Genomic DNA, 132,698 nt, shown 5'->3' with positions numbered 1-132,698 from the left:
GAACATTAGGAATAAACAAATATAAATGCAAATGAAAAATAAAGAAAAAAACGATTTAAAAAATTAGCTGGGCGTGGTGGTGGGTGTCTGTAATCCCAGCTACCTGGGAGCCTGAGGCTGGAGAATCGCTTGAACCTGGGAGGTGGAGGTTGCAGTGAGCTGAGATCGTGCCATTGCATTCCAGCCTGGGTGACAAGAGCGAGACTCCATCTCAAAATAAATAAATAAATAGAAAAATAAAAAAGAAAAATGTGAAAAAAGAGAGGAACAACAATAACTAATACAAAATAGAACAATTATAACAATCTACTATAAAAAAAGTTAGGTGAATGTGGCCTTTCTCAAAATATCTGACTGTGCTGTACTCACCTATTTTTGGGCTGTGGCTGACTGCAGGAAGCAGAAACCAGGGAAAGCAAAACCACAGATAAGGGGGAACGACTGTACTCCCCTTCCTGAGTCTTTCTCAGGGTTTGTGCTTATTGCTGCTTCTGCATACTGCAGGCATTTGACTTTTAACTTTCCCTGGTCTGCGAATTGATGACCCCTTGTTTATCTGCTTTCAGCTACCAAAATGTAGATGCCATTTCTTTTTTCTTTTTTTCTTTTTTTTTTGAGACAGAGTTTCGCTCTTGTTGCCCAGGCTGGAGTGCAATGGTGTGATCTCAGCTCACTGCAACCTCTGCCTCCTGGGTTCAAGCCATTCTCCTGCCTCAGCCTCCCGAGTAGCTGGGATTACAGGCATGCACCACCACACCTGGCTAATGTTGTATTTTCAATAGAGACAGGATTTCTCCATGTTGGTCAGGCTGAGCTCAGGTGATCAGCCTCCCAAAGTGCTGAGATTACAGGTGTGAGCCACCACGCCCAGTCAGATGCCATCTCTTATATACTCATGTATCCTTTGCAATTCTTTTTGTATTGGTAGGTTTATGCCTTCCTTTTTAACCCATCAACTGGCATTTTCATGGGAAGGGAGGGGAGTGAAGAAGGGAGCATTGGTTCAGTCCTTCACAATTAATTGCAATACATTATTTCTTTAAATAGTGCCTTCCCCCCATTTTTCTAGTCTCTCCTTTTTGAACTGTTAGAAGCTGATTAGAACTTCTGGACCTATTCTCCATGTTTTTCAATGTTTCTTCCTCACATTACAAAGCCTTATTTCTATGTGTTGCACTTTCAGAGAACTGCTTAGCTGAGTCCTCCAATTTACAAGTTGGCTCTTCAGCTCCATCCATCCTGCCATTGAGTTTTAATTTCAACTGTTCTGATTTTTTACTTTGAAGATCACAAATTGCTTCATTTAGTAACTTCCAGTTCTTGTTTCATGATTGTACTACCCACACTTATCTCTTGGAAGATATTCATTGTACTTATTTTAAAGTCATATCCTGATACCTTATTAATTTTATTGGGTGTAAGTTCCTCCAATTTTTTTAGTTTGTTTCTCTCTTATGGTGTTAGGAACTTCTCAACTGTTTGGTGATTCTTTTTTGAAGCACAGCTGTTTACAGTTGATGTTATTTACTAGACTGCTGTTTTGGCTTTCACAGCTCAGTTGGGGAGAGGGTGCTGCCACTGCTGTCAGGGTTGCACCTTGTGTTTATTTTCTTTTTTTAAAAAAATTAAATCATTTGAGTTCTGGGGTACATGTGCAGGATGTGCAGGTTTGTTACATGGATAAATGTGTGTCATGTCAGAATGGTGATTATTTAAAAGTTAAGAACAAATGCTGGTGAGGTTGCGGAGAAATAGGAGTGCTTTTACACTGTTGGTGGGAATGTAAATTAATTAAACCATTGTGGAAGACAGTGTGGTGATTCCTCAAAGGTTTAGAACGGGAAATACCATTGGACCCAGCAATCCCATTACTGGGTATATTCCCAAATATAAAGGATTTATATTCCCAAAGGAATATAAATCACTCTGCTAAAGATACATACACACTTATGTTCATTGCAGCACTATTCACAATAGCAAAGACATGGGGTCAACCCAAATGCCCATCAATGACAGACTGGATAAAGAAAATGTGGTACCTATACACCATACAGCCATAAACAGGAACAAGATCATGTCCTTTGCAGGGATACGGATGAAGCTAGAAACTGTTTTCCTCAGCAAACTAACACAGGAAGAGAAAATCAACCACCACATGTTCTCACTTATAAGTGGGAGCTCAACAATAGGAACACATGGACACAGGGAGGGAAGCAACACACACTGCGGCCTGTCAGAAGAGGGCAGAGGGTAGGGGGAGAGCATTAGGAAAAAGAGCAAATGCATTGCTGGGCATAATACATAATACCTAGGCGATGGGATGATAGGTATTTATTTTCTTTCTCTTTTTTTTTTGAGATGGAGTCTCCCTCTGTTGCCCAGGCTGGAGTGCAGTGGCGCGATCTCAGCTCACTGCAAGCTCCGTCTCCTGGGTTCACGCCATTCTCCTGCCTCAGCCTCCTGAGTAGCCGGGACTACAGGTGCCCGCCACCACGCCCGGCTAATTTTTTGTATTTTTTAGTAGAGATGGGGTTTCACCGTGTTAGCCAGAATGGTCTCGATCTCCTGACTTCGTGATCCGCCCTCCTTGGCCTCCCAAAGTGCTGGGATTACAGGCATGAGCCACCGCGCCCGGCTGATAGGTATTTATTTTCACTGAAAGCTGGGAGTGGGTGGGTTGGGCTGCTCATGAGGTGTATGGGAGGCGTGTGTGCTGGGTGTGATGGCTCCATACTCCCTGTGGAGTGCTTCCTGTGGCTACCACGCCTCAGGGCATGCTCTTTGCTTCCTCCTGAAGGAGAATTCTCCTGTGTATTCCTGTGTATTCCTGCAGGTACTCTAGGCTACAGTTCCCCCTTTCCATCTAGTCTAGTATTGACGCAGGGCAGGTTCTTGACTTCGCTCAGGAAAGAATTCAAGAGCAAGCCAGTGCTGGAAGAAAGCAGCTTTACTGAGGAGGTGGCCGTGTCACAGCTCTGTGACTGCTCCCGGGGAGCAGGGCTACGCCGGAGCCTGTCCGAGAGGACAGCCCAGGGTGGTGTGAAGCCATATTTATGCCCACTTTTAGTGACGTTCTAATGAAGGGGCAGGTTATTCAGGAATAGCTAGGAAACGGGCAGGAGCTTCTGGGTGTTGCTGTGGCAATGGTACATCGTCATGGTGCTGATAGGAGCGTCTTACGGTGATGGGCAGTGAGGTTCTTTCAGCGCCTCTTCTGGTTTTGGTCAGTTTTGTTTCTTTTTTTTTTTTTTTTTTTTTTTTTTTTTGAGATGGAGTCTGGCTCTGTTGCTCAAACTGGAGTGCAGTGGTGCGATCTTGGCTCACTGCAACCTCCACCTCAGATTCAAGCGATTTTCCTGCCTCAGCCTCCTGAGTAGCTGGGATTACAGGCATGCACCACCACACCTGGCTCATTTCTGTATTTTTAGTAGAGACGGGGTTTCACCATATTGGCCAGGCTGGTCTCAAACTCCTGACCTCAGGTGATCCGCCCACCTCGGCCTCCCAAAGTGCTGGGATTATAGGCGTGAACCACTGTGCCCAGCCTTCAGTCAGTTTTCAATCTGGTCTGGAGATGAGTCCCACCTGCCTCCTACCTCAGTATGATTTCTGCCTTTAGCATGTTCTCTCTCCCCAGTCCAGCAAGCATTTCTGGTTTTTGAGCATAATTATTAATTTATTTATAATATGCTTCTATTCTTTCTGTGGTTAGAATTTGGTGTAGAAGGGTAGACTGCAGTATGTATCAGTTCATCATCATAACCAGTATTGGATATTTTGTTGTTCTTCTTCTCTTTTTTTTTTTTTTTTTTTTGAGACAGGGTCTCACTCTGTCACCTAGGCTGGAGTGTGGTGATGTGATCATAGCTCATTGCAACCTCGACCTCCTGGCCCCAAGTGATCTTTCTGGCTTAGCCTCCCAAGTAGCTGAAACCATAGGCAGGCATCACCACATTCAGCTAATTTTCTTACTGTTGTAGAGACAGGGTCAACCTATGTTACCTAGGCTGCTCTGCCACTCCGGACTCAAGGGATCCTTCCGCCTCAGCCTCCCAAAGTGCTGGGATTACAGGCATGAGCCACCGCACCTGGCCAGATATTTTATTTTATATCAAATCCCCTTGTGTTGGTGACAGAAAAGATTTTTTTTAAAACAGTTTTGTCATTCTCAAATTATGAATCAAAGAAGCAAAAAGTAGTTTAACTCATATATCCTGTTTCACCAGTTTGTTACAAAATTAGGTTACACTCCTTTTCATATTTACACAATTCTGTGCCTCCACCCTGACTACTAGAGTATGTGCTTTTCCCTTCCCCAGGATCCTTCTTCCATGATGTTCGCTAACAGTTCTACAGTACTCACTTTGGGCCAGACATTTTCCTAAGTGCTATTTACATATAATAACTCATAACAACCCCGGACTCCTTAGAGAGGCTTGTTAAGTTTTATGGGTTATTATCTTTGGAAGAACAAAGCCTGAAAACCTGCTCAGTCAGCCAGAGATTCCTGTTCTCTTTGGCTGTTGTTGCTTTTACTCACCTGTGATATTTCTGGTGAATCTCAGGGTGTCCTACTATTTTTCTGCTAGTCTACTGCTAGGAGAGTAGGTCCTCATTGAACGCTGGTTGATGAGAGTATCACATCTTCTTGGACAGTGATTGGTTCAGAGATGGACATATGGTCCACGATGGGCTAATCAGAGCTAAAGAGGCTTTTTCTGGGGCTTTGATGGAAATAGAATGAAATCTTTGTGTTTCCATGGTGGCTGCCAAGCTGGTAGACTACAGGCCTGTTGACTCCAGTGACCCTCTTGGAGAAAGCCTATCAGAGAATAAAGCCAACATACAGGAAAGCAAATCGAGGTCATGGAGAGGGAGCAAGAGAGTGAGCCTGAGTCCTGATGATATTCTTTGAACCCCTTGATCCAACCATGCCTGAGGTCAGACTAACCCTGACCTTTTATATTATAGGAACCAATAAATTCCTTTTATTTTTATTGTTTCTTTTCTGTTTCCCTCCAACTTACGTGAGACAAGAATGCCTATTTTATTTTATTTTTGCATTTTTTATTTTTTTGAGACGGAGTTTCACTCTTGTTGCCCAGGCTGGAGTGTAATGGTGCAATCTTGGCTCACTGCAACCTCTGCCTCCCCAGTTCAGGTGATTCCCCTGCCTCAGCCTTCTGAGTAGCTGGGATTATAGGCAAGCACCACCATGCCCAGCTAATTTTGTATTTTTAGTAGAGACAGGGTTTCGCCACGTTGGCCAGGCTGGTCTCGAACTCCTGACCTCAGCTGATCCGCCCACCTCGGCCTCCCAAACTGCTGGGATTACAGGTGTGAGCCACTGCTGGCCTAAGAATGCCTATTTTAAAAAGCCACTTTGAATTCACTTTCTGTTACATGTGGACAAAAGAGCCCTGAGTAATGCCAGAGGTGAAGCAGAGGTACGGTCTCTAGGCTGGAGCACCTGGGCAGCTGTAGACTGGGGCTACAAAACTAACAATGTAGCAGCCTGTAAGTGGCATTCTTCCTGGCAGTCCAGGATTTGTGCAAGCGAGTTTGCACGTGGAGTGAATTTCTTGCTATTCTCATACCTGCCTCCTTTTTTTTTTTGAGACAGAGTTACGCGTTTGTTGCCCAGACTGGAATGCAATGGTGGGATCTCGGCTCACTGCAACCTCCACCTCCCAGGTTCAAGTGATTCTCCTGCCTCAACCTCTTGAGTAGCTGGGATTACAGGCATTGCACCACCATACCTGGCTAATTTGTGTGTGTGTGTGTGTGTGTGTGTGTGTGTGTGTGTGTGTGTGTTTAGTAGAGACAGGGTTTCTCCATGTTGGTCAGGCTGGTCTCGAACTCCCGACCTCAGGTGATCCACTCCCCTTGGCCTCCCAAAGTGCTGGGATTACAGGCGTGAGCCACCGTGCCCAACCACCTGGGTCCTTTTTGTGGGGATATTTTCTCGAAATTGCTGGGACCTTCACCCCTCAGGCATGGGAAGTTGGCACCTCGTAGGTTTTTTTTCATGTTTCTATGGGTGGGTCAGCCACGATAAATGTCGATGCATTTGGGTATGATAAGATTGCCTGGTAACTGGCCTTATAGTTTTATGTTGACTCACTATTTAATATTTCTTTTTAAATTCTTTATGTAGTTGGAAGTAGTCATCCCCTTTTTTTTCAGGAGAATTTATTATTACTATTATTTTACTATTATATTGGTTCCTGCCCATTAAACTTAGGAGGGATAGAAGACAGTTGTATTAGCATTAGTCTGCTTTGCGTTGCTATTAGGGAATACCTGAGGCCGGGTAATTTATAAACAAAAGAGGTTTATTTGGCTCACAGGTCTGCAGGCTGTATAAGAAGCATAGTGCCAGCCTCTGCTTTTGGTGAGGGCCTCAGGAAGCTTCCAGTCATGTTGGAAGGCAAAGGGAGAGCAGGCATGTCATATGGCAAGAGAGTAAGCAAGAGAGACTGAGGGAGAAGGTGTCACACGCTTCAAAACAACTAGATCTTGTATGAACTCATTACTGCTCACTACTTCAAGGATGGCACCGAGCCATTCACTAGGGATCTGCCCCTATGACTCAAACACCTCCCACTAGGCCCACCTCCAACACTGGGGGTCACATTTCCATATGAGATTTGGAGGGGCCGGATATTCAAATCATATCGACAGTTCTGTCCACCAGCTCCTACAGGAGGTCCTTTAAAGTCAGCCACCTTGATTTGGCATCTCCTATTCAACTTGTATTTTTACACAGATAATCTTCCAAATTTCTCTATCATTATGTAGAGATCACCTTACCGCTGGCCAGCTAGTTTGTGTTAATTTTTTTTTTTTTTTGAAACGGAGTCTCACTCTGTCACCCAGGCTGGAGTACAATGGCGTGATCTCGGCTCACCGCAACCTCTGCCTTCCAGGTTCAAGTGATTCTTCTGTCTGAGCCTCTCAAGTAGCTGGGATTACAGGTACCCACCACCACGGCTGGCTAATTTTTGTATTTTTGGTAGAGACAGTGTTTCACCATGTTGGCCAGGCTGGCCTTGAACTCCTGACCTCAGGTGATCTACCCACCTTGGCCTCCCAAAGTGCTGGGATTACAGGCGTGAGCCACCACGCTCAGCACTAGTTTGTGTTAATTTTATAGTAATATTTATTATCTTTTCAGTGGTTTCTGGTATCTGGAGGTGTTTTTGCAAGCAGCAGCAATACTCTTTTTGGGAGTGTGTCTTGGGTGGGGTTTTTAAAGTCTCCCTTTCTTTTTTTTTTTTTTTTTTTTTTTTTTTGAGACGGAGTCTGGCTCTGTCGCCCGGGCTAGAGTGCAGTGGCCGGATCTCAGCTCACTGCAAGCTCCGCCCCCTGGGTTTACGCCATTCTCCTGCCTCAGCCTCCCGAGTAGCTAGGACTACAGGCGCCTGCTGCCTCGCCCGGCTAGTTTTTTGTATTTTTTAGTAGAGACGGGGTTTCACCGTGTTCGCCAGGATGGTCTCGATCTCCTGACCTCGTGATCCGCCCGTCTCGGCCTCCCAAAGTGCTGGGATTACAGGCTTGAGCCACCGCGCCCGGCTAAAGTCTCCCTTTCATAAATCTGCTTTACAGCATTAATCTGTGAGGACGTGCGGTCTCCACCTAACCTCAAAAAGTGACATGTAAAATTGGTGACATCAAGATTCCACTGATGTGTGATTCAGAAATGTCACACTACCCGCTCATGCCACAGTGTGACCAACATTAAAAAATATTCCGTGATTGATTTTGTAAAACAATAGCTTTAAAAAATAAACTTTAAATTTTAGAATGGTTTCAGATTTACAGGACAATTGCAAAGATAGTACAGAGAATTTATCACCAACGTTTTGAAATTTGTTTAAAAATTTTTAGGTTTGGGGTTCTCTTCGGGGTTATTTGTGGTGACCCTGTACTTTTGTATAATGGCTAAGTGAAATATTTCAAGTAGTAGCTGGACCTCAGTCTCCTGTAATCTGAGTAGAGTATATCAAGAAAGTCTTCTATTGAAGCAGCATTTCCCCCTCATTATATCTGTACAGCTGTGATTGCTTTCTGGTTTATGGTGGGATACACTTCTGCACAGCCAGTGAAGTGACTGATCAATGAAAACAGGCCTTTAAGGTTCCACCTATCAGATTTTGAGGATAATATGAGGATGCACAATATATGACTTTGTTTCATACAAATATCAAATATCAATGTTAGTAAGGCTTTTGATATGTGTAGGATATGTCTTACAATTGGATTGGACTCTCTCAATCATCTTAAACCCAAATGGCCAAATATGCCATATTTTATAACAAAAATACACAGTTAAATATTTTACTGTATGTTATTTTGTTCTTTTTTTTCATAAAATGATATAATTTGATTATCTTTCTAATGTTTTGTGAAGGAATTTTAAATCAAGTGTATCTGAGGTATAGCTCATGTACAATACAATGTGTTCATTTCAAATGTACATTTCCAAGTTTCAGCAAAAGTATACACCCGTGTATCCATCACTACATAAAAATAGGGAACATTTTCATTACCTTCAATGTTCTTTTGTGCCCATACCAGTCAGTCTCCCTGGCCCCAGGAAAACAGCTGGTCTGCTTTCTGTCACTATAGATTTGTCTTTTCTAAAGCTGTATATAAACAGAATTGTTTATAATATACTCTTCTGTATCTGGTTTTATCCACTCAGCATCATGTCTTTGTAATTTATTCACTTTATTGTGGCTATCAGTAATTCATTACCTAAAAAAATTTCTTGGCCGGGCATGGTGGCTCGCGCCTGTAATCCCAGCACTTTGGGAGGCCAAGGCAGGCGGATCACATAGTCAGGAGTTCAAGACCAGCCTGATCAACATGATGAAGTCCCGTCCCTACTAAAAATACAAAAATTTTTGTACACCTGTAATCCCAGCTATTCAGGAGGCTGAGGCAGGAGAATCACTTGAACCCAGGAGGCAGAGGTTGCAGTGAGCCGAGATCACGCCACTGTACTCCAGCCTGGAGACAGAGTGAGACTCAGTCTCAAAAAAAAAAAAAAAAAAAAAAAAAATTCTTAACAAACCACATGGCAAAGCAATACTTTAATAGATATAAATAAAGACTATTATGATAGGAAATTATAATGTGAACATTATAATTATACTATACTATACTTTGATCTTAAATAACATGGACAAATTCCAGCTTCAAAATCTTTCTAAAATTAATCATATACAAAATATCTCATTTCTGAAGGGGCGTATGTAGCTCATTCATTTTTAAAACCTTTTTTATTTTGAAATCATTCTAGATTCACAGGAAATTGCAAAGATAGGACTAAGAGGTCCCATGTACATCTTTTGTTGTTTTTTTTGTAGAGATGGGGTCCCACTATGTTGCCCAGGCTGGTTTTGAACTCCTGGCCTCAAGTGATCCTCCTGCCTTAGCCTCCTCAGTTACTGAGATTACAGAAGTGAGCCACTGTACCTGGCCAGTTTTTAACAAAAAAGTTTAAAAAGAAAAAAATTACCAAGAAGATCAAAACCACACAATTATATGCAAATTAAACAACTAGCTCCTGAATGACTTTTAGGCACACAACAAAATCAAGGCAGAAATCACAGAATTGTTCAGAATTAATGAAAGCAGAGACACAACATACCCAAATCTCTGGGATACAGCAAAAGCAGCATTAAGGCCGGGCGCGGTGGCTCATGCCTGTAATCCTAGCACTTTGGGAGGCCAAGGCGGGTAGATCATTTGAGGTCCAGAGTTCGAGACCAGCTTGGCCAACATGGTGAGACCCCATCGCTACTAAAAATACAAAAATTAGCCAGGCATGGTGGTGCACATCTGTAATTCCAGGTACTTGGGAGGCTGAGGTAGAAGAATTGCTTGAACCCGGGAGATGGAGGTTGCAGTGAGCTGAGATCGTGCCACTGTACTCCATCCTGGGAGGCAGAGTGAAACTCTGTCTTGAAAGAAATAAAGAAAAAGAACGAAAGGAAGAAAAGAAGGAAGGAAGGAAGGAGAGAGAGAAAGAGAAAGAGAAAGAAAGAAAGGAAGGAAGAAAGAACCAAAGCAGTGTTAAGAGGAAGGTTTATAGCTCTAAACATGTCAAGAAGTTAGGAAGATCTGAAATGAACACTCTATCATTATACCTAAAGGAACTAGAAAAATGGGAACAAACTAATGCCAAAGCCAGCAGAAGAAAAGAAATAACCAAAATCAGAGCAGAACTGAATGAAGTGGAAATGCATAAAATCCATGCAAAAGATCAATGAAACCAAAAGTTGGTTCTTTGAAAGGGTAAACAAGATTAATAAACTGCTGGCTAGATTAACAAAGAAAAAAAAAAGAAGATTCAAATAAGCACAACAGAAATTACAAAGATGACATTACAACTGACCCCACAGAAATACAAAAGATCTCCAGAGACTATTGTGAACACCTCTATACACACAAACTAGAAAATCTGGAAGAAATGGATAAATTCTTGGAAACACACAACCTTCCGAGATCAAACCAGGGAGAAATTAAAACCCTGAACAGACCAATAATGAGTTCTGAAATGGAATCAGTAATAAAAGAAACCTGCCAACCAAAAAAGCCCCAGACCAGATGGATTCACAGCCAAATTCTATCAGATGTACAAAGAAGAGCTCATACCAATTCTACTGAAAATATTCCCCAAAATCACGGAGAAGGGACTCCTCTCTTAACTTATTCTACAAAGCCAGCATCATCCTGATCCCCAAATCTGGCAGAGACAGAAAAAAAGAAAACTTTAGATCAATATTCCTGATGAGCACAGACACAAAAATCCTCAACAAAATACCAGCAAACTGAATCTAACAGCGCATCTAAAAGTTAATTCACCATGATCAGGTAGGCTTTATTCCTGGGATGCAAGGTTGGTTCAATATGCACAAATCAATAAATGTGATTCACCACATAGACAAAATTAAAAACAAAAATCATATGGTCATCTTAATAGATGCAGAAAAAGTTTTCGATAAAATCTAACATTCCTGCCTGATAAAAACCCTCAGCAAACTAGGCATTGAAGGAATATACTTCAAAATAATATGAGCCATCAATGACAAACCCACAACCAACATCATACTGAATGGGCAAAAGCTGGAAGAAATTTCTCTTGAGAATTGGAGCAAGGCAAGGATGCCCACTCTCACAACTCCTATTCAACATAATGTATTAGAAGTCCTGGCCACAGCAGTCAGGCAAGAGAAAGAAATAAAAGGCATCCAAATAGGAAAAGAAGAAGTCAAACTATATCTGTTCACTGACAATATTATTTTATACTGAGAAAGCCCTAAAGAATCTGCCAAAAGGCTACTAGATCTGATAAATGATTTTAGCAAGGTCTCAGGATACAAAATCAATGTACAAAAATCAATTGCATTTCTATACACCAATAACATCTAGAATCAGATGAAAGTCAAGTCAAGAGCACAATCCTGTTTCCAGTAGCCACAAAGAAAACGAAATACATAGACATACAGCTAACCAAGATAGGGAAAGATTTCTACAGGAGGGCTGCAAAACACTCTGAAATAAATTGTAGATGACACAAATAAATGGAAAAACATGCTCATGGTTTGGAAGAATCAGTATCATTAAAATGGCTATCATGCCCAAAGCAATGTACAGATTCAGTGCTAGTCCTATCAAACTACCAATGTCATTCTTCATGGAATTAGAAAAAAAATTCTAAAATTCATATGGAACAACAACAACAAAAAAGCTCAAATAACCAAAGCAATCCTGAGCAAAAAGAACAAAGCCAGAGGCATCACACCAGCTTACTTCAAACTATACTATAAGGCTACAGTAACCAAAACAACATGGTAGTTGTTAGTGGTACAAAAACATAGTCATAGACCAATGGAACAGAATAGAGAACCCAGAAATAAGGCTGCACATACAACTGTCTGATCTTCGACACGGCCAAAAAAAAACATAAGCAATGGGGAAAGGACTTCCTATTCGATAAATTGTGCTGGGATAACTGGCTATCCATATACAGAATATTGAAACTGGACTCCTACCTATCACCGTAAACAAAAATTAACTCAAGATGAATTAAAGACTTAAATGTAAGACCTTAAACTGTAAAAACCCTAGAAGAAAACCTATGAAATAATCTTCTCGACATTGGCCTTGGCAAATAATGTATGGCTACATCCTCAAAAATAATTGCAAGAAAAATAAAAATTGACCAGTGGGACCTAATTAAAAAGCTTTTGCACAGCAAGAGAAGCCATCAACAGATTCAACAGAAAACCTACAGAATGGGAGAAAATATTTGCAAACTACGCATCCAAAAAAGGCCTAACGGCAGAATTTATAAGGAACTTAAACAAATCAACAAGCAAAAACCAAATAACCCCATTAAAAAGTGGGCAAAGATCATGAACAGGCATTTCTCAAAAGACAACGTAAAAGCAGCCAACAAACATATGAAAAAAATGCTCACAATCGCTAATCATTAGGGAAATGCAAATCAAAACCACAATGAGATACCATCTCACAGCAGTCAGAAGGGGCTTTGTTAAAAAGTAAAAAAAATAACAGATGTTGGTGGGGCTGCAGTGAAAACGGAATGCTCGTACACTGTTGGTGGGAATGTGAATCAGTTCAGCCCCTGTGGAGAGCAGTTTGGAGATTTCTCAAAAAACTAACAGTTAAGCAACCATTTCACCTAGCCATTCTATTACTGGTTATACACCCAAAGGATAATAAATCATTCCAGCAATAAAACATGCATCCATACATTCATTGCAGCACCATTCATAACAGCAAAGACGTGGAATCAACCTAGGTACCCATCAATGGTGGACTGGATAAGGAAAACACGGTACATCTATACCATGGAATACTATGCAGCCATCAAAAGAATGAAATCATGTCCTTTGCTGCAACATAGATACAGGTGGAGAACATTATCCAAAGCAAACTCATGCATAAACAGAAAGCCAAATACTACATATTCTCACTTATAAGTGGGAGCTAAACATTAGGTGCACATGGACATAAAACCAGGAACAATAGACACTGGGGAATACAAGAGTGGGGAGGGAGGGCACGGGGCAGGGGTTAAAAAACTACCTATTTGGTACTATGCTCGTTACCTGGGTGACAGGTTCAGTTATACTCCAAACCTCAGCATCATGTAATCTACCTTTGTAAGAAACCTGCATATATAGGTGGGGTGCGGTGGCTCACACCTGTAATCCTAACACTTTGGGAGGCCGAGGCAGGTGGATCACCTGAGGTCAGGAGTTTGAGACCAGCCTGGCCAGCATGGTGAAACCCTGTCTCTACTAAAAATGCAAAAATGAGCTGGGCATGGTGGAGGGTGCCTGTAATCCCAGCTACTCGGGAGTCTGAGGCAGGAGAATTGCTTGACCCTGGGAGGCGGAGGTTGCCGTGAGCAGAGATGGTGCCACTATGCTCCACCCTGGGCGATACAGTGAGACTCCGTCTCAAAATAAATAAATAAATAAATAAAATAAAAAAAGTAAAAAAATATTTAAATAGAAAAAAGCTTATGGAATTAGGATATAAAGGAAAAATTCGTGCAAGTGTAAAATATGTTTGTGTTTTAAGCTAAGCATTACTATAATTGAGTCAAAAAGTTAAAAAGAATTAAGAGTTTATAAAGTAAAAAAGTTATAGTAAGCTAAAGTTAATTTATTATTGAAGAAAAAAGTTTTCTGTTTTTTTTTTTTTTTTTTTTTTTTTTTTGGCAGAGTCTCACTCTGTCGCCCAGGCTGGAGAGCAGTGGCACCATCTCGGCTCACCGCAACCTCCACCTCCCGGGTTCAAGTGATTCTCCTGCCTCAGCCTCTGAGTAGCTGGGACTACAGGCACGCACCACCATGCCTGGCTAAATTGTATTTTTAGTAGAGACGGGGTTTCAGCATGTTGATCAGGCTGGTCTCGAACTCCTGACCTCATGATCTGCCCGCCTCGGGCTCCCAAAGTGCTGGGATTACAGGCATGAGCCACCGTGCCTGGCCGAAAGAAGTTTTTAAAAGATAAATTTAGTGTAGGGGAGATGTACAACGTTTATAAAGTGTACAGGAGTGTCCGGCAATGTCCCAGGCCTTCACGTTCCCTCACCACTCACTCACTGACCCACCCACAGCAACTTCCAGTTCTGCAAGTTCCATTCATGGTCAGTGCCCTGTACAGGTGTGCCATTTGGAATCTTTAATACCATACTTTTACTGTACCTTTTCTGTGTTGAGATACACAAATACTTACAATTGTGTTGCAATTGCCTACAATAGTCAGTATAGTAACATGCTGTGCAGTTTTTTTGAGCAATGGACTATACCATATAGTCTAGGTGTGTAGTGGGTTATACCATGTAGGTTTAAATGCACTCTATGATGTATGCACAACGCTGAAATTGGCTAGTGATGCATTTCTCAGAGTGATGTACGTCTCAGAATGTATCTCCATGGTTAAGTGATGTGCGATTGTATTTCAAAAAGGCTATTCTTCTTCCTTCTGGTCTCCGTGATTGCTGATGAGAAATCTGCTGTCACTCAAATTGTTTCTTCCTGAAGGTATAACGTTGTCTGCCTCTCCCATTGTTTTCAAAATTTTTTTCTTTGTCTTGGGATAGTTTTCAGACATTTGATGATGATGTGTCTTTGGCATAGATTTCTTTGAGTTTACTCTGTTTGGGGTTTGCTAAGGTAGGTTTAGATCTTTTGCCAAATTTGGGGAAATTTCATTTATTATATTTTTTAATAGTTTCTCAGCTCCACCCCCTGTCTCCTTTCCTTTTGTGACTAAAGTGATGTGATTTCTGGATCCTCTGTTGTAGCCCCTCAGGTCCCTGAGATTCTTTTTTTTTTTTTTTTTTTCCTATTTTCTTTCTGTTGTTCAGATTGGGCAATTTCTATTCTGTCTTGCATTTCCCTGAGTTTTCCTCTGTTTCCCCCATTCTGCTATTAAGCCCATATACTGAGCTTTTTACCTTGGTTATTCTATTTTTCAGTTCTAAAATTTCCATTTGGTTCTTTTTAAATTTTTTATATCCCGGCTGATAGTTTTCATTTTCTATTTGTTTCAAGTGTGTTTATAATTGGTCATTGAAACTTCTTTTTATTTTTTGAGACAAAGTCTCAGTCTGTCACCCAGGCTGGAGTGCAATAGTGTAATCTCAGCTCACTGAGACCTCCGCCTCCCAAATTGAAGCGATTCTGCTGCCTCAGCCTCCTGTGTAGCTGGGATTACAAGCATGCACCATCATGCTCGGCTAATTTTTTTGTACTTTTAGTAGAGATGGGGTTTCACCATGTTGGCCAGGCTGGTCTTGAATTCCTGACCTCGAGTGATCCACCCCCCTCAGCCTCCCAAAGTGCTGGGATTATAGGCTTAAACCACTGTACCCAGCCCAGCAGGGGAATTTTAAGTGTGCCTTGTCCCAGCCAGGTGAGGGTAGAAATCCAGGCTGCCACTCAGCATTTGCTAATGGGATGGCAACAGGGTTGTGGTTCTTTCTATGATGTTTGGCCAGGATGGTGTGATTTTTGTCTAAAAGTTTTCTGTCTTGCCAAATTACTCCTTTCTGGTCTTTTGGCCAGAGAGACCAGGATTTCTTGGGGATTTTTTTTTTTTTTTTTTTTTTTTGGTTTGTGCCCATTGGTCTTTCCAGTGGTTTCTCCAGCATCCAGTTCCAGATATATGAGGAGGAAAAGAAAACCCAGGGGACTCACTGCCATGCCATTCCCAAGGTCCCAAGGCTTCCACCCGCTCTGTCTTCTCTCCACCTTTAAGAGCTTTTTAGTGTTTGTTTTGTCTATAATATCCATGGTTTTAGCTATACTTAGTGAGAAGTATAGGAAGAAGTGCCTCTATTTGATCTTATTCAATCTATTTAATCTTAAGTTCATTCCTTTTTGTAGCTGAGCAATATTTCATTGTATAGAAATGTCACAATTTGATCATCCATTTCATCAACCTGTTGACGAACATTTGGATTGTTTCCAGCTTTTGGCTTTAGGAAACAGTGCTGCTTTGAATGTAATTTTTTTTGTTTGTTTTTTTTTGAGACAGAGTCTCGCTCTGTCGCCCAGGCTGGAGTGCAGTGGCTCGATCTCGGCTCCGCCTCCCAGGTTCATGCCATTCTCCTGCCTCAGCCTCCCAGTAACTGGGACTACAGGCACCCGCCACCACGCCTGGTTAATTTTTTGAATTTTTAGTAGAGACGGGGTTTCACCGTGTTAGCCAGGATGGTCTCGATCTCCTGACCTCGTGATCTGCCCACCTCGGCCTCCCAAAGTGCTGGAATTACAGGCATGAGCCACCACGCCCGGCCACTTTGAACGTAATTTAATGCTGTTATGAACATATGTTGTTGGGTCTTTGTGTGGGCTGTTTTCACTTCTCTTGGGTAAACACTTAGGAGTGGAATTGCTGAGTCATGTGGTAATTGTGTGTGTAACTTTATGAGAAATTGTCAGACTCTTTTTCACAGCTGTTGTACCATTTTACTTTCCTACCAGCGATGTTCCACTTGCTCTACAAACCTCCCCAATGTTTGGTTTTAATAGTCTTTTAAGTTTTAGTCATTCTAGTTTTAATTTGCGTTTCTCTGGTGAGTGATGAAGTTGGACATCTTTTCATGTACCTATTTGCTGTTCATATAGCTTATTCAGTAAAGTGTCTGTTAACAAATTTGTCCTCATTTTTTTTTTTATTGGGCTGTCTTCTTGTTATGAAGTTGTAGAAGTTCTTTATATATTCTGAATACCATCTTTTATTAGATATATGTTTTACAATTTTTTTTTTCTCTCAGTCAGTGCCTTGAGTTTTTGCTCTCTTTTAAAAAAGAAAGCTTTGTTGGACTTGAAATTTCCATTGTCTTAACTGTGTCTTTTGAAGATAACAAGTTTTAAATTTTGATGAAGTTCTTTTTTTTTCTTTGGTAGCTTGTATTTTTGTGTCTTATTTAAGAAAACTTGGGTTGAGCCAAAGTCACATTTCTCTCCTATGTTTTTTGTCTAAAAGGTTTATAGCTTTGGGAGGCTGAGGCATGAGGTCAGGAATTTGAGACCAGCCTGGCCAACATGGTGAAACCCCGTCTCTACTAAAAATACAAAAATTAGCTGGGCATGGTGGCGGGTGCCTGTAATCCCAGCTACTCGGGAGGCTGAGGCAGGAGAATCATTTGAACCCAGGAGAAGGAGAATGCAGTGAGCTGAGATCGCACCATTGCACTCCAGCCTGGGTGAGAGGGTGAGACTCTGTCTCAAAAATAAATAAATAAAAAAAAAATAAAGTTTTATAGCTTCCATTCATATACTGAGGTTTGTTATTTATTTTGAATTATTTTTACATGGTGTGAGATGTTGAGCGCCATTGTTTTGCATATGGATATCTGATTATTCCAGCACCTTTTGTGAAGATTATCCTCTATTATCTTTATACCTTTGTTGAAAATCAATTAATTATATACATGTAGGTCTATTTCTGGACTCTGTCCCATTGATCTATATGTCTATCCTGATGCCAATACTCTTGCTAATAATATATATTACTGTTTCATATATTAATATCTATTACTGAGCTAGCTTTATAGTTAGCTAAGTCTTGAAAGTCAGATAGTATAAGTCTTCCAACTTTGTTCTTATTTTTCTAGATTATTTTGGATGTTCTAGATCTTTTGCTTTTCTATTTAAACTTAAGATTCTGCTTGTCCCCTTCTATAAAATAGCTGTCTGAGGTTTTGATTTTTATTGATGCCTAGATCAACCGAGGAAGAATTGATATCTTTTTTTTTTTTTTTTTTTTTTGAGATGGAGTCTTGCTCCGTTGCCCAGGCTAGGGTGTAATGGTGTGATCTCAGCTCACTGCAACCTCCACCTCCCGGTTTCAAGCAATTCTCCCACCTCAGCCTCTTGAGTAGCTGGGATTACAGGCACGCACCATCATGCCTGGCTAATTTTTGTATTTTTGTAGAGACAGGGTTTCACCATGTTGGCCAGGCTGGTCTTGAACTCCTGACCTCAGGTGATCTGCCCGCCTCGGCCTCCCAAAGTGCTGGGATTATAGGCGTGAGCCACCGTGCCTGGCCAAATGCATTCTTTAGACAAATACATTTGGCAAACCTTAAAATGACGTTCAGCAGAGGTTGCAGCCAAGCACCCAGCACTTTGTGTGGAGAGGCTGTTCTGCGTAGGATAGTGGTTAAGAGCGCAGACCACAGATCCAGACGACCTGTGTTTGCAATTCTGTCTCTGTTATTACTAGATGTGTCACCTTAGGAAAGCTATTTCATCTTTGTGCCTCAGTTGCTTCATTTGTAAATTGTGAAAAAAAGTACCTACATTGAATGATATTTGCGAAAATTAAAGGTCAATACGAATGAAATGATTGGAATAGTAACTAGTAAGCACTGGTTTAGTGTATGATAACAAGTATTATTATTATGACCCACTGTCTACTGGGAAAAGAAGCCTTGCAGTAACAACAAAAATAAAGTGTGTAAGAATCCTGACTGGCATGGCCTGGGTCCGGTGTGAGTGCTGGGTCATGCCTGTAATCCCCAGCACTTTGGGAGGCTGAGGCGGGCAGATCACCTGAGGTCGGGAGTTTGAGACCAGCCTGACCAACATGGAGAAACCCCATCTCTACTAAAAATACAAAACTAGCCGGGGGTGGTGGCGCATGCCTGTAATCCCAGCTGCTCGGGAGGCTGAGGCAGGAGAATCGCTTGAACCTGGGACTGGGAGGTGGAGGTTGTGGTGAGCCGAGATCGCTCTATTGCGCTCCAGCCTGGGCTAGCAACAAGAGCAAAACTCTGTCTCAAAAAAAAAAAAAAAAAAAAGAAAAAGAAAAAAAGAAACAAAAGAAGAATCCTGACTGAAGCCTAGGAGCACAGAGATTGGAAGAGTCAGGAGAGTTTTCAATGAGAAGTTAATAATGAAGTCTTAAAAAAAAAGTTTAAAACCACTTTTATTTTATTTATTTATTTTTTTTGAGACGGAGTCTCGCTCTGTCGCCCAGGCTGGAGTGCAGTGGCCGGATCTCAGCTCACTGCAAGCTCCGCCTCCCGGGTTTACGCCATTCTCCTGCCTCAGCCTCCCGAGTAGCTGGGACTACAGGCGCCGCCACCACGCCCGGCTAGTTTTTTGTATTTTTAGTAGAGACGGGGTTTCACCATGTTAGCCAGGATGGTCTCGATCTCCTGACCTTGTGATCCGCCCGTCTCGGCCTCCCAAAGTGCTGGGATTACAGGCTTGAGCCACCGCGCCCGGCCTAAAACCACTTTTATTGAGATATGATTGATATGAAAAGCTATTCCTATTTAATGATCACGTATCAATGAATTTGCCGATAAATATATTCCTGGGAAACCAACACGACAAACCCATCGTCATCTCCCAAAGTTTCCTCCTGTCCCCGTCTGTGATAATGATGATGATGATGATGATGTGTGATGCTTTTTTTTTTTTTTTGGCAAGAACATTTAACATAAAATCTACTCTTTTAGCAATTTTAAGTACAAAATATAGCATTGTTAGCTACCGGAAGTATGCCGCATAGTAGATTTCCAGAACTTATTTATCTTGCATAATTGAAGTTTTGTACCCTGTAATTACCACCTCCTCATTTTCCCCTCCCTGCATCCCTTGTTTTTTTATTGAGACACAGTCTCACTCTGTTGCCCAGGCTGGAGTGCAATGGCACAATCTTGGCTCACTGCAACCTCTGCCTCCCGGGTTCAAGCGATTCTCCTGCCTCAGCTTCCCGAGTAGCTGGGATTACAGGCACCCGCCACCATGCCCAGCCAATCTTTGTGTTTTTAGTAGAGACAGGGTTTCACCATGTTGGCCAGGCTGGTCTCGATCTCCTGACCTCAGGTAATCTGCCCGCCTCGTCCTCCCAAAGTGCTGGGATTGCAGGCGTGAGCCACTGTGCCCGGTCTGAATTTGACCATTTTAGATGGTGCTTGCCTTATTTAACTTAAAATAGTGCCCTCTAGGTCTATACGATGGTCACAAATGGAATCATTTCCTTTTTAAAAATGCTGAATAATATCCCATCATATATATATGTGTGTATATATATATGCCACAATTTTGTTGTCTATTCATCCATCAATGGACATTTGTTTTCACACCTTGAATATTGCAGAGAATGCTGCAGTGATCGTGGAATGCACATATCCAGAGATACTGATTGGTTTCCTTCAGATATATACCCAGAAGTGAGTTGCTGAATCATATGGTATTTCTATTTTTAATTTTTTGAGGAACCACCACACTATTTTCCATGAGTTGTACCGATATATATTTCCACCAACAATGTATAAAAGTTCCCTTTTCTCCACATCCTCACCGACACTTGTTATTTATTTTATTTTATTTTTTGAAACGGAGTCTTGCTCTATCGCCCAGGCTGGAGTGCAGTGGCGCGATCTCGGCTCACTGCAAGCTCCGCCTCCCGGGTTCACGTCATTCTCCTGCCTTAGCTTCCCGAGTAGCTGGGACTACAGGCGCCCGCCGCCTCGCCCGGCTAATTTTTTTTTTGGTATTTTTAGTAGAAACGGGGTTTCACCGCATTAGCCAGGATGGTCTTGATCTCCTGACCTCGTGATCCGCCCGTCTCGGTCTCCCAAAGTGCTAGGATTACAGGCGTGAGCCACCGCGCCCAGCCGACACTTGTTATTTTTGAATTTTTGATAATACTCATGCTAACAGGTGTGAGATTAGGTCTCATTGTGATTTTGATTTGCATTTCCTTGATGATGACTGATGTTCAGCACCCTTTTATATACCTGTTGGACATTTGTATGTCTCCTTTGGAAAAATGTTTGTTCAGGTATTTTGCCTACTTTAAAATCAGGTTTTTGTTTTTTTTTTGCTGTTGAGTTGTATGAGTTCCTTATACATTTGGAATATTAACCCCTTATCAGATACATGGTATGCAAACGTTTTCTCCCATTCTATGGTTGCCTTTTCATTTTGTTGATTGTTTTCTTTGCTGTGTAGAAACTTTTTAGTTTGATATAATCTTATTTATTTTTTGCTTTTGTTGCTTGTGCTTTTGGTACCATGTCCGAAAATGGATATGGATTTTGATGGACCCCTCAAATTATTGTCAAAACCAATGTCATAGAGCTTTCCTGTATGTTTTCTTCTAACATTTTTATGATTTCAGGTCTTACATTTAAGTCTTTAATCTATTTTGAGTTGACTTTTGTGTATGGTATAAATGAGGTCTAGTTTCTTTTTTTAATGTTTGTGTTCAGCTCTTTTGTTTTTGCTCACAATTTCTTTAGATATTAGAGGTCTTTTGTAGCTCAATACAAGTTTTAGGATTTTTTTTTTCTTCTATTTCAGTGAAAAATGCCATTGGAATTTTGAAAGGGGTTGCAGCGAATCTTTAGATCGCTTTGGGTAGTAGATACATTTTAACAATATTGATTTTTCCTACTCATGGACATGGAATTTTGTGGAATAGGTTTACTGTTCACTGATTACTAACTTCCCTGAGTCCAGCAAGACTGAACACACTCATATGCAACAAATTAAATATAGTGGATTTATTACCTACAGATAGGCAGCAAGGGACAACAGAAGCCCAGTGTTCACTGCAAGCATTCCCCGAGTCTCTGGAAAGCTGCTTGTGGTGGATGGAATGTCACATGTGCATGCTCCACCTGCATTGCAGCTGAGGGACCTTCTCAAGAAAAGCAGCCTACCCTGGCTTTTTTTTTTTTTTTTTTTTTTGAGACGGAGTCTCACTCTACCGCCCAGGCTGGAGTGCAGTGGCCGGATCTCAGCTCACTGCAAGCTCCGCCTCCCGGGTTCATGCCATTCTCCTGCCTCAGCCTCCCGAGTAGCTGGGACTACAGGTGCCCGCCACCTTGCCCGGCTAGTTTTTTGTATTTTTTAGTAGAGACGGGGTTTCACCGTGTCAGCCAGGATGGTCTCGATCTCCTGACCTCGTGATCCGCCCGTCTCGGCCTCCCAAAGTGCTGGGATTACAGGCTTGAGCCACCGCGCCCGGCCTGGCTTTTTTTTTTTTTTTTTGAGACAGGGTCTCACTGTGTTGCCCAGACTGGAGTGCAGTGGCACGATCTTGGCTCACGGCAACCTCGGCATCCTGGGTTCAAGAGGTTCTCCTGCCTCAGCCTCCTGTATAGCTGGGACTACAGGAGTGTGCCATCAGGCCTGGTTAATTTTTGTATTTTTAGTAAAGATGGGGTTTTGCCCTGTTGCCCAGGCTGGTCTCGAACTCCTGGCCTCCCAAAGTGCTGGGATTACAGGTGTGAGCCACCGCACCTGGCTGGCTTTTTTTTAATACCCTGGGATATATGACATACTGGGCTAAATCATTGAAGGGCATCTTATTTCTAGGGTGGACTGGAATAGAGCCTGGGCTATTCTGGCCAACTCCTTATCTCACGATGGCAAATTCCCAGCACATTTTATAGTTATTCTTAGGAACTACAAGCAATAAACGGGGAAGAACTAAGTCAGTGCAAGACTCCCTCCCCCCAAAAACTGTCCTGCAGATATCTTTCCAATTATTTGTGACTTTCCAATGTATTTCATTAATGTTTTATAGTTTTCAGTGTACACGTCTTTCACCTCCTTATTTAAATTTATTCCTAAGTATTTGATTCTTCTTGATATTATTGCAGATGGGATTGTTATCTTAATTTCTCTTTTGGATAGTTCATTGTCAGGGTATAGAAATGCTACTGATATTTGTAGGTTGATTTTTGTATCCTGCAACTTTACTGAATTCATTTATTAGTTTTAGCAGTTTCTTTGGTGGAATCTTTAGGGTTTTCTACATATAAGATCATGTTAGCAAATGAGACCATTTAACTTCTTCCTTTTCTATTTGGATGCCATTTCGTTCTTTTTCTTGCCTAATTGCTCTGGCTAGGACTTCTAGTACTATGTTGAATAGAAGTGGTGAGAATGGATATCCTTGTCTTGTTCCCGGTCTTAGAGGCAAACTTTTGACTTTCACTGTTGAGTATGATGCTAGCTGTGGGCTTGTCATGTATGGCCTTATTATGTTGTGTTACATTGTTCAGTACCTAATTTGTTGAGAGATTTTATCATGAAAAGATTTTAAGTTTTGTCAGATACTTTTCTGCATCTATTAAGATGATCATTTTTACCCTTCATTCTGTTAATGTAATGAATCACATTTATTGATTTGTGTATTTTGAACCATTTTCACATTCCAGGAATAAATCTAACTTGATCATAGTGTATTATTCTTTTAATGTGTTGTTGAATTTTGTTTGCTAGTATTTTATTGAGGATTTTTGCATTTGTGTTTATCGGGGATATTGTCTTGTATTTTTCTTTTCTTGTAGTGTTCTTATCTGGCTTTGGGATCAGGGTAATGCTGGTCTTGTAGAAAGAGTTTAGAAGTGTTCCCTCCTCTTTAATTTTTGGAAAAAATTGAGAAGGATTGGCATTAATTCTTCTTTAAAGGTTTGTAGAATTCACCAGTGAAGCCATCTAGTCTTTGTTAGTACTCTGTTTAGATTTTGTATTTCTCCTGACTTAGTTTTTGTAGGTTGTAAGTTCTGAGAATTTATCCTCTTTTTTTTTTTTTTTTGAGATGAAGTCTTGCTCTGTCACCCAGGCTGGAGTGCAGTGGTGCAATCTCAGCTCACCGCAAGCTACGCCTCCTGGGTTCACGCCATTCTCCCGCCTCAGCCTCCCGAGTAGCTGGGACTACAGGCACCTGCCACCGTGCCTGGCTAATTTTTGTTTTTGTATTTTTAGTAGAGACGGAGTTTTACCGTGTTAGCCAGGATGGTCTTGATCTCCTGACCTCGTGATCTGCCCACCTTGGCCTCCCAAAGTGCTGGGATTACAGGCGTAAGCCACCACGCCTGGCTGAATTTATCCATTTTTTCATGCTACCCAATTTGTTGGTGTATAATTGGTCACAGTAACCTCTTATGATCCTTTGTATTTTCATCATATCAGTTGGAATGACTCATCCTTCAGTTATAATTTTATTTACATCTCATCTCTTTCTTAGTTTAGTTAAAGGTTTGTCAATTTTGTGTTTTTCAAAAACACAACTCTTTGTTTCATTGATTTCTTTTTATTGTTTTTCTAGTCTCAATTTATTTCTGGTCTAAATTTTATTATTCCTTTTGCTAACTTTGGGCTTTGCTCTTATTTTTATATTCCTTTGGGGTGTAACTTTAGGTTGTTTATGTGAGATCTTTTCTTTTATTAATGTAATCACTTGTTGCTGTGAACTTCCCTGCAATAACTGCTTTTGTTGCATCCCATACATCCCATTTTGGTGGTTTTTTTTTTTTTTTTTGGTTTTGTTTGTCACAAGATATTTTTGTCTTTTCTTTAAATTTCTTCTTTGACCCATTGGTTTTTCAGGAGTGTGTTGCTTAATTTCTGCATATTTGTGAGTTTTCCAATTTTCCTCCTATTATTTCTAGTTTCATTTCATTGTGATTGGAAAAGGTATTTCATATGATTTCAATCTTCGTAAATTCGTTAAGACTTATTTTGTTATTTAACATGTGATCTATCCTGGAGAATGTTCCATGTGGACTTAAGAAGAATGTGTATTTTGCTTCTGTTGGATAGAATGTCACATATATGTTCATTGGATCTATTTGGTATCTAGTGTTTAATTCCACTGTTTCCTTATTTATTTTCTGTCTGGATGATCCATCCATTGTTGAGTGGGGGTATTGATTTCTTCTACTATGTATTGCTGTTTTATGTCTTCCTGATGAATTGACCCTTTTGTTAGTATATATAATGACCTTCTTTGTCTCTTATGACAGTTTTTGACTTGAAGTCTATTTTGTCTCATGTAAGTATAGCCACCTTTGCTCTCTTTTGGTTATCATTTTTATGGGATATGTTTTTCATCCATTCACTTTTGGGCTATTTGTGTCCTTAGATCAAAAGTGAGTCTCTTGTAGACAGCATATAGTTGGGTCTTATTTTTGAAAATCCATTTATCGGCCAGGTGCGGTGGCTCGCACCTGTAATCCCAGCACTTTGGGAGGCCGAGGCAGGTGGATCATAAGGTCAGGAGTTCAAGACCAGCCTGGCCAAGATGGTGAAACCCCATCTCTACTAAAAATACAAAAATTAGCTGGACATGGTGGTGGGTGCATGTAATCCCAGCTACTCAGGAGGCTGAGGCGGGAGAATGGCATGAACCCCGGAGGCAGAGGTTGCAGTGAGCCAAGATCAGGTCACTGCACTCTAGCCTGGGTGAGAGAGCGAGACTCCATCTCAAAAAAAATAAATAGATAAATAAATAAATAAATTCCATTTATCCACTCTATGCCTCTTGATGAGAGAATTTAGTCTATATACATTAAAGTAATAATTGATAGGTAAGGACTTACTATTGCTATTTTGTTAATTGTAGTTCCTTTCTTCCTCTCTTGTTGTCTTCCTTTGTGGCTTTATTATTATTGTTTGTGGTGGTATGCTTTGATTCTTTTTTTTTTTTTTTTTTATCTTTTGCGTATCTACTATAGGATTTTTTATTTTGTGATTACCATGAGGCTTACATAAAACATCTTATAGTTATAATAGTCTATTTTAAACTGATAACAACTTAATTTTTATTACATACAAAGACTATACACTTTTACTTCTCCCCTCACATTTTTATTATTTATATCACAATTTACGGCTTTTTATATTGTGTATCCAACTATATACCATCATCATGGTATTAGAGAATTGTGAGTTTGACTATACTTACCTTTATCAGTGAGTATATGTTTTCATGTTGCTGATACATGTTCCTTTCATTTGAACTTGAAGGTCTCCCTTTCATATTTCTTGTAAGGCAAGTCTGGGGTGATGAACTTCCTCAGTTTTGGTTTGTCTGGGAAGGTCTTTGTCTTTCTTTCCTTTTTGAAGGATGGCTTTGCTGGGTATGTTTTTGGTTGGCAGTTTTTTTTCTTTCAACACTTTGAGTATATCATTCCACTCTATCTTGGTCTGCAGGGTTTTTGGTGAGAAACCCACCCACTAATAGTCTTATGGAGATTTCTTTGTATGTGTTGAGTTGTTTTTCTTTTGCTGCTTTAAAAATTCTCCGGTAAAAGGAATTTGAGGAGATAAAAAATAAATAAAACAAAAGGAAAAAAGTTATCTCTTTGTCTTTGATTTTTGACTATTTGATTATAATGCATCTTGGTGAAGACCTCTTTATTCTCAATGTATATGGAGTTCTTTGGGCTTAATGGATCTGGTTTTTTTTTTTTTTTTTCTTTACAGATTTGGAAAGTTTTCTGTCATTATATTTTAAAATAAGCTTTCCTTCCATTTCTCTTTCTCTGGTCCTTTTGGGATTTCTACGATATGTATATTAGTTTGCCTGATGTTTTCCCACAAGTCCAGCATAGTTGAGCCAGCTGCTAAGATCCATGCCTGTTGTTAATGTTCATGTTCTCTCAGCAGCAGTTAATGTGGGTCATGCACAGTGGTGTGTTGGACCCCATACATGGTGGGGTGGGGCATGCAGGTTGTGTAGACTCATTGGGTGGAGGATACTCGGGTGAGTCATCTGGTGGGATTTGTGGGCAGGTCTCCTGCTGGAGTCTGTGAGCTAGTTGGCAGAATCTGTGGTTGGTTGTTGAAACCATATGCTGGTTGCTGTGCACTCCATTCCCTTCTCCCTGTTCCTAGATGATCAGTCATGCTGATCATCTGCATTCTGGGCAGGGAGACAGAAGTGAGCCTCCTGGGCAATGTTCTTCAAGTCTAGGTTAGCCAGGTGTTCACTATACTTTTACCTTCCCCTGTGGAGCGATTGAAGGCCAAAGGAGCTTCTCTCAGCACAAGCTGTGCCTCCTTGGCGGAGAGCTGATGCAGGTAAAGTGGAACTGCACTTCTTACCCTTTTCGATGCTTCCACTCTTGGGTTGATTTGCTCCAGTGGGGTGCTGGAACCTCAGCCAGACTCCAGGCCTCCCACATAATGATTCTTATCTGTCACTGCCTGCCTTAACTGGTGTTTCTATGGGGGGATGAGAGCTGGAACATCCTGTTCTGCCCTGTTACTGATTTCACTCCTGGACTGAATTTTGAAGAATGAACAGAACTCACTACTAGATGTATAAAGAGAAAAGAGCATCCTAAGCAGAGGGAACTCCAGGTACAAAGGCACAGAAATTTAATATATCAAGGTGCTTGTGACGGACAGTAAGTTTTTTGTGGGACTTGGATGTAGGTTTCACGGAAGGGGACAGTGGGAGTGTGTAATTGCAAAGTTGATCAGGGGCCAGATTATCATGGGCTCATATGTACAGTGAAAACTATGAAAGAAAATGGAAAACTTGTGATGACTCTGCTTATTGAACTTTACCAGCGAAGGCTTTTCCTTTTATCTGAGCAGGATTTTAGACATGGATTCATCAATGAGCATTTGCAGTACTGTACATGGGAGAAGTCAGGAGTGATAGTTGAGCTAAGAGATAGAGATATCAGTAAAGGTATGTACAGTCACAGTTTGTGAGACAGGCAATAAGATGAATTCATTCAACTAATTCATTCAACTAATATTTGTTAAGTGTCTACCACATACCCCCAAACTTGTAGAAACTGAAGACACAGCAGTGAATAAAGAGAAAAAAATCTCACTCTTATTCTGTTATACTCCATGTATTTACTATATGTATATATATATATATATATTCTGGAGTATTTTTAAGCAAATCCCAGACATCATGTCATTTCACCTTTGAATATTTTAGTATGTGTCTTTAATTGATAAGGACTTTAAAAATACATAGCCTTCATACATAACTACCATATCATTTATCATATCATAATATATAATACCATGATATCATTTAATAGTATGCATTTATATTTTCACTAGTGTTTAAAAATGTCTTTTTAAAATTAGTTACTTTGGGCCAAGTGTGGTGGCTCACGCCTGTGATCCCAGCCCTTTGGGAGGCTCAGGCGGGCAGATCACTTGAGAGCCAGGAGTTCGCATCCAGCCTGATCAGCATGGTGAAACCCCATCTCTACTAAAAATACAAAAATTAGCCGGACGTGGTGGCGTGCACCTGTAGTCCCAGATACTCGGGAGGCTGAGGCAGGAGAATTGCTTGAACCTGGGAGGCAGAGGTTGCAGTGTACAGAGAGTGCACCATTGCACTCCATCCTGGGTGACAGAGCAACTCTATATCAGTAAATAAATAAATAAATAAATAAAATCAGGTGCCTTGAATCCAGGTTCAAATCCAGGGTCACGTATTGTATTTGATTGACATGTCTCTTGTCTCTATTAAAATCTAACACCTCCCTAGCCTTCCTTTGGTATTCTTTTTTTTTTATGCCTGTTAAAAAATTTTTAAAAATTATCATATAGTAAAATTAGCTTTTTGGTATACAGTTCTACACATTTTAACACATGTATAGATTCATGTAACCACGACCACAGTCAGTATACACAACAGTTTTTTCACCTGCATGTGTGGGGTAGGAGGGGATTTGGCGGTTGATCCTCTGTGACACGCTGTTAAGCACCCCCTTGATTTTGGCTCTGGGGCTCACCTTTCCACCCTGAACCTCCCAGGGCTGAGCCTTTCCAGGTTCTGCGGGGGTTTAATGGCTCACTTTGCACTGCGTTACTCTTCTTCAGGGTTAGGAAAATTAAATCGCCCAAGGTTCCGCATCGTATTGTGGAATTCAGACTCGAACCCAGGTTTTCCATCTTCAAACCTCTATGTTTAAAATTTATTGTATAAAACCAGAAAAAAGCCTGAGCACTTAGAGTACCAGAAGAACCAATTTCAGAATATAGATGCAGGATTCCTAAATAAAATAGTAACAAATTGAATCTAGCACAAATTAATGAAAAATCTATGCACGGTAGATAACTCAATAAATAAATATGAAGTAAAGTGAGGTACCATTTTTGTGCATAGGTTACTAACTTGGTGGAGATTTTAAGAGAAATACTACCAACTATAGGCAATGGATGGAGAAAATAGGCATTCTTATATGTTTCTGGTGTGAAACCAAAAATTGGTATCACCTTTCAAGGGGTCAGTTTTACTATATATAACAAAACTCTTAATATTTCATGCAACTTTTAACCCAGAAGTTCCACCTCTAGGAATTTATTTTCAGGAAGCAATCATGATATTCACAAAAATTTGGCTATGAGGATATTCATTTCAGTGTTATTTATAATATTGAAAATTAATAACAATGTATCTGTCCACTAATATGGACTTCATAAAATAAAATACCAGACACAAAATAATGTTGAAGAATAGTTTTAATAACATGAATATATGATAATGTTATAGTCAGTGAAATACATAGTTTCAAAACAGTGTTTTTTTTGTATTACAAGGGATTCTTTCTATTGCAAGTAATGAAAACTCAACTAAAAATGGCTTAAGAGAAAGAAAAGGAAGATATTGATTCATAATACTGGAAAGTCCAGTGTCAAAATGTCTTCAGGTAAGACTGCATCCAGCCTCATCCTCAGTAATCTGTTTCCATCTCTTGGTTTGGCTTTACTTTCAGATAGACTCTCTAAAAGCATAGTTAAAGAGAGCTACCGGCAGCTCTGGGATTATGCTTTACCAATTTAATAATCTAACAGGACAAGAGAATTTCCTTTCAAATCATTCTAGCAAAAATCCTAGGGCTGAATCTCATTGGCCAGGTCTGGCTCATGTACTCCTCTCTTTAACTGAGAGGAGGTGTGAGTCCCATTTGAACTATGTCATAATAATGATAGCTGAAATTGATTGGTATTGACTATGTGTCAGATTATGAGTCTAAGTCCCAGGATTTGATGTGTAACTTTAAGCAATTTAACCTTCCTAAGCCAGAAAAGAACACATAATCTGTGTCCTCTGTATTATTTCACTAAATTCTCTTGGCAATCCTACTGAAACAGATGCCATATCCACCCTCATTGTATGGATGAAGAAACTGAAGGTCAGGCAGGTTAATTATTGGCTTAGTCCATTTAGTGTTGCTATAAAGGCATACCTGAGGCTGGGTAATTTCTAAAGAAAAGAGGCCGATTTGGCTCATGGTTCTGTAGGCTTTACAAGAAGCATGGCACTGGCATCTGCATCAGGTGAGAGCCTCAGGCTGCTTCTACTAATGGTGGAAGGTGAAGGGAAGCCAGCATGTGCGGAGATCACATGGCGAGAGAGGAAGCAAGGTGTGGAGGCGATGCCAGGCTCTTTTTAACAATCAGTTCTCCTGGTAATGAATAGAAGAAGAACTTACCCTTGAGGGAAGACACTAATTTGCTGATGAGGGACCCACCCCCATAACCCGAATACCTCCCATTGGGCCCCACCTTCAACATTAGGTATCAAATTTCAACATGGGATTTGAAGGGGACAAACATCCAAACTAAAGCAAGTTTCTTTCTTTCTTTTTTTTGCATAGAGATGTCAACGCAAAAATTGCACAGGATAAAATCAAGTAGGCAAGGAAGTCTTTATTCAAAGCTATTGCAATGGGAGAGAGGCCAGAACTAAAATCTGAATTTACCTCCCCTGAAACAGAGTAGGAGAGTTTTTCAGAGCTGAAGTGTAGGGGGATCACAAGTTTCTTATTTAAGTTGAAAGAATTAGCAAATGATGCAATTCACTCACATGGATTGAGAATATGGGAGGTAGCAGTTCTTCAAAGAAGAATCAGATGCTGCTTCAGACCTTGACTATAAAGCCCAAAACAAAAGTAAAGAAAAACAAAACAACCCCATAGAATAAACAAGGATATAAAAACTTTAAAAGTCTACTATTCATATACTTGGAAAGGTACAGAATAGATTATACCCGTGTTATAAGAGCAGAATAAGATCATGATACTTTTTTTTTTTTTTTTTTTTTTGAGATGGAGTCTCGCTCTGTCACCTAGGCTGGAGTGCAGTGGCCGGATCTCAGCTCACTGCAAGCTCCGCCTCCCGAGTTCAGGCCATTCTCCTGCCTCAGCCTCCCGAGTAGCTGGGACTACAGGCACCCGCCACCACACCCGGCTAGTTTTTTGTATTTTTTAGTAGAGACGGGGTTTCACTGTGTTAGCCAGGATGGCCTTGATGTCCTGACCTCGTGATCCGCCCGTCTCGGCCTCCCAAAGTGCTGGGATTACAGGCTTGAGCCACTGCGCCCGGTCGATACATTTTAAGAGAAGAAAAAAGGGCCCTTAAAAATTAAAGCAAAGAGTGGACCTGAAAAATGTAACAGAAGAGTTGGAAGATAAACTTGAGGAAATCGCCCAAGAAGACACAGAGATGAAAAATAGGAAAGCAAAGATAAACAAGATTAGAGATTAAGACTGGCGTGTTCAATATCTGAATAATATGTGTTCAAGAGAGAAAAAGAACATGTAGGAGAGGCAGTCATCAATAAAACCATACAGAAAAGTTTACTCAAAACTCATGAAGGACATGAGTTTCCAGATTGAAAGAGTTCTTCAAGTGCCCAGAGAAATGGATGAAAAAAGACCTGTCGAGACACATTATCATGGAATTTCAGAACACAGAGTCCAAGAGATTGTAAAAGCTTAGAGAGCAAGGGAGAGGGTACATATGAAGATCAAATATAAAGGATCGGGAATCAGCTTTGGTTTTGCCGGCTTCAATAAACAATGGTAGAGGCAAGAGACACCAGAGCAGTGCTTTTCGAAATTCTTAAGAAAAACTATTCCCAGCCTAGAATTCTGTACCCAGCTAAATTATCAACCAAATATGAGTGTAAAATAAGGGCATTTTCAGATATGCAAGATTTACTTCACATGCATTCTTTCTTAAGGGGCTACTGGAGGCTGTGCTTCTTGAATGAGAGGACAAGCCAAGAAGGAACACATGGGGCACAACGGAATCTAACACAGGAGAGTGGTGAAGGGACTCTAGGGTAAGGGTGACGGGAGAGTCCAGAATGACAGTTATGAACTAGGTGCAGAAGGAAACACGTCCAGCCTGAAGAAGCGGGACACCAGGACTCCAAGGAGAGACACACTGAGGGCTTCCATCACCACCGTCCCCACTGCCATCACGCTAACTTTTAAATCAAGGACTCAATACCCAGAGTCTGGCCCAGATTTTTCCTCTGTACTTACCTTATTTTGACCACATGCTGATAAAGTTCCTGCTCATTCCTCCAATGCTCTGATACTTGATCTGCTGTGGGTGTTGTCTAGAAATGTTCTGCCTTGACCTCTTCTGGGAAGTGGACGGGAAGTCGTGATGAGCAGAATATACAGAACAGCCATCTCCTTCTGACTATATCCTGGTCAAACATCTAAAACCCGGCCCATTCTCCAGTGCTACCGTATGTCTCACCTGTGCTGAGCCCAGTGACTCCCAGTGTTACTCACCATCTGACTCAATGATTTTCCCATAAAAGGCTCTTATAAATGCTTAGGGAAGCTGAAGCCAGACAATGACCGAGAGGCTGTTCAGTTTATCTTCTCCTGAGCCTTCCTCAAACAGTGGTAACATCACCCTTTCCTTATTCTTCTAGATTGCTGCTTGCTGTTCAGTTTTTCAAAACTGAGTCATGCTGTTTAGGGATGTATATATTGGTGGAAAACTGTAAAGGAAATAGGAGAATGATTAACATTAAGTCATCATCGTGGTTATCACTGTGGGTGGAGAAGAGACCACAGTTGGGGAGGGATAAGCAGAGGTTTCTAAAGGACTGGTTATGTTTTATATCTTAAACTGGGTGGATGATTATTTACCTTATTATTATAATATTAGGTTGGTGCAAAAGTAATTGTGGCTTTTGCCATTACTTTTAATTTGCCATTACTTTTAAAATTTTATCCATCCTTCTGTTTGTATGATGCATTTTACAACAAACCATTTTAAAAATCAGGTGTTGTTACTCAATAAAAGGGGAAGTCAATGAAACAAGTAGAAATAAGAGATATTTATTCAGAATCTTTGGATAACAAAAATACCTGCAAAGAGAAAGGATAAGAAGGGACTATTTATTTATTTATTTAATCTATTTTTTTGTGACGGAGTCTTGCTCTGTTGCCTAGGCTGGAGAGCAGTGGCGCGATCTTGGCTCACTGCAACCTCCGCCTCCAGGGTTCAGGCAATTCTCCTGCCTCAGCCTCCTGAGTAGCTAGGATTACAGGCGCGCGCCACCAGGCCCAGCTACTTTTTGTATTTTTAGTAGAGACGGAGTTTCACCATGTTAGCCAGAATGGTCTCCGTCTCTTGACCTCGTGATCCGCCCGCCTCGACCTCCCAAAGTGTTGGGATTACAGGCATGGGCCACCGCGCCCGGCCTATTTTGTTTATTTTGGAGATGGAGCCTCGCTCTGTCACCAGGCTGGAGTGCAGTGGCACAATTTCGGGTCACTGCAACCTCCGCCTCCCGGGTTCAAGCGATTCTCTTGCCTCAGCCTCCCGAGAAGCTGGGACTACAGATGTGCAACACCACGCCCAGCCAATTTTTGTATTTTTAGCAGAGACGGGGTTTCACCATGTTGGCCAGAATGGTCTCCAGCTCTTGACCTCGTGAACCGCCTGCTTTGGCTTCCCAAAGTGCTGAGATGACAGGCGTGAGCCACCGCGCCGCGCCCTACATTTTATTATTTTCCAGTGAAAGCAAGTGTATTAAGAAAGTAAAGGAGCCGGGCGCAGTGGCTCAAGCCTGTAATCCCAGCACTTTGGGAGGCCGAGACGGGCGGATCACGAGGTCAGGAGATCGAGACCATCCTGGCTAACACGGTGAAACCCCGTCTCTACTAAAAATACAAAAAACTAGCCGGGCGAGGTGGCGGGTGCCTGTAGTCCCAGCTACTCGGGAGGCTGAGGCAGGAGAATGGCGTGAACCCGGGAGGCGGAGCTTGCAGTGAGCTGAGATCCGGCCACTGCACTCCAGCCTGGGCGACAGAGCGAGACTCCGTCTCAAAAAAAAAAAAAAAAAAAAAAAAAAAAAGAAAGTAAAGGAATAAAAGAATGGCTACTCCATAGGCAGAGCAGCCAGGAAGAGGCATTTTTTTCTCTGGCTCTTTTTTCACTGTAAGCAACGGAGACTTGCTCAGTTTGACTCAGAAAGGGTAGGAGTTGTTTTGAGCCTACGCAAGGAAGGAACTGGAATAGTAAAACTTAGCATTTCCCGCAGGCATCTCTGTGTGTCTGTCTGCTCTGTTCCCCATTAGCTATACAGACGCTCCTGTGGTTATGAGGGGCTGTGTCCTGATAAACCCATTGTAAGTCAAAAATATCGTTAAGTGAAAAATGCATGTAATACACCTAACCTAGGCTAAAGTAGCTTAGCCTCGCCTACCTTAAATGTACTCAGAGCACTTACATTAGCCTACAGTTGGCCAAATTATCTAACGCACAACCCATTTTATAATAAAGTGTTGACTTTCTCATGTAATTTATTGAATATGATGCTGAAAGTGAGAAACAGAACGGTTGTATGGGTACTTGAGGTACAGTTGCTGCTGAACGTGTATCGCTTTTGCACCTTCCTAAAGTTGAAAAATACCAAGTTGAACCCTTGTGGGTTGGGAATTGTCTGTATAACGCATCTCCCCAAGATGTATTGTCTTAAAAGAACAACCACTACTTATTTGTTGGCGTACAATGTTGAACTTTGGGAAGGGATTGACAGGAACAGCTTGGTTCTGCTCCATGTGGTGTTGGCTGGGCCACCCTGCCTGGGGCTGGAGGGTCTGGGTGGCTTCACTCGCATGTGTGGCTCAGCACAGGTGTCTGCAACAGCAAAGGACTGGCCAGACCAGTCTCTCCAGCAGGCAGTCAGTCTCCTCCTCCTCCCCCGCTTCCCCTTCCCCTTCCCCTTCCTCTTCTTCTTCTTCTTTTCCTCCTCCTCCTTCTTCCTCTTCCTCCTCTTCCTCTTCCTCCTCCTCCTCTTCTTCTTTTATTTAAGTTGTGGGGTACATGTGCAGAACATGCAGTTTTGTTACATAGGTATACACATGCCATGGTGGTTTGCTGCACCCATCAACCCATCACCTACATTAGGTATTTCTCCTAATGCTATCCCTCCCTTAGCCCCCCACCCCCCAACAGGCCCCGTGTGTGATGTTCCCCTTCCTGTGTCCATGTGTTCTCATTGTTCAGCTCCCGCTTATGAGTGAGAACATGCAGTGCTTGGTTTTCTGTTCCTGTGTTAGTTTGCTGAGAATGATGGTTTCCAGCCTCATTCGTGTCTCTGCAAAGGACATGAACTCATCCTTTTTTATGGCTGCATAGTATTCCATGGTGTATATGTGCCACATTTTCTTTATCCAGTCTATCACTGATGGACATTTGAGTTGGTTCCAAGTCATTACTATTGTGAATAGTGCCACAATAAACATACGTGTGCATGTGTCTTTATAGTAGAATGATGTATAATCATTTGGGTATATACCCAGTAAAGGAATTGCTGGGTCAAATGGTATTTCTGGTTCTAGATCCTTAAGGAATCGCCACACTGTCTTCCACAATGATTTAACTAATTTACACTCCCACCAACAGTGTAAGAGTGTTCCTATTTCTCCACATCCTCTCCAGCATCTGTTGTTTCCTGGGCAGTTAGTCTTCTTTATACAGTGGCTCAGGGCTCCAAGAGAAGGAGAATGCAAGATGTCAAGCCTCTTGGTGGTCAAGAACTGGCACCATGTCACCTCTGCATTCTGTTGGTCCAAGTAAGTCACAAGGCCAGTCTAGAACGCAGGGAGACATAGATTTCACCTCATGATGGGAGAAGTGCTTACTAGATGAGGAGCATTTGTGGCAGCTATTTCTGTAAACAACTTGCCGTATCTTTTTTTCCATCTCATAATTTTGGTGTGTACATAATTTTAGTTTGCTATAGCTGAACTCTACATGTTTTTCTGTCACCTCCAATTTTATTGCTAAGTAGCAAATTCTTTTTCTGTGTTTAGGTTTAAATTCCTAAGAACAGTTTGGTGAATTCATCTCCTTACCTTGTGTCAGTGGTCAGAGGTCAAAGGCCATCCTATTTTTTTTTTTCCTGTGTTTTTATTTTGAAAAGCCTTTGGGGCCGGGCACAGTGGCTCATGCCTGTAATCCCAACACTTTGGGAGGCCGAAGTGGGTGGATCACGAGGTGAGGAGTTCAAACCAGCCTGGCCAAGATGGTAAAACCCCGTCTCTACTAAAAATATAAAAATTAGCTGGGTGTGGTGGCAGGCGCCTGGAATCCCAGCTACTCAGGAGGCTGAGACAGGAGAATCCCTTAAACCCGGGGGGCGGAGGTTGCAGTGAGCCGAGATTGTGGCACTGCACTCCAGCTTGGGCAACAGAGTGAGACGACTCTGTCTCAAAAAAAAAAAAAAAAAAAAAAAAAAAACCTTTGGGATAGTTGCAAGAACAGTACCATGAATGCCTATTGATGCTTCACTTAGATTCACCAATTTTAACATTGGCCACATTTGTTTGATCACACATTCTTTCTCCATGCTTATATATATATATGGAGTTAGTTGAAGACATCATGACATTTTACCTTTAAATACTTTAGCATGTATCTGCTGAGAACAGGGGCATTCTCTTACATAACCACAACCAAATTACCACACTCAAGAAATTTAACATGTATATACAACTATCTAGTGTACTAACTATATTCATATTTCCACAATTGCCCCATAATGCCCTTTATATGCCATTCTTTTTTGATCCAATATTTAATCTATGATCACACATCAAAATTAGTTGCCATGTCTCCATAATGTTTTGTTTTTCTGAAAGACAGGAGGATCTCCCTCCCTTTCCCAGGTAGAAATGCAGTGGCTTGATCATGGCTCATTGCAGCCTTGACCTCCTGGGTTCAAGTGATCCTCCCGCCTTATTTTTTGATTCTTTTTTTTTTTTTTTTTTTTTTTTGAGACGGAGTCTTGCTCTGTCACCCAGGCTGGAGTGCAGTGGCCGGATCTCAGCTCACTGCAAGCTCCGCCTCCCGGGTTTACGCCGTTCTCCTGCCTCAGCCTCCCGAGTAGCTGGGACTACAGGCGCCCACCACCTCGCCCGGCTAGTTGTTTTTTTTTTTTTTTGTATTTTTTTAGTAGAGACGGGGTTTCACCGTGTTAGCCGGGATCGTCTCTCGATCTCCTGGCCTCGTGATCCGCCCGTCTCGGCCTCCCAAAGTGCTGGGATTACAGGCTTGAGCCACCGCGCCTGGCCATTTTTTGATTCTTTTTTGTATGTAGAGATGGGGTCTCACTATGTTGCCCAGGCTGGTCTCGAACTCCTGGGCTCAAGTGATCCTCCCGCCTCTGCCTCCCAAAGTGTTGGGATTACAGGCATGAGCCTCCCTTATGTTCTTTAATTTAGATAAGTTCTCTGTCCTCTTTTGTCTTTTAGGACGTTGACGTTTTGGAGAGTCTAGGCTGGTTGTTTTGTACAATGTCTTTCCATATGGATTTGCCTGATTATTTCCTCATGATTAGATTCAGCTTAAACATTTTTGGCAAGACTATGCCATAGGTGATGTGTGGCCAGTCAATTCAGGGGCTACTCTTAGACAATTGTTGGCCAGCTGCCTGTGCTTACTCCCATCCCACCCCACCTCCCATCATTTCCTTTGCCTGAAGTCTTCTGGGTAAGTTTGACCACAGAAAGATGATAGCAGATGACTGGAGGGTGGGAGGAGAGGAAAGGCTATGATATCGCCCCCTATTTCTCTGTTTTCTGTGACAGCTTTTCTTGTGTGTCTCCAATTCCTCCCAAACAAACACTCGCTCTGTGGTTCCAGCTCCCATGGGGGAAATACCCTCTCCTTAGTTCTGGCTCTTTTTGTTTGGCCTCAGCTTCTGTGCTCTGATGAAACTGACTTCTCCCGTTGACCCTTTAGTTCCAGCGTGGCAGTTGCTTTTGGCTGCTGCCGACCTCTCAGTTGCCTCATCACCCCATCCTGTGTTTGGCTTCTCAGCTTTTCCATTTCCTGTGTAACCAATTTCCTTATTAACGTTCCTCTTTATTTGGTTTGAAAAGTCTCGGGTGGTGTCTGTTTTCTTGACTAAACCTTGACTAATATAGGTAGGTTTTCATCATCAGTGTGATTTGCGTGACTCGTGGAATGGGGCCCCGTGGTACAAAATAAGGCAGCATTAGCAACAGGAGTTATACGAGGGGAAATTCCTTTATAAGGAGAAATAAGCAGTGTAGGCCTCCTCCCTGGTTATACAAAAGGAAATATACAAAAAAGAAACATCTCAAGGTGGTAGAATTTTGTATAGTTTTTATATTATTTTTCTTCTTTTCGGTTCATCCAAATTACTTAATTTTTTTTTTTTTACAATAGACGTAGATATTTTTGACATGAAGAAAAAATTGCCATATCTGTAAACAAATGAAGGAGAATGGTGTACAGGTGTACATGTTGTACACAATAAAATATTATCAGAGGACACAAAAGTGGCTAACCCCCATCAAAAAACAAAAGACAAAATTACAACAAATTTAGAGACCTTAACTGGTTTTTATTTGCCATTCTAGAATAAGGTAACACCTCATCGTACAAAATAGAATGAGTGCTTTGATGAGCTGAGCAGAGGTGGTTGGTTTTTTTTTTTTTTTTTTTTTTTTTTTTTGAGACGGAGTCTCGCTCTGTCACCCAGGTTGGAGTGCAGTGGCACGATCTCAGCTCACTGCAAGCTCCGCCTCCCGGGTTCCCGCCATTCTCCTGCCTCAGCCTCCCGAGTAGCTGGGACTACAGGCGCCCGCCACCTCCCCCGGCTAGTTTTTTTTTGTATTTTTTTAGTAGAGACGGGGTTTCACCGTGTTAGCCAGGATGGTCTCGATGTCCTGACCTCGTGATCCGCCCGTCTCGGCCTCCCAAAGTGCTGGGATTACAGGCTTGAGCCACTGCGCCTGGCCCTTACATTCTTTCTAAAGCAAAACACATCTAGTTTAGTTTTGCTTCTTAGAATCAAAGTCAGAAATGCTATAAGTTAAATTTTGTAACTGCTTAACAAGGAACCACTGACTACCACTTTTTCTTAAAGACAGTATTACCCATTGCCAGAGTATATAGGTTTTAAATTAATAGACTTTAGAGAAATTTTAGATGTACAGAAAAATTAAGCAGAAAGTGAGAATCTATTTTTCGAGCAGAAATTTTTGAGCGCTCACAAAATTTCGGGGTCTCTCTGTTCCAATGAGCTTGTGGATACACCAATAGCTTATAGCCAAGTGCGTATCAGTACCCACCAAATCCATGAGTGAGATATTTTTCTTTAAATCACTAAATGGCTCTAAATGACGGGTTTTACATACACTTAGCCCTCTGTAATGGCAGAGGTGGAATCTGTGGATACAGAGGACCGACTGTTACCTGGAAAACCAGGGTTTGTTTGCCTGGTGAGTAACAAGCGATTCTCCAGGAGAATGCAGGTTATGATGAATAGGAGTTTTCTTAGTTGGCACAAGAAAGGCGGGCACTGGGAGTATTCTCCAAAAGCGCGTCTTCTCAAGGGAAAGTGACAGGAGGCTGTTAACAAGAACTAACTGTAACATATTTAAAAAGGTTTATTCTGAGCCAAATGAGTGACCAAGGCCCACAACACAGCCCCAGGAGGTCCTGTGAACATGTGCCCGAGGTGCTCGGGGCACAGCTTGATTTTATATATTTTAGGGGGACAGAAGTTCACAGATACCAATCAATACGTGTCAGACGGGCGTCAATTCAGCCTGAAAAGGTGGGACAACTCAGGGCACCAGCTTCCAGGTCATACGTGGATTGAAAGATTTTCTGACTGGAAATTGGTTGAAAGAGTTACGTTATCTTTTTTATTTTTATATTTTTGAGACAGAGCCTCCCTTTGTCACCCAGGGTGGAGTACAATGGCACGATCTGGGCTCACTGCCACCTCCACCTCCCCGGTTCAAGTGATTCTCCTGCTGCAGCCTCCTGAGTAGTTGGGGTTATAGGTGTGCACCACCACGCCTGGCTAATTTTTGTACTTTTAGTAGAGACGAGGTTTCACCATGTTGGCCAGGTTGGTCTTGAACTCCTGACTTCAGGTGTCCACCCACCTCAGCCTCCCAAAGTGCTGGGATTACAGGCGTGAGCCACTGCACCCAGCCAAGTTGTTATTATCTAAGGACCTGGAATCAATAGAAAGGAATTGTCTGGGTTAAGATAAGGGGTTGTGGAGACCAAGATTCTGAGGTGGGAGGCAGGACTTGACTCTAGAGGTGGGGCTAGGACACCAGACCAGTTGAAGACTAGCTAAAAACAGGTCGGGGTGTGGGGCAGGTGGGGTGGGGCAGAAGCACTTCCTTATAAGACACATACACCAGTGTGCCATGTCAGTTGACCATTGCCATGGCAACACCTGGAGGTTACTGCCCCTTTCCATGGCAATGACCTGACAACTGGGAAGCTCTCACCCTCATTCTAGAAATTTCTGCATAACCCCCTTAATTTGCATATAATTAGCTCTCACCCTCGTTCTAGAAAATTCTGCATAACCCCCTTAATTTGCATATAATTAGAAGTGGGTATGAGTGCAGACCTGCCTCTGAGCTGCTACTCTGGGCACACTGCCTATGGGGTAACCCTGGTCTGCAAGGAGGAGGACCTCTGCTGCTGCTGGTACACTGCTGCTTCAATGAAAGCTGCTATTTAACAGCAGCAGCTCACTCTTGAATTCTTTGCTGGGTGAAGCCAAGACCCCTTCAGGGCTTAGCCTCAATTTGGGGGCTTTCCTGTCTTGCACCAGTTCTTGTTATGCAGATGAAGTCTCCAGGCAGCAGACTTGAGAGAGTGTAGGTGGTACATGTCTCTTACCAGAGCTAAAAAGGTGCCAGACTCTTAGTTCATCTCTCCTGGATCAGGAAAAGACCTGGAAAGGGGAGGGGATGCTCTACAGAATGTAGATTTTCCCCACAAAAGACAGCTTTGCAAGGCCATTTCAAAGTATGTCAAAGAAATCTATTTTGGGGTGAAATCCTTTGATTTCTTTCAGGGTCTACTATCTGGCATATGAGGCTATACTAGAGTCAGGTTGAAATTTATTATCTTGTTGCTACAAAGAGTCTGTTTTGTCAGTCTTAAGATCTCTGTTTTAATGTTAATGCTGGTCAGTTGTGTCCTTTTGGTTTGATGTAATCCCATTTGTCTATTTTTAATTTTGTTGCCTGTGCTTTTTGTTAGGTTTTGAATGGAGGCGAGGGTTAAAGAAAGACACACAGGCCGGGCACAGTGGCTCAAGTCTGTAATCCCAGCACTTTGGGAGGCCAAGGCGGGCAGATCACCTGAGGTGGGGAGTTCGAGACCAGCCTGACCAACATGGAGAAACTCCATTTCTACTAAAAATACATAATTAGCTGGCCGTGGTGGCGCATGCCTGTAATCCCAGCTACTCAGGAGGCTGAGGCGGGAGAATCGCTTGAACCCAGGAGATGGAGGTTGCGGTGAGCTGAGATCGCACCATTGCACTCCAGCCTGGGCAACAAGAGTGAAACTCCATCTCAAAAAAAAAAAAAAAAAAAAAAAAGAAAAGAAAAGAAAAGAAAAGAAAACAGAGAGAGAGAGGGAGAGAGAGAGAAAGAGAGAATGGCTCAACAGCAAATGCAAGCATTTGTGTCCAGGACAAACTTATAGAGGTGGGGGACCAGCTTAATGTCAGTGCCCACTGCTGCTTACAGGCTGGGGTACTTACAGGTGTGGGTGGGAGGGGCCTGGGCAGCCCGGCTTGCTGCCTGACAGGATATTGATCAGATGTTCCTTTGATCAGGCGGTTTGGCCCTTGTTCTGGTGGAGTGTGGTGTTCCTTGCATTTTCTCCTAGCAGAATAGGATAAGAGGCAGGCTGTTTCTCACAGCCTGAACCCCTGTGGAATGTTCCACTTTGACCAAGGTCTGTGAAATGGTGGGGGACTTACAAAACGGTGCAGTTTGGACTAACACTTTTGAGGGCTCTTGTTCTTTTTGACTATATTTATTTTCTAGGAGGACAAGAAGTTTCTGGGTATTCTTAAATATTACTTGTGAGCTTTAAGTTACTCAATGATTTAACTTATGGTGATGGTTATCTTTAAATAAATATGTCATGATTTTTTTTCTTAACCATTTTTAGTATGGACTGTATAAAATATACAAAAGGCCACCATATTTATATACAATTTTAAAAAAAAATTAAAGCAAATTAAAAAGTACCCAGATAGCTACAACCCAGTCCAAGAGTTAGACTATGGACAGAGTCCCTCTCCCGACTCCATCCCCTAACTGCAATAAACCTCTTCCTCTTCCCGTTAGTAACCACTCTCCAAACGTGTGACAATCACTTCCTTGCAAACGTTTGTAGTTTGACACTTCTTTTTTTTTTTTTTTTTTTTGAGACGGAGTCTCACGCTGTCGCCCAGGCTGGAGTGCAGTGGCGCGATCTCGGCTCACTGCAAGCTCCGCCTCCCGGGTTCCCGCCATTCTCCTGCCTCAGCCTCCCGAGTAGCTGGGACTACAGGCGCCCGCCACCGCGCCCGGCTAATTTTTTGTATTTTTAGTAGAGACGGGGTTTCACTGTAGTCTCGATCTCCTGACCTTGTGATCCGCCCGCCTCGGCCTCCCAAAGTGCTGGGATTACAGGCTTGAGCCACCGCGCCCGGCATAGTTTGACACTTCTATATGCATTGCTTAGTTTTGCCTTTTATGTTTAGACCTTTCATCTACTTGTAATTTATTTATGTATGATGTCAAGTTCCATTCTTTTGCATATGGACACTTCCCGTCCCAGCACTGTCTATCAGAATTTCTACTTCCTCGCCTGATCTACACTACCACTGAGGCAGGAGAATAGCGTCTGGAGGCAGGGAACCGAAGGCTGATTCATGCTGCTTATGAGGGAAAGGAGGGGTTGAAGTGGGCTTAGGTTCGGAACCCAAGCCCAATTCATCCCTTTTCAACCCCTCCTTTTTCCTGCGAGGCAGTTGAAAAATGAAAGTACCTCTGATTGGTCTCCTCCTGCAACCAATCAGACTGGTCGGGGGCCAATGGGAGCTCTCCAGAGGGTATTTAAACCTCAGAAAATTCAGTAACAGGCTTTGGAGCTGCTTATTTGAGCCCGCTCTCCTCTGTTGGAGTAAATCTCTGCTTTCGCTGCCTCGCTTTGTGTGTTTTGTCCAATTGCTTTGTTCAAAACGCCAAGAACCTGGCCAACCACCCTCAGCCGGTAACATATTTTGGTGAACCAGCCAGGAGGTAAGCCCAACGTTTGGTATTTATTTTTCTCTTTTTCCTCTTTTTCTCTCTTTTCCTCTCCAACTCGGGACCCTCGGTGGACAGCGCCTAGGCACGGAGGCAACCGCAGGTTTCTGGTTGGGGCCACTCTCCAGGGAAACTGAAAGGTTTCCACGTGGAAGCGCCTGATCACCACCACCCGCTTTGGGTGACGGACCTGAGTCCTTCTCTTTTTCAGTCTTTCAGCAGCTGTTTTCTGGCACGGCAAATGGTCAGAAATACCATATGTACGGGCCTTCACGGCCCCACGCCAAAACCTCATCATTCCCGCAAAGAAAGTCCAAAGGCAGGACTAGATATTATAGACGACCCCCTTTCATAAGGTGAACCTTTCAGGGTGAACATAACCGCCCCCATGTAGCTCCTTGCCAAGTGCTCCTGAGGCCAAAACCCAAACACTGAACACCCTAGTAGGTCCGCCTCACACACTCGGAGGGGAACACCATATTCCCCTCTCCCTCCAGCCCCGCTACCCCTTCAGGAAGTAGCAGCCCAGGGGCCAGTCCTAGTGCAGGCCCCCTTCTCTGTAACTGATACACAACAACGTCAGGGAAAGCTAGGAAGCTCTTCTGAGAATCCCAGGAAATTAGCAGATGGATTCCAGACTTTGACCCTAGCCTTTCTCTCTCACTGAGAAATGTTCAGTTCATTCTAGCAACCTCCTGCACCCCCTTTGAAAAGGAATGAATCTTTTGAGGCCGCCCACCGGAAGCAGACGATTTATTTGCCCAAAACCCTCAGGGCAATCACCTGGGCCCAGACACAGTTCCCACAAGTGATCCTAATTGGGACTATAATGCTCCCGTGAGAATGAACAACGGGGCTAAATTTCTTGAGGCTCTCCTTGGAGGAATGAGAAAGGGAATAACTAAGGCAGTAAATGATGAAGTAAGGGAGGTTCCACGGGGCAAGGTAACCCTTGCCATACTCATGCTACAATCTGGAAAGGAAGGGCGCTGCTAACCAGCAAACACTCCCCTATAAAGCAGAGGCCTGAAATTCTGCAGCTTTTGGAAGCCATACACCTGCCAAAGGCTGTAGCTGTCATTCATTGTAGAGGGCATCAAAGGGACTTAACCCTTAGAGCACAAGGAAACAGAAAGGCTGATAGAGAAGCGAAAGCCGTAGTTCTCCGGGTGCAATCCCAACAGATTCCGGCTCTACTTTTCTGTGATTCCCCAGTGGCGCCTGAATACACACCACAGGAAGAACAGTTAATAAAGGAGCAAGGGGGACAAAAACAAGGATCCTGGTGGTATATGGTATCAAACTCACATCTCCCTCAAGCAGCCTGATGGAGAATCATAAAAACCCTGCATGACTCTTTCCATATGGGGGGAGAAGCCACCCTGGCCATGGTTAACAGGCTCTTCACTGGGCCTCACTGAGCTTCTGTGGTTAAGCATGTCTGTCAAACCTGCTCAGTGTGTGCACGGAACAGCCCAGGACACAAAATGCCTCCTCTAACAGACCAGTCCAGAGGGGAGTTCTATTAGAGGACGCTGATAGAACATAACCAGGAAAAGACGGGTAATCAGACTTCACACACATCTCAGCTGGCAGAGGATATACGTTTTTGTTAGTGCTAATAGATATCTTTACTGGCTGGGTTGAAGCTTACCCTACCAGATCAGAGAAGGCTACTGTGGTTATAAGTTTCTCTTAAAAGAAAGAATCCCCCAGTCTGGGTTACTTCAGAGTCTCCAAAGTGATAATGGCCCATACTTTATCTCCCAAATAACTCAAGGGGTTGCTAAGGCTCTCAGAATCAAATACTATTTACATTCAGCATGGAGGCCTCAATCCTCTGGGGAAGTAGAAAGGGCTAACCAGACTCCGAAACAATTGTTAGCTAAGTTTGATCAGGAAACATCAGAAGCTTAGCTCAGCTTTCTGCCCCTAGCTCTCTTAAAAGTCTGTAATACTCCTAGAGCAAAAATTAATATAAGCCCATATGACATGTTATATGAAGGCTATTAGTTTTTTTTTTGGAGATGGAGTTTCGCTCTTGTTACCCAGGCTGGAGTACAATGCCTCGATCTCGGCTCACTGCAACCTCTGCCTTCCGGGTTCAAGCGATTCGCCTGCCTCAGCCTCCCAAGTAGCTGGGATTACAGGCATGCACCATCACGCCTGGCTAATTTTGTATTTTTAGTAGAGATGGGGGTTTCTCCATGTTGGTCAGGCTGGTTTTGAACCCCTAACCTCAGGTGATCTGCCCGCCTCGGCCTCCCAAAGTGCTGGGATTACAGAAGGCTTTTCTTAACTAATGATCTAATTACTGATTCAGAAACAGCTGGTTTAGTAAAATACCTAGTTAACCTAGGACAATGTCAGCAGGTTTTATGGAAGTTTGGAACTCAAAGGCTTGCCATACTGGGCACTAACCAGCAACCCCAAATCAGGCCAGGGGATAAGGTGCTTGTTAAAGCATGGAAGGAGGGGTCACCTGGTCAGCAATTACAACCCAAATGGAAGGCACCGTTTTCCGTGATACTGGCCACGCCTTCTGCAGTCAAAGTACTAGGATTAGATAGTTGGATACACCTTTCAAGGATCAAGTCTGTGATACCTGAAGCCCCGCACCTGGAACCTGAAGTTCCCATCAGCCACTACACCTGTGAACCTGTGGCAGCCCTGAAGTACCTGTTTAGAAGACAGCCAAAAGGTAAATGCCTACCAGCTTTCCTTGGTGTTTTTGTTGCATAGTTACTGTAGGCTGGATAATAGTAGCCATGTTTTTGTATCTTTTTGCAGATTAATTGCCTTCTTTCAAACAGCTGGAATCACTTCCTAGTAATTAAGTAGAATATTTTAATTCATTTCTATAACACACATTCCTGACAGCATAGGTATCCATCTCCTGAAGTTCCCATGAAATCTTTTAACCAAATTCATTTCCTCTTGCCTGGAGATGATCGTGCAGTAAGGGTTCCAGCCAGTTCCAAATGAATTCACCACCCCTGGTCGTCAAGAAACTACCCTGTCTCCACTAGACAGAGCACGGTGAGAGTTCTGTGATTCCCAATGGGTAGAGACTGTCAGTCAAGTCAGTGTGAAGCAGTTACAGAAAGACCATCAGTCCCTCTGCCTCACATAAAGACTTACGGGGATCATGTCTCTCAGGGGGAAATGAGGCAGGAGAATAGGGTCTGGAGGCAGGAAACTTAAGGCCCATTCATGCTCACTGGATATCAGAGGCTACTCTTCAATCCCCCCTTTTTCTGTGCGACAGTGGCTGCCCCTCCTTTTTCTGCCTGGCAGTTGAAAAATGAAAGTACCTCTGATTGGCCACCTCCTGCAACCAATAAGACTGGTCGGGGGCCAATGGGAAACTCCTAGAGGGAATTGAAACCCCAGACAATTCTGTAACCAAGGCTCTTGAGCGGCTTGCATGAGCCCACTCCCCGCCCTGTGGAGTGTACTTTTGTTTAAAACAAATCTCTGCTTTTGCTGCCTTGCTTTGTCCATTTTGTCCAGTTCTTTGTTCAAAACGCCAAGAACCTGGACAACTACCCTCAGCTGGTGACACCACCTCTGTTGAAAATGAAGTGTCCATATATGCCTGTTTTGGGGCTCTCATTCTTCTATTCCGATTGTTCTACTTGTCAATCCCTGTGTTAATATCATGCCATCTTCAAAACAGGTCATTTCTATTGAGGTCTGGCTTGTTTGCTCATACTACCCATAGCATGTCTTGCCTGATTGCAATATCCTAACTTTGAGACTTACTTTATTGTCCAGCATGATTCACTTTGTAAAGGTCCTGTGTGTTCCTGAAAAGAATGTGTGGTACACAGTGTTGGGTGCTGTGTTCTATAAATGTCCTCTTGATCACGTCTATTAATTGTGTTCAAATCTATGTTCTTACTGATTTTTCATCTACTTGTTCCATCAATTATTCAGGAAGGTGTATTAAATTTCCTGCTAGGATTGTGGTCTTGTCTGCTTCCCCATGTAGTTCAGTATTTATTTCATATGTTTTGAGATTATAAGGGTCACACAAATTTAAACTCATATCTTCCTGATGAATTGAACATTTAATCAATATGAAGTGAACCACTTTCCCTAGATATACTACTGCCTTCAGTTTCTTGTTTCTGCAATTGATAGAAGAAAAACTATTTACTAGATATATAGTGTGTGTGTTTATATCTGTATATGTATGTGGTTTATATATGTGGATATATACTTTTTGTGGTAAAATATACATAATATAAAATTTACCATTTTAATAATTTTAAGTGTTCAATTCAGTTGCATTATGTACATATTATTGTGCAACAGTACTACTGTCCGTTTCCAGAACTTCATCTCAAACTCTATACCTGTTAAACAGTAACTTCCCATTCTCCTCTTTCCTCAGCCCCTGAGAATCTCTAATCCACTTCCTATTTCTAACAATTCACTCATTCTAGGTACTTTAATAAGTGGAATCACACAGCATTTATCCTTTTGTGTCTGGTTTATTTCACTTAACATGTTTTCAAGGTTCATCCATGTTTTAGGATGTATCATAATTCCATTCCTTTTTATGGCTTAATATTCCACTCTCTGTATATATCACATTTGGTGTATCCATTTATCCATCCACAAACACTCGACTGGTTTCCACCTTTTGGCTATTGTGAACGATACCTCTGAACATTGGTGTACAGGTACTTCTTTGAGTCTGCTTTTCTAAATTTTTATACACAATATTTTTCATTGTTATCTTCAACCGTTTTTATAAACTTATTGTACTCCAGCCTGAGCAACAGAGTGAAACTGTCTCCAAAAAATATATATAAATTATATATAAATATATCATATATAATTATATATATGTAATATATAATATATAATTATATATATGTAATATATATATAATTTAGAATTTCCATTATTGAGGAATTTCTGGGGACAAAACAAAGACATTATGTCCTCACACATGTGCACAATTCCTAGAAGGTGTCATTTCACTGTTCTGCTTTCCATAGATGTTTCGAGACACCTGAGAAGTTAACTGTAAGTCCAACCATTGCTATTCTGTAAGCAATCTGATTTTTAAGGACTATTTATATGAGGAGGTGAATAAACAGCATAAAGACCTGTTTGCTCATGATTCAGCTTTGATAATTATCAACACATGGCCAATCTTGTTTCCTCTTTACTCCTTTACTCTTCATAATTGATTTGAAGCTAATCGAGGCCATCACCTCATTTCCTAGATAAATATTTCAGTACACAAATGCAAAAGATAAGGGATTGGAACCCAGGGACTCATTTGATCAGGTTGGCCTGCCCTGCTTGCTTTTGATTGCTTGCTTTTAGTTTGTTCTCTCTTTCTCCATGAAGCTGATGGTGGTGGTAGCTGAAGGCCTCCCCTCTGAACACTAAAACGTAACCTCCTCTGGCTACTTTATAGATAACATTCGTAGGTCACCATGGTAATGGTCACTTCTCTTGTCTTTTAGAAACTTAGGCTAGCTACCATTCAGTTCAAACTGGTTGAGACCACCAGCGCATCAGCTGGGCCTGTTCAAGTGCCCAAGAGGTGGCCTTTTGATGTCAAAGTGCCAAAAATCCTACTTTCAGATCATGCTAATGCTGCCATTTTCTGTACGTGTGTCCTGTGAAATGCCAGGAACTCCGGCTCTGCTTGCACAGAACAGACCGGTGACTTCATTTTTCCCTGCTGCCAATCACCTTCCCCAACCCTTAGACCATCGCATTTCCCTAATCCAGAAATATCTGTAAGCCTTACCTTTGGGGGAGGCAGATTTGAGAGCTGTTCTCCTACATCCTTACTTGGCAGCTCTGCAAATAAATCTTCTCTTTTGCAAAACCTGTGTCACTGTGACTGATTTACTGCTCATGGGCAGAACAGAACTGGACCTGGCTGGCCACAGGATTTCTCAGATGCCTTTAAGAGTAGGAAGCTGCTAAAATATGCTCAGCTGCCTCCGAGCTGCTGGTTTTTTTGCTGTATCCCTTAGATTCTCTCCTGTGCACATGAAGGTTAGGAGTCAGCTGAGGATTTGAAGGGGATTTGCAAGCAGATTTTGGGTTTTGCCTCCATAGGTCCCCGTTTTCTGGGAATTTCCTCCTCAATTTTCAGCTTCTCTGGAAGCCCCAAACTCCATTCTCTGGCTCCACATCCCCTAACATTGCTGCTTTCTGTTTGAGATATCTTCCGCTGTGTGTAGCAGCAAGCTGGGAAGTCCCTCAGGAGAAACATCTTAGTAAATGTGAGGCTCATCTCACGTGCTTCCTTCATTTTGAGGACTGTCTGTTCCCTGCTCAGTTTCTGCCTGCTTGGGTTTATCCCCAGTCTCTTTCAAAGACTTGTTTGTTATATTTTGCCCAGAGTTTATAAATAATTTTGGCAGAGGGGTTAATCTGATACCATCTAGTCATCCAAAACAAGAACTAGAACTCTGGCCACATCTCTCTTCATCCAGTCTTTTCATGCTCAAATTATAATGACCGTGACCACTTAATTGCAAGAAGCTTCATCTTTCCTCTGCAGTGTCTTCTTGTGATAGTCTAAAGGAATTCGTCTTTATTAATACTGACTGTGAGGGAAGAAACGAGAAAGGCTGATTCGTCCTCTAAATGCCCTATCCTCCCCTGGTGTTTTTGTCTTCATCACTTCCTGGAGATGTTGGTGAAAATAGAAAGGTGAGAAGCTTATTTAAAGGTTGGCCCTGTTTCAGGAATCACCTCAACTTCGAGGTCAGCAATTCTCAGGGTGTGATACCTCTTCTGTCCAACATTATTTCCAGTCAGGCGTCAACCCATAGAAGTGTTCAGATGCCTTCAGGTCACATATATAAGCAGTCATTTTCACCTAGGCGGGCTCAGAGTTCAAGTGCTTGGTCAGGGCTGGTGTTAAGCATGCGATACAGACTAAGTTCTCCTCTATGTTAATCTAGCCCTCGTGTTGACTCCAGATCGCGTATTCCAGACCTCTGGCCCTCTTAAGATTTCTCTGGGGTTATCTGAGGGCCAGCTTACTTCAGTTGGAGATATTCCAATTTATTAGAAATATGTCAGTAAGTTACAAAATCAAAGGGAAATCACTCGGATCCTTATTCTGTTCCTTCCTGAAGGTCCTTGTTTTAGGAGGCAAGGGGGTACCACCTACTTTTTTCTACCAACACTTAAACTTTTACCCCCTGTTAATCTTCCCTACCCCTCCAAACCCCCACAAAAGAAAATCCTGCTATTTTCTCTAGAACAATAGGTGGGTTCTTGCTTTTGTGTAAGTAAGTGACCAAACTGTATTCCTCCCCAAATTAAAGGCTACTCTGAGGTACTTTAAAAGCTCTCTTCTTAAAAACAAATGGCTAGCAAATCTAAAAGCTTAATTTCATTATGAAAAAAAGCTTTTGGAAGACATACATGTGGCCAACAAACATAAAAATGCCCAATATTAATCATTAGAGAAATGCAAATCAAAACCACAATGAGATACCATCTCACACCAGTCAGAATGGCTATTAAAAAGTTGAAAAATAACAGATGCTGGTGAGATTGCAGAGGAAAGGGAATGCTTATTCACTGCTGGTGGAAATGTAAATTAGTTCAGCCACTGTGGAAAGCAGTGTGGAGCCTCTCAAAGAACTTAAAAACAGAACTACCCATTTAACCCAGTAATCTCATTGGGTATATACCTGCAAGAGTCCATTCTCATGCTGCTATAAGGACATACCCAAGACTGAGTCATTTATAAAGAAAAAGAGGTTTAGTGGACTCATAGTTCCACATGGCCTGGGAGGCCTCACAATCATGGCGGAAGGTGAAGGAGGAGCAAAGGCACATCTTACATGGTGGCAAGCAAGAGAGTGTGTACAGGGGAACTGCCCTTTCTAAAACCAGATCTTGTGAGACTTATTCACTATCATGAGAACAGCTTGGGAAAAACCTGACCCCATGATTATTACCTCTCACTGGGTTCCTCCCATGACACATGGGGATTATATAAGGGAGCTACAATTCAAGATGAGATTTGGGTGGGGACACAGCCAAATCGTATCAATACCCAAACGAAAATAAATTGCTCTACCATAAAGACACAGGTACTCATATGTAGCACTACTCACAATAGCAAAGACACAGAATCAACCTAAAATGCCCATCATCGATACACTGGATAGAGAAAATGTGGCACATATACATCCTGGAATACTCTGCATCCATAAAAAACCAGATCATGTTCTTTGCAGCAACATGGAAGGAGCTGGGGGCCATTATCCTAAGTGAACTAATGCAGGAACAGGAAGCCAAATACTGCATGTTCTCACTTAGAAGTAGGACCTAAACGTTGAGTACACATGGACACAAAGAAGGGAACAGTAGACATTGAGGCCTTTGTGAGGGTGGAGAGTAGGAGGAGGCTGAGGATCAAAAACTACCTGTTGGGTACTATGCTTATCAGCTGGGTGATAAAAGTTTGTACACCAAAACCCCATGATACTCAGTTTGCCTATACAACAAACTTGCATGTGTACCCCTGAACCTAAAATAAAAGTTAAAAAAAGATAAAATTTATAATCAGGAACAACCACAAAAGCTTTTGTTTCACAAAGCATTCATTACAATATGTAAAATAATACTTAGGACAGTTGGTGACTCATTAAGAATCCGAAATGATAGCTATTTTTATTTGACAAATTTCCACTCTCTGCCAGCTCTAAGTCCTAGTTCCTGACTACATGGTGCAGAGGGAGCTTAAATTAGTCAGGTCCTTTTATGTTTTTAAAATTATGGTGAAGTTTTAACCATTTTAAAGTGTACAATTCAGTGGCATTAAGCCTGTTCACCCATGTTATACAGCCATCACCTCTAGGTACAGAACTTTAAAAAATCACCTTAAACAGAAGTGCTAACTAAGCAGTCACTCTCCATTTCTCTCTCTCCTCAGTACTTGGCAACCACTAATCTGCTTTCTATCTCTCTGGATTTGCCTATTCTGGACATTTCGTATAAATGGAATCATTCAGTATGTGGTCTTTGGTGTCTGGCTTCTTTTACTTAGCATAATTTTGTTTGTTTGTTTTTGAGACAGAGCCTCACTCTGTCTCCCAGGGCTGGAGCACAGTGGCGCGATCTCAGTTCACTGCAACCTCCGCCTCCTGGGTTCGAGCTATTCTCCTGCCTCAGCCTCCCGAGTAGCTGGGACTACAGGTGCATGCCACCATGCCCAGGTAATTTTTGTATTTTTAGTAAAGACGGGGTTCCACCATGTTGGTCAGGCTGGTCTCGAACTCCTGACCTCATGATCTGCCTGCCTCGGCCTCCCAAGGTGCTGGGATTACAGGTGTAAGCCGCCACACCCGGCCAGCTTAGCATAATGTTTTTGAGGGTCATCCATGTTGTATTTTTCATTCATTCCTTTTTATGGGTGAATAACATTTAACTTTATGATATCAAAACACATTTTGTTTATTCATCTGTTGGTGGACAGTTAGATTGTTTTAACCTTTTGGGTATTGTGAATAGAGCTGCTGTGTTCATTGGTGTATAACATTTTGTAAACAAATGGAAATGTTTTTATTTGAACACCTGGTTTCAGTTCTCTTGGGTACATATTTAGGAGTGGAATTACTAGGTCGTATGGTAATTCTGTGTTTAATTTATTGAAGAATCACCAAACTGTTTTCCACAGTGGTTGTACCATTTTTCTTTCTTTTTTTTTTTTTTTTTTTTTTTTTTTTTTTTTTTTTTTGAGACGGAGTCTTGCTCTGTCGCCCAGGCTGGAGTGCAGTGGCCGGATCTCAGCTCACTGCAAGCTCCGCCTCCCGGGTTCACGCCATTCTCCTGCCTCAGCCTCCCGAGTAGCTGGGACTACAGGCGCCCGCCACCTCGCCCGGCTAGTTTTTTGTATTTTTTAGTAGAGACGGAGTTTCACCGGGTTAGCCAGGATGGTCTCGATCTCCTGACCTCATGATCCGCCCGTCTCGGCCTCCCAAAGTGCTGGGATTACAGGCTTGAGCCACCGCACCCGGCCGGTTGTACCATTTTTCATCCCCGCCAGCAATGTATGAAGGTTCCAATTTCTCCACATCCTTACCAACATTTATTCTCTATTTTTAAGAAATGGCTATCCTCGTGGGTGTAAAATGGTATCTCATTGTGCTTTTGACTTGCCTTTCTCTAATAACTAATGGCAGTGAACATCTTTTTGTGTGTTTTTTGGCCATTTATATATCTTCAGAGAAATGTCTGTTGAAGTCTTTTGTCCCTTTTTAAATTGGGTTGTGTTTTATTATTGCTGAGTTGGATTTTTAAAGCTTTAAATTGCAGAAAACCAAACACCAACTTAAACAAAAAATGATTTTTTTTTTTTTTTTTTTTTTGAGGAGGAGGCTTACATAGCTGGAAGGTAAAAGGAGTGATTTGTTTAGTTCCAGGAATTCTAACAATGTGAGGAGGGCTCTGTGTCCTCTTTACATCTGTCAGCTGTGATTCCCTCAAATTAGTTGCAGAGATTTCTTTTACTGCAGAGTGGCAAGGTGACCTTCAGTAGCACCACATCCATCTCATCTCCTGACCGACAGTGGAAAGAAATCTTCCTAATACCTTTCATTTTAAAGGAATAGCATTAGGAGAAATATCTATTGTAGATGACGGGTTGATGGATGCAGCAAACCACCATGGGACGTGTATACCTATGTAACAAACCTGCATGTTCTCCACATGTATCCCAGAACTTAAAGTATAATAAAAAATTACTTTTATATTTATTTATTTAGAGACAGGGTCTTGCTCTGTTGCCCAGGCTGGAGTATAGTGGTGCAATCACAGCTCACCACAGCCTTGACCACCCAGGCTCAAGCGATCCTCCCCCCTCAGCCTCCTGAGTAGCTGGGACTGCAGGTGTGCATCACCATGCCTGGCTAATTTTTTTTTTTTTTTTTTTTTTTAAAGACAGAGTCTCACTCTGTCACCCAGGCTGGAGTGCAGTGTCGAGATCTCAGCTCACTGTAAGCTCCGCCTCCCGGGTTCACACGATTCTCCTGCCTCAGCCTCCTGAGTAGCTGGGACTATAGGCACCAACCACCAAGCCTGGCTAATTTTTTGTATTTTTAGTAGAGATGGGGTTTCACCGTCTTAGCCAGGATGGTCTCGATCTCCTGACCTTGTGATCCGCTCGCCTTGGCCTCCAGCTAATTTTTAAATTTTTCATAGAAACGAGGTCTCCCTATGTTGCCCAGTCTGGTCTCGATCTCCTGGGCTCAAGCAATCCTCCCACCTCAGCCTCTCAAAATGTTGGAATTGCAGGTGTGAGCCATTACGCCCACTCTCTAATACCTTTCAGAAAATGTCCATGGAGAACCTACTTTAGATTTCATGTCTGGGTCTTAAATGATCATGGTAGCCGATGTTATGGGTGGCATAATTTGCTGAGTCTAGGTCATGTACCCACTAATGTTGTCATGGTGACAAGTCAGTGTTGGCCCTGTCCTCACCACAGGGAAGGGGTTCTCCACAAAAAAGTAGAGTTTAGATCTGAGAAGGTAGTTGAGAATGAGAATAGTGAATAATAGTAGATTTTTTAACCCCATTTTACACTTTGTATCTTTGGCTGTATATATATTCACATACCATTCTAATTGTACATATAGTTTCAAAAATGCCTCTGCTTCTCCAAATACAACTATACTTTATATATATTTTCAAAAAAAGATCTACCTCCTTCTTCCAAAGATAAATATCTATGTTTTGTGTCCACCATGGCCACCTCTAAGAGAGGTGCGAGGAGGATTTCATTTCTGGGAATGACCTACTTTAATAGCCTGGGTATTTACTGAAGGACTGAAGAATTACACCTATTTCCGGGCTTGGCGTTTTTAGGCAGTATTTAAAACCTCAGTTGACATGAATTTGATGATTCTATGGCATAATAACCACATCTAGAGATCTTGTCTAAACCTGGCCCTTGACTCTTGATCCTCATCTTGTGGTTTCTATTTCTTGCCAATAATCTATTCTGGCTTTTCCCCATCTCCCAAAATCATGCTTTCTCTTTGCTGTCAGATTTGGACAATGTGAAAGACTTGAAGGGGAGCCAGGCGCCGTGGCTCACGCCTGTAATCCCAGCACTTTGGGAGGCTGAGGGGGTGGATCACCTGAGGTCGGGAGTTCGAGACCAGCCTGACGAACATGGAGAACCCCCATCTCTACTAAAAATACAAAAAAATTAGCTGGGTGTGTTGGCTCATGCCTGTAATCCTAGCTACTTGGGAGGCTGAGACAGGAGAATTGCTTGAATCTGGGAGGCGGAGGTTGCAGTGAGCCGAGATCACGCCATCACATTCCAGCCTGGGCGACAAGAGCGAAAAAATGAAGCTATATAATGTGGCATTTCCCCCAAGATTATAACCTACTGGATGCATTTTTATAAGGGGTATGATGCTTTTGTCTGGGAAAAAAATACCTAGAATATGATATTTGAGAGAGAATCAGACTTCCCAAATTTTCTGGCTCATCCAAGACCCAATATTTTATTTATTCATTTATCATTTTTTCAACAATTTAAAAAATTGATGGATAAGTTACGTAGTTTCAGGGTACACACGATAACTTAATATGTTCATACAATTTGTATACATCACGTCAGTGTTCTTGGGATATCCATCACCTTAAATATTTGTCTTTATCCTAGAAATGTTTGCATTTTTCTCTTCTATCTATTTTGAAGTGTACAGTATCTTTTTGTAAACTATAGTCACCCTACACATCTATTGAACACTGGAGCTTATTTCTTCTATCAACTTTACATTTGTATCCATTTATCAACTTCTTTGAATCCCCTACTTCTGCTACCCTTGCTGGCTTCTGGTAACCACCAATCTACTCTCTACCTTCATGAGATCCACTTTTCTTAGCTCCCACATGAGTGAGAACACGTGGTATTTGTCTCTCTGTGCTTGGCTTATTTCACTTAACATAATGACTTCTAGTTCTATTTGTGTTGCTGCAAATGACAGGATTTTACTCCTTTTTACAGATGAATAATATTCCATTGTGTATATATACCACGTGTTCTTTAGCCATTCATTTGTTGATGGGCACTTAGATTAATTCCATATTTTGGCTATTGTGAATAGTGCTGCGATAAACATGGGCGTGCAGATAGCTCTTTGATATATTCATTTCCTTTCTTTGGAGATATACCCAGGAGTGGGATTGCTGGATCATACTGTAGTTCAAGTTTTAGTTTTTTGAGGAACCTCCAAACTGTTCTCTGTAGTAGCTGTACTAATTTACATTCCCACCAACAGCGTACAAGGGTTCCCTTTCTTCCACATCCTCACCAGCCTCTGTTATTGCCTGTCTTCTTTTTTTTTTTTGAGACGGAGTCTCGCTCTGCTGCCCAGGCTGGAGTGCAATGGCCGGATCTCAGCTCACTGCAAGCTCCGCCTCCCGGGTTCCCGCCATTCTCCTGCCTCAGCCTCCCGAGTAGTTGGGACTACAGGCGGCCGCCACCTCGCCCGGCTAGTTTTTGTATTTTTTAGTAGAGACGGGGTTTCACCATGTTAGCCAGGATGGTCTCGATCTCCTGACCTCGTGATCCGCCCGTCTCGGCCTCCCAAAGTGCTGGGATTACAGGCTTGAGCCACCGCGCCCGGCCCTGTCTTCTTGATAAAAGCCATTTTAACTGGGGCGAGATGGTATCTCATTGTGGTTTTGATTTGCATTTCTCTGATAATTTGTGATGTTGAACATTTTTTATACGCCTGTTGGCCATTTGTATGGCTTCTTTTGAGAAATGTCTACTCAGATCTTTTGCCCATTTTTAAATTGGATTTTTTTTTTCCTTTGGTATTGAGTTGTTTGAGCTCCCTATACAGTCTGGTTATTAACAGCTTCTCAGGTGGTTAGTTTTCAAATATTTTCTGCCATTCTGTGGGGTTTCTTTTCACTTTGTTGATTATTTCCTTTGCTATGCAGAAGTTTTTAGCTTGATATAATCCCATTTGTCTATTTTTACTTTGTTTGCCTATGCTTTTGAGATCTGACATAAAAAAATCTTCACCTAGACCAAGGTCCTGGAGTGATTCCTCAATGTTTTCTTCTAGTAGTTTCATGGTGTGAGGTCTTAGATTTAATCTTTAATCAATCTTGATTTGATTTTTGTATATGGTAAGAGAGAAGGATCTAGTTTCATTCTTCTGCGTATAGTTATCTAGTTTTCTTGGCACCATTTATTGAAAAGTCTATCCTTTCCCCCATTATATGTTCTTGGTGCCTTTGTTGAAGATGAGCTGGCTGTAAATGTGTGGATGTACATGTGCATTCTCTATTCTGTCCCATTGGTCTGTTCTGTTTTTGTGCCAGTGTCATACTGATTTGGTTACTATAGCTTTGTAGTAAAACTTGAAGTCAGGTAGTGTAATGCCTCCAGCTTTGTTCCTTTTGCTCAGGATTGCCTTGGTTATTTGGGGTCTTTTGTGGTTCCATATACATTTTAAGATTTTTTTTTCTATTTCTGTAGAGAATGTAATTGGATTGCATTTAATCTGTAAATTGCTTTGAGTAGTATTTTTTTTTTTTTTTTTTTTTTTTGAGGCGGAGTCTCGCTCTGTCGCCCAGGCTGGAGTGCAGTGGCGCGATCTCGGCTCACTGCAAGCTCCGCCTCCCGGGTTCCCGCCATTCTCCTGCCTCAGCCTCCCGAGTAGCTGGGACTACAGGCGCCGCCACCACGCCCGGCTAATTTTTTTGTATTTTTAGTGGAGACGGGGTTTCATTGTGTTAGCCAGGATGGTCTCGATCTCCTGACCTCGTGATCCGCCCGACTCGGCCTCCCAAAGTGCTGGGATTACAGGCTTGAGCCACCGCGCCCGGCCGCTTTGAGTAGTATTATGATTTTACCAGTATTAAGTAGTTCAGTTCATGAACCTAGAATATCTTTTCATTTTGTTGTGTCCTTTTCAATTTCTTTCCCAATATTTTAGTATGGTATTTCTTTATTTCTTTGTTTTTGTCTTCACACATTTTAGCTTAGGATGCAGAATCTGGCCTTTATAAATTCTGACTCCCAGTCCTCAAGGATTGCAAGATATAGGTATAAAGATTTTTCTAAAAAATGAAGTTTCATTATTCCCTCTCTGCTTTTAGATAGTATAGCTTGGACTGAACTTCTGCTTTTCTCATAAAATATTATTTGAGGCCACAAGTAATGTTCAATATCTTGCTATTTTTCTTGGGGCTGTGTCCAAAGATTTAACAAACCATCAGATAGCGAGTTGCATTTCTACTGTATAACAAAAATTTTCAAATAATTATTTAGGAATGGGAATAATTATCTCCTCTCTGTTTTGCACCCCACATTATCTCAGCTATTTTCATATGTTAGGGCCTGTTACTTAAATTATCTCATTCTCAGGTATAAATTACTCAGGAACTTTTCAGTAGCAGATGACAGAAACCCAACTCAAAACTGCTTTAACAAAATTAAAGTGGGTGATGGGGGGTGCAGGTGGGTGTTTCAAAGGAGGGGAAGACTCTTTCCACTTCTACAAGTACATGCTAGATTGGGCGCTGATGGAATCATCAGTTTATTAGTGAAGCATTAACTTGGGTTGAACGAGACAAGCTGGGTCAAGCATTTGAAGATGCTTTTGAGGTACTGAGGCAACATTCAACTGGAGATCTTCAAAACGTACCTGCTTTTCTTTCTTTTTTTTTTTTTAATTATACTTTAATTTCTAGGGTACATGTGCACAACATGCAGGTTTGTTACATATGTATACATGTGCCATGTTGGTGTGCTGCACCCATTAACTCGTCATTTACATTAGGTATATCTCCTAATGCTATCCCTCCCCATCCCTCCTCCCCACAATAGGCCCCGGTGTGTGATGTTCCCCTTCCTGTGTCCAGGTGTTCTCATTGTTCAATTTCCACCTATGAGTGAGAACATGCAGTGTTTGGTTTTCTGTTCTTGCGATAGTTTGCTGAGAATGATGGTTTCCAGCTGCATCCATGTCCCTACAAAGGACATGAACTCATCCTTTTTTATGGCTGCACTTACCTGGTTTTCATCAGTGATTGTCCCCATGTCCGAGGAGATTCCAACTGCTGTGGAGTGTTGCTTACAGAGGAATCTATTTATAATTGGAGAACTTTAATAAATAATGCTGCAGACTTCTATTTTGAAGGAACTATTCATTGATCTTTGTGGAACATAACCGAAAGCCAGGTGGTACAGTCTGCTGTTTTCCAGCAAGAGGGAGGACAAGGCAGGAAGATGCTCTGTTTGAATAATTTCACAAATCTCAGTATAATCCCAAGATGGCATCTGTGTTCAGTAAGTAGATAAAACCAAAGGCAGTTTCCAGTTTGTATCAAAAAACGAAGAAAAATTTGCCAAACTTTGAGGAATAAGGGCAACGGGAAGGCCATGATCAGAAAATGGCCAGGGCACAGAGGAATTACGGAAAAACTCAGGAAATCAGCAAAATCTGGAGAAAGCTCATTTACCAGTGAGCTTCAGTGGGGCCATTCTCTGAAGATCTCTCCATCTTGTTTCTCGGAGAAAGAGATCGTCTACTCACAGTATGTTCAACTGATCAAGAACATCACAGTTTAAATAATTGGAATGCAGACTAAAATTATACATATGCCAGTTACCATGAGCTTAGTCACTGTGATTGCTAAATATACTCTCCCATTTCATCATCTTTTTTGGCATTAGAAATCCCTACAAGCTTCGGGATTTTTCTCTTAAAAGCAAATACTGAAGATAAAAAAATTAGCTTCATTGCGGCTATCTTTTATCAAATAGCACATAATTTATACAGACTTGGTGGGAAATTCTGCCAGTGAACAACTTTATTGTTTCAAATCATCGAGCCCCATTTGAAAGTATGGACTAAATATCCTTGCTCTTACTATTCTCTATGCAGCCACTTGCTTCTAGGTTAACAATGCCAGTGCAGATGATTTGATTTACGTATTGATTTAAACATTTTCCTGTCTTACACCTCAGGTGAAAAATCATTTGGATATATAGCTGATGGCTTTACAAAAATTATTTTACAAAAAGTAATTGCATATAATACAGTGTTTATGCCAAAGTATGTTTATGTCTTAAAAACTTTAGTGGAAATGTCTATTCAGGTCCCTTACTCATTTTCTAATTGGGTTTCTTGTTTTCTTAATATTGAGTTATTTGAGCTCCTTCTGTATTTTGGATATTAATCCCTTGTCAGATGTATGTTTTGCAGCTGTTTTCTCCCAATCTGAGTTGTTTCTGCATGCTGTTGGTTGTTTCACTGGCTATGCAGAAGCTTTTTGGTTTGATATAGTCCCATTTGTCTATTTTTGCTTTTGTTGCCTGCGATTTTGGGGTCACATCCAAATAATCGTTGCCCAGAGAGTGTCATGTAGTTTTTCCTCCCCGTGTTTTCTTCCAGTAAGTTTAGAGTTTCTGGTATTACATTTGAATCTTTAATTCATTTTAAGTTGATTTTTAGTTCCGTATATGGTGTGAGATCAGTGTCCAATTTTATTCTTCTGCAGGTGGAAATTTAGTTTTCCCAACGCTATTTATTGAAGAGACTGTCCTTTTCCTATTGCATATTCTGGTACCTCTGTTGAAAATCAATTGACTGTACAGTAGTAGGTTAATTTCCAGGCTCTCTATTCCACTCCATTGGTCAATGTGTCTTTCCCCCCCCATACCATGTTGTTTTGATTGTTATAGCTTTGTAGTATACTTTGAAATCCAGTGGTGTGATACCTCCAGGTTTGTCCTTTTTGTTCATGATTGCCTTGGTTGTTTGAGGTTTTTGTGGATCCATATGAATTTTTGTTTTATTTTGTTTTTTGAGACGGAGTCTCACTCTGTGGCCCAAACTGGAGTGCAAGTGGTGTGATCAGGGCTCACTGCAACCTCTGCCTCCCAGCTTCAAATGATTCTCGTCCCTCAGCCTCCCAAGTAGCTGGGATTACAGGTGAGCACCACCATGCCTGGCTGATTTTTGTGTTTTTAGCAGAGATGGGGTTTTACCATGTTGGCTAGGCTGGTCTTGAACTCCTGACCTCAGGTGATCCTCTCACCTCGGCCTCCCAAAGTGCTGAGATTATAGGTGTAAGCCACCACGTCCAGCCCCATATGAAGTTTTGGATTTTTAAAAAATTTCTATGAAAAGTGATGTTGGGATTTTCATACGCATTGCATTGAATTTGTAGATCACTTTGGGTAGTATAGACATTTTAGTAATATTAGTTCTTCTGAACCATGAACTTGAAATATCTTTCCATTTACTTGTGTCTTATTCAGCTTATTTCATCAACATCTTACAGTTTTCATTGTATAAGTCTTTTGTCTCCTGGTTAAATCTGTTCCTGGGTATTTTATTTTATTTTATTTTTTGTAGCTTTTGTGAGTGTGATTTCTTGATTTCTTTTTGGATAGTTTGTTGTTGGTGTATAGAAATGCTACTGATTTTTGTGTGTTGATTTTGTATCCTGCAACTTTATTGTATTTATTAGTTTTAACAGTTTTTTGGACAGGATTTTCCATATATAAGATCATGTTGGCAAACAGTAAAAATTCCATTTATTTCTTTTAATAAAAGGCCTTCACTATTTTACTTTTTCTTTTTCTTGCTTAATTGCTTTGTCTAGGACTTCCAATTCCATGTTGAGTGGAAGTGGCGAGAGTGGGCATCCTTGTCGTGTTCCAAATCTTGGGGGGGAAAGGCTTTCAGTTATTCACTGCTGAGTCACTGTTAGCTGTGAGCATCTCTGGATAGCTTTTATTGTTGAGATACCTTTCTTCTATACCTAATTTGGTGATTGTTTTTATGATTAAGGGATGTTGAATTTTGTCAAATTTTTTTCTGCTTCTGATGAGATGATCATATGATTTTTGTCATTTATTCTGTTAATGTGGCATATCATTTATTGACTTGCATATGTTGAACCCCCCTTGCATTCCAAGGATAAAGACATTTCTCAAAAGAATACATATAAATGGCCAATAGATATAATGAAAAATACTCAATATTGCTAATCATTAGGGAAATGCAAATTAAAGCCATAATGAGACATCATCTCACACTGCTCAGAATGGCTTTTATCAAAAATATGAAAGATAAATGTTGTCAAGAATGTGGAGAAAAGGGAACCCTTGTACAATGTTGGTGGGAATGTAAATTAGCAAGGTCAATATGGAAAACAGTATGGAGGTTCTTCAAAAAACTAAACATAAAATTGCCATATGATCTTGAAATCCCACTTTCGGGTATTTACCAAAAAGGTTTAAAATCATTTTGTTGAAGGGATGTCTATACCCCATGTTAATTGCAGCACCATTCACAATAGCAAGTTACAGAATTAACTGTGCATCAACAAATGAGTGGATAGAGACAATGTTGCCTACTTACATAATGGAATACTATTAAGCCTTAAAGAAGAAAGACATTCTCGGCCGGGCATTACAGGACCTGTAATCCTGGCACTTTAGGAGGCTGAGGTGGATGGATCACTTGAGGTCAGGAGTTCAAGACCAGCCTGGCCAACATGGTGAAACCCCATCTCTACTAAAAATACAAAAAATTAGCCGGGCATGGTAGTGGGTGCCTGTAATCCCAGCTACTCAGGAGGCTGAGGCAGGAGAATCGCTTGAACCTTCTCTCCCCGTTTGCAGTGAGCCGAGCTCATGCCACTGCACTCCAGCCTGGGTGACAGAGTGAGACTCAGTCTCAAAAAAACAAAACAAGAACAACAACAGAAAAGAAAGATATTCTGACATTTGTGACAACATAGATGGAATTAGAGAATATTATGCTAAGTGAATTAAGTCAGGTTCAGGAAGGCAAGTACTGCAGGTTCTCACATATATGTGGAATCTAAAACAAACCCATGGAAGCAGAAGGCAGAATGGTGGTTACAGAGGCTGGGGGTTGTGGGGAATGAGGAGATGGTGTTCAAAGGGCATCAGATTTTAGTCAGACAGGAGGATTTTAAAAATACTTTTGAGTTCTGTTGCACAGCATGGTGAATATAGTTAATAATAGAGTATTGTACATTTCAAAATTGCCAAGAGAGTAAATTTCTAATGTTCTCACCACAAAAATGTTAAATATTTGAGGTAATGGATATGTTAACCACCTTGATTTAATTATTCATAAATTGTAACATCACTTTGTATCCCATAGATTTATATAATTATAAATTATCAATTTACAATTTCAAAAATAAAGTAGGAAGGGGATTTATTGGCTCATAGAGCTAAGTCTGAGGTCAACAGGATTAAGGTGTGGCTGGATCAGATGTCATCAGTACTCTGCCTTCCTTTTCATCCTTTCTATTCCTTCTCATTCTCTCTCTCTTTTTTTTTTTTTTTGCAGACAGAGTCTTGCTCTGTCACCCAGGCTGGAGTACAATGGATTGATCTTGGCTCACTGCAACTTCTGCCTCCGGGGCTCAATTGATTCTCTTGCCTCACCCTCTTGAGTAGCTGGGATTACAGGCGCCTGCCACCACACCTGGCTGATTTTTGTATTTTTAGAAGAGATGGGGTTTCATCATATTGGCCAGGCTACTCTCGAACTCCTCAGGTGATCCACCCACCTCGGCCTCCCAAAGTGCTGGGATTACAGGTGTGAGCCATCACCCCTGTAAACCTGTGTCATTAAGGGTTTCTTAATGACAGCTGATGGGATGGGATTTGAACTGGCAGGAAATAAAGTGGCAGATACTCCTTTGGGCGGCTGCATCAGCAAGACTGGAGTCAGGGAGTTGAGATGAGGTGGGACAGGCAGGAGGGAGCCAACTCTCACTTCCTCCTTCTCTCCCCATTTGTCTTCTTTTTTACGCTGAGCAGGTATCTGTCATCCTTTTCATTTAATATTGAATCATAAGCATTTTCCATGTTGCTAATGTATTTTCTTTTCTTTTTCTTTTTTTTTTCTGAGAGAGAGTCTCGCTCTGTCACCCGGGCTGGAGTGCAGTGGCCAGATCTCAGCTCACTGCAAGCTCCGCCGCCCGGGTTTACGCCATTCTCCTGCCTCAGCCTCCCGAGTAGCTGGGACTACAGGCGCCCGCCACCTCGCCCGGCTAGTTTTTTGTATTTTTTAGTAGAGACGGGGTTTTACCATGTTAGCCAGGATGGTCTCGATCTCCTGACCTCGTGATCCACCCGTCTCGGCCTCCCAAAGTGCTGGGATTACAGGCTAATGTATTTTCTTTTTTTTTTTTTTTTTTGAGACGGAGTCTCGCTGTGTCGCCCAGGCTGGAGTGCAGTGGCCGGATCTCAGCTCACTGCAAGCTCTGCCTCCCGGGTTTTTACGCCATTCTCCTGCCTCACCCTCCCGAGTAGCCGGGACTACAGGCGCCCGCCACCTCGCCCGGCTAGTTTTTTGTATTTTTTAGTAGAGACGGGGTTTCACCGTGTTAGCCAGGATGGTTTCGAACTCCTGACCTTGTGATTCGCCCGTCTCGGCCTCCCAAAGTGCTGGGATTTACAGGCTTGAGCCACTGCGCCCGGCCGTATTTTCTTAATACACTTTTTATTTTGGAATAATTTTAGATTTACAGAGAATTAATGAAGACAGAACAGAGAGTTTTTGTTTGCTTCTCCTGATGTTCTCATCTCACATGACTGTGGTCAATTGTCATAACTAAGAAACCACTCTTGGTATGTTACTAGTTTTATTTTTGAGACAGGGTCTCACTCTGTCACCCAGGCTGGAGTGCAGTGGCACAATTTTGGCTCACTGCAGCCTCCACCTCCCAGGCTCAAGCGATCCTCCCACTTCAGCCTCCTGAGTGGCCAGGACTGTAGGCATGCATCACACCTTGCTGACGTTTGTATTTTTGTTTTGGTTTGGTTTTTTGAGACAGAGTCTCACTCTGTTTCCCAGGCTGGAGTGCAGTGGCACCAGCAGCACTCCCTGATCACTGCAGCCTCCACCTGCCAGGCTCAACTGATTCTCCTGCCTCAGCCTCCCAAGTAACGGGGACTACAGGTACGCGCCACCACACCTGACTAATTTTTGTATTTTTAGTAGAGACCGGGTTTCACCATGTTGGCCAGGTTGGTCTCAAACTCCTGGCCTCAGGTGATCCACCCACCTCAGCCTCCTGAAGTGCTGCGATTGCACATGTGAGCCACTGCACCCAGCTGTATTTTTTTTTTTTTTTTTTTTTTTTGTGGTAGAGACAAGGTCTCACTCTGTTGCCCAGGCTGGTCTCAAATCAAGTTCGTTGATCCAGGGCACAAGTGATCTACCCATGTCGGCCTCCCAAAGTGCTCGGATTACAGGCATGAGCCACTGTGCCTGACCTAAATGGTACTTTACCATTAACTAAACTCTGGAATTTATTTGGATTTTGCCAGATTTTCCACAAATATCCTTTTTAAATTTCAGGATCCAGGCCAGGACACCACAGGGCATGTAGCTGTCATGTCTCCTTCGTCTCCGTGATAGTTTCGCAGTTCTTTATTTTTCATGACCTTGACAGCTTTGGGGAGTACTGATCAGGCACTTTCAAGAGTGTCCTTCAAATTGGGTTTATCTCATATTTTTCTCATGATTAATGTGGGGTTATGTGTTGCTAGAAAGAATACGACAAAGGCAACATGCCTGTCTCATCCCATCGTATGAGTGGCACAGGATATCCATGTGGCATTGCTGGCAATGTGAGCCTGGATCAATTGTTTAAGGTGGTACTGGCCAGGTTTCTCTACTGTTCGTCCCTCCACCTCCTCTGTTTTGGGAAGTGAGTCACAAAGTACAGTCCACCTTCAAAAGGGGCGGGGAAAATGAGCTCCTCTTCCTGGGGGAGGTAGTATCTTCATACATGACTTGGAATTCTGTAAGGAACTTTCGTTTCTTCTCCCCATTTAATTATTTATGGAATCTTTTATTTATATGGGTATGTATGCTTTATATTTTGGATTACAATCCAATACTGCAATATTTATTTTGTTGCCCAAATTGTGCTAGCTTTGGCCATTGGTAACTTTCTGGTTGGCTTCTGTGTCATGCACAGAAGCCACATGTCCCTGCAACATGCCCCCATCCTTTTATGATGATATTATTTTTTTTAGCACTTTCTTATTTCTGGCACCATGAGATGCTCCAGGCTCATCTTGTACTTTTCCTGCCCCAGCCCCTAGAGTTAGCCATTTTCTCAAAGAGCCCTGATTTCTTTGGAGAATGATATTTACAAACCAAGATCTGGGTGTTGGGAGTTGCTACCTGGTTTTTCTAACTATGTGTTTCAATTGTTTATTCCATTTGGTGGATTACAATGATTAATTCAGCCACTCCGAATTTTACATTTACTAGTAACACAGTTAAAAATCATTTTGCACATTCCCTCTTTGATTAGATTATTTCTGGAGAGGAAATTTCTAGAAGAGGAATTAATGAGAAAAAGGTCATGAATATTTTTATGTTTCTAGAGGAGGACAAATTGTTCTCCATAATATTGTTCTAATATATAATGTCTCCAAGAACTTATACACTAGTTTTATTTCGGTTTTTAGAATAAATAAAAAGGTATACAATGAAAAGTGGTCTTTCTGTCCCCGTCTTTCTAGTTCCCACACACCTCTTTCTTGGAGATCACAGTATTTGGTTCTTAAATATCTTGTAGAGTTTCTTTATGAATAAACCAGAAAAATGAATGCATGCAAAAGAGCATACTAAACACACTTACTAATTTTATCTTTTTTGTTTGTATCTGGAAACCTTTCTATATTAGCACAAGAGAACTTCCTCATTCTTTTGAGAGCTGCAAAATCCTCCATTGTATGAATGTACTGATAGACATATGTATCTACTGATAGACAATTATTTTTCCTGTCTTTTACTAAAAGCAAACAGCAAGGCAATGATTAATCTTCTACACATTATTTTGCCTGCATGCAAGTGTATGGATAATGAATTCTCACAAACATTACTGCTGGATTGAAGGATGTATACATTCACAATCTTGTTAGATATCACGAAATCACCCGCCTGTAGTGGGCTATGTCTAACTAACATACCCACTCATAACATGAGAGGGTGATTTCCCCATTATCTTCTACACATCAATGTGTTATTAAGCATGTGAGTTAATATGTCCAAACCACATAGAACAGTGAATGGCATATAGCAAGAGAGTGTTCATTACTTTTATTACCATTGTTGTTATTGGATTTTTGCCAATCTGGTGAAAAATGGTACTTTGGTATCTTTTAATTTGTTTTTCTCTTATTATGAGTGAGGCTGAATCTCTTTTCAAGTGTATCAAAGCCATTTTTAGCTCCTTTTCTGTGATCTCTCTTTGCATGTCTTTCACCATTTTTCTGGGCTAATGATCTCTTTTTCAACTGTTATTAATTGTGTCTAGTGACATGTTTATTTCAGATATTGTATTTATCATCTCTAGAAGTTCCATTTGGTTATTTTTATATTTCAGAGATTTTATAATATCTCTTTAAATATTAGAGAGATTAGCCTTTTGTAATATGAATGCCAAATATTTATTCCCAGTTCATCATTTATCTTATCGATCTTTGCTTTTATGACTTTTAGATTTTGAGTCATAGTTGGAAAGGCTTTTATGGTTTCATTTTTTACATTTAATTATTTTATTCTTTTAGAAAATATCCTGGCAGATGGTATAAGGTTTAGAATGTTTTAAATTTTCATAAATGTAATAGCTATAAATTAGCACCTTGGTGACATTTTTGTCTGCATTTATGTGATCATTTGTGAGCTGAAACGTTCTCCTCTGCATTTATTTTCTGATATTATTTCATCCCAGGTGAATGGCCTGTACTTACTTTTGCATACATTAGTCTTTGGGATCTCAAGAACTTTCTTACCAACTTTAAAGTGTTCCTTATATAATACAGACAAGGTACATATATATATTGTACATAGTTTTCCAAGTCTGTTTTTGTCTTTTCATATTTATTATATTTCAGAAAGTTTTAACTTTTATACATTAAATATTTACCTCTTTATCTTTATGCTTCCTTTTGGATAATTCCTATTGGTATGTCTTCAAGTTCATTGACCTTAAATAGTATTTTATCTGCTGTTAATTGCATCTGGTGAAATGTTTATTTCAGATATCGTATTGATCATCTCTACAAGTTCCATTTGGTTATTTTTATATTTTTCATTCTCTCCTTTCTATCTGCATATTTTACTTTAAATCTTTGAGCATATTTATAATAGTCATCTTAAAGGCCTTGTCTGACAGTTGCATCATTTTTGTTATATCTGGTTTGTTTCTATTGAATACATTTTATTTGGATTATGGACCACACTTTCTTCTTTGCATAGCTAGTAATTTTTGATTGGATGCCAGATATTGTAAATTTAATGTTGTCGAGTGCTTGATTTTGTTGTATTTCTTTAAAGAGTGGTGGGCTTTGTTCTGTTAGATAATTGATTTACTTGCAGATCCCTTTATCTTTTTGAGGTTTGTTTTTAAAGCATTCTAAAGGATAGAGCTAGAGTGACCTGTACCCATGGCCAGGTTAGCCCCTCTCCTAAGGGTAACCCTCCTGGGTCTTTCCTGAATGCCACGTATATTTAATGAGGTCTCTCCACTCTGACCAGCGGGAACTGGAAGAATTTCTAGCCCTGTGTGAACTCAACATGTTTTGACCTACAGATTTCAAGTAATTGTTCTCTGGCAGGTGTTTGCCTAGCCTAATGGAATTTACCCTTTATCAGATTGCTATTCAGCCAAACACTCAGGGGACCTCTATGCAGATTTCTGGAGCTCTTTCTCCTTGTAGCTTCCTCCTGTCTGGTATTTTTCCCCCTAAATTCTGCCTCAACCTCTCCGCACTCTGATCTCTGTTTTCTCAGTTCAGTGCTGTTCTATGTGAGAGTCTTCTGGTTCTGTAATCGAGGATTTGCCCCAGGCAGAACCCTGCCTGTGCAATATAGGATTCGTCTTATTTGTTCATAGTCCAGCACTATCTGTTTTCTCTTTGAAAACAGTTGTTTCACATATTTTCCCAACTTTATTATTTTTTTTTTGCTTTTTGTTTTTTAATGCCAGAAAGGCAAGTTCCACAGTAGTTACCAAACATTCAGCTTTTTATACGTTATTTTCTTTGTAATTTTTTTCTATTATACATATCTGAGAAAATTTTTTTTTTTTTTTTTTTTTTTTTGAGACGGAGTCTCGCTCTGTCGCCCAGGCTGGAGTACAGTGGCGCGATCTCGGCTCACTGCAAGCTCCGCCTCCCGGGTTCACGCTATTCTCCTGCCTCAGCCTCCCGAGTAGCTGGGACTACAGGCGCCCACAACCGCGCCCGGCTAATTTTTTGTATTTTTAGTAGAGACGGGGTTTCACCGTGGTCTCGATCTCCTGACCTTGTGATCCGCCCGCCTCGGCCTCCCAAAGTGCTGGGATTACAGGCGTGAGCCACCGCGCCCGGCCCATATCTGAGAAAATTTTTTATCTTGCTCTCAGAAATGTGATAACCCAGGAAAGGCGAGGAGGATTTGGTAGTGAGAAGGGAGGAGGAGTGATTTGAAGAGATACTGCAACAGGAACAAGGAGTAGGATCTGGCAATTGCATATGGGGTGTGTGTGTGTGTGTGTGTGTGTGTGTGTGTGAATTATGAGAACTAAAGGGGGGCCTAAAGTTATAATAAAAATGAGAGTGACACTGAAGATAAATCTTTCAGCCAAATGGTGCTGGATCAGATGTGCTGATCTTGAGATAAGGTCATTTCATTCTTATTTATAATTTGAGAAGAAGAGGAAGGTGCATATCCAAAAGAAGATGTGACGATGTTGAAGAAGTAACTGTATAAACACATGAGACATTGTACAAAAAGCACTGAACTGGGAACTGGAAATTCTAGGTTCCAGTTCCTGTTCTACCATTTGCAAGCTCTGCAGCCTGCAGCTTATCTGAGCCTTAGTTTCTTTGTTCAATGGGAAAAACAGCTGTCATACGTACCTCCCAGGAGAAGCTCAGATAAAATAATGCAAGTGAGAATGCATTATAAGCCACCTTGTACCATACAGAGGGAAGATAACACTATAGGTTTGTTATATTTTGCCTAGTAAATGTCAAGATGCAGAGGGTCGGAGCAAAACTTCAATCAAAGCCACACAGTTATGATCTTGGAGGTTTTCCTAAACAAGGTGTCATTAAAGGTGGAAACAAGGCGAGGCACAGTTTCTCACGCCTGTAATCCCAGCACTTTGGGAGACCAAGGTGGGCGGATCATGAGGTCAGGAGTTTGAGACCAGCCTGGCCAACGTGGTGAAACCCTGTCTCTACTAAAAATACAAAAATTAAATGGACGCGGTAGCATGCGCCTGTAGTCCCAGCTACTTGGGAGGCTGAGGCAGAAGAATCGCTTGAACCCGGGAGGCGGAGGTTGCAGTGAGCTGAGATCACACTACTGCACTCCAGCCTGGTGACAGAGCAAGACTCTGTCTCAAAACAAACAAACAAAAAACTGGAAACAACAGCTGGAGGGAAAGTAACAGGTATTATGGGAACCACCATAAACAAAACATTAGAGGCAGAACCAAGCTCTCTTTTTATGTTGGCCCCTGGGACAGTTTACTCTTCTCCCCTACAAAGAGTAGCTGACCAACACTTGGAGGAAACTATGGCAGAGAGTTTAAAGCCTGGAGTGGGAAGATTAGGGGTATGCTGGAGGAGAGATGGGGCGCTGGCTGAGAAGGAGCTAAGAGGGATGGCTGGAGAGAGAGATACAGAGATGTGGGAGAGCAAAGTGACTTGTCACCACTGCTTTTTGGCTGGAGTGGCAGTGGGGCTAATTATTAAAATAATGCCTACTAATTGTAAAAATTCATGGACAATAGAAGGGAATATGCTCAGCTCCTTTTCACCACTGTTTTTTGTTTTTTTGCTTTTTTTTTTTTTTTTCCTCGCTCTGTCACCGGGGCTGGAGTGCAGTGGCGCGATCTTGGCTCACTGCAAGCGCCGCGTCCTGGGTTCACGCCATTCTCCTGCCTCAGCCTCCCGAGTAGCTGGGACTACAGACGCCCGCCACCTCGCCCGGCTAGTTTTTTTGTATTTTTTAGTAGAGACGGGGTTTCACCGTGTTAGCCAGGATGGTCTTGATCTCCTGACCTTGTGATCTGCCCGTCTCGGCCTCCCAAAGTGCTGGGATTACAGGCTTGAGCCACTGCGCCCTGGCTTTTTTTTTTTTTTTTTTTAAATGGAGATAAAGCCTCACTCTGTCGCCCAGGCTGGAGTGCAGTGGTATGATCTCGGCTCACTGCAACCTCCGCCTCCCAGGTTCAAGCGACTCTTATGCCTCAGCCTCCCGACTAGCTGGGACCACAGGTGCGTGCCACCACACCTGGCTAATTTTTGTATTTTTAGTAGAGATGGGATTTTACCATGTTGGCCAGGCTGGTCTCAAACTCCCGACCTCAGATGATCCATCTGCCTCGGCCTCCCAAAGTGCTGGGATTACAGGCATGAGCCACCACGCCCGGCCCCCTTCCTCCTCCTGAAAAGAAGGTGGATCTCAAGGCTCAGTCCTGCTCTTCCCTGCACATCCTTTGCTCTTGCAGGTCTCCTCTTCCGTGCAGATGGCTCCCTGATCTCCTCTTGAATATCTGAATTCTCTCAAAAGTTGCAAGTCTGGATTTGCCATGACTTGCTGGACATCTCTTCCTTTATCTCATACCCACCACTGCTCATAAAGATTTGTCGATAACCAAAGTCAGTCATTTGTCTTAGTTTCCTGCTTTAAGCTTTCCATTTTTTATCGCTGGCATTTATGTGTACCCAAAGTCATGGGCTCAAAACATTGCCCTTATCCTTGACTTTTCTCATTAACATCCAGCTCTAACTGGTTCTTCTCCTGTAATATCTTTCTCCTCCGTCCCATTGTTTCATTCTATTTTTACCACCTAGATCATGACAGACTTCCTGCCGTGAATCTGTCCCCACTCCAGCCTGTCTCCTTACAGCTGCCACGTGAACCTTTATAAAATGCTATTTACAAGTTAATCCTGTCTTCCTCCTGAACACAGAATTCCTCACGTTCTTGCTTACCTGCCACTGTCCCAATTTCTAATCCTGGTAATTATACCTCCCACCGTCTAGCACCAAACTGTCTTCCCAGACTCACCTCCATGCTTTTCCCACACCCGTGTTCCACTCCAGCCCAAATCATTTAGTTACTGGTCCCTTAAAACACTTCATATTTGCTGACTCCTGGGTCTTTCCTTGAGCCACTAACTTCAATCTGAAATTTTGATCTCCTTTTTTTTTTTTTTGAACTTGTTCAAGAACTTTTTTCCCAGCTCAAATCCCAGTCAAGCCCTGCCTCTTTCAAGAAGCATTTTTTTTTAGCTGGGCATGGTGGCTCATACTTGTAATCCCAGCACTTTGGGAGTCTGAGGTGGGAGGATTGCTTGAGCCCTGGAGTTGAGACCAGCCTGGGCAACATCGTGGGACCCCATCTCCACACACACGCACACACACACACACACACACACACAAATTAAAAAGAAGCAGCACTTTTTGACCACCTCCACAGTCCATGGAATTGACCCTTTCAAAACCTGAGGCCAGTGCTTATTGATAGACTGGATTGGTATTTACATATTATCTCTTTGCCTCCCTGAGTTTCCCTGTGCACAGACTATACCTATTTCTCTATTTACCTTCAGTGCCCGGCACAGGATCTGGACACCATAGATGTTCCATAACTTTTTGAAAAAATTATTTATATATTTAGAGACAGGGTATCTCTCCGTCACCTAGGCTGGAGTGCAGTGGCACGATCGTAGCTCACCACAGCTTTATGTTTATGTTCCTTGGCTCAAGCGATCCTCCAGCCTCAGTCTCCCATGTAGCTAGGACTACAGGTGCAGGCCACCACACCTGGCTAACTTTTTTTTTTTTTTTTTTTTACTTTTCTTAGAGATAGGGGTTTGGCTATGTTGCCCAAGCTGGTCTTGAACTTCTGGCCTCAAGCACTCCTCCTGCCTTGTCCTCCCAAAATGCTAGGATGACAGGCATGAGCCACCATGCCTAGCCTCAGTAGCTTTTATGCGCAACGATTATGCTTATGCATAGGTTGAAGGTTTGAAGGCAAGAAGAGAAAGTTTGGGGAATAAACAAGGGAGATGTTATAGGAATGGATGAAGGATAAAACTGTGGTGGGGACAAAGGGTTAAAGGAGAGGCAAAATTGGGTTTGGGGATTAAGATTGCAGAAGAGAGAGGAGTATGAGATTGTCTGAGACTGTCCTACATGTCATTGGCAGTGCTCGGGTTAGAGGGACCATCTGGATGTGGTCATGAGGTTGTTGGGTGAGAACCAGTTGGGCCTCAGGCTAGGGAAAATTAGGTAGAGTTGGTGTCCTCAGATCTACCAAGGCAGACAACCCAGTGAATTACTTACTTTGACTCTTATAGAGGCTCAAAGAAGCCCCTCCTGGAAGGCCTAGCTGCTTGTTTCACAAAAGGCCAAAGACAGGGAAGTATTTTGTTTACTGGATTCATTCAGAAAAGTATTTATTGAGCATATATTATGCACCAGGCGTTGAGAACATAGAGATTTTGTTTTCCCTCAAGGAGTTCCTAGTCTAGTTGGGGGGGAAACAAAGACATAAAAGAAATGCAACAGTGTTACAATGGAGAAAGAATCCTGTGTGTGGGGTATTATGGGGGCACAAAGCAGGGAGGGATAGGTTCACCTGGAGGACATAAAAAAGGCTTCTCAGGGAGGCAACTTGAGCTGAGTATAAATCTGAGTAGATATCTACCAGGTTGATGGGAATAAAGGACAGTTGGGGAGGGGGTGGGCATTCTGGGCAAACAGACAGCAAGAGTTGCAGGGAGCTGATGAAATTTCAGGGAAATTCACGAATGTGGGGTCAGGAAGAGATAAGTGATGTGGTTGCACAGAAAACAGGAGACCCATGAGGAGACGTCTTTGATGTGCTGGGGAGAGATAATAAAGGCCTGCAGCAAGTAGAGGAAGCAGGAATGGAGATGAGCAGGGTGGAAGACTTGCTAAGGAAGTGGAATGGTCAGGACTCCATTGTGTAATTGGTGACGACAGGAAGGGAGAGAAAGAGTAGACTGTGTGAGAGAGAAGAAGAGAAGGAAAGATTGGTCATTGTTACTCCCTGGTTCTTGGCTGGGGCAACTAGGTATATGATGTGTGTTTGTGTGTGTATTTGCTGAGATGTGGGACACATAAGGACTACAAGAGTTGCTTAGTTTTTAACAACCAAGGCTGAGGTGCTTTTGGGAATCAGGGCCCACTTAGCTTTCCACTCCTTTGTATCTGTGAAAGCTCTCATGTCTAAGAAAGGTCAAAGGGATCCTTGGTAGAGAACTATAAGCAAGTACAATCCAACTTAAAATAACTTACTCGATATTCACTGTGTGCTATGTGCCAGACCCAGTGTGGTCCACGCCAATCTCTGAGGGGGCAGGGACTCTGACTTGTTCACGTTTGCATTCCAGTGCCTCATACAGAGGTTGACACACAGTGGCCATTCAATTAATATTTGTTGAATGGATGACAAGACATGAATGAATATAACGGTTAATGGGTAATGGGAATATAGTAATGAGAATCTCCTGATCCTTCCTTTTGTGAGCAAGCTGTCTGGTAGGGGAGACAAAAGTATAGACAACCAGTGTCCAAAGAGCATATTAAATACTTGAATAGAGGTTGAGTGTAAGGGCGATGGGGACTGAAGAGAAAGAAGGAGTGACTTAGCCCTTGTGTTGGATTTTTAAGGATATGTGCAAGTTTTCTAGGCAAAGAGGAAAAGAAATTCTAGGAAGAAGGAATAGACCATATCAAGGCTTAGAGGGGGTACAAATGTATGGCATGGTTCTCAGAATGACAAAATGTTTAATGCATCTGAATTCCACGTGGCGATCATAATGCCTGCCATCCCCTTAGAAGGAAATCTGCCTCATCCCCAGTCAGAGGTGTACTTGGATGGGACCACTCCCCAAACAAAAGGGCAGAATCAGTTTTTCACTATGGGGGGTGTGTGTGTTGATGTGGAAAATACAGAGAGAATCAGGCAGTTAGCAATAGGAACAAAGATGGAGAGAAGCCAGAGGGGCCAAGATAGCCATGGGGAACAGAAGTTACATAGAACTTCATGGTAGAGAGAAGACATGCTGAGCACAGAGGGAGAAGCCGTGGTTTTTTGGCTGAGAGCAGATGAACTCAGATGGTCAGCCCATTAATCACGTCTATGTATATTAAAAACCTATTAGTCATGTTAAAATATTTGCTTCCAACCATCAAATATATTTTAAAGAACTCATTAGGAGGGGGATAGTCTGTTATATTTACCCAGATATTTAACGTTTCTGTTGTTCTCGCTTGATTCCCGGTGTCCCAGGTTTCCTTCTCACATCACTTCCCTTCTGTCTGAAAAACTTTCTTAAGCAATTCTTTTAGATTATATATGCTGGAAATTGATTATCTTAGTTTTTTTTTTCTTTTCATCTGAGAATGTCATTTCACCTTCATTTCTCAAAGATATTTTTTTCTGGATGTAGAATTCTGAGTTGATAGGTCTTTTCTTTCAGCACTTTAAAAATATTCTACTTTCTTTTTAAAAAAAATTTTATTTCCATAGGTTATTGGGGAACAGGTGGTGTTTGGTTACATGAATAAGTTCTTCAGTGGTGATTTATGAGATTTTGGTGCATCCATCACCCAAGCAGTAAACACTGCACCCAATTTGTATTATTTTATCCCTCACCCTCTTCCCACCCTTTCCCCCGAGTCCCTAAATTCCATTGTATCATTCTTATGCCTCTGCATCTTCATAGCTTAGCTCCCACTTATGAGTGAGAACTTAGGATGTTTGGTTTTCCGTTCCCGAGTTACTTCACTTAAAATAATAGTCTCCAATTACATCCAGGTTGCTGCCATTCATTCCTTTTATGGCTGAGTAGTATTCCATTGTATGTATGTGTATGTGTATATCACAGTTTCTTTATCCACTTGTCAATTGATGGGCATTTTGGTTGGTTGCACATTTTTGCAATCATGAGTTTTGTTTCTATAAACATGCGTGTGCAAGTACCTTTTTTGTATAATGACTTCTTTTCCTCTGCATAGATGCCCAGTAATGGGATTGCTGGATCGAATGGTAGTCCTACTTTTAGTTCTTTATGAATCTCCACACTGTTTTCCACAGTGGTTGTACTAGTTTACATTCCCACCAACAGTGTTCACCACATCCATGCCAACATCTATTATTTGATTTTTTTGATTATGGCCATTCTTGCAGGAGTAAGGTGGTATCGCATTGTGGTTTTGATTTGTGTTTTCCTGATTAGTGATGTTGAGCATTTTTCATATGTTGGCATTTTGTGTATCTTGAGAATTATTGTCTATTCATGTCCTCAGCCCACTTTTTGGTGAGATTGTTTTTTTCTTGCTAATTTGTTTGAGTTGTAGATTCTGGATATTAGTCCTTTGTCAGATGTATCTTCTGGCCTCCATTGTTTTTGATGAGAACCCTACACTCATTTGTATTATTGTTTCTCTATAAGAAATACGTTGCTTTTCTCTGCTTGCTTTCAAGATTTTTTTCCTTGACTTTAGTTTTTCATTAGTTTGCTTGAGATTATCTGGATGAGGATTTGTTCGTTTTATCCTGTTGGTGATTTGTTGAGATTTTTGAAGCTATAAGTTATGTCTTTTATTAAATTTGAAAAATTGGAAGCCATTGTTTTATTTTTTCTGCACCACACTCTCTTATCTTTCTTTGACTCCGATGACATGAATGTTAAACCTTTTGGTATTGTCCTTCATGTCCTTGAGACTCTACTTACTTATAAACAGTTTTTTCTTGATGACATTCAAATTGCATAGTTTCTATTGAGCTATCTTCAAATTCACTATTTCCTTTGCCGTCTCCATTCTGCTGCAAGCTCAGTGAGTTAAAACTTTATTTTTTATTTTTAAAATTTATTTTATTTATTAATGGGGTACAAGTGGTTTTTGGTTACATGGATGAATTATATAGTGGTGAATTCTGAGATTTTGGTGCACTCATCACCTGAATAGTATACATTGTACCTAATGCATAGATTTTGTTCCCTTGGTCCCCTTCCCACCCTTTCCCTTATGAATCTCTAAAGTCCATGATACCACTCTGTACACCTTTGCGTATTCTCACTTATAAGTGAGAACATACAGTTTTTGGTTTTCCATTCCATTATCTCCTAGGGGGTTGGAATGGTAGAGGTTTCTTAAAGCTTATCTCCTTCTCTCATCTCATTTTTTAATTTTCCTCCAGTATTTTATTTACTGACTTGATGGTTCAGGTTTCCTCCAGTATTTATTTATTTATTTTTAATTTACTTTTATTTATTTATTTTTTTCCCTCCAGTATTTTATTTACTGGCTTGATGATTCAGGTTTCAGGCCAGTAGGGGAGGTGTCCCTGAGTAGGGATCGGTTGTGGCTAAAGCAAGTGGATAAATGAAGTCCCAGGCTTGACAGAGGTGGCTGGAGGAGCCCTCAGTGAGTCAGTCACAGGGAGGTCTTATCAGGCAGAAGGGTTGGAGCCACCTTAGCTCCCCTGCAAGGTCAGCAGGAACATTTTCCACCTCTTAGATATGCTCCCGTCCCAGTGTTCTGGCTATTCAGATCAGACAGGCACCTCTCTTCATCTGTAGGATTGTTGGTGTTTCCAATAGAGAGGCATTGTGACTGTTTCTTGTGCCAGCCTGAACCTGGAGGGTGCTCCTCTTGTGGGGATGTAGTCACCTTGATGTGTTCCAGAATGGCCGTGTATGGTTGCACCCATGTCGCGCTCCTGTGGGAGAAGTCCCAGCTGTGCATATGGTGGCGAACAAGGGGGGAAAGACTTCCTCTTCTCCAAGATCCTTCCCGTGCACCAAAGATGTCTGACTGTTGCGATAGAGCTGAAGACTTTCCCTGCTGAGCCCAGCACTTCAACTGTGCCTGTGCTCAAGGAAGCTTTCCATCAGCGGAAGGATCTGACGCTCAAGGCCTGCCATCCAGATTCTTTGGTCCCACACGTGTTCTCTTGATGGGGTGCACTCCCCCTTTCCCTATGAGTGGGAGTCCCTGTGAGCCACGCTACTGTGAATGTTGTTGCTCCTCTGAGTCTAGCTGCCCCGTGACGTTGCCACCCTCTAGGCTGGTGTTAGGGAATGCCTGCAAGGGATCTGGTGATGTGACCCATTTTCAAGTTTCCCAGAAGTGGGTAACAACAGCAGCTCTAATGGGGGTAGCAGGGGTGATGTGGACTCTGAAATTCCTTGGTTATTGGTAGCCGTAGTATGTTAGCTTTCTTGAATGCTAGTTAGAGTAGAAATGAGCTGGTCATGTGGACTCAGGACCTCCTGGTTAGCTGGAGTGGTGCAGGCAGTGGTGAGAGCTGACATCATATAGTCTCTTCTTTCCTGGGTGCAGTGTTATTCTACCAGCAGATGCTGTGATGGACTGTGCTGGTTGACCTCCAACTGGGAGGTGGTGCTTGCAAATGAACACCAGCTGCAGTAGTAACAGTGGGATTTTTGCTTGCCTTATGTTGCCAGGAGGGTGTGTGTGTGTGTGTGTGTGTGTGTGTGTGTGTGTGTGGTGGCGGCGGGAGGTGGTGGTGGTGGCAGCGACGGCGTGGAGGAATACTCTGGTTTCACAGGCAATGGGTGGGGCCAGGTAGCTCTCAAGAGATTCTGTGCTTTGTGTTAAGCTACCAGAGCAGGCGGCAGGACAAAGCCAGCTGGGGGCCGGGTCGGTCAGGTTTGTGCTCTGATTCTCCGTGTGTGGGGCAGGCAGCAGTTCCTGTGAATGTTGGGGGATGGAGCAGGTCTCAGGCCACTGGGTTGATGCTCTTCTGCCTCTGCTGCGCAGAAGAGTTTGTGCAGAGTGGGGAGCAGCAGGGAGCGGTAAGCCCCACATTTCCCATGCACTTAGTGAGGCAAATGTATTACCACAGCTTCCACTGGCAGCGGCGAGCTGAATTCCAATCAGTCTGTAATTGGAACTTGCCACAGTTATAAGCTTTCCCCACGGGAAATTGCCATTGTGGCTTTCACGCCACACCCTTCCCTGTCCTGCAAAGCCGGCATCTGAGGCTCCTGCACCCGCGGCTTGTGCACTCACGGCCCACTGCTCTCGCAGCCCACTCTTCACTCTCGCAGCCCACTCGTCACTCTCCCCCACTGGCCAAGGGAGTTGATCCCCACCCAAGGTTATATATATCGTGAAACCCCATTGGGAGCTGCTTTTAACCCGCGACCGCCGTCTAAACTTTTTGCCAGTCCTCCACGGGGTCCCCTGTGAGAACAGTAAGGGACGGCTGCCCTCCTGTGCTGGGATCTGGGAATGTACACAAGTGTTTTCTGCCACCGCTCCTATTTTTATATTTAGATTCCACCACCCTCCCCAAGTTGGTTCCTTTGCTAGGTGGGGTTAGGGCCCTTTCCCCGTGTCCTGTATTTTCAAAGTCCCTGGTGGGGGTGTGCACCCCAGAGGCAAACTCTTCCCCTCTCACACTCTGGGACTCACAGTCCTTCACCTGATTCCAGTGGAGACTGCAGCCTCCTGCGTCCTTCAAAGGTTCCTCGGGTGTTCCTGTTCAATGACCATCGCTTCTTGAAAAAAGTTCACAACGTGAATACTTTGTCCTTCCACGTGGGAGAGGCGTGCTAGCAATGCCTCTAAATCTGCCACCTTGACAAAAAGAGTTCAAAAACCTTATTGCATTTTTCAGTTCTAAAATGTTCATTTGGTGGTTCTTTATATTTTCTATTTAGTTCCTGAGATTTTCTACCTTTTCAACAGTGTTTGCCCCGATTTGGAATATTTTATAACTTCTCTTCATAGTCATCTATGTCTCTTCCCATGTGAACTGAGATTTTCCCGTCGTCTTATGATGAGCAATTTTGGATTGTATCCTAATATTTTGAATACTATGTTATGAGACAATCTTGTTTATGTCCTGTGGAGAATGCTGGTATTTTTCTCAAGCTTTGACCTGGTTGAGTTCAGCCCACAAGTTTGAATCAGTCTTCTGAGGTGTTTGCTATTCGAGCTCTGTTTTCCAGGCCCTTACAATGCTATTTGGATCTAGCCCATGCATGTGCCACCCAGTTAGGAACCTCGATGGGACCCGACCTCTGAGTTCAGCTCTCCGTCTTTGGTAGTCCGGTCTGTGATCTGATCTCTCTCTGTGCAGTTTAGGAATCAGCCCCTGAGCTTATAAACAATATTTTGGGGTTTCCTTCCTGAGCTCCTCTCTCTCTCTCTGATCTCCTCAGTGCTTTTTAGTTTCCTGGCATTTTCCTTTTTGGTCGTTCAGCCAGAAATTTAGGGCTTAATGTACCCTACCTTGCTGTACACTTCTTGCATCTGTGCCCTCATCCGGGGTCAAGTGGTAAGAGAAAAGAGAGAGGAAAAAAAGCCACGGAGGTTTTCCCCACGCTCTTGGGACCACAGTTCTTCTGATTGGAGAGGAAGATTCCCCTTCTTCAGATTGCACGTGCTTATCTGTCCGGCTGCTGTTGTCATTTCCAGGGGACCCCTTTATCACTCCTTAGGCCAGAACTGAGGGCTTTCCCTAAAGCTTTATCTGTCCATGCTGACTTGCACCTCTGGGTTTTAGGCTGCCTTGAAGTCAGTCTAGGAGTTACTGCAGGGAAAATATAGTAAGGTGACAACTAGTTTTCTTTCTGCTCTTTTACTCCAACCCACCTGATACTGCTGCTTCATGCATTTTGCCCAGGTCTTCATTGTTGCATTCAGTGGCAGAGAGGAACCAGCACATCTGCCTTTAAAAAAAATACTACAAATTATAAAGCATGCTTATTTTAACCTGACACTGTTGCTTTTGGTTTCTTTACATATTACCACGTTCTTGGCATCTCAGATAACTTTTATAGTATTTTTCCTTTTCTTTCTGAGCACATTACCAAAAGTTTTTGTAAGGCAGGTCTTTAGAAGTAAATTTTCTCATTAAAAAAAGATGGAAACCATTTTTTTCTTAGAGTTCTGCTGACTGTACATTTCTTGGTTGACCAGTAATTTTTCTCAATATACCAAAGACCTGATTCTATTATTTTCTGGCTTCCATTGTTGTTGAGACTTTTGTTGTTGTGCTAATTCTGGTTCCTTTGTAGGTGATCCTTCCTTGCTTTTTGCCTATATTCCAGATTGTCTTTTTATCTATGGTGTTCTGAAGTTTCACTCTGATGTGTCTAGTTATGGATTTATGTTCATTTTTTTCTGCTTGGGATATACCAGTCTGTGGGGTTTTATGTGAAGCCTGCAGAATTGTGTATCAGTTAATCCTCTTCTCTTTATAAATTATCCAGCCTCAACTATTTCTCTGTAGCAATGCAGAAACGGCCTAATCCACCTTCTTTGTGTCTTTTTTACAGTTTTTGACTTGAAGTTTATTTTTATCTAAGTATAACTTCTCTTACTCCTTTTGGGTTTCCATTTGCATAGAATATGTTTTTCCTTTAGTTTCAGCCTGTGTGAGTCTTTAGGAAGTGACTTTCTTGTAGGCAAACTATAGTTGCATCTTGTTTTATTTTAATCCATTCAGCCACTCTGTCTTTAATTTGGAGAATTTAGTCAATTTACTTTAATGTTATTATTGATAGGTAAGAACTTACTATTGACATTACGTTAGTTGTTTTCTGGTCATTTTGCAACTCCTCTCTCCCTTACTTTCTTTTTTACTGTCTACCTTTGTGTGTAAGTGATTTTCTCTGGTAGTATGTTTTAATTTCCTTGCTTTTTATTTTTAGTGTATCTATTATAGGTGTTTGCTTTGTGGCTATTGTGAGGCTTACAGAAAACATCTTATAGATATAACAAATTATTTTAAACTTAACCAGTTGTCATTTAAGATGAAAATTAACTTTAATCACAAAGAAAAGGAGAAAAACTGAAGAAAAATTTATACTTTAACTCCATCTCCTTACATTTTGACTTTTCATTGTCTCAACTCACATTTTTTATAATGCCTATCTCTTAACAAATTACTGTGGTTATTACAATCAAAAATCAAAATTTTTGATTTTCCTTTTAATTTTCAAACTAGAGACATGAGTAGCTTGCACATCACTATTACAGTATTAGAGTATTTGTCTATTTGTCTATGTACTTACTTTTACCAGTGAGTTTTAAACATTTAGATGTTTTCTTGTTACATATTAGGATCCTTTTCTTTCAGAGTGAAGAGCTCCCTCTAGCGTTTCTTATAGGATAGAGCTGGTGATGATCACACCTTGTCAGTTTTCATTTGGGAAAGTCTATCTCCTTCATGTTTCATGGATAGTTTTTTGGATCTAGTATTCATGACTGAAAGTTTTTTTTCCAGCCAGTTGTGGTGGCTCATGCCTGTAATCCCAGCACTTTGGAAGGCCAAGGCAGGAGGAAAACTTAAGCTCAGGAGTTCAAGACTAGCTTGGGCAATGTTGGGAGACCTTGTCTCTACAAAAATTTGAAAATTAACCAGGCTTGGTGGCTCATACCTATAGTCCCACCTACTCGAGAGGCTGAAGTGGGAGGAGCACTTGAGCTTCAGGAAAATTGAGGCCACAGTGAGCCATGATTGTGCTACTGCACTCCAGCCTGGGTGACAAAGTGAGAGTCTGTCTGAAAAAAAAGAAAAAAGTTTTTTTCTTTGCATTTTGAGTATGTTTCCCACTTCCTCTTGGCCTGTATGGCTTCTGCTAAAAAGTCTGTTGCCAGACAAATCACAGCTCCTTTACATGTTATTTTCTTCTTTTCTCTTGTTGCTTTCAGGATCCTTTCTTTGTTTTTCATTTTTTGTTTGTTTGTTTTTGTTTTTGTTTTTGAGACGGAGTCTTGCTCTGTTGCCCAGGCTGGAGTGCAATGGCACTATCTCGGCTCACTGCAACTTCCACCTCCTGGGTTCAAGCAATTCTTCTGCCTCAGCCTCCTGAGTAGTTGAGATTACAGGCATGTGCCACCATGCCCAGCTAACTTTTTTTGTATTTTTAGTAAAGATGGGGTTTCACCATGTTGGTCAGGTTGGTCCCGAACTCCTGACCTTGTGATCTGCCCGCCTTGGCCTCCCAAAGTGCTGGGATTACAGGTGTGAGCCACCGCACCCGGCCCTTTCTTTGTTCTTGACCCTTGAGAGAGTGATTATTGTATGCTTTGGGGTGGTCTTATTTGGATTTGAATCTATTTGGTGATATCTGACCTTCCTGTACCTGTATATTTATATCTTTCTCTAGGTTTAGAAAGTTTTCTGCTATTATTTCTTTGAATAACTTTCTACACCTTGCTATCTCCCAACTCCCTCTCAAATTCCAGTGACTCTTATATATGCTCTTTTGAGGCTTTTCCCTAGATCCAGTAGGTGTTTTTAATTCCTTTTCATTCTTTTTTATTTTCTGTGTGCATTCAAACAAACTGTCTGAGCTTTAACATGCAAATTGCTGCTCCAAGATGGCCTACTAGATGCAGCCAGTAGAAACATCTCCCAATGAGGGACCAAGACATCAGGAGGACTGATGCATTCCTAGCACATCCTCTGAGGGAAGGCATTGAGAGTGGACAGAGGGAAGACACAGAGGCTGGGCTGAAGGGGAGGAAGCTGAGCAGGGATACTGCACGCCAGGACTCATTCTGGCCCCCACTGATTCCTGTGGAAGGGGTGAGTTTAACAGGCAAGGAGCAGCCCACTCTCACCATGGGCCTCTAGAATCCCAACAAGAAGAGAGCTCTCAACCACCAGAGATACTTGAGTTGGCAGGAAGAGATGTCTAGAGAAGGGGTAGGGGCAGAAATCCAGCTGGTGCAGAGCCCAGAGAGTTTGGTGCAACAGTGTCTGTGCTGGAGTACAGCCAGGAACACCCATGTCCCTAGGCTTGACTTGCTCCCATAGGACACTTTAGCCCTAGCGGCACAGTCAGACCTGAACTCTGCAGGGTGGTCTTGCCCATGAGACAGGACCAGTTTGACCTGAGCATCCCTTGGTCTGCTGGCATCTCACAGAGCCCCAGCCTGGCTGCACCTGCCTGCAGTGCAGCTCCCAGATACCTCCTTGGGGGCCCACATCATAGCTCCTGTGCTGGTGGACCATGCCTGACCACTATATGGATCCAGCAGAGCAACCTTCACAGATACGCACCAGGCTTCCCTTGCCCTGCCTTAACTATAGCCTCCCCCATGCAGCTTTCTCTGTATACACTCACCTGTGGCCACCCATATTGCTTTGCCACTGCATGTGTTTGCAAGCAAACTTTGCCTTCCCTTCCCCACCAGTGCACATGTATGCACACCCTGCCATGACACTGTTGCTGGCACGAGTACACCCCATTCTCCTGTCCCTTGCCATACTTGTCAGTGTTGGTGGGCGTGGAACACACCAGCTCTGCTACCAACAATGCCCTGGCCCTGTGCCAAAACTGCAACTGGCACAAAACTAGGCATAGAGAACAGTGAATCTCACCCTTCCCTGAGCAGCCACCTCCTTTCATGTGAGCACACACAGAGCTGCACACACAGTCCTGCTCCCAACACCACCCTGTATCCTTGCTAACACCACCACCACCACCACAAACATACACATGGTCACTGGCGGAAGACCCTTGCACCGCCCAAGTCATGCTACCTCTTTTGCTGCTGTGAATGCCAGCATGGAGGCTGGTACCCCAGCACCATTAGCATCCTGCTGCAGCCCATGAGCATTCACCTTACCGTGGTGCCACTGCTGTTGCTGCTGGTATGTGCAAATGAAAACTAATCCAGTGGCCACTGCCCTATGAAGTACTTTGGCTGGTACCACCCATTGGAGTAATGTGACCAGTGGTCCAGGAGCACCTTGGTCCCTCCAGCACAGTAGGTTCCTAACTTTGAGCCAGAGAACAAAGCTTGGGCCTGATACCAGTTCCTCAGGGTTAGAGCACTCAGTCCAGGAATGCTGAGATGAGACAGCTCCCTAAAATCTTCCAGAAATGAAGCCAGTTGACTGAAACCACCTTATGCCACAATCAAACACCCAAGGTCATCAAAAAGGACTAAATTTTAAAAAACCTCGTCCAAAGGACAGCAACTTCAAAGACTGAAGAAACATCAGCCCACAAAGATGAGATAGAACAAGCACAAAAACTCTGACAGCTTAAAAAGCGAGAGTGCTTTCTTTCCTCCAAACAACTGCACTACTTATCTCAGTTAAGAACCTTTGCTGGAGGAGATGGCTGAAATGATGGAAATAGAATTCAGAATATAAATAGGAATGAAGATCATTGAGATTCAGAAGAAGATTGAAACTCAGTCTAAGGAAGCCATGAATCATCATAAAATGATAGAGTGGACAGACTAAATAGCCAGTATAGAAAAGAACATAAATAACCTGATAGAGCTGAAAAGCACACTACAAGAATTTCATAATGCAATCACAATGCAAGACCAAGTTCAGGAAAGAATCTCAGAGCTTGAAGACTGGCTTTCTGAAATAAGGCAGGCAAGAATAAAGAAAAAAGAGTGTAAAGGAATAAACAAAATCTTCAGGAAATATGGGGTTATGTAAAGAGACCAAATATATGAGTTATTGGTATCCCTGAAAGAGATGGAGAGAATGGAAGCAACTTGGAAAATACATTTCAGGGTATCATCCACGAGAACTTCCCCAACCTAGCTAAAGAGGCCAACTTTTAAATTCAGAAAACGCAGAGAACCCCCACAAAATACTTCACAAGAATATCATCACCCAAGACACATAATCATCAGATTCTCCAAGGTTAAAATGAAAGAAAAGATGTTAAAGGTAGCTACAGAAAAAGGACAGGTCGGATATGAAATTCTGGGTTTAAAATTCTTTTCTTTAAGAATGTTGAATATTGGCCCCACTCTCTTCTGGCTTGTAGAGTTTCTGCCGAGAGATCTGCTGTCAGTCTGATGGGCTTCCCTTTGTGGGTGATCCGACCTTTCTCTCTGGCTGCCCTTAAGATTTTTTCCTTCATTTCAACTTTGGTGAATCTGGCAATTGTGTGTCTTGGAGTTGCTCTTCTTGAGGAGTATCTTTGTGGCATTCTCTGTATTTCCTGAATTTGAATGTTGGCCTGCCCTACTAGGTTGGGGAAGTTCTCCCGGATGATATCCTGAAGAGTGTTTTCCAACTTGGTTCCATTTTCCCCCTCACTTCCAGGCACCCCAATCAGACGTAGATTTGGTCTTTTTACATAATCCCATACTTCTTGCAGGCTTTGTTCATTCTTTTTTTGTTTCTCTGTACAAAATGTCTTTTCTCTCTGACCGCATTTTATTTTATTTTATTTTATTTATTTATTTATTTTTTTGAGACGGAGTCTCGCTGTGTCTCCCAGGCTGGAGTGCAGTGGCGTGATCTCGGCTCACTGCAAGCTCCGCCTCCCGGGTTCACGCCATTCTCCCGCCTCAGCCTCCCAAGTAGCTGGGACTACAGGCGCCCGCCACCACGCCCTGCTAGTTTTTTGTATTTTGAGTAGAGATGGGGTTTCACCATGTTAGCCAGGATGGTCTCGATCTCCTGACCTCGTGATCCACCCGCCTCGGCCTCCCAAAGTGCTGGGATTACAGGCTTGAGCCACCGCGCCCTGCCTTGACCACATTTTAAAATGTCTCCTTATCATATGTGTTCAGAAAATTTGATTATGATATACCCTCTTGTGCTTTTTTTAAAAATATTTTTTTCTGTTTAGGATCCACTGACCTTCTTGGATCTGTGGGTTTTTTGTTTTCATCAATTAAAATAAATTTTCAGGCCTTTACTTGCAAAAAAAAAAAAAAAAAAGGACAGGTCATCTACAAAGGGAAGCCCACTGGACTAACAGCTGGCCTCTCAGCAGAAACCCTGCAATCCAGAAGAGATTGAGGACCTATATTCGACATAGTTAAAGAAAAGAAATTCCAATCAAGAATTTCTTATCTGGCCAATCCAAGCTACATAAGCAAAGTAGAAATAAGATCATTTTCAAATAAGCAAATGCTGAGGGAATTCATTACCGCCAGAACTGACTTACAAGAGTTCCTCACGGAAGCACTAAAAATGAATCATTACTAACAACTGCAAAAACACATGTAAGTACACAGACCAGTGACACTATAAAGCAATCACACAAATAAGCCTGCATAATAACCAGCTAACAACATAAGGACAGAATCACATCCACACATATCAATACTAACCTTGAATATAAATGGGTTAAATGCCCCAATTAAAAGGCACAGGGTGGCGAGCTGGATAAAGGAGCAAGAACCAATGGTATGCTGTCTTCAAGGGACCCAGCCCACATGAAATGACACCCACAGGCTCAAAACAGAGGAAGAAAAAATCGACCAAGCAAATGGAAAACAGAAAAAAGCAGGGGTTGCAATCCTAATTTCAGACAAAACAGACTTTAAAGCAACAAAGATTAAAAAAGACAAAGAAGGGCATTACATAATGGTAAAGGATTTAATTCAACAAGAATGCCTACCTTAAATATATATGCACCAGATACAGGAGCAATCAGTTAGGCAAAGAGTTGTTAGATATGACACCAAAGCATGACTCATAAAAAGAAAAAACATGGAAGCATTGGACTTCACAAAATTAAAGCTTTTTGAAACACACTGTTAATGAAAAGACAAGCTACAGACTGGAAGAAAATATTTGCAATCATATCTGATAAATTAATTGTATCCAGAATATATAAAGAATTTTCAAAGCTCAATAAGAACACAAATGATGTAATTAAAGCTAGGCAAAATTAGGCCAGGTGTAGTGGCTTATGTCTGTAATCCCAGCATTTTGGGAGGCAGATGAGGTGGAAGGATCACTTGCACCCAGGAGTTTGAGTCCAGCCTGGGCAATGTAGCGAGACCCTGAATCTCCAAAAAAAAATTTGTTTTAATTAGCCAGATATGGTGGTGCACACCTCTAATCTCACGTACTCAGGAGGCTGAGGTGAGAGGATCACCTGAGACTAGGAGTTGGAGTCTGCAGTTAGATAGAAAATCACTCCACTGGACTCTAGCCCTGGTGACAGAGCAAGACCCTGACTAAAAAAGCAAAACAAAACAAACAAAAAAACTGGGGAAAATATTTGAACAAACATTTCATGAAAGGAGATATCTGGATGACTAATAAGCATATGAAAAGCTATTCATCATCAGACATTAAGCAAATGCAAATTAAAACCATAATGCAATATCATTGTATACCATTTTTTTTTTTTTTTTTTTTTTGAGATGGGAGTCTCGCTCTGTTGCCCAGACTGGAGTGCAGTGGTGTGATCTTTGCTCACTGCAACCTCTGCCTCCCAGGTTCGAGTGATTCTCCTGCCTCAGCCTCCTGAGTAGCTGGGGTTATAGGCAATGCCAATTTCAGACAGAATAGACTTTAAACCAACAAAGATTAAAAAAGACAAAGAAGGGCATTACATAATGTCAAAGGATTTAATTCAACAAGAATGCCTACCTTAAATATATATGCACCAGATACAGGAGCAATCAGTGAGTAGCTGGGGTTATAGGCGTTATAGGTGTGTGCTATAATGCCTGGCTAATTTTTGTATTTTTAATAGAGACGGGGTTTCACCATTTGGACAGGCTGGTCTCAAACCCCTGACCTTGTGATCCACTCACCTCGGCCTCCCAAAGTGCTGGGATTATAGGCATGAGCCACTGCGCCCAGCCTGTATAACTATTAAAAGGCTAAAAATTAAAAATACTAACCATAAAACCAACTGTTGGTGAGGATGTGGAGTAACTGGAACTCTAGTAGGAACGTAAACAGATACAGACACTTTGGGAAACAGTTTGGCAGTTTCTACGAAAGTTAAGCATACATATACTGTGTGAACCAGTCATCCCCAAGTGAAATATTTCCCTTATAGATATTTACCCAAGAGAAAGAAAATCATATGCCAATACAAAGACTTGTTCACAAATGTCCATAGCAGCTGTATTATACTTTATATATGTCAATATTTGACTATTACAAGAGTCAAAAACTGTAAAGAACTCAAATGTCCATCAGCAAGTGGCAGATTTTTCTTAAGTTGTAGTATATACATGTAGTGGAACACTACTCAACAGAAAAGAATAGCAAACTGTGGACACAGGCCACAACAAAGATAAATCTCAAAATCATTTTGCTGAGTGAAAACCAAATAAAAACCCTGCATATTTTATAATTCAATTTATATAAAATTTGAGGAAATGCAAACTCATTTATAGTGACAAAAAGTAGATAGTGGTTGCCCAGGGACATGGGTGTAGAATGTAGGGAGGAAGGAACTATAGGAAGGGGCTCTAAAAGGGCACAGGGACACTTTCAGAGTTGATGGATACTGCGGTAGGTAGAAAATGTCCATGTCCTAATCCCCAACATTTATGAATGTTTCCAGCATTTATGAATATGTTTTCTTACATGTTGAAGGGACTTTGCACGTATGATTAACAACCTTGCCATGGGGAGATGAGGCTATGTTATCCGAGTGAATCCAATAATATAAGGATCATTTTAAGGAAAAGAAGGAAGCAGGAGAGTCAGAAAAGGAGATATGAAGACAGAAGCAGAAGTCAGGGAGATGTGGCCATGGGCCAAGAAATGCAGGTGGACTCTAGAAGGCAGAAAAGGCAAGGAACAAATTCTCCACCAGAGACTTCAGCAGCAATAAAGGTCTGCTGACACCTTGATTTTAGCCCCATGAGATCCATTTCAAACTTCTCATCTGGGACAGTGAGCCACGATTGCACCACTGCACTCCAGCCTGGATGACAAAGCAAGACCCTGTTTCAAAAAATAAAGGAAAAAAAAATTCAGAGTAAATTAAAACTTTTTCCGACAAACAATAACTAAGAAACTTCATTACCAACAAAGTTGTACTACAACTACTGCTAAAATAAGTTCCTCAGGGAAAAACATTATGACACCAGACAATAACTTAGATCTCCACAAAGAAATAAAAATCTTTAGAAACGGTTGAAATGAAAGTAAATGTAAAAGACCTTTTAAGAAATACATTATTATGTTTATTATTTCATAAATGATTGGTCTGTGCCTACCCTAGAAAGTTATAGACCTGACCATATAGTCAACAGGTGTTTTATAGTAGTTAAGGCTGTATCAATTATGTGTCGGCAAGTTAAATTCCTAACTAGTTAGTGGTTCTTGTTTCTCTCTACCTGCCTCCATTCAGAAGACACATGTGAGAACACAAAAATCACCTACATAAAAAGAAATCTCCGCCGGGCGCGGTGGCTCATGCCTGTAATCCTAGCACTTTGGGAGGCCAAGATGGGCGGATCACGAGGTCAGGAGATCGAGGCCATCCTGGTCAACAAGGAGAGACCCTGTCTCTACTAAAAATACAAAAATTAGCTGGGTGTGGTAGCATGTGCCTGTAATCCCAGCTACTTGGGAGGCTGAGGCACAAGAATCGCCTGAACCCAGGAGGTGGAGGTTGCAGTGAGCCCAGATCGCACCACTGTACTGCAGCCTGGGCAACAGAGTGAAACTGTGTCTCAAAAAACCAACCAAACAAACAAAAAACAACAAAAAGCTCACCAGAAATATATTCCTAGGGAGCAAATAAAACATGTATCCAAACAGTTCCATATGAGTTAAAAATACTTATGATAAACCAAGACAAGGGCAGACATGTGTCCTAGAGCTGGGATAAACTCATCTGCTCCCTTAGACACCAGAACTCCAGGTCTCCCAGCCTGGATTCCAGGACTTACACCAGCAGCTTCACAGGTTCTCAGGACCGTGGCCTCAGACCAAGAATTACACAATCAGCTTCCCTGGTCCTGAGGCCTTCAGACTTGGATTGAGCCATACTACCAGCATCCTAGGGTCTCTAGTTCACCAATGGCCTGTTGTGGGACTTCTCAGCCTCCATAATCACATAAGCCAATTCCCATAATAAACCCCCTCGTATATGTATATGTATGTGTATATGTATGTGTATATCTCTCTATCCTATTGGGTCTCTCTGGAGAACTCTAATACACAACTATTCCCTGTTTGATGACAATTCAAGTAGTGGAAGTATACATACATTTAAGAATAAATTTTAAAAAGATATCAACAAAAATTTGGTGATGAGAGGGAGGAAATATCTACAAGCCAATTTCATCATTGCTCATACTAAGAAATAGGTATTTTAAATGAGATTAAGGTCTTTGTACCAAATAAATTATAAAGATTATTGCTAGATCAAAATCATAAACCTGCTTGAACAGTCTAACTGCAATAAGAAACCACAGAGTAAAATATTATAATTTATAAATCTAAAAAAATCACATGAAAAACTAAAAAATATATCAATAGATGTAAATGATGTAAATGAACATAGCATGTATTACAAGAAAAATACTTTTATATTAGATTACAAAGAAAAACCCAACTCTCTACACAAAAGGTACATTTAAAATAAACTGATTCTGGAAGTTGAAAATAAAAGGATGGGTAAATGTGTAACAGACAAATGAAAACAAAAGCATTCATAATCTTAAAATTAGATATTATAGGCCGGGCACCATGGCTCATACCTGTAATCCCAGCAATTTGGGAGGCCAAAGCAGGCAGATCACGAGGTCAAGAGATCGAGACCATCCTGGCCAACATGGTGAAAACCTGTCTCTACTAAAAACAAAAATTAGCTGGGCGTGGTCATGTGTGCCTATAGACCTAGCTACTCGGGAGGCTGAGGCAGGAGAATTACTTGAACCTGGGAGGCGGAGGTTGCAGTGAGCCGAGATCACGCCACTGCACTCCAGTCTGGTGACAGAGCAAGACTCCATCTCAAAAAAAAAAAAAAAAAAAAAAAAATTATAGAATTCAGAGCAGAAAGCAAGGATACTTTTTTTTTTTCTTCTTCTTCTTTTTTTTTTAGATGGAATCTCACTCTGTTGCCCAGACTGGAGTGCAGTGGCACGATCTTGGCTCACTGCAACCTCTGCCTCTCGGGTTCAAAGTGATTATCCTGCTCAGCCTCCCGAGTAGCTGGGACTACAGGCACGGGCCACCATGCCCAGCTAATTTTTGTATTATTATTTTTAGTAGAGGCGGGGTTTCACCATGTTGGCCAGGATGGTCTCGATCTCTTGACCTTGTGATCTGCCCGCCTCGGCCTCCAAAGTGCTGGGAGCACAGGCGTAAGCCTCCATGCCAAGCCTTTTGAAGACTAGAGGGAATAATTCACAATAAAAATATAACAATAATATCAATGCATCAAATAGCAATAGCAATTTTTATGGTAGAGAAAATATAAGAGATTTATAAACACTGACTTTGATTATGCCAACTGTTTCCTGCCAGGGATTCTGATTGCTGTGTGTGTGTCCCGTAAAAACAACATACATGTCATCTTTTATGTTCTCTTATTTTGCTACCTTGATGTTCTCAAGCATGGTGGCCACATGTTAAATATGCAGAGCCACATGATAGAGCCTGAGTCCCTAAATTAGTGAAGGAGAACTACACACCAATCAGGAACCATTGTTTTAAATTTGTCAGGAGTGAGAAGAAAGAGAATGTCTATTATCTTTGAACCATTATTCATTTGGGCTGATTTGTTACCACAGCTGTTACCTTAACAATGTACCTTCTAATCAATTGAGAAACCCAGTCATTGCCCTATGGGCCCTTCCCAAAAGCCTAGAGACGGAGTTTCCGGCCTATTTGTTTAAATTTGAATGGTAGCTTGTGAGTGAAAATCAGGACGACTGGAAACCAAGGACTCCCTGGAATGGGTACTGGCATGGCAGAGAGCCATTGAGGAAAGTGGACAACCAGGAGACTATGGTGTCATAGAGAGTAAGAGAAAAGTATTTAAGCAAAGTGAAAGTGGCTGTGTCAAATGCTACCAAGAATCCACATAGACTGCTGTTGACTGTGATGACTATGATCTATATCTGACCAGCAGACTTCCTACCCATTCTGGTAAAGTATCCAAATAATAAGGTGGGAGGGGGAAAACGAGCATCCCAGTGACCCAGAGTTAGTCAAGGACAGCGTCTTTGGTCACGTATTAGAGAGAGACAGATGAAGATCTGGAGATGTGATGAGAGGCCTTGGGTATTTCTGTAAGATTTATATAATATAGGACCCTTTTGTTAGGTTTGGAGATTTCTCTGGCTATTCAAATCTCTTAAAACTTCATGCAGTATGGAATCAGGCAATTCTCCAGAGCAGTAACCAAAGCTAGAGATGCAACCAATGAATTGAGCCATGCGGCCATCGGACTTAACCAAAATGGGGGCAACTCCTCCAGATACTTTAAAAGTTGATGTGATATTAAACTGACAAAATAGAATCATCAAATATAATCCTTTCCACATATTTGCTGAGATTTGGATGTCCCCATGAGAAAAGTATGTTCAAGTCTTTTTTTTTTTTGAGGCGGAGTCTTCACTCTGTCGCCCAGGCTGGAGTGCAGTGGCACCATCTCGGCTCACTGCAAGCTCCGCCTCCCGGGTTCGCGCCATTCTCCTGCCTCAGCCTCCCGAGTAGCTGGGACTACAGGCGCCCGCCACCGCGCCCGGCTAATTTTTTGTATTTTAGTAGAGACGGGGTTTCACCGTGTTAGCCAGGATGGTCTCGATCTCCTGACTTCGTGATCCGCCCGCCTCGGCCTCCCAAAGTGCAGGGATTACAGGCGTGAGCCACCGCGCCCGGCCATGTTCAAGTCTTTAGTCCATTTTTCCTTTTCTTTTTTGAGATGGAGTCTTGCTGTGTCACCAGGCTGGAGTGCAGTGGCGCGATCTCAGCTCACTGCAACCTCTACCTCCCGGGTTCAAGTGATTCTCCTGCCTCAGCCTCCCGAGCAGCTGGGACTACAGGCGTGTGCCACCACCCCCGGCTGATTTTTGTATTATTATTTTTAGTAGAGACGGGGTTTCACCATGTTGGCCAGGATGGTCTCGATCTCCTGACCTCATGATCTGCCTGCCTCGGCCTCCCAAAGTGCTGGGATTATAGGCGTGAGCCACCGTGCCCAGCCTTTTGTCCATTTTTAAATTGAGCTGCCTATTTCTTCTTATTGATTTGTAGAAAGTCTTTAGTCTGGCCGGTATTTTCTTTCAGTACTTCCAAGATTATTCATTGTCTCTGGCAGCTAATGTTTCATTTGAGAAAATGCTATCTGTATTATTGATGCCCATGTGAAAGTAATGAGATTTTTCTCTACATTTAAGATTTCTCTTTAATCTGTGGCGATGATGTCTTTGAAGGACTCTCGGCCATCCCTGTATGTCTCTCTTTCTCACCCACTTTGGGTTAGGACCTCAAAGAGCTGCACCCTAGTGGTACAGGTGGGGTGGAAATTCAGGCCTTAAAGTGATTAAAACCCAGCATCAAATAATCTTAGTTCCTGATTGGATTAAGGTGATCTGTGACTGCTAGACCCTCAGTCTAGCTCTCTGCACATCAAATATTTTCTAAAGGAAGGTAAGTCTAGTTAAAAAGTTAGACCAACAGACTTAAGCTAGGTTTTACAGAACTGATAGGTGCGAAGCACTTTTAATCCACCATTGCCTGAACGCCATGGCATTTTATCTTTTCGTTATAATAGTTAACTCTTCTTTTAAAATGATACGTGATTTATTGTGTAATGTTGCTTTTGGCTAATCAAAAAAAAAATAATAATAATCTCTGCCTCTGCCCTGGAGAGAAGAGAACATACTAACACCATTCATTAGCTTAGCAGAAATTTAGAGACAACCCCATGATTTTGAATAAAGATCCCTCTATGGGCCAGAAACGAACACAAAGGACCTGCTGTTAAGCTGCTGTGAAATGGGATGAGAGAAAAATGAAGAGATGAACTTGAAACTGGGGTTCTCAGCCTAATAGAATCGGTGCAACTCCAGAACTCAGGATACTTTCAATATCATTTTTTACATACAGCTGCTATATTGATCTCCTGACCTCATGATCTGCCTGCCTCGGCCTCCCAAAGTGCTGGGATTATAGGCGTGAGCCACTGTGCCCGGCCTTTTGTCCATTTTTTAATTGAGCTGCCTATTTCTTCTCACTGATTTGTAGAAAGTCTTTAGTCTGGCCGGTATTTTCTTTCAACACTTCCAAGATTATTCATTGTCTCTGACAGCTAATGTTTATTCATTGTCTCTGGCAGACTCCAGAGGGCACCTTCCACATGGAATACAACATACATGGCACCACGTGGAGTTTTTTAATAGCGTGACCCTTCATGAGTGCAGGCAGACTAGAGAGCGAAGGATCGATCAAAGCCAGGACACTGAGCTTTAAGGCAATTTGCGCCTGTTGTAGAAATGAGAGGTGATTTCATAAGAAATCTAGAGGTGAGCAGTCCAGATAGGATTACCACAAACAAAGATTCAGAGATCACAGTAAGCCTCTCATAGGCACAGGTGCCTGAACAGATGACCTCAGTAAAAGAGTCGTTATATCAGACACTCTTGAGAGATGAGGTGGGAGAATCTGAAAGCTGGACTGAGGATATGACTGTGCTGTGCAGAAGACATGAGGACACTTGCTGAGGAAACATGGGAGGATGGGGAGCAGACTGGGAAGGAAAATGGGAGGTGACACACCTAGAAAATGGGAGAGCTGCTGGGCGTGGTGGCTCACACTCGTAATCCCAGCACTGTGGGAGGCTTTGAGACAGGTGGATCGCCTGAGGTCAGGAGTTTGAGAACAGCCTGACCAATATGATGAAACCTCATCCCTACTAAAAACACAAAAATTAGCTGTGGGTGGTGGCATATGTCTGTAATCCTGGCTACTCGGGAGGCTAAGGCAGGAGAATCGCTTGAATCTGGGAGGCAGAGGTTGCGGTAAGCTGAGATCACGCCACTGCACTCCAGCCTGGACAACAGGAGTGAAACTCCATCTCAAAAAAAAAAAAAAAAAAAAAAAAAAAAGAACTCAGTCATAGGGAGTGATGACAGGGGGTGTGGGAAGACCTAATTTCCTGTCCCCTCTAGCCTTGAACTTCTCTTTTTTCTTGGCTTCTGTGACCTGCATCATCCAGCTCCTCCTCTTACTTTTCAAACTAGGATCATTCTCACTTCCTGGCTTCATGTTTTTTTTTTTTTTTTTTTTTTGAGACAAGTTTCGCTCCATCACCCAGGCTGGAGTGCAGTGGTGCGATCTCAGCTCACTGCAACCTCTGACTCCTAGGTTCAAGCAATTCTCCTCTCAGCCTCCTGAGTAGCTGGGACTAGAGGCTCATGCCACCCTGCCCAGCTAATTTTTGGTAGAGATGGGTTTCACCTTGTTGGTCAGGCTGGTCTTGAACTCCTGACCTCAGGTGATCCACCTACCTTGGCTTCCCAAAGTGCCGGGATTACAGGCATGAGCCACTGTGCCTGGCCTCATGTTCTCTTTTATATCCCTAACTCTTGAGTATATCTCAAGGTGTCCTTGGCCCCTGACTCTTCTTTTTCCCTTGTTCATAATATCATCCAAACTGTAGAACTCACCTCCTTTCTTTTTTCAGTTCAGCCTCTCCAATTACCTGTTTAATTTCTTCCCAGAAGGACCCCGCTATTACATCAAACTTAAAACAACCTTCCTTCTGAATCTTTGTATTTCTCGCCAATCATGCCGAAACTGAAAATCTCAGCGTGACCTCTGCCTCTTCCTCATCCCCTCCCTCTCTTCTGAGTCTCCTTGCTACCATTCCATGCAACCACAAAAACTTCTAGCAACCAAGTCAAAGATTCTGTGAGTCTATGGTCTGTGGCTATCTTAAAATTCTTTTGTCATCTACTGAAAAGAGCCATATGATGGATGGAAGCAATACATAGAACAGGACGGGACATTAGAAGGTTGAGGGCATCAGTAGGTGAATTTGGATGGCTCACACATGTCTATTTCTACCATATTAACCGTATTGTCTATGTTCCTTTTTAAAATATATGGCACATAAGTAATTTGAATGTGTAAGATTCTTTAAAAGACTCAAAGAATCTTTCTCTTTTTTTCCCCCCATTACATCAGATCCATCCAAAGCTTTCATTGGCCTCTAGATTTTATAATCAGTCTTTTAACTGTTATTGCTATGACCACAATCCTGGGCTTTGCTTCCTTCTAGCGAATGGAATCTGACTCTGCTGCATTTTGGTGCCAGGTCATTTCTGCCCTTCTCTCTCCAACCTTCATTTTCCTGTTATAAGATGGTGACAGTGATACCAACCTCACAGAGAAGTTGTGAGGATAAAAAAAATTTTTTTGAGACCGAGTTTCCCTCTTTATTGTCTAGGCTGGAGTGCAGTGGCGCGATCTCGGCTCACTGTAACCTCCGCCTCCCGGGTTCAAGTGATTCTCCTGCCTCAGCCTCCCAAGTAACTGGGATTTGGGATTACAGGCACCCGCCACCATGCCCGGCTAATTTTGTATTTTTAGTAGAGAAGGGGTTTCGCCATGTCGGTCAGGCTGGTCTCGAACTCCCGACCTCAGATGATCTACCTGCCTGGGTCTCCCAAAGTGCTGGGATTACAGGCATGAGCCACTGCGCCTGGTGCGATAAATTGATATATTTAAAATTTCTAACATAGAGCCTGGCCTACTAGTTCCTTCTTGATCCGTTTATCTCCAATATCTAGGACTCTGGGATCCATGGTATGTTTTAAGGATGGTAGGATAGAGCTTGATGAGAAGAGGGTTTATCAAGAGTCCTGGGACAGGACTGAGAGGAAGACTGGGATGCAGCGGGGAGGGACCGTGCCAGGAGGGCTGTGCCAGGAGTCACACCGGAGGTGTTGCTGCAGGTAGCCTAAGGGACGGCTTGTTGGGGATTCGCAGAGGCCTCAAGCCAAAAACCCTTGTCAAGAGCCAGGTTTCTGAGCCCCAGTGGGCTCGGTCATCCAGAACATTTGTCATTTAACTTAGAGAGTGTCATGCGTGTCCGTGTGAAGAGACCACCAAACAGGCTTTGTGTGAGCAATAAAGCTTTTTAATCACCTGGGTGCAGGCGGGCTGAGTCCAAAAAGAGAGTAAAGGGAGATAAGGGTGGGGCCGTTTTATAGAATTTGGGTAGGTAAAGGAAAATTATAGTCAAAGGGGGGAGGGTTGTTCTCTGGTGGGCAGGAGTGGGGGTCACACGGTGCTCAGTGGGGGAGCTTTCTGAGCCAGGATGAGCCAGAAAAAGGAATTTCACAAGGTAAAGTCATCAGTTAAGGCAGGGCATTTTCATTTCTTTTGTGATTCTTTAGTTACTTCAGGCCATCTGGGCAAATATATATTTGCAAGTCACAGGGGATGCGATGGCTTGGGCTCAGAGGCCTGACAGAGAGGTTCCAACATACCCTTGGAAAAAAGCAGATTGCTGGAAAAATTTTCTTTCTTCCTTTGGAATCTGAGTAAAGGGGCAGGAAACAGAGCAAGGTCTCCCCTCCCACCTTCCACCACCATAATCAGTTTTGTTATTTAATCGTATATTTTTACTTGTATCTAAGCCAGGTCCTTTGGCAATGAGGAGGTGTGCCAGGGATCAGGGGTGAGGAAGTGCAGGACTGGATGGACATTTAAGGTAGGGCAGCTTTGGGGGATGCCGCTTCCAAATGCAGTGGGGACCATCACCGTGTATTCCCCATAGTTGTGTGGTGGGCAGCTCTGGGTACCCTGACCACAAAGCTTTGGGGACAATTTGTTCACCAGAGGATGTGAGGAGGACGGAATACTAAAAGGCACTCAGGGATGGTGGAGCTTTGGAGCAGAGGCGGGCAAGCCCTCTCAGATGGTCACGCTGTTCTCTACCATGCTGGGTCGAAGGTATTCATAGGGCAGGTCCAGGACTGCATTCCGGACCTCAATCTCCTTGTCCATGGCAGCCAGCTCCTCCCGGAATTGTCTCAGCACAGCTTGGGGCTCAGGGCCAGAGAAATATTTCTCCTCATGCTGCCCCAGGGCCACCTGAGAGGTGGAAAACAAGGTGGCTCAGCCCCTTGGGGCTCTCAACCCAGAATACTTCCCCTCCTTTGAGCTACCTCCTTCCCAGGACCCGGGCATTTGCTTCTCACCATGACAGGCTGACGTCTGCCAAGAAAGTCTGTGACGGTCTTTTGCATATGTGCCTGGTGGAGATTGGGCAGTGAGTCCACTATGTCCTTCTCTGTCACATCCTTGGAGATGGGTGGGGGCTTCCGCATGGTGCATGGGCCATTAGGGATCCAGGAGTACCAGTCCAGCTGCAGGGAGGGGAGCCCACAGAAACCTAGGCTGATGACTTGGGCATTTGATCCCCCACTTCTCCATCCCAGGAGCCCTTGGGGGATGATCACATAGGTTACCTGACCCAGGTGGTTAGAAGCATGCTGACCCGTGCATGTGAAGATGCACATGGTGACAAAGTGGCAGAGCTGAGCCCGGGACTCTAAGGAGATGGGGAACCTGGTGAAATGAGGAGAATCGGAGACCTTGAAACCAGAACACGAAACAGATCTCAGGCAGGGAGAGCTATGTGGAGATACAGAAAAGTTATTTTTCTGTGGTCCTGGCCTGCACACCCTAGGACTCCCACCCTTGTGTGTGCTCCAAGGTTAATGCGCTATGGCGAGAGGGGAGGGAAGAGTGAGGGAAAATGCCTAAGAGAAGATTTGTAACTGGTTCCAAAGGAAGCTCTCAGTGCATGAGGAGAGAGAACACTGTGTGGGAAGAGGGCTGGGGAGATCAGGAGTGCTCGTTAGCATTTCTGGACACACCCTGGAGAATTCTCAGGTTCCTCGGGCAGGCGGGGTGTCTCATGATGTGAGAAGAAGCAGATTGTTTGCAGAGGAGTGGGTGTTGACAGGGGTCAGTAGGGAGGGATCCCTGTCTCACCCCCGGTCTTGGGCCATCTGCAGTCCAGTCTCAGTCATCTCTCTGCACCAGGCCTGCAGCTCTAGATCATCCTTCACGGCTTGGTCGCTCTTGTAGAAAAGCCCAACCATCCCCTCCACGTACCTGCTCCCCAGGGAAGAAGATACTCAGTCTCAGGGGCCGATGCAGGACCTTCTGGACCTACAGTCCCCCGCCCCTCCATTCACTGCCTCTCTCTGCCACCTTCACCTACCGGCTGATGATTCCCCACAGCCTGATGGCATCTTGGCCATAAAGAGAAGATTTCACACCCAGGAGTCCACGGTCAGCCAGGTCATCAGGAGGACAGAGGGAACGATAGGTCAAACAAGCTGTGGCTCTCTGAAGAATGTCCACGTGGCCCCCACTACCAGTGCTCACCACCTGAGGATAACCCATAGCCATGCCACGTTGCGGAGGGAGGAAGACGAGCATCAGGAGACTCTAGGCCTGTGGTCCTACTCTAGCCCTTTTAAGCAGGAAGCTATTCAGGCATGAGGCAGGTTTGGGAGAGGCCTTCCATGGAGGAAGGAGAGCTTGGGGGAGGAGTGGGAAAGGGAAACAACCCCTAGGATTCTTCCAATATTGAACCCACCTCCCCTTCACTCATCCATTTCCGTACCAGGTCAAAAATTCCCCCTTCAGAGACAAGACGACTACGGGCCAGGGTGTTGATCGCCATGGTGTAGCGGAAGTGGGGGATCAGGAGCTGATTATGGAAGAAAGAAATGGGACACGGTCAAATAAGAGAGGTCCCAGCATCCATGAGGGAAGAGGATGTTGAAGTGACAGAAAAGAAGGGAGAGGATGGGTCTTTATGAAACAGCCTTCTCATTAAATTGGTTGGGGTCAGGGTAACATTTGGGAATATAGAGATGGGAAAGTGTCTTCTCAGAGCTTCCCATGGTGAAAGTTTTAGCTTACTTATTTCCACAGTCTCATATCCTGGCAGGTACCCACAGATAAGCCCATCCCTTTTTGCCTTCACCCAGACCTTCACCCTCCTATAATGATATTCCTTCTCTCTGTCATACAAACATGTGCAATATTGGATACCCTAAAGAAAACCTGTGCTTGACCCCCACATCCTTGTCTTGCCATCACCTTGTTTCTTTCCCTTTCACAGCAAATCTTCACCCAGTGTTGTCTTTGCTTACTCACCTCACATTTGCTGCTCTCCCCCATGAATCAGGCTTCCTCCACTTTCCTGAGATAGCACATGTCCATTTATTAACCAACGACTTCCGTACTGAGAAATCCAAATGTCACTTCTCTAACTTTCTTGATCTCTCAGCAGCATTTCAGACAGATAATCACGCATCCCTCTTGAAACACTTTCTTCTCCTGGATGCCATGCATTGCACTTTTTGGTTTTCCTCCTACCTCAGTGAGGTTCGTTCTCTTGTTTCTTTTCTCACTCTGCTCCCTCTTCTCAATTTGTAAATGTTGGATCACCCTAGAGTTATATCTGGATCAAATTCTCTAGTGTCTCTACAAACCCTAGAGAACTTCATCCAGTACAATGACTTTAAATGCTTTCGTTTTCTAATGACTCTAAAATCTGTATTTGCAACCTACACCTCTTCTAGGAACTCCAGACTCACATATCCAGTTGCCCTCCTGACATGTGCAAATGGGTCTTTATAGGCATTGGAAGCCTCACATAGTCAGAAAATAACTTGATTCTTCTCCCCACTAAGTAACATGGCTTCTACTCATCTCCTCCCACCTCTTCTTTTCACCCCAACTCATGCCCTACACTTTAATCTCACCCATTATCCATGTTCCTTTCTTTCCGTGCCTCTATTGATCTTTCTGGCTATAATGTTCCATCCCTCACTTGCCCACCTGGAAACCACCTCAGCCCAAATTTCAACTCATTTGCAAAACCTATTCTCACTTTTCCCCCCACGTCATAGTAAGTGTGTGCCTGGGTGTTTCCATAGTACTGCGTATGTGTGTTTATGTGTGTGTATGTGTCTCCACATATAAATTGATTGCTGCTAGACTGAAATGTACAAGGTGAGACTCCGTGTAGGAGTCTGAAATATGAAGGACAGTCAAATACAGAATGACAGAGATGCTGAAGTACCTTGTAAATAGGATGGAGGCTAGGCAAGCTTCTCATTGTAGCCACAGCGATAACCTCAGCAATCAAGTGTCCCCTCAGCAGATGTGACTGTAACTGGTGCAGCTGGAAATCAGAGCTCCGGACCCAGGTCTTGGCCAGGAGCCAGGCCATGGGGGGATCCGAGGGCAGAAAGAGCAGAGGTGGGGGACATCCGTATCGAGGTGGCTGGAGCTAGAGCAGGAGAGAGAATGGGAGCTGAGGACTTGTGTATCTAAGTCCCTAAAGGAGATCAGTGTCTGGTAGAAAAACACCTGGGCCCTCTTACCTGGATGACCATGGGCAAGAGTCTTCCATCAGGCTGAAGCTTCAGCATGACCAAAGGGGCGGCCACATATTGCGGCTTAAAAATGATGACATTAGGCTTGACTCCATCCAGCAAGGAGAAATCCACTTCAAACAGAGATCCAGCCTGCAGGGCCAGAGGCAGGAATAGAAAATAGGGTTGGAGTCGTTTTCTGGAGCCCTTCTCTCATTTTCCAGGGTGGATCCTTCCTCTACCCATCCAAGTCTATTTTACTTTAAACACCAATCACTTTCCCTAGAACCAAAAAACAACACAAAAGTTTTCATGACTGATGTCTTCCTTCAGACTTGGAGCTCCCTGCAGTGAAGTTTCTGGTTTTCCACCACATAAGGCCATTGCACTCTTCACATAACCCTTCTTCTGCCAGCTTTAGCCAGGGAGCAAAAATATTTCCTTTATCTACCCACCTCCCCCCAAAATAAATTCAGCTTTTAGCTCTCCATGGCTTTGTTTAGTTTTTCTTGCTATTTCTTTCCAGGAGCTTGAGCTCTTCCCTAAGGCTGATATATGTTCAGTAAAGAAGGAAGAGAGGAAAGTAGAGATGGAAGAGAAAGAAAAGAAGATACAGGAGGAGATGTTGTAGATCAACGTTCTCAATCGGGGCGATTCCTCCTCTCCCCACTCCCCAACCCCAGGACATTCAGCAATATCTAGAGACATTTGTGGTTGTCACAACCGGGGGGATGAGGCCAAGGATGCTACTAAATACACTACGATCCACAGGAAAGCCCCCCCCAACAGAGAATTATGTGGCGCAGAATGTTAGTGCCAAAGCTGAGAAGCCTTAAGTGCAGATGAAGGAGGAGGAGGAGGCAAAGAGAAGGGAGGTGGGGATAACGGCAGCACCTGGAGTTCTTTCTCCAGCTGGGTCTTCAAGTCTTCCATCCCTGGAGGCAGCACCAGGCGGGCGGGGAGCCTTGAAGAACGCCTCAGGAGCATGGGGTTTGCACCATTGAGAAACTGGTACCCAAAGAGGGCATCATTCTTCCAAGAATCATGAACCCGCTCTAGGAACATCAATTGGGGAGCAGCCTGTGAGCTCCTAATCCTGCTGACCTATTACTCTTCCATCCTCTATCCCCCTCCTTTTTCAAATTCCCTGGGCTGGAAATCTGTAGATTGGTTTTGGGAGGTTGTGGAAACTGACCAGCCAGGGCAGTCTTTCCACGTGGGAATATTTTTTTGAAATCTTCCAGCCTTTTCACACAATTTATGAAATCCAGTGTCCCCTTAATGGCCATGTCCTTCAACCTGTGGAAAGAATGGAGTACAAGATGATCAACGAAGGATCCCACCTTGCGCCCTGGGAAGCAAGTCCCCAGCCTCTAGCTGTCACTCACGCTTTTGCTAGGGAGACACTAAAGTCTAAATCCTTATCCTCGAGGAATCGCTCGTCCCTGGGAAGGTCCGGTTGTCTATTCCCTGCTATAGGCAGGATTAACCCATCTTTCCAGGAGCCCCACCTGAAGGAAGAACACGGAGGTAGGCGTAAGGGGGTGGGCAGCGGGTTTCTTGGGATCTGGTAGGGGGATCAAAGACTTTCTGGGGCTCACCGGTACACCTTCCTTCTTTCTTCGAGCTCCTGTTCCCGGTACTTCTTAAACAGGTTCTGGGGGTCATCACTCAGGGTCCGGGCTGGGGGAGGGGGACAAGAGCACACACCCTCCCTGGTCACCCCTCTGCGCTGCGCTTGTGTCTCTCCGTCAGCCACCCTCCTCTGCTCCATCCTCCTTCACTTCTTCCCGTCTCCCTCATCTTTCCCTCTTTTACAGTAGCCTCCCCCAACCCGCTTCTTCCTCCAGCCTGCCAGGGGCTGTGCCCCTTCTCCACCGAGCTCACCAGTGCCCTCGGGCAGGCAGATACTCCCGTGGCCCTGCACCCAGCGGTAGCAGGGGAAAAAAAACTCGCCTTGGGTTCCCGGGCCCTGCACTGAGATCCACTTGCAGAACCAGTCGACACTCAACAGCCCGTTGTGCTTGCGCAGCTTCACCATCAGGAGGCGCCCCAGGTGCAGGGGGACGTCGATCTCAAACTCCTCCACCTGTGCAACAGGACACAGCTCAGTGGCAGGGTTGGGGTCTTCAGGGAGGGTGGCGGGGTCGGTGAACCTTCAGAGAATCCTGGCTCTGTTTCCCCACTGGAGCATACCCGGGGAGAGGTGGAGGTGAGGAGCAGCTGGTACTGTGGGGCGCCAGCTTCCCCCACGACCTGCCATGCACACCCCAGCGGGCATCTCGTGGTCTCTGCTCAAGCAGGAAATTGCCTCTCATTTCTCCTGTTCCTCTTGCTTTTCCTTTTCCTATCAGACTCCAAGTGCACCCGACCTCAGCCTCTACCTGGCTTCCGGGGTTTCTCCAGCACCCTCCGACTGGCCCCAGCCCCCAGTGACACCTCAGAGTCCCGGGGCCCCAGCTCTCACCTTTCCCCACACCGGTCGCAGCTGCGTCCCTAGGTCTGCCTCCCCGTGCTCACCCACCAGCCACAGCTGCACCAGGTTGGGAGAGCCTGCCAGGAACAAATTCCCAGTGGCTACACGGACCGTGTACTTGCCCATCTTGCCCGGGGATCCGGGGAGAAGTCAGCTCTACGAGGATCTGAGACCCAGCTCCCAGGGAACCACGCCCAGTCCAGACTGCCTGTTATATTTGGGTTTCAGGCTCCCCACCTCCCACCCACAGATTCCTCCCCCACTGGGAAGAACGTTGAGACTGGCCGCCAGGCTAGGGTCTCTGTATCCAGTTTCTCCCGGAGGCTCTGGAAAGTACAGCCCCACCCTTATTCACTCGACAAACACTCCCCGATGCCAGGTTCACACTCTGCCATGAGCCGAACACACCAGCCTACAGACGATGACAGCTAAAGACTAGGGCCCACCCAGTTTTGGTGAATATATAAATACGATTGCCACAGCTTTGGAGATAACAGAAGTGGAATGGCCTGAAGTGCAGGGGTATTTTTCAGTGGAAAGTTGACACTCCTGCTCACCCACGGCTCGCCTCTCTCCTGGACCTCCTGTGCTATTGCCAAAAAAAAAAAAAAAAAAAGGGCTTGAACAGCCCTTCCATCTCCTCATGTTGAAAGACTCAAAATAGTTGGCTAAAGTGAAAAAGTATACAGATATGTACCTTAACATTTTGTTTTACACTGAAATCATAAATGTCGAGCCATTCATGAATTTTTAATAAAGGGCCAACGTGTCTTCATTGAATGGGGATCCATAATAAGAGCTCTTCTAGGTCTTTCTAGCATAAGCCACATCCAGATGAGTTGACATTTAAAGCAGCTAGAAGCTAAAGGTTCTTGTGGGGAAAAATACTAAATGCAGACTCTAGATCTTTACAATTTTCGCAAAACCTTTTTTTAAAAGATTATGTAGTCATAAAATAACCAAAACATGTTGGCCCTTTATTGTCTTCCAGGCTGGAGGGCAGTGGCATGATCTCGGCTCACTGCAACCTCCACCTCCCGGGTTCAAGTAATTCTCCTGCCTCAGCCTCCCCAGTAGCTGGGATGACAGGTGCCTGCCATCATGCCTGGCTAATTTTTTTTTGTATTTTTAGTAGAGACAGGGTTTCACCATGTTGGCCAGGCTGGTCTCAAACTCCTGCCCTCAAACGATCCGCCCACATTGGCCTCCCAAAGTGCTGGGATTACAGGCGTGAGCCACCCTGCCCATCCATAAACAGTTTTGGAAGTTTACACAACTATTCTTGATAAACAGAAAGCTCAACTGGTGGATATCAAAGTAGCAGGCATGTCAGAAATTAGCCTACTGGCTGTATGAATTTGGCATGCTGTAGACATGTCAGTTTTATTTTTTGGAGGAGATGGACAGTGTCAGTCTCCTGATAAGTTGGTTATGGGTAGGTAATTTAAAAGCTTCGATCATAAAATCTAGTGTCTCTGAGACTGCCCTGTCCACTGCAGCCACATCTCCCAATACTCAAGAATCCTGAGAATGCGACTGGTCATGACACTTACGTCATTCACCAATAAAACCCTCTATCCTTCCTCCTCAAAATTAGGAACTCTCCTATCCTCCCCACTGACCCCCACCCCTGACAAGCTTCACCTCCACTCTGTGCCCTACCATTATCCTCTAGACCCTCAACTTCTCTTTGAAGAAGATCCTTCTAACATTTTGGCAACATATTCCCTCCACTTAACCTCTAAGTCCCATTTTAAGTTTCAGTCACCAACCAGTGCAATCACAGCTTAGACTTCATTTGTCACTGAAAACTCACCAACAGTATATTACCCATTTTGTGGTTTATCCACTCAGCCCATGAGCCGCTCTCCCCTTCCTGAAGGTCATGACTGGAAAGAGAAGAAAGAAAGAGCACTTGAGTTTCTGAGGATTTTCCAGGTCCTGTGGAAATCCAGTTCAATTATCTTCCTTGGGTTCTGTGAGATACCCAAGCAGCTTTCCAATAAATCCCCCTTTGTTGCTTAAGTTAGCTTGAAGTAGGTTTCTAGAACAATTAACTACCATATATAAGACAAAAATATCCTGTCAGAAGTGAATTCAAGTTACAGATGCATAGAAAGAAATTATGAAACCAAGTAGCAATGAGTCTCAAGAGTTGAAATATAAACATGTACCTGTGTTCCTTTTCTAGTAACTCTTCCTTTCTCCTTAGTGGTTTGCTAACAGTTTCTTGGCCGAGTCCACATTTTTCCAATCATTCTTGTTTAATAGTATAATCTTGTTTCAATATTCAAGATTGCTTATTTTATAACTTCCATCTTAAAGTCCATTCTAGGCTCATCTCCTTGCCTCCAGCCTCCTTTCCTAAACTGTGTTCCTCTCCACCTGTTCTAACTCAAGCTAAACCTGTTTTTGAACCTAGAGGCTTACAGTAAAGGAGAGGGATTATCTTTCTTTAATGGACTTTCCCTTTTTTTCTGAGTTTCGTATTCTCATACATCCCCTATGAAGGAAGCAAAGAGAATGAAGAAACCACTTAAATAAGTGGTCAAAGGTATCTCTGCCATCTGCTACTGGCTACCTGGGTGAACATGATGGTTCTTATAAGCAATGTTTGGTTTTCTTGAAGCAATGTTCAGCTTCATGCCTATCTTTGCTACCAAAAGAACTCCTTCTAGAATGGAATCCGTGTTTCATCAGGACACTATCCCAACGTCATTTTTCAGGTTGGATGTTCCCTTGTTTAGCCTGGAACAACTGCAGTCTGATGGTTTCTGCCCTTCTACTAGTCTTCACGACCCTGCATGTGGGGCCACAGGAATCCCTGACACCCTCTTGTTTACCCTTTAAGGGCTGCAGAGAAGTAAAATGAGTTGAAAATGCCTCTATCTTCTTCTAAGGCACAATACATTATGATTATTTCAGGCTTGGCACTCTTGACCAGTGTCTCATTAAAAAATGCTCAGTGAAATTTCTTCATTCAAACAGTAGCAGACATGAGTTGCTATATTAAAATATGCTCCCAAATTCAGAAAATATATGACAAACAGCCCCCTCTTCTCCATAACGGAAGAAGACTGGAAGTGCAATGCTGTATACTGCTAAAATCTCAGAACTCTTCCATAATAACTTTATTTCAGTATTCTACACTTCAGTGATGGACTAGGAGATTCATATTCTACCAGTTTTCCTGTATCAGTCAAGGACTCAATATAAAACAGTTGGCACAATTAAATTAGAATAATTAGAGGAGGGTTTATTTACAAAGGAACAACTTATGGTGGATAGAGTGTGACAGAACCAAAAAGGGATAGATAGTGCAGGAGCCTGAGGCTGGCAGCAGTGTAGTTGGCGCCATCCCTGGGCCCAAAGGAAAGAGGACAGAGAAAGGTAATGAGCCGGAGGGTATGAAAGCCCATAATATTATCCTTCCAGGGAAGAAAGAAGAGTGCATAAAGATAGAAAATAGATTTAAAGAGACAAAGTAGCTATGTTGAGGAAACTCAAATTCAAGAAAACACAGAGAAGGAATTCAGAATCCTATCATACATTTAACAAAGAGATTGAAATAATTCAAAAGAATCAAGCAGAAATTCTGAAGGTGAAAAATATAACTGATACACTGAAGAATGCATCAGAGTCTCTTAACAGAAGAATAGACTAAGCAGAAGAAAGAATTAGCTTGAGGATAGACTATTTGAAAATAGTCGAATAAAAAAGAAATAAAAAATGAAAATACACAATCAGAAGAGACAAAAGAAAAAATAATAAAAAGAATGAAGCACATCTATGAGATCTAGAAAATAGCCCCAAAGGGGCAAATCTAAGAGTTTTTGGCCTTAAAGAGGAGGTAGAGAAAGAGATAGGAATAAAAAGTTTAAAGGGATAATAACAGTAAACTTCCCAAACCTAGAGAAAGATATCAAAATCCTAATACAAGAAGGTTATACAACACTAAGCAGATTTAACCCAAAGAAAACTGCCTCAAGGCTTTTAATAATCAAACTACCAATGGTCAAGCATAAAGAAAGGATTCTAACAGCAAGAGAAAAGAAACAAACAACATAAAATGGAGCCCCAATAGGTCTCACAGCAGACTTTTCAATGGAAACCTTACAGGCCAGGAGAGAGTGGCATGACATATTTAAAGTGCTGAAGGAAAAGAAAACATTTACTCTAGAATAATAGATAACGTGAAAGTACCCTTCAAATGTGAAGAAGAAATAAAGATTCCCCAGACAGACAAAAGCTGAATGATTTCATCAACACAAGACCTGTTCTACAAGAAATGCTAACGAGATCCAGTTCTTCAATTTGAAATAAAAGGACATTAATGAGCAATAAGAAATCATCTGAAGGTCCAAAACTCATTGGTAATAGTAAGCACACAGACAAACACAGAATATTAAAACACTGTAACCGTGATTTGTAAACTACTATTCTTTTTTTTTTTCCCCTGGGTTCAAGCGATTCTCTTGCCTCAGCCTCCTGAGTAGCTGGGACTACAGGTGTGCGCCACCACGCCCAGCTAATTTTTGTATTTTTAGTAGAGACGAGGTTTCACCATGTTGGCCAGGATAGTCTCGATCTCTTGACCTCATCATCCACCCACCTTGGCTTCCCAAAGTGCTGGGATTACAGGCGTGAGCCACCATGCCCAGCCTTGTAAACTACTCTTATACTAAATAGACCAAAAGATGAACCAATTGAAAATAATAACTAAAACAAATTTTCAAGGCATACACAGTACATTAAGATATAAATAGAACCAACAAAAAGTTAAAATGTGGGGGACGAAGTTAAGTCATAGAGTTATTATTAGTTTTCTTTTTGCTTGTTAGTTTATGCAAGCACTGTTAAGTTGTTATCAGCTTAAGATAATGGCTTATAAAATAGTGTTTGAAAATCTCATTGTACCCCAAATCACAAACATACAACAAACAGACACAAAAGTAAAAGGCAATAAATTAAATCATACCACCAGATAAAATCACCTTTACTAAAAGGAAGAAGAAAAAATGAAGAGAAGACCACAAAACAATCAGAAATAATAAAATGGCCGGAATATTACTTATCAGTAATAACATTGGATGTAAATGTACTAAACTCTCCAATCAAAAGACATAAAACAAGATCCAGTGATCTATCACTTAGAAGAAACACACTTCATTTATGAAGACACACACAGACTAAAAATCAAAGGATGCAAAAAGATATTCCATACCAATGGAAACTAAAAAGGAGCAGAAGTAGCTACACTTGTATCAAATAGATTTCAAGATAAAAACTATAAGAAGAGACAAAGGTCATTATATAATAAGGGGATCAACTCAGCAAGAGGATAACAATTACAAATGTATAAGCATCCAACACTGGAATACCCAGATATATAAAGGAAATATTACCAGAGCTAATGAGACATGCCAATAATAGTTGGAGACTCCAACATCCCACTTTTGGCACTGGAGAGATCTTCCGGACAGAGAATCAATAAAGAAATATCACACTTAATCTACACTATAGACCAAATGGACCTCATAAATATTTACAGAGCATTTCATCCAACAGTTGCAGAATACACATTATTTTTCTCAGCACACAAATTATTCTCAAGGATAGATCATATGTTAGGTCACAAAGCAAGTCTGAAAACATTAAAAAAACTGAAATAATATCAAGCATCTTCTCTGACTACAATGAAATAAAAGTAGAAATCAATAAAAGGAGAAATTTTAGAAACTATACAAATACATGGAAATTAAACAATATGCTCCTGAATGACCAGTGGGTCAATAAAGAGGTTAAGGGGGAATTGAAAAGTTTTCTGAAACAAATGATAATGGAAACACAACATTCCAAAACCTATGGGATATAACAAAAGAAGTACTAAGAGGGAAGTTTATAACTATAAGCATCTACATCAAAAAAGAAAAAAAAAAACCCTCAAATAACCTAACAATGCATCTTAAAGAACTAGAAAAGCAAGAGCAAACCAAACCCAAAATTAGTAGAAGAAATAATAAAAATCAGACCAGAATTAAAGATTTTGAAATAAAGAAAACAGCACAAAAGATCAATGAAAAAAAAGTTGGTCTTTGAAAAGATAAACAAATTGACAAACCTTTAGACAGACTAAGAAAAAAAAGAGAGAGGAGCCAAATAAGAAAGATATGAAAAATGAGACATTAGAACCAATGCCACAGAAATTCAAAAGATCATTAGTGGCTATTATGAGCAACTATATGCCAATAAATTGGAAAATCTAGAAGAAATGGATAAATTCCTACATATGTACAACCTACCAAGATTGAACCAGGAAGAAATCTAAAACCTGAACAGACTAATAACAAGTTACGAGATAGAAGCTATTAATAAAAACATAAAAATTTTCCCAGCAAAGAAAAACCCAGGACCCAATGGCTTCACTGCTGAATTCTACCAAACATTTAGAGAAGAACTAATACCAATCCTACTCTATTACCAAAAAAAATAGGAGGAGGGAGTACTTGCAAACTCATTCTATGAGGCCAGATTTACCCTGATACCAAAAGCAGAAAAAGACACACCAAAAAAGAAAACTACAGGCCAATATCACTGATGAATATTGATGCAAAAATTATCAACAAATATTAGCAAACCAAATTCAACAACACATTAAAAAGATCATTCATCATGACCAAGTGAGATTTATCCTTGGATGCAAGGATGGTTTAACATATGCAAATCAATCAATGTGATATAACAGAATGAAGGACCAAAGACATATTATTTCAATTGATGCTAAAAAAGCAATTGATAAAATTTAACACCTCTTCATGGTATAAACCCTCAATAAACAAGATATCGAAGGAACAAACCTCAATATAATAAAATCTATATACAACAGACTCATGGCTAGTATCACACTGAATGGGGAAAAACTGAAATCCTTTCCTCTAAGATATGGAACAAGACAAGGAAGCCCACTTTGTTTTTTATTTTTTTCTTTCTTTTTCAGTAAGAATGCTCAAGGATCAAATATGTCCACTTTCATCACTGTTATTCAGCATAGTACTGGAAGTCCTAGCTAGAGCAATCAGACAAGGAAAAGAAATAAAGGGCATCCAAATTGGAAAGGAAGAAGTCAAATTATCCTTATTTGTAGATAGTATGATCTTATATTTGGAAAAACCTAAAGACTCCACCAAAGAACTATTAAAACTGATAAACAAATTTAGTAAAATTGTAGGATACAGAATCAACATACAAAAATCAGTAGGATTTCTATATGCCAACAGTGAACAGTCTGAAAAAGAAATCAAGAAAGTAATCATATTTATAACAGCTACAAATAAAATACCTAGGAATTAACTAAAGAAGTGAAATATCTCTACAACAGAAACTATAAAACATTGATGCAAGTAATTGAAGAGGACACACAAAAATAGAAAGATATTCCATGTTTATAGATTGGAAGAATCAATATTGTTAAATATCCATACTGCCCAAAGTAATCTACAGATACAATGCAATCCCTATAAAAATATCAATGACATTCTTCACAGAAATAGAAAAAAAATCCTAAAGTTTATATGGGACCACACACACACACGCACACACCCTACCCAGAATAGCCAAAGCTATCCTGAGCAAAAAGAACAAAACTGGAGGAATCACATTATCGTACGTCAAATTATACCACAGAGTTATAGTAACCAAAACAGCATAGTACAGTTATAAAAACAGACATGTAGACCAGTGGAACATAATAGAGAACTAAATAAATAAATCCATACATCTACAGTGAACTCATTTTTGAGAAAGATGTCAAGAACATACACCAGGGAAAGGACAGTCTCTTCAATACATGGTGCTGGGAAAACTGGATGTCCATATGCAGAAGAATGAAACTACACCCCTATCTCTTGCCACATACAAAAATCAAATAAAATAGATTAAAGACTTAAGTCTAAAGGTTTAAATCTATGTTCTCAAACTATGATACTACTACAAGAAGATATTGGGGAAAATCTCCAGGATATTGGTCTGGGCAAAAATTTCTTGAGTAATATCCCACAAGCACAGGCAACCAAAGCAAAAATCAACAAATGAGATCACAACAAGTTAAAAAAAAAACTTTTGCACAGCAAAGGATACAATCAACAAAGTGAAGAGACAATCCACATAATGGGTGAAAATATTTGCAAACTACCCATTTGACAAGGGTTTCATAACCAGAATATATAAACAACTCTCTAGGAAAATAATCTAATAATCTGATTAAAACAGACAAAAGATCTGAATAGACATTTCTTGAAAGAAGACATCCTGTTTGACATCACTGATCATCAGAGAAATGCAAATCAAAACTACAATGAGATACCATCTTACCCCAGTTAAAAATGGCTTATATCCAAAAGACAGGCAATAACAAATGCTTGTGAGGATGTGGAGAAAAGGGAACCCTTGTACACTGTTGGTAGGACTGTAAATTAATACAACCACCATGGAGGTTCATCAGAACACTAACAATAGAGCTACCATATGATTCAGCAATCCCATTGCTACGTATATACCCAAAAGAAAGGAAATCAGAATATCGAAGATATAGCTGCACTCTCATGTTTTTTGCAGCACTGTTCACAATAGCCAAGACTTCGAAGCAATCTAAATGTCCATCAACAGCTGAATCAATAAAGAAAATATAGTACATATACACAATGGAGTACTATTCAGCCACACAAAAATAAGATTCTGTCATTTGCAATGGATGGAACTGGAAGTCATTGTGTTAACTGAAATCAGCCAGGCACAGAAAGACAAATTTTAAATGCTCTCACTTATTTGTGGGAGCTAACAATGAAAACAATTGAAGTCATAAACACAGAGAGTAGAAGGATACTTACCAGAGGCTGGGAAGCGTAATGCGGTGGGGGACTGGGTAGGGCATGGGGAATGGAGATGGTTAATGGTTACAAAAAAATTAGAAAGAATGAGTAAGACTTATTTGCTAGCACAACAGGGTGACTATAGTCAAAAATAATTTAATTATACATTTTAAAATAACTACAAGAGTATAACTGGATTTTTTTTTTTTTTTTTTGAGACAGAGTCTCATTCTGTCACCCAGGCTGGAGTGCAGTGGCACAATCTCGGCTCACTGCAAGCTCTGCCTCCTAGGTTCATGCCGTTCTCCTGCCTCAGCCTCCTGAGTAGCTGGGACTAGAGGTGCATCTCAACGATTAAAAAGGTTACTGTGAAAACTTGCTCTTAACACAGTCTATAAAATTTAATAAGCATTCAACAAATGATAGATATCATCATGACATACAAGGATACCTCAAGACTTAGAGAGGAAGCTGAGCTTGTAACTAAAGCTGAAGAAGACCAGTGCACAAAATGGACCACCTTGAGATAATCAATTATAATGGTTGTCATGTTGTGGCCTCTTGAAACTGTAGTTTTGAAAATGAAACTACATATAATGAAGGGATACTCTTTCCTTTTTTTTTTTTGGAGATGGAGTTTTGCTCTGTTGCCCAGGTTGGAGTGCTGTGGCATGATCTCAGCTCACTGCAACCTCCGCCTCCCGGGTTCAAGCAATTCTCGTGCCTCAAACTCCCAAGTAGCTGGGATTTCAGGCGCACACCACCACGCCAGGCTAATTTTTGTATTTTTAGTACAGACAGGGTTTCACCAGGTTGGCCAGGCTAGTCTCAAACTCCTGACCTCAAGTGATCCACCCACCTCGGCCTCCCAAAGTGCTGGGATTACAAGCATGAGCCACCGCGCCCAGCCACGAAGGGAGAAATTTTCTACACAAGTTAGTCTTAGGGGCATCTTCTCTAGAGCTTCAAGATCTTTACTAATTATTCTAACTTCTTATAGGACCCAGAGATGCCTCCTTAGGGTTTGAGAAGACCAAAATTAATGAAGACCTACAGTTAAATCTCAAAACACCTGGGGCCTATCACAGATGGAGAAATCAGAGAAAAGCTTTCAGATTGTAGTTCCACAGCCTTCACAACTAAAGTCAACTCATCAAAGACGTAAGAGTACCGACAACAAAGAGATGAATTAGTCTCTGTCTATAAATACCACTTAGAAAATAACTGGAAGGATTACCCAGGTTTAACTCTAGATGGCATCTGTTTTACCAGTTTTGTTAATGAGCTCTATACTAAACTGAGTTTATTCATACTAATTACGTCGTATTAATTATATGCTCCTCTCCACCTGTTCTAATTCAAGTTACACCTATTTGTGGACCTAGAAGATAAGAGTAAAGCAGAGGGGTGATCTGCTTTTGACACACTTTCTGTTTCTCTCTTTGAGTTTCGTGCTTTCATACATCCTCTGTGAAAGAAGCCAAGAGAGAATGAAATTCCACTTAAGTAACTGGTCAAAGGTACTGCTGCCAAAATGCCCCTCTCTTTAAGATCCGTGTTTTAGCACAAACCAAAAAGATGTACAGGCATCTGAGTAATCTGAACAACTGATCCATGCAAACTCATGGATCTTCAACTGAAACAACTCATGGGAAATCACCCCAAGGCCTTGAAGTCACGTTGACGTCCCTACAACTTAGAGTAGCCTGGAGCACCTGGAGATTTATATCTCAAGGTCCAAAAAGAAAAATGTCAGCATCCCAGTGACTCCCCTTTGAGCAATCTGCTCTTGTGTGCCCCCACATACCCTTGAACACACGGGGTGAAATAATAATCCCAGTCAATGGGCACCCTATGACCTTTCTAATAGATACTAGAACCACCTACTCTACCCTTAACCCTCACAATTCCTTGCCATAATGCCTCAGTAGTGGGAGTGGATGATTTGCCTCTTTCTAAGCCCCTTTTGGTGTCTCTTGGATTCCATCATGCCCAACACAGTTTTTTGTTAAATTTCACAATCCCTGTTAACCTATTAGCAGGATTTACTTTCTATTTGGAATGTTAATATTTTTGTTTATCCAAAGTACTAATTCCTGAAGTCCTGGAACTCCTTCCCACTGGCCTTTATCCTCCAAAAACTCTGACAGATCACCCCAGTTTCCTTGCTCCCCTCATAATTCCCCAAGCCCTTCACATCCCTCAGTCAGAACATGCTCACTCACATCCATCAGTTTCTTTGGTTACAGGATCAACAGACATATTGGGGAAACAGGGCCCTTAAAGTAGAAATAGACCCCAGCATTCCCCCTCCATGAACTACCCCAGTTTCCTTCAAAATCTGAAGCAAGTGAAAGTCTCAGATCCGTTTACTATTCAAGGATTCCTTGACAAAAGGTTCCTCATCCCTATTTGCAGTTCCTGTAATGCCTTTGTTTTCCTTGTACAACACCTAAGGTTAGACAGTGCTAAAAAAGGATGAGTTTGTGTCCTTTGTAGGGACATGGATGCAGCTGGAAACCATCATTCTTAGCAATCTATCACAAGAACAGAAAACCAAACACCGCATGTTCTCACTCATAGGTGGGAACTGAACAATGAGATCACTTGGACTCAGGAAGGGGAACATCACACACAGGGGCCTGTCATGGGGAGGGGGGAGGGGGGAGGGATTGCATTGGGAGTTATACCTGATGTAAATGACAAGTTGATGGGTGCAGCACACCAACATGGCACAAGTATACATATGTAACAAACCTGCACGTTATGCACATGTACCCTACAACTTAAAGTATAATAATAATAAATAAATTAAAAAAAAAAAAAAGAAAATGAAATGGCTGAGTGTAGTGTGATGAGTCACCCACCAGATTACTTAAGGCTATGTCTGCTGCCTGAAAGCTGAAAGCTAGGCAATGAGTCAATGGCCCACTCAAGGAGCAGGTGTTCCTGAGAATCGAAACATCCCAGTGTATCTGAGAGCACACCAAGGAAAACAGTCCCATCGCACACACACAGTAGGCGAAGAGCCAGAAAATTAGCCTAAAAGCAGCTTAGAAAGGTGACTATAGTCAATAATAATTACACATTAATGTATATTTAAATAAATTTAAAATAACGAAGAGCATAATTGGATGGTTTATAACACAAAGAATAAATGCTTGAGGGGATGAATAACTCATTTTCCATGATGTGTTTATTATGCATTGCATGCTGGTATCAAAACATCTCATATACTCCATACACCTGCTATGAGGTGTACGAGTAGGTATACATCTACTATGCACCCACAAAAATTAATACAAAATTATTTGAAAGTAAAAATAAATAGATAAATGAAAAGCAGACAGGTGGCAGAGCAGACCTCCAGAGTTGTCCTGCTCCCTGCTGCTGCCCAGGGGTACCTGTAGGTAAGTCCCAGTAAACTCATCTACTCCTCAAACTGAACTTCTCTAAATCATTCTTTGGTGTCTTGGCTCCTTCCCAGTATGGGGGAACTTGCTTCTATACTGTTCTGGCTCTTTCCCATAACAAATGGTGGTTGCTGGGAACTAGGGGGAGGAGGGCAAGGTGCAGAATAGGGAGCTGTTTCATGGGTGTAGTTTTGGTTTTGCAAGATGAAGAGTTCTGGAGAATGACTGCCAACGATGTGAATGTACTTAACACTACTGAGCTGTACACTTAAAAATGATTAGGATGGTACATCTTATGTATATTTTGTCACAATTAAGAAAACTTAAAAATGCGCAAAAGAGCTGAACAGATATCTCGTGAAAGAAGGTAGACATATGGCAAATGAGTATGGGAAAAGATGCTCAAGTCATCTGCCATCAGGAAATCGCAAATGAAAACTACAGTGAGGCCAAGTGCAGTGGCTCATGCCTGTAATCACAACACTGTGGGAGGCTGAGGTGGGAGGATTACTCGAGACCAGGAGTTCAAGACAAGCCTGGGCAACAAGACCCAATCTCTACAAAACAAATTTAAAAATTACCCATGTATGTTGGCATGTGCCTGTAGGCCCAGCTACTCCGGAGGTTGAGGCAGGAGGATTGCTTGAGCTCACGAGGTGGAAGCTGCAGTGAGCCATGATTGTGCCACTACACTCCAGCCTGAGCAACAGAGCAAGACCCTGTCTCAAACACCAAAGATTAAATAAACTACAACGAGATATCACTGACAATGCCAAATGCTGACAAGGATGAAGAGCAACAGGAACTTTCATTTATTGCTGGTAGGAATGTACAATGGCAGAGCCGCTTTGGAAAACTTGGGAAGTTTCCTACACACTAAATATACAGCTTTACCATCTGATCCAGCAGTTGTACTCCTAGATATTTAACTACTTATTTCAGCACAAAAACCTGCACATAAATGTTTATAGCGGTTTTATTCAACATTGTCAACAACTGGAAGCGACCAAGATGTCCTTCAATAGGTGAGTGAATAAACTGTGGTACAGTCATTTGATGGATCAGCAATTTTTAAAATGAGCTATCACACAATTAAAAGACATGGAGCTTCCTGCCACTGAGTTTAAGAAAATAAGACATGGAGGAACTTCACACTAGATGGCATTCTAGACAAGACAAAACTAGAGAGACAGTAAAAAGAGCAGCAGTTGGCAGAGGCTTGGAGAGAGCTGGAGAGGAATGAATAGGTAGAACACAGAGGGTATTTAGGAAGTAAAACTATTCTGCATGAACGTGTAATGGAGAAATCATTATAAGTTTGTCAAAACCCTTAGAACCATACAATACTGAGAGTGAACTAATATAAACTATAGTCTTTAAATAGACTATATTTAACAATGTAAAGTATGTGAACTGTAATAACACTAAAGCAAGATGCTAATAATAGGGGAAACTATGTGTAAAGAGGAACAGGGACATGTGGGAATTCTCTGTACTATATACTCAATTTTTCTGTAAATCAAATGCTGTTCTAAAAAATAAAGCCTATTGGCCAGGCGTGGTGGCTCACACCTGTAATTCCAGCACTTTGGGAGGCCAAGGTGGGCAGATCATGAGGTCAAGAGATCGAGACCAGCCTGGCCAACATTGGTGAAACCCCATCTCTACTAAAAATACAAAAATTAGCAGGGCATGGTGGTGCACGCCTGTAATCCCAGCTACTCGGGAGGCTGAGGCAGGAGAATCTCTTGAACCCAGGAGGTGGAGCTTGCGTGAGCCAAGATCACGCTACTGCATTCCAGCGTGGGTGACAGAGCGAAACTCCATCTCAAATAGATAAATAAATAAATAAATAAAGCCTATTCAAAAGCTTAATGGGAAGAATATTAATTAGTCTAATACCTGCAAGCCATAAATAAACTAATGAAGCCTGGATTCCCTTTAGTTTCTAACCCTAAAACCATCCTCATTTCAATACTCCCTGATACCAATTACCTGACCGTTGACTCATGTTTCCACTTTCTCCAGTAAATTCCTCTGCCCTGAATCGCAACATCTATTTGCCTTCACCTGCATCAACCCAAAATAATCAAAAGAATCAGAATCTAATTTAAAGGGAGTTTATTCAAGCACAAAGTGTCTTTGTATTCTGATTTTGAGCTAATTTTATATCAAATTCAGGTGTTTCTTTAAGGGTTAATATAGAATGCTTTTGTTTAGTGCCACACTTTACCTTATCAGCTAGCTAATTTTCTTTGCTTTCTGGGATATCTGATTTGAAATGGCCTGGAATTTTAATTATAACCAGTGACTATGGTAATAATATAGCTTTCAACAATTATGAAATGAGGTGCCCACTTTTTAAGGACTGAGCAGAAGTTAAAAATCCTGTGTTTCCATAGTGCTTCAAAATCATGAGCTACTCTAAAGCATATCTACTCTCTATATGAATATTAGCAGTTATTCCTCTTGCCAATTGACAAGTCCTGACTAATGTAATTAATTCTGCTTGTTGAGCTCAGGTGGTGCCTAGAAGGTTAAAACTCCCTCCCCTCTTCCTCCTCTTCCTCCTCCTCCTCTTCTTCCCCTTCTTCCTCTCCTCCCTCCCCCTCCCCTTCCCTCCTCCCCCCTCCTCCTCCCTCCCCCTCCCCTCCTCCCCACTCCTCCTTCCTCCCCCTCCCCTCCCCTCCCTCCTCCTCCCTTCCCCTCCCCCTCTCTCCCCTCCCCCCTCCCCTCCCCCTCCCTTCCTTTCTTTTCTTTCTTCCCTTCTTCCCTTCCCTTTCTTTCTTTCTTTCCCAGTTAAAGATACTATTGTATAACCTGAGCAGTAAGTCCCAGATTTATCCTTTAGGTAAGATCTATCTGTAAACCAAACACCATCAGCAGTAGTAAGGGGGGTCTCTCAGAGGTCAGTCGTGGGGGAAAGAAGTTGATCAGTCATCACTTAGGGTTATGCAATAGTGCAGTGTTTTCTCTGGAAATGGAGACAGAAGAGTTGCAGGATTTAGGCTATTACATCTAGAGATGTTGATATGAGAAGCTGAAAGAAGTAAAACTTCATATGAAACTAGTCTACTAACTGAATAATGTTTGAGTATGACGCGAATTTAGCAAATGCTTTCACAGAATGAGGAACAAAACCACTAAGGGCTGTCACCATGAGAATTTCGTCAGTTGCTTCAACTAACAAAGCAGGGGCTGTTACAGCTCTCATGCAAGATGGAAGTCCTCTTATTACAGAGTCTAACTGTTGGCTATAATACCCCACAGGTCTCTCTTGGGCTCCATGTTTTTTAGTTAGGATCCTTCAAATGTTTCCATCACTTTCACGTACAAATACTGAAAACAGAAGGTTATAATCTGGATGCACCAAAGCTTGGGCATTAGCAAAGTCATTTTTGATCATTTCTGACATTACTTGATTTTCTTCTGTCCAATCAAGAGGGTCTGGAATGTTCTGTTTTAAAGAAGCATGTAAAGGCCAGGCTTTTCTCTATTTATTTATTTACGTGGAGTCTTACTCTTTTTGTCCAGGCTTGAGCGCACTGGTGCAACCTCGGCTCACGGCAACCTCTGCCTCCTGGGTTCAAGCGATTCTCCTGCCCCAGCCTCCTGAGTAGCTGGGATTACAGGCACCCGCCACCACTCCCGGCTAATTTTTTTTATCTTTAGTAGAGACAGGGTTTCACCATGTTGGCCAGGCTGGTCTCGAACTCCCGACCTCAGGTGATCCACCTGCCTCGGCCTCCCAAAGTGCTGGGATTACAGGCCTCATGTCTGAGCCACTGCGCCCGGCCAAGGGGTAGGCTTTTAAAGAAAAGTTTGGGATCCAAGTTTTTAAATGTCTTGCCAGCCCCCAAAACTCTCGCAGCTGTTTCTTTGTTCTTCGTGGCAGAAGAGCTAAAATTCCTTTCAGTCTGTATGGACTAATAGAAAGTTCTTCCCTAAATATTAGGTGGCCTAAGCACTTCACTTGTTTTTGACAGGATTGGTGTTTTTCTTTAGAAGCTTTGTGTCCCTTTAAGGCTAATTGTTGTAACAAGTGAATCCCATTTTTAAGAAATACTTGCTTCTCCTCTGAGCAGAGGAGTAAATTGCCTGTGTATTTTATTAAAAGGAATTTTCAAGAAGTCAATATCTGGGAGATCTGCTTTTAATATTTGTGAAAAGTAAGCTGGGCTCTCAGTTCATCCCTGAGGCATGACTGTTCACATGTATTGTCTGCCTTCCCAAGTGAAGGTGAAGAGAAATGGATTCTTTTTTATCTGTGGGAATCCTAAAGAATGTACTACATACGTCTATTACGGTAAAGAACTCAGCTTCAGCCGGGTGCAGTGGCTCATGCCTATAGTCCCAGCAATTTGGGAAGCCGAGGCAGGTGGATGGCTTGAGCCCGGGAGTTCCAGACCAGCCTGGGTAACAAGGGGGAAAACCCCATCTCCACAAAATATACAAAAGGTAGCCAAGTGTTGTTGTGCGCACCTGTAGTTCCAGCTATACAGGAGGCTGAGGTGGGAGAATTGCTTGATCCCAGGAGATTGAGGCTGCAGTGAGCTGTAATCACATTGCACTCCAGCCTGGGCGACAGAGTAAGACCCTGTCTCAAAGTAAAAAGAAAAGAACTCTGCTTCAGTTGGGATGTCAGTCAACAACAGATGGAAGTTTGGCCCTCCTAGGTGTCAAAGAGTGACTATGTTTTTAATTGCTCTCAGATTCTGTACAAACCTCCACCCTCTACCATCTGCTTTCCTTCAGGAAGGACTGGAGTGTTACATTGGCTGTTATAGGGAATAATCAAGTCCTATTTTTAAATAATCTGAGGCCGGGCGCGGTGGCTCACGCCTGTAATCCCAGTACTTTGGGAGGCCCAGGCGGGCGGATCACGAGGTCAGGAGATGGAGATCAATGGAGATCATCCTGGCTAACATGGTGAAACCCCGTCTCTACTAAAAGTACAAAAAATTAGCCGGGCATGGTGGCGGGAGCCTGTAGTCCCAGCTACTCGGGAGGCTGAGGCAGGAGAATGGCGTGAACCCAGGAGGCGGAGCTTGCAGTGAGCTGAGATTGTGCTACTGCACTCCAGCCTGGGCAACAGAGTGAGACTCCACTTCAAAAAAATTAAATAAATAAATAAATAAATAAATAAATAAATAAATAAATAATCTGAAACTATAGGCTTTATACCCTTTGGGGCTTCAGTTCTTAGAGGCTATTGTTTAAGTTTTGGAAGGGGTTTTGATGAATCTATTGAACTTTGATTGGGGTAGGCGAGATAAATTTTCCAAAATCACTGGAAGACTTTAACCATGATTGATTAGGCACTACCTTTAGCAGATTGTATAATTTTTTACTACTCAATAATTTAGTGTCTTCTATGTCAATACGGATTGCAATTGGATTAGATTTTGACAAAAGTATGTCTAGTAACTCAGTTTTATCATCTAATTCTAAATACATTTTCCTCTTTTGAGGAGAAAGAAATGTAGGTATTAAATAATTCTAAGTCTCTTGGAGTATTTGTTTCACCTACAGATTGAATTGTTTGTTTACTTCAAGGAATGGGACCTTGTAGTAAGGTGGGATTTACAGATAAGGTGATTCCAGTCTGTTAATAAGATCTTGTGTTCTCCATTTAAAATAACTTTTATTCATCTTAAAATAGAGCCAGGGTCATAAGCTCAAATATTTAATTGCGATTTTCTGGCAAAACCAGAAAACTAGGACTCCAAGGGTCCTAGTGAGGATCAGGAAATTCCTTAATTATACCTTTAAGTTCTGCCTTTGACCATGACTGATAAACTAGGGCAGGTTAACCTCTACCAGACACTGGCTGTTCCAGAGATGGAGCCAGAGCAGTAGAAGCAGCGGGAGGAGAAAGAGGAGGTAGTTCTAGGTAAAGTAGACCAGGTAATAAAGGATAAATAGAAGGAGGAGCTGAGGGAGGAGGAGGAGAAATTTCAGCTGTCTTTTAACATTTGGAAATTGTTCTAGATAACTTTTTATTCTCCTTTTGTAAAGAGGAGAATAAATCTCTTTTGAATGCTTTAAATACCATTGAAAATAACTCTCCTAAATATTCTGTTTTGTCCTAGAACCAGCTTTTTCTAACTGAGCACACAGGTAAATTAGCTGAAGCATCCCACTTTGGCCATTGCAATTTTAGTTTTTCACAAGTTATGTGCAACCATTTTCTAAATAATGACAAGAAGCGGTACCCTAAGTTTTATACATGAGTTCAGCTGGAGTTTCTAAAGGTGGATCTCTCCTTAAGGAGAAAGACTTGATTTTGGAGGGACGATTGTCCATAATTTGAGTTCTCTTGTTAAGTGACCAAAGACCGTGGAAATGGAAATGTGGTCACTCAAGAAGAGTTTAGCTATGTCAACTGAACCATGCTTCAGAACCTAGAAAATATAAAACCACAAATTTATTTTAAGCCACAAAGATTTGCTTCCTCTTTTCAAAGAGAAACACTCCTTCACCAAATTTGAACAAGATAAAAGGCTGAAAATTTTTGCAAATGAAACAAAATCTTATCCTGAAAGGAATGTGAAATTACAAATCTGAAAGCCACAGAATCTCTAGGGAAATAATAAATGAAACTCCTACTTTTAAAAGTAGCGCTTCAGTTTCACTTTTGTTGAGTGTGGAATCAGGACGCTTCAACAGAGTCTGCATCTCAGCCAAAACCAGAGAGATTCGAAATCTGAGAGAAGCCAGGCCAGAGACCCTCGCCGGCTCCAATGAAGTCAAAGAAGCGAAAGCCACTTGTGCTATACCAAAGCGCCAAGTGTCAGCAAAGCAGTGAAGATTGCAGAAGGCTTGCTTCAGGTCCCATCTGCAGGTTATCAAATGCCAACCTAAAATAATTAGAAGAGTCAGAGCCTAGTTTAAAGAGAGTTCATTCACACACAGAATGTGAGGATGGTTCACCCAGAAACCCCAACTCCAAAGGAACAGAGTCAGCCATCCGAAGTACGGAAGTTAAGATTTCGTTTACATAAGCAGAGACAGAGCAGTTTTTAGCAGGATTGCATTATTCATGTAGGGTTGGCACGTAGTTACAGCAATTTGATTATTTACATGCGGTGTTTCTTTTTTTTTTTTTTTTTTTTTTGAGACGGAGTCTCACTCTGTCGCCCAGGCTGGAGTGCAGTGGCCGGATCTCAGCTCACTGCAAGCTCCGCCTCCCGGGTTCACGCCATTCTCCTGCCTCAGCCTCCCGAGTAGCTGGGACTACAGGCGCCCGCCACCTCGCCCGGCTAGTTTTTTGTACTTTTTTTTTTAGTAGAGACGGGGTTTCACCGTGTTAGCCAGGATGGTCTCGATCTCCCGACCTCATGATCCGCCCGTCTCGGCCTCCCAAAGTGCTGGGATTACAGGCTTGAGCCACCGTGCCCGGCCACATGCAGTGTTTCTTATGAGTAAGGATACATGTAACACTTTTTTTTTTTGCAAAGGCTGCAATAATCATAGGTTTTCTGTCATCTTGTCTAAGCAAATCAGGACAATAAAGGGGGAATTAATCTACAACAACCGTCATTAATTAAGAAGGCAGAAAGCTTTTGTCCCCGCCATCATTTAATTCTCTCTAGTCATTGAACAGATCAAGAAAGATAAGAAAATGAGTTAACCTATTATTATAATATGAGAACAGAAGTTGTGACCATGCATAACTCAGATCACAGTCACATCTCTATCAAGGCTTAAAAGTATTCTTTGGGGGTCCAACAGCTTTTAAATTTATTTTCACACCTGGTGAAATTAGCAGTACACTTGGACTATTATGCCTCATGGATTAGCAGCCTTTTTTTCCCCAGACATTAACTGCAAATTTAGAGAGAAGCCATGATGGCTGACTAGATGCAGCCAGGAAGAGCACCTCCCACTGAGACACCAGACCACAGGGAAGACTGCCATACTCCTAGCAGATCTTCAGAGGGAAGGCATTGAGAGTGGACAGAGGAAAGATGCAGACCCTGAACTGAAGCTGGAAAAAAGCTCCTCTAGGTGGCTTTGACCTTTGGTGGCTGCCAGACCTGGACAGAGAAGAGAGGTCTTGCCCATGACATGGAACCAGTTTGATCTGAGTGTGTGCCTGTTTACCAGCCTCTCCTGGGGCTCCAGCCTTGCCGCATCTGCTTGCAGCACAGCCTCAGATGCCAAACCAGGGTGCTTCCAAGGGCCGTCATAATAACTCCTTCACCAGCTCACCATGCCTAACTCTGGTTCCAGCAGGCCAGTCTCCACTGTTGTGCAATCAACCACTTTACAGCCTCTCCCCACTGCAGCCTCCTCCCACCACTTTGCCAGCACAGACTCACCCACAGCCAACGCTCACAGCTTTGTCAGTATGAGTGCAGGCAGATCTCCCCTCCCCTCCCCCGCTAGCACACGTGTGGACACGCTGCTGCCCCATCACCATCGGCACAAGCATGCGTACAGACACCACCACCCCGCCCCAACTAGTGCCCGGTTCACACTGACGCATGCATATCCCACCATGTCATTACCACCAGCGCTAGTGCATGCACGGATGCTGCCATCCCACCCCCACTGGTGCCCCGCCGCTGCTGATGTGCAGGCACCCTACTGTGCTGCTGTGGCTGCTGGCAAACACATGCGAGCACGGATCCCACTGCCACTGCCACAACAAAGCACTTTGGCCAGCACCCTACCGGCAGAGTGTTGTGGCCACTGAGCCAGGAACACCTCAGCCCCCCTTATTGCAGCAAGTTTCTAACCTCGAGGGGCCACAGAACAAAGCTAGGACCCAGTACTAGCCCCCCAGAGTTAGCACATGCAGACCAGGAGTGATGAACTGAGCCTTGGCCTCCTGAAATATTTTAACAAGACAGTTGACTGAACCCATGGTGTACCACAGTCAAACCCTCAAGGCATCAAAGAATAAAAAATCAAAAAACTCCATGCAAAGGAAAGCAACTTCAAAGATCAAAGGAACATCAGCCCACACAAATGAGAAAGAACTAGCTCAAGAACTTTGGCAACTCAAAAAGCCACAATGTCTTCTCACCTTCAAATGACCACACTAGTTCTTTGGCAGTGGTTCTTAACTTGGCTGAAATGACTGAAATCAAAGACACAGAATTCAGAATCTGGATAGGAATGAAGATCATTGAGATTCATGAGAAAGTCAAAACCCAATCAAGCCTGGCACAGTGGCTCATGCCTGTAATCCCAGCACTTTGGGAGGCCGAGGTGGGTGGATCACAAGGTCACAAGACCAGCCTGGCCAAGATGGTGAAACCCTGTCTCTACTAAAACACACACACACACACACACACATACACACACACGCGCGCGCGCCAGGCATGGTGGCAGGTGCCTGTAATCCTAGCTACTTGGGAGGCTGAGGCAGAGAATTACCTGAACTTGGGAGGCGGAGTTTGCAGTGAGCCGAGATTGTAACACTGCACTCCAGCCTGGGTGACACAGCAAGACTCTGTCTCCAAAAACAACCACCACTACCACTACTACCACCACCAAACAAAAAACCCAATCAATTGAATTTAAGGAATCCAATAAAATGATACAAGAGATGAAAGATGAAATAACCATTTAAAAAAAGAATCAAAATGAGCTGAGAAAGCCAAAAACTCTGTATAAGAATTGCATGATTCAATTTCAAGTATTTACGGCAGAATAAACCAAGTGGAGAAAAGAATCTCAGAGCTTAAAGACAAGTTGTCTGAATCAACTCAGTCAGACAAAAATAAAAAAAATAAAATAAAAAAGATAAATACAATCTCCAAGAAGGCTGGGCATGGTGGCGCATGCCTGTAATCCCAGCACATTGGGAGTCCAAGGCAGGAGGATCACCTGAGCCCAGGAGTTCGAGGCCAGCCTAGGCAACATAGCGAGACCCCCCCATCTCTATTTTATTAAATAAAAAAAATTTTAAAACCTCTGAGCAATATAGGGTTATGTAAAGAGACAAAATATATGACTTATTGGTGTCCCTGAAAGAGAGAGACTTGGTAAACATATTTGAGGGTATTGTCCATGAAAATTTCCCCAACCATGGTAGAGAGACTGACATTCAAATTCAGGAAATACAGAGAACCCCTGTGAGAAACTGTATAGGACAACCATCCCCAAGACACATAGTCATCAAATTTTTCAAGGTCAACATGAAATAAAAAATATTAAAGGCAGCTAGAGAGAAGGAGCAAGTCACCTACAAAGGGAACCACATCAGCTTAACAGCAGTCCTTCCAGGAGAAACCCTACAAGCCAGAAGGCACTGGGGGCCTATATTCACAGCATGCTTAAGGAAAAGACATTCCAACCAATAAATTTCATATCCAGCCAAACTAAGCTTTGTAAGCAAAGGAGAAATAAGATCCTTTTCAGACAAGCAAATGCCAAGGGAATTCATTACCGCCAGACCTGCCTTACAAGAGGTCCTTAAGGGAGTGCTAACTATGGAAGCAAAAACTGTTGCCAGCCACCACAAAAAAACACATTAAGTACATAGACCACTGACACCATAAAGCAACTACACAATCAAGTCTGCATGATAACCAGCTAATATCACAATAACAGTATCAAAACTGCACATATCAATTAACCTTGAATATAAAGGTGCAAAATGCCCCACTTAAAAGACACAGAGTAGCGAGTTAAAAAACCAAACCCAACTATATGCTGTCTTCAAGAGACCCATCTCGCATGCAATGACACCCATAGGTTCAAAGTCAAGGGATGGAGAAAAATCTACCAAGCAAATGTAAAACAAAAAAGGCAGGGGTTGCTATTCTAATTTCAGAGAAAATAGACTTTAAACCAACAGTCAAAAATGACAAAGAAGGTAAAAGATTTAATTTAACGAGAAGAATTAACTATCCTAAATATGTATGCACCCAACATAGGAATACCTAGATTCATGAAACGAGTCTTAGAGAGCTACAAAGAGACTTAGAAAACCACACAATAATAGGGGAAGACTTTGATCCCTCCGCTGATAGTGTTAGACAGATTATTGAGGCGGAAAACTAAGAATGATATTCGGGACCTGAACTCAACACTTAACCAAATGGACCTAACAACATCTCCAGAACTCTCCACCCCGAAACAACAGAACATACATGCTTCTTATCTGTACATGGCACACACTCTAAAATTGGCTACATAATCGGCCATAAAAATGATTTTCAGCAAATTCAGAAAAACTGAATAGACCAATCACACTCCCAGACCACAGGGCAATAAAAATAGAATCAATACTAGAAGATTGCACAAAACCATACAATTATATGGAAATTAAACAACTTGCTCCTGAATGACTTCTGGGTAAACAAGGAAATTAAGGCAGGTATCAAGAAATTCTTTGAAACTAATAAAAACAAAGAACATATCAGAATCTCTGAAACATACCCAAAGCAGTATTAAGCAGAAAGTTGAATCCTCACATCAAAAAGTTAGAAAGATCTCAAATTGACAACCTAATATCACACCTAGAGGAATTAGAAAAGCAAGAGGAAACCAACTCCAAAGCTAGCAGAAGATGAGAAATAACCAAAATCAGAGATGGACTGAATTGAGACTTGGGAAACCATACAAAAGATCAACAAAATCGTAAATTGTTTCCTTGAAAAAATAAATAAGATTGGTAGACCACTAGCTAGACTAATAAAGAAGAGAGATCTAAGTACACACAATCAGAAATGTCAGAAATCACTTTACCACTGACTCCAAAGAAATAAAAAGGGGGAAAAAAACCCCTCAGAAATGATTATGAGCACCAGTGCACACAAACTAAGAAACCTACAAGAAATGGATAAAGTTCCTAGAAACATACAACCTCCCAAGATTGAACCAGTAAGAAATTGAAATCCTGGTCCCAAAATTGAATCAGTAAAAAAAAAAAAAAAAAAAAAAAAAAAAAAAAAAAAAAAAATCCCTACCTACCAGGAAAAGCCCAGGACCAGATGGATTCACAACTAAATTCTACCAGATGTCTAAAGTAAAGATCTAGTACCTACTGAAACAATTCCAAAAAGCTGAGAGGGAGGGACTCCTCCCTCACTTATTGTTTGAAGGCAGACTAATTCTGATACCAAAACCTGGCAGAGACAGCAGGGCTTGGTGGCTCATGCCTGTAATCCCAGCACTCTGGGAGGCCGAGGCAGGTGGATCATGAGGTCAGGAGACCAAGAACACGGTGAAACCCTGTCTGTACTAAAAAAAAAAAAAAAATACAAAAAATTAGCTGGGCATGGTGGCAGGTGCCTGTAGTCCCAGCTACTCGGGAGGCTGAGGCAGGAGAATGGTGTGAACCCGGGAGGCGGAGTTTGCAGAGAGCTGAGATCGTGCCACTGTAGTCCAGCCTGAGTGACAGAGCGAGATTCTGTTTTGAAAAACAAAAACAAAAACAAAAACCTGGCAGAGACACACAAAGAAAGAAAACTTCAGACCAACATCCTTGATGAATATAGATCCAAAAATTTTCAACAGATTACTGGCAATCCGAATTCATCATCACATCAAAAAGCTAACCCACCACAATCAAGTAGGCTTTATTCATGAGATGCAAGGTTGATTCAATATATGCAAATCAATAAATGTGATTCGTCACATAAACAGAACTAAAGACAAAAACCACATGATTATCTAAGGCTTTCAATAAAATTCAACATCACTTCATGTTAAAAACCTCAACCAACTAGGCACTGAAGGAACATAACACAAAATAATAAGAGCCACCTATGCAAACCTACAGCCAACATCATACTGAATGCGCAAAAGTTGGAAGCATTCCTTTTGAAAACCAGAAAAAGACAAGGATGCCCTCTGTCATCACTCTTATTCAACATGCTTCCGGAAGTCCTAGTCAGGGCAATCAGGCCATAGAAAAAAATAAAACACATTCAAATTAGAAGGCAGGAAATCAAACTATCCCTGTTTGCAGATAATGTGATTTTATACTTAGAAAACCCCATAGTCTCTGCCCAGGGCTCCTAGATTGGATAAACAACTTTAGCAAAGTTTCAGAATACAAAAATCAATGTATGAAAATCAGAAGCATTTTTATACACCAACAACATCCAAGCTGAGAGTCAAATCAAGAATGTAATCCCATTCACAATAGCCTAACACAAAAATAAATACATAGGAATATACTTAACCAGGGCAGTGAAAGATCTCTACAATGAGAATTACAAACACTACTGAAAGAAATCCAAGATGACACAAACAAATGGAAAAACATTCCATGTTCATGGATAGGAAAAATCAATATTGCTAAAATGACCGTGTTCCCCAAAGCAATTTACAGATTTAATGCTATTCCTATCAAACGACCAATGACATTTTTCATAGAATTACAAAAATCTATTCTAAAATTCATATGAAACCAAAAAATAGCCTGAATAGCCAGAGTAATCCTAATGAAAAAGTACAAAGTGGAGGAGGTTCCAAGATGGCCGAATAGGAACAGCTCCAGTCTGCAGCTCCCAGCGTGAGCGACGGAGAAGATGGGTGATTTCTGCATTTCCAACTGAGGTACTGGGTTCATCTCACTGGGGCTTGTAAGACAGTGGGAGCAGCCCATGGAGCAGGGTGGGGCATCGCCTCACCCAGGGAGCGCAAGGGGTCAGAGAATTCCCTTTCCTAGCAAAGGGAAGCTGTGACAGATGGTACCTGGAAAATCGGGACACTCCCGGGACCCTAATACTATGCTTTTCCAATGGCCTTAGCAAATGGCACACCAGGAGATTATATCCTGTGCCTGGCTCGGAGGGTCCCACGCCCACGAAGTCTTGCTCACTGCTAGCACAGCAGTCTGAGATCGAGCTGCAAGGTGGCAGTGAGGCTGAGGGAGGGGCGTCTGCCATTGCTGACGCTTGAGTAGGTAAAGCGGCTGGGAAGCTCAAACTGGGTGGAGCCCACCGCAGCTCAAGGAGGCCTGCCTGCCTCTGTAGACTCCACCTCTGGGGGCAGGGCATAGCTGAACAAAAGGCAGCAGAAACTTCTGCAGACTTAAACGTCCCAGTCTGACACTTTGAAGAGAGTAATGGCTCTCCCAGCATGGAGTTTGAGATCTGAGAACGGACAGACTGCCTCCTCAAGTGGGTGCCTGATCCTTGAGTAGCCTAACTGGGAGATACCTCCCAGTAGGGGCTGACTGACACCTCATACAGCCAGGTGCCCCTCTGAGATGAAGCTTCCAGAGGAAGGATCAGTCAGCAGCATCTGCCATTCTGCAATATTTGCTGTTCTGCAGCCTCCACTGGTGATATCCAGGCAAACAGGGTCTGGAGTGGACCTCCAGCAAATGCCAACAAACCAGCAGCTGAGGGTCCTGACTGTTAGAAGGAAAACTAACAAACAGAAAGGACATCCACACCAAAACCCCATCTGTACGTCCCCATCATCAAAGACCAAAGGTAGATAAAGCCACAAAGAGGGGGAGAAACCAGAGCAGAAAAGCTGAAAATTCTAAAAATCAGAGTGCCTCTTTCCCTGCAAAGGAACACAGCTTCTCACCAGCAACGGAACAAAGCTGGATGGAGAATGACTTTGACGAGTCGAGAGAAGAAGGTTTCAGATGATCGGTAATAACAAACTTCTCCAAGCTAAAGGAGGATGTTTGAACCCATTCCAAAGAAGCTAAAAACCTTGAGAAAAGATTAGATGAATGGCTAACTAGAATAAACAGTGTAGAGAAGTCCTTAAATGACCTGATGGAGCTGAAAACCATGGTACAAGAACTACATGATGCATGCACAAGCTTCAGTAGCCGATTTGATCAAGTGGAAGAAAGGGTATCAGTGATTGAAGATCAAATGAATGAAATGAAGCAAGAAGTTTAGAGAAAAAAGAGTAAAAAGAAATGAACAAAGCCTCCAAGAAATATGGGACTATGTGAAAAGACCAAATCTACGTCTGATTGGTATACCTGAAAGTGATGGGGAGAATGGAACCAAGTTGGAAAACACTCTTCAGGATATTATCCAGGAGAACTTCCCCAACCTAGCAAGGCAGGCCAACATTCAAATTCAGGAAATACAGAGAACACCACAAAGATACTCCTCAAGAAGGGCAACTCCAAGGCATATAATTGTCAGATTCACCAAAGGTGAAATGAAGGAAAAAATGTTAAGGGCAGCCAGAGAGAAAGGTCGGGTTACCCAAAAAGGGAAGCCCATCAGACTAACAGCGGATCTCTCAGCAGAAACTCTACAAGCCAGAAGAGAGTGGAGGCCAATATTCAACATTCTTAAAGAAAAGAATTTTCAACCCAGAATTTCATGTCCAGCCAAACTAAGCTTCCTAAGTGAAGGAGAAATAAAATCCTTTACAGACAAACAAATGCTGAGGAATTTTGTCACCACCAGGCCTGCCTTACAAGAGCTCCTGAAGGAAGTACTAAACATACTAAACATGGAAACGAACAACTAATACCAGCCACTGCAAAAACATGCCAAATTGTAAAGACCATCAATGCTAGGAAGAAACTGCATCAACTAGCGAGCAAAATAACCAGCTAACATCA

The 132,698-nt window shown here is 42.3% G+C and overlaps 1 protein-coding gene, 2 long non-coding RNA genes and 1 pseudogene across 3 annotated transcripts; 3 read left to right on the top strand and 1 right to left on the bottom strand.

The window, feature by feature from the left end:
- The first annotated feature begins 20,172 nt into the window (after positions 1 to 20,172).
- Positions 20,173 to 30,773, top strand: LOC141408752 (uncharacterized). Its single transcript, XR_012425195.1, has 3 exons — positions 20,173 to 20,248; positions 29,400 to 29,509; positions 30,461 to 30,773. It is a non-coding gene; the product is annotated as an uncharacterized lncRNA (long non-coding RNA).
- Positions 30,774 to 43,296: 12,523 nt separating this feature from the next.
- LOC141408751 (uncharacterized) lies at positions 43,297 to 105,517 on the top strand. The gene is made up of 3 exons (XR_012425194.1): positions 43,297 to 45,920; positions 102,952 to 103,955; positions 104,276 to 105,517. It is a non-coding gene; the product is annotated as an uncharacterized lncRNA (long non-coding RNA).
- LOC135967895 (transcription factor Spi-C-like) lies at positions 58,794 to 62,368 on the top strand (annotated as a pseudogene).
- LOC102137290 (polyunsaturated fatty acid (12S)/(13S)-lipoxygenase, epidermal-type-like) lies at positions 98,134 to 105,091 on the bottom strand. Its single transcript, XM_074018414.1, has 13 exons — positions 104,313 to 105,091; positions 104,027 to 104,108; positions 103,814 to 103,936; positions 103,621 to 103,724; positions 103,320 to 103,480; positions 102,435 to 102,578; positions 102,131 to 102,340; positions 100,661 to 100,747; positions 100,253 to 100,422; positions 100,021 to 100,143; positions 99,492 to 99,591; positions 99,222 to 99,389; positions 98,134 to 99,114 (listed from the first exon to the last, which is right to left on the bottom strand). The coding sequence occupies exons 1-13, from the start codon at positions 104,464 to 104,466 to the stop codon at positions 98,935 to 98,937; spliced, it is 1,806 nt and encodes a 601-aa protein (XP_073874515.1). The 5' UTR covers positions 104,467 to 105,091; the 3' UTR covers positions 98,134 to 98,934.
- Positions 105,518 to 132,698: the final 27,181 nt, after the last annotated feature.

This window comes from Macaca fascicularis, chromosome 16 (assembly GCF_037993035.2).
Source record: "Macaca fascicularis isolate 582-1 chromosome 16, T2T-MFA8v1.1".
NCBI classification, from domain to species: Eukaryota; Metazoa; Chordata; class Mammalia; order Primates; family Cercopithecidae; genus Macaca; species Macaca fascicularis.
Note: the sequence above shows the minus strand (reverse complement) of the source record. Positions and strands in the feature narration are given on the sequence as shown.

What these genes read in the sequence shown, in the direction of transcription:
- LOC102137290 (XM_074018414.1), bottom strand. Translation starts at nt 104,466, where the DNA reads ATGGTGAAGCTGCGCAAGCACAACGGGCTGTTGAGTGTCGACTGGTTC. An exon ending in CTTCTAACCACCTGGGTCAG is followed by an intron (nt 99,390 to 99,491) that starts GTAACCTATGTG and finishes CCCTCCCTGCAG; the next exon opens with CTGGACTGGTACTCCTGGAT. An exon ending in GCAGACGTCAGCCTGTCATG is followed by an intron (nt 99,115 to 99,221) that starts GTGAGAAGCAAA and finishes TCCACCTCTCAG; the next exon opens with GTGGCCCTGGGGCAGCATGA.